Here is a 110,414-nt window from a genome sequence, read left to right as displayed (position 1 = left end):
CTTGCCGTAATAATTGTTATTAAATTTTCTTAATGAACTATCATTAAGAAGACTGATAATATTATTACGAGTAGTAATCGTCATATTTATAATAAACTAGCAAACCAGGCGAACTTCGTTTCGCCACCAGAGATACCTTTTCTTTGCTATAAACCTCACGGAGCCTGAGACCTCTCCAACGAATGCAAAATCGTGGAAATCGGTTGGTGCGTTCTGGAGTTATAGCGTCAGGAAGGAAAATCCGACTTATTTTTATACAGTAGATGATAGGTTAACATGTAAATGTTTGACTTCATTCAAATTTCAATTTTAATTTTACACGAGGCTGTTGACTGTGTAACTGAAAAAATAAAATTACTTGTAGCGTTGACCAAAAAAACATATTGCAAATTACAATACCTTTTTATTCACTGGCGCGAAAAGATGGATTAATTAGATACTATACTAGTCATTATCTAGTCTATAAGATAAAAGGATGAGTGCATCTAGTCATTTGTAAATAGTACTGACTACGGTCATATAAAATATATAGATTTTAAGTAATATAGTTTTAAATAATTTATATTGTCTGCAAAGATACCAAGAAAAGTAAGAAAATACTGCCATAATTTATTATTTTTACAAAAACAATTCATTTTATGTATTGTACATAGTGTTTTATCGAATTATTTATTTATTACCTTTATTTTACTGGATTCAGGAATCAGGTTTAAATGTTCTCTTTTTTTGTTTAAATATAAATCCAGTTTAAATTAGTCATATGATGACGAAATATTTTAATGTTTGGTAGATAGGAACTTAATGCACATCTGTAGTCGATTTTCTTTAATTAACAAGAGGCATAGTACAATAATTACATAATACCTACGTACATAATTGTACATAAAATTTAACGGGATTGCTAGATATAAATTTATAAATAGTAGAAAACAATCGATCACGAGGCGGGACTCGGGATTGCTATCTAGCAATCCCGAATACATCTTTATATATATAACATAGTAATAATAATAAACACAGTAAAGTTCTCGAAAGGGCCTGCGTGTTGGATCCGTGTCCCCACGTAAGCCTTCCAAAGGACCGGGTACCTTCCTTATGATGGTACCCGTGTATTATGGAATTGAGATACATAATAATAATAACTAAGCAACATACGCCGCCCAAATAAGATCAATTAGAAATACCTAGGGGAAAATTATAATTTTATTGTGTAAATTTTTCACTTTTCAATAAAAAGCCGTGAAGCTAATATTTATCTTGTCTCACCAAGTATCAAACAACATAATAGCACAGTTAATACGATTATTTTTATTAAATTTTATTGTATTGTTTGTCTTATAGCATATCAAATAATCGCTAAGTACTGCCGTTAGTAACTGCCTAGGAATTTTAGCAATTACAAAATAATGTATCAATTTAAAAATGGGTTAATACTTTAATAAATTGAGCATAAATTTTAACAAATACAAGCATTAAAATGTAATAATGACATTATTTGAATTCATACAGTAGAAAACCAAATGCTTGTACATATTATTTTTTAACTACATTTATTGTAATTGCATAACATAATCCGAGGAAAGGATAAGTATTATTTAGACAAATATCCGTCCTTTATTGCAGACATTTACCATCATTAAATTACTAAATATTTCGATACAACGAAATAGAATAAGTTTTCTAACATTCAAAGTTTGCGTACCTAAGTTTTATCGGTGTACTATGCCTCTATGTTTGAATAATAAATTAAAAAGTTTTATGGTTGGCACCTACCGTAGTCGAAAATCTATTCGGATTGGTAAATGGTAGTATAATGGTTTGTCGAGTGATAGAGAACTACTTCAATATGTTAATCTTTTCCGTAATAATTTAACGTCAAGCGAAATAATCGAGATAAAAATCAAATCAATCGATCGACACAAATACACATAGATTTCAACCGGATAAACCTATGCAAAGAGATTTTGTATTCATAATTATTATCAACAATAAATAATTACATATTTTCTGTAAAATATCGACACTTAATTAATTCTATTCATAAAACGTCCTTCAATGTATCCCCAATGTTTTTTAAGGTAAGCGGTATTATTATCATAGTACTACACTAAACCTACTACAATTATTATAGTATCATCATCGTTATATTTTTACTACCAACGAAATGATAAGAATTTTTGATCGCATTATGTACTATACATAATAAATTTCGATGATATCACCGTATAGTACAAATGTAATTTGCCTATCATCATGTCAACCGCTCTACATTTAATTCCACTAGTCTTCCTTTGCTTATAAATTAAACGTCTCATTGTTGATGTCATATGTCTATTATAATTAATTACCCTACAGTGCATATAAATTAATTATTCACATAATTTTAATTTCTTATCTAAATTATTCATTTTTGTAACCCTTTAAGAAACACGTTTAACTGGTTACAAACGTCGCCGTTAAGTATTGCAATTGATTGAAATAGTTATCAAGTAATTCAGCTTAAAAGAATACAATTTTAAAATCGTTCTAACATATATAAAAATGCTAATACTGATATCTCATCAGATTTGTGGTATTCACTTATCTACACATTAAATTAAACAAAATTTATCTGTATCTAATAAAAAAATAAACTTTAATGACATGCAAAACATAATTGATGAACATATTGAAGTAGTAATCTTATATTAGTTGTTAGGTTGTTTAAGTGTAATTCATGTTCGCTGACAACAATACAGCATATAATATTTTTATTTGTTGGTTTTCCTAGGGCATTATATTCACCTTCCGACAAGTCTTGATACTTACATTATTAATTTTTTTATCTTTTTATACAATTCAAATTTTGAGATTAGTTTCACAATGTATTATTGTATTGTAAGTGAATTTGAATTACATTGAAATATAGGTTGTATCGTATGAACAGAGCACGATGGAAGTTACAAATTTGAGTAGGAATAGGATATGTCAAGTTGCATAGCACTAGGTGGGACACGTATGCAATATAAGTAGTGTAGTTGGTACTTACATTTAGTTTTTCAGTTTAATATATAGTAATAATACAGTCATGTTACATGTACTATCTGCCATAGGAGGTACCTACGTATATAGCCAGAAGATTAAGGATAGATATATTAAATATACAAGTATCGAACATGATGTATTTAAAAAAATACAAATAGAGGTCATCTGTTAAATTAAATATCTACCTATTTATTAAGTTTATATAAACGGTTCATATTCTTCATTTATAATAAATAATTTATTTTGCTTTGTACTTTCTTCTGAACGTTTATAATTATTATCGTCAATAATAATCTAATGTAAGCAGCTATGTTACTTACCATACTATTTTTTTATATAAAAAAAATGTTTATTTACATTCACATTTTTCATTTCATTTAAATAATAAGATAAGGTAAGTTATAAAATATGGATGTAAATTTAAAAGGTTTTTCAAAGGATGTAAATAAATTTCTAAGTTAATATACAATTTAAGCACGTAAGTATAAGGCTATAATTATTGTAAACTTAGATATTGTAACTTAAATTAAGAAAACAATTGGCTTTCGAATTGATCTCAAATGTCTAGTCTGTAAAATATAAAAATTGAATATTTATTACGTAATGTGTAAGATAGTTTTGTGGAAGACGAATGTAATATAAAAATCGTAAATTAGAAAAGTTAATCGAAAATTTATCCAAATTACGTAAGTATTTATCTTTTCAAATGTGATTTATACGTCTTTGTGAATATTTTTCCAATACTTGAAAAATTATGTCAATTAAAGGCATAAATGATTTCTGCAACTACTTACTACAACACAACTGACAACTACTGTAAAAAAATAAGGAAAAGAGCAATATCCTTAATTTCCACCACGAACCTACTGTTTCTCTATAATTGACTCTATAATTGACAACTACTGTAAAAAATAAGGAAAAGAACAATATCCTTAATTTCCACCACGAACCTACTGTTTCTCTATAATTGACTCTATAATTGACAACTACTGTAAAAAATAAGGAAAAGAACAATATCCTTAATTTCCACCACAAACCTACTGTTTCTCTATAATTGACTCTATAATTGACAACTACTGTAAAAAATAAGGAAAAGAGCAATATCCTTAATTTCCACCACAAACCTACTGTTTCTCTATAATTGACTCTATAATTGACAACTACTGTAAAAAATAAGGAAAAGAGCAATATCCTTAATTTCCACCACGAACCTACTGTTTCTCTATAATTAAAATTGAAAGTATAATTCTATGTATACTTTTTGTTTAGAAATAAAAATATATTAATAATTCGCTCAAAAACATCAAATCTACAGTCACCCTACGTAACCATAAGTAATAAAGCTTATTTATTAGGTTATTATTAGGTTTAAGATAATAATCTACAGCTGCATACCAAAGAATAAAAAGTAGAATTGTATTATATGTCTCAGTTTAAGTTTAATAATTAATGTTGATAATATGTAATACCTGTATATATTAAGTGACTATATACATTTATATCGTCTTGTACATTGCACTAAGAAACTTTTTCATGAGGCCCTGATATTTTTAATGGTATACTTGCATCGTAGGAAGGAATTTGGAAATTGTGTTTCCGAAAAGAGCAATAAAAGTGCGGCGCATATCGTTTATTGTGTAAAAACAAGAAATCGTGATCATGGTTAAAAGTAGTGAGACATGTGGAATAAAAGATTTAATGTACTTATACGTCGTTTTTATTTACCTTCTTTTTAATTTTATTATTCTATATCTCATAATCTAATCACAAAGTACCTAGTCAGGTACCATCTCTAATTGTTTATGAGTGTTTTATCGTTATCTTTTTATTATTGTATTATAAAGACGCATAATATTTTATCTTTGTTACTTTTTGAAAAACATTAGGTATAGGTTCTTACCTACCATTTTTACGGTTGTGCCAAAAATATCGTCGAATTTTGGATCCTTTGGCATGCCTTACCATGTTTTTTTCACTGCTTCGTGAAGCGGTGATCTGAATAATGTGCAGAAGTGGAAAAATCTGTCTATTTTTGAACGCTCATCCGGATAATATTTCGCTTTAACTCCAAGATTCTGACCACTCAACCACCAACCAAATTTTTACAATGACTAGATATTCAAATAGATGAGTCTGGAGTCACAAGGGTCACAAGTGTCCGATCTCGTGTTTGATATTATATTTATCCAATTCATAATATTAATCTTGTCCAATCCAAATTAATACTTAATTTGATCAAGTGGGTTCTTATGTGGAAGATGCGATAAGAAAGGCTTTTCAATTTCTAACATTGAGTTTCATAAGAATCAGGTTCTGTACAAAATAAACGTTGTTAAAAAATAAGGTTATTTGCTCGTAATATCATATGAACCCACAAAAATAACAAAAAGCAATCATAGTTTGGCTTCGTTTGTCGGCACTTCCGTTTCATGACGAACCGAACCTTTTTACTTAATAAATAGGAAAATTATTTGAACCTTAAATATTTATTTACATAAACTGTGCCCTTTTATACCTATAAGTATATTATAGAGTAGGTAATCAATAAAATGGTATCAATTTCATCAGTAGGCTGCGGCCTGCAACATGGCGGCGACCAACGCAACGCTACGACATCTACCTACATCTATTCCAACTTTAATTCATAGGTTACACGCTCAGTCTGGCGTCAGTTTGATCCGGCTTAGACTAATGCCAGAATGATGGATGAAAAACACGGTATATTCTGAACCATCAGTCCGTTAGTCAACCGGTTAGACGATAATTCTCCCGTTTCTGAGCAGACTGATGGACTGAGCTGAAGCCAGACTGAGCGTGTAACCTATGTCATAGGCTGAACGCTGTTTACGACTTTACGACATATTATATGTATTATATTAACCTCCTTGTAATTGGTTAAAAATTAAATTACGAGCTTGTGACATTGACACACGTTGTATTACTTTAGATTTTTTTCGTTCATATCTTTTTATAAATTATTAAAAAATTTCAAGTGAAATGGATTCTTAATTAACCCACCTAAATAGGATACTAATTTGTTCTGGTATGTACTTATACCATATTATTAAATTCATTTAACTTTTAATGAAGTAAAAAACATAATTTCATTGTATGCTAGCTATTTGTTGTCATTTTTTTTACTTTTTTTCAGTGAATAATCTTTATTTTCTTTTTACAATCGATAAATTAATGGCTACTACAACAATTCGTCTGAAATTTACATCTTTAGTTAAAAACAGATCAAAATGTTGTCTCGAAATAGTTCCCGAAATATCCAGTATTCAAAATATTGATAAAATAAAATGGACGAAGGATGCTGAATCAATAGAATACTCCGTTCCTATCACATATAAAATTAAACTAAAAAAAATGAATATTCTAAGAGAACATCATATCCTGATTCAAAATTATTACTCTTGTGTTGATTTGGTGCGCTCAACTTCTTTCGCTTATTTAAATAAAGCTGCCGGCGATGTCTTCAAAAGCATACTGAGTGACCATCAAATATATTCAAAATCACACTTTGATAGCATTATTACAAATGCAAAAATATCAAGACCTTCAAATTGTGCAAATAAAGATGATAGTTCGAAGGAGAAAAAACATGAAAATCTAAATACATCTCTTAAATCTCCAAGTGAAACATTTAAAATAAAACGAGGTTAAGAGATAGAACAACAATTTATTAATTTTTCTTTTAATTGCTTTATTTATTTATTTTTATTTATGTTTTTTTTTCAGACCTGCAAAATAAAAGTACGTGCGTCAATGAAGATTTTCAAATAAAGGAAAATACTAATAGAAAAAATAATTATGATCACAGTAGCTATAAAATAAACAAAACTGTTTCCACTACTACCAATCCAAACTTACCTTTGCTAGAAAACATCTCCAATGAAATAAAGAGTTTAAGCATAACGCCTATTTGTAAAATAAATACACATGAAGAATCCACTACCTTAGAATCATATAAAAACTTAAACAAATCTGTAGCTTGTTATAAACCTAACATTCAAAACAAATACAAAAACCATTTAAACGAAATTGGAGTAGTCGTAAATCCACCAGACTGGAATATTTCTTTCAGTCCTCATTTTGTCAGATTACCTGAAAGAACCTGTAACATACCTTTTATTAACTCATATAAAACAAATGTTAAATCTAGTCCTAAAGTAAGAGTAGCTCATTTTAAAAGTGCCATGGAAAGAGAAATATTACCGCTTAAGATTATTTTACACGATTTACTCACAAAATGTGCTGCGTTAGGGTTTTTAAAAAATAAGACTAATATTCAAGCCATTGACTATTCGAAAACCAATACATATTTAGATGTACCTGTAATACGAAATGAGGGAAGAAAGCGATGTAATCGTGTTGTGTACTCTATTGTTTTTGAAGAATAAATTGTAGATCTTACTTAGTTCAAGGATTTTGTTTTATTTTTTTTTTTTTTTCAATATATATATGTATTTACTAGTTTAGGTAACTTACTAATTATACTAAGATTTTAACTCAATAAGACAAGAAACTCAATATGTAACGTTTTTTACTCAATCGTACTAATTCATTTTCTTTAATTTAAATTTATTTAATTTTGCTTGTTATTATAAAAACGTTAATGAGGTGTGTACTTTGCATTTTTAATTCATTTTGGCATGAATAAAATTCTGTTTTATCTATAATGTGTAGATATTTATTTTAGATCATGGACGCTCAAACTGCTATCAATAAACTGGTGGAGAATTTATCGTTTCAAGTTCTCACAGGACCCTGTAAAGTGCATATTGCAAACAATGTATCAAAAAATGCAACAGGAACTCCTGTAAATGTTAAGATAAAGCTACGACATAAAGATGATAAAAATAATAGAGACATATTTTCTATGTCTAAGATAGAAAATTCAAACAATGCGAATAAACTTCGTCTCGTTAGTAGTGATCAAACGATAACGTCATTCAATTTACTTATGGATTCTGATGTTAATAAAAAGTCCTCAAAGAAATCACAAAACAAAATTCTACATCTATTCAAGCCAGGTAAATGTAATATTCTAGTATCTTATTCATTATAAAATAATTATTTACTGAAAAATATACCAGTTATTCTATTTAACTTCTACAGGTGCTTGCTTAAGAAATCAAAATAAGGATGATGATTACACCTACATGCCTGAATCAAATAAAAATAAGGAATATAATGCAAGTAAAACAGAAGAAAAAGATGAAAAAGAAAAATTTGGCCTCATGAAAAACTACATCATTGAAGATGAACCTTTTGATGATCCCGTCAGACGTCCAAAAATGTTTTTAGGAAAATGTAAACCAGGTATATTATTTTTTGAGTTCCACAGATCATTTTTTTGAATCCTTATCAACGTATTTTTATATCACATAATATAATTTCGGAAAAATCTTGAATAAAATATAAATATCAATAGGTACTTTAATTCTTCTTAACAAATCTTTAATCACCTCTTGTTTAAGGTGGATGTTTAGATCCTCCGTTTGATGAAGATAAGTATTCATATGAGCCTGTAAAAATGAATCAACCTGTGAAAGAGGAAAAATATTCCACCCAAAAACCAAGTGACGTAGTTCAAAATCGAATTCTTAAAAATGCCGAATCTGAAAAAAAATATTTACGATCAGCTAGCAAACAACAAGATTCTTTTGTGGAAAAAGATATAACAACAGGCTCTTTGATAACTTATCCACCAAATGTATGCAATCAACCTGGTTCACAAAAAGAGAGTGCGGAAATAAAATTTAAAACCAAGAAACAAGCTTTACCCCCAAACACAAATGAATATTTACAAGCGTTCTATATACCTCCTAAAAGCAAAGAAACAAGTATATCGAGTAAGACTATAGACATAGTAGAAAACGAAAATGTTGTAGTTCAAAATCAAAATCAATCACTAAAATCTTTGTCTAAAGATAGCATTATGCCAACTGTAGGAGGCCCTGTGGCTCCCGTACTTCCAGACACAATAACTTTGTCTACTATCGAAAGTAATCTTAAAAACTCGCAAAATAATATGGCAGAGCAAAAAATAAACAATAATGAGGATAAAATTTCTTGCAATGAAATAATTGAAGCACCCGACATATTTGCCTCCCCTCTCATAGAGGAAAAAAGATTTGACAATATGGTAAAATGCGATAATGATAACTTGAGTTATTTACAAATTGTAAGTTTGCCACCTGAGGAAAATTTTGAAGAATTTCCCACTTCGATGGCCCCCTCCATAAAGAAAAGTCAAGACAAAAAAATAAAACAAGGTGACGAAATATTTTGGAAGGAAACTAATAAGGATTTAGTTGAAAACAAAGATATTATTGTTATAGCACCTATTAAGGTAATGAAATATATTTTTTATAATTTTTAATCATTTTTTTTGTAATTATATTGAGCATATTGCACCAAATTATTGTAAAATAAAAAAAAAGTGGTAAAATAATAAATAAGTAATAAGTAACTTTTCCAGAAGTCTACAGACACAAATAATAGTATTGAAAGCAAAAGCGAAATTAATAGTACTATAAGTAAAAACAAGAATTCGGAATCATTAATTATTGATGATAAAAATATGGAAATTCTAAAATTAAATCCATTAAAGCAAGAACCCGAAGAAAGAATGGAAATCACTAAGAATAACAGCCAAATCGACTATTTTATTCCACCAGACGATTTAAAATTGAAAAGAACTTCTTCGATAAAACCAAATAAACCACCTGAGACACTTGATCAAGAATCATTTAAAATTGAAAAACTAAACGCACACGATGATTTATCGTTCACATTAAATACTGAGGATGTTTCTGATACAAAAACTGCAAATGACTCGCATGCAACAATTGACACTAACGCTGAACAACATTTAGACAAGGAAAATTCTACAATTTTGCGTACAAATCAAAGCCCCCAAGTTTTATTTGATTCTCAGCAAGAATTCATTAAAAAAGTATCATCACATATTATTGAAAATAAAGAATTTACTAACGATGAAATTGACTCCATACAGAAAATGCCAAGTCAAAATAACATTCACAATGAAAGTAAATTGGACGTATTTGGTAGGTTATCAGGTAAGATGTCCATAGCATCTAGTACCAAACAGTTACAGGAAGTGGTGCAACATAAAATATCCTCGAGCTCAAACGTTGAATTGTCACAGACCTTAAAGCCAAATACTGATAAAGGATCAATCTATAAGCAAGATTCAAAACCTATATTTGCTAAAACATCCGCATACAATATCCACAATTTTCGGGATGATATAAGCACAATTTCAAAAGTTGATGAGAGCGTGGAAAATACTGATTTCTATGAGAAAAAAATGTTCAACGATGATACAAAAGTAAGAAATGAATATATTGACAATAATTATAAAGAAATAGGTGATAACAATCTCTCTAACGATCCAAAAGATATTCTTAACATTACAACAGTATCAACAATCGATGATATAGATCGGCAAAATATCCCATCAAGTTTAAATAACGATAGTTATAAAGAATATCCTGAAACAGTTAAAATGTATTCAGAAACTGACCAAACTCTTAAAGCAGCAGAATCTATTCAGATCAATGCGTCTAATTTAACCACAAATTCTATTCAAAAGCCAAACAAAGATACAGTATACCAAGGAGATGATGAAAAGTATACCGCAACGAATGAAATTTCTCATAGTACTAACAAAGATATAATTAACCAAAAAAGATTATCCAAAGAAAACGAACCTGACATTAAAAAAAGAGAAGGGAAAAAGGAACAATTGCCTTACCATCAAGCTCAACGCAAATCTTCAAGCAAGCACGCCGATACAAAAACGATGCCCACAAAATTACCAAATAATCATAAATTTGAAAATAATTTAATTCATTTAGATTTTGCATTACATCTATCAGAAGATGGCAATGAGACAGTACTAAAGACTTTCGACTCTGAATGTTTGCCTGAAAGTTCGAGTAAGACTCCAATACTCTTTAAATATACAATAAAAGCAAACGAGGATAAAATAAAAATCCCAGTGAATGCAAATATATATATAAATACAAATATAGTCTTGGAAATAAATAATAGCCTTAAAACCAAAAAATATACTAAGGGCATTTCCGATGGTAAGTTAAGAAATAATATTATATAAACAAATGTATAACATACCTTAATAATAGAAATCGTTATCATTTCAGGTTTATCTCCAAATGAAAATAAAGAAACAAATGCCCACACACTGTCAAAGATGAATATCATGCTACAAGAAACTATTACAACGATTTACGAACAAAATCTCGTGCCAGTAGAGACAATGATACGAGAATTAAAAGAAGACGTCGAAGCTTTAGTACAAAATCAAAAAAATATTAAACAAATGCTTAAAGCAAGCAAAAATAAACCAAAACATGTAACATCACATAGAAGATGTGGATGCTATCGTAAATAACGATTAGGAACGACGAGGGACAAAGAAGTGAATTGGGATAAATCCCCAATTCACTTCTTTGAGTTCTTTCTTTATAAAACTATTAAAAAATACTGGTAATTTTTATAACTTTCCCAAAGAGTAACCTAAAAAATAAACTTCTTATTCAAATTATCAAAAATAATGTATTCCACTAATTGCCCTTGAAAAATACACTTCACGGTTTTGTTTTACAGTGCTTTATAGTATTTATTACAGACTAATATTTACAAAACATGCTATAACTATATAGAGTCAAACTTCTAGGGTGCAAGTAGCTCAAACTGAATCCTTCGACGCTCTAATAAACCCACATTTCATCAAAATTAGAAAAAAGTACATCGATGAAGTTGTATCATTAATCTTTGTTTACTTTTAGATCTATGCGCTGTTGGTTATAAAATGGATTTTGCACCATATAGTGTATGACTGCGGATATGTCATCTAAATCTCTGTACAAATATCTTATCTCTTGTTAATTACTTTGTGCCAAGTTGTGTAATTCAATAATAAAAAGTACATGTAATTAGTATGATCTAAACCGAACGTAATAATCAAAGTTAAAAAAAACACTAAATTACTTGGCAATAAATAAAATAAGCATGCATTATGAAGGGTTTGTAACAGCTATGATACCTCATTTTTAAAGGAGAGATTATAGTAGCTCCAAGCCCACAAGCCCCTCAGAAAAAAGACTCCGGATTGTTTCAGACTCCCGCTGAAACAGTGGCCCGCTAAACTCCACTGTTTTCTGTCGAGCCGTTTTCAGGGACCGGGTCGTATTGTTTTGGTTTTATGTAATTACAGGTAAGATGTAAAAGAGCAATATGTTTGCAAAAAACTAAGTTGCAGCTGTGAGCCCTAATTGCCTGCAGATGCAGGTTGATGAAACTTATATTAAATAATATTTTTTTATAATAATGTTATTAAAACTCTTAAGTTAGGATTGCTTTATCATCATTACAGTAACAGACACTACAATCAGCAATCTGCTTACACATTAAATGTGTGATTACCGAAATAGGGCACTCTTTAACCCGCAACATAATGATTTGATTGATAAATAAACTGCAAAAACAAAATTTTACTCTACGTTTCTACAACGGTCCACATTATTTCGGTTCTAACGTATTTTGTAAAATGGTCTTTAGGTGGATATTATAAGTTTCAATACCTATCAATAATTTGTTATTGAATCAGATACAAAATGTTGATAGTTTATTTTTAATTAATCTCAATGAACTTATGAACCAAAACAAAGATACTATTGACTTGAATGAATTCTCATTTGAATCTCCCACATTTAATATTAATAATCTCGATAGGTATGTTAAAGAACCATCAGAACTGCATTGATTTTTTGCTGAAAAAGTTTTATCGATAAACTTACCGATGCCTGAGATATCGCCGTTCACTCTACCGTAAACAACTTCGGCAATGAAAATTTGTCCGCAAACATTTTATTATGTGCTTGTCTTTTAAGATAACACAGATAATCTATAGCCTCATAAATGATAAGAGAACAAAATAAATAAATGGAACCATAATCCTAATTATTAATACCTAAAGTAAGTAAGAAACCGTGCGAATTGTAACATTTAATTTTATTATCATCTGTCTATAGGATGTGACGGTCGCGAATGTTGTTGTAAAATTCCGTAACGCTAAAATGATATTATTTTAATTATAATGTGTTTGGTATAATACGAGTGCGCAAAACATACAAAATGGTGAAAGACAAATTGACTATATCTAGTGAAGTTAGTAGTAAAGAAATTAAAAATGCAGTTGACATCGATTTTGCTCTGAATGTAGCAGGTAATGGTATTTATCCAGTGATTTTTTTTTTTCTTAAAATCGGTAGAAACTAGTCTAGTGAATTAGAGGAAACCATAAGCTCAGATTTATATGAGACATAATGAGTTTCTAATATTGTAATTTTCAATATAACTGAAGCGTTAATTTAACATTCAGTTAATATAATAATGTTCATTACTGTAAATTTTAGTTTTCTTTTGAATTTACACATTTTGAGTTTGATAACAACTAATTAAAATGTAAATAATTACTATCGATAGTAACCTACGCATATCGTTTTATAAATTGTATTAAATAATTAAAATTATTAACTAGTTCTTTGGAATACATCAAAGTGCAATGAATTATTTATTAATTCTTATGTAAAAGTCATTAGGTATGAACCTACTCCGTCTGAGTAGCTAAAGTTTCAAAGAGTTTGCTATCCTAGCTCTTAAATCTAGCCTCGTGTATCCCGGCCATAAGGAATGTGTCGGTCGCGAATATTGTTGTAAAATTATTCTGAACCTCTTACAACGCTGTGAATAAATTATTTTAATTATCATGTGTTTTAGATAATAGCGAAAGTAGAAGTGTTTCATTGGCATGCAAAAATTGATATTTTGTCTGGGTTTGCATTGATTATTTTGGCATACCTAACTATAATAGGTAGGTAATACTGAGTATAATCAGACGCACTATTAAGTGCTACCACATACCACAGCTATTACTCATTTTAAATGTGGTTTTACTGGGTGTATCTCTGTGTAAAAATTAAGATAGGTACCTATATCGTAAATCCAAAAAACAACTTTCACATTATTTCCTCAGGTCCAAAAAGCTTCTTTTTATTTATTTTTTGTAATAACTAAATAAAATAAAATAAAATAAATCTTAATTTCACCTTTAAAATATACAATATTGATTATGAGGCTCTGGCTCTCTTGCTAGGCATAGCCTGTGTTAAGAAAGCCAGTCCCTTCCCTTAATACATTGTGGTCTAGATAAAGGTAAACTGTCTGAGTATTAAATAAGTAGGTGATAATAAATTTTCACCAGCTGTGACCCGCGGTTTTAATCGCATTGTTTCGCTCCTTTTGGTCTTAGCGTGATGATAATAATTATATTATACTAGCTGTTCCCCGCAGTTTCACCCGCATTGCTCCGTTCCTGTTGGTCTTAACATCTATAATATAAAAATGAATCCCAAAATGTGTTGGTAAAAGCGCATAACTTTAGAACAGCTGAACCGATTTCTTTAATTCTTTTTTTATTAATATTCCTTGAAGTACGAGGATGGTTCTTATGTAGAGAAAACGTGAATATATACCACGGGCGAAGCCGGGGCGGACCGCTAGTAGTCTATAATCTTCCTCGATAAATGGGCTATCTAACACAGAAAGGACCAGTAGGTAGTTCCTGAGATTAGCGCGTTCAAACAAACTCTTCAGCTTTATAATATTAGTATTTTGTAACAATTTATATGGTTTGCGTGTCAAAGTTTGCGTGTTAAGAGTTTTATTAAAGGATCTTACATTATAACCAATATACTCCTCACAAATTAAAGGCGAAAGTTTGCAAGTATGTATGGATGGTATGGATGTAGTTCGCAAAATTAGCTGATCGTAAAGCTGAATGAAATTTGGTACAGAGATATATTGTATATGACAATAGATCAGTCGCCTTACTCCATGACGTGACTATATTACCATGACGCGTCCTTGAAATTTTACTCTCAACACGCCTAAAGAAGTTTCACCTCAAAACATATAGATGTAACATATCTATATGTTACTTTTGTATACCTTTACAATTGTTAACATGTAACTTGTAATTACCTAATATTATGCGTTTTCAGGAAATAACATAAAAACTCACGTTCAAGTAGGTAACGGTTATAACTTATAAGTTTTGCCTAATTCAAATGTAAGCAATGGGACTAATAGATATACTTAGTTAAAATTTAAAACAAGTTTCTAACTTTCTTGAATGTAAACTCACATTTTCTCATACTATGTAGGTATGTACTTACTACTATTTTTTGAGTATCACGGCACAGATCACGGTACATATATTGTTTTCACCTAATTTAATAATCAAAATAGATTATACAACTCAAAACACGCTTTATTTCATTGATAATTAATGTATTAAGATAGAATTAAGTAGGTAGGTATGTCCGTTAAAAGTAGGTCAAAATTGAGTTTAAAGTAGTATTTTACATAAAAACATAGAGGTGAAATTAATGAAAGCCTGCTAAAAAGAGATTTTTCTAAAATTTTTTTTTTCTAACTTTCCCAAACTGTCTATTTCTTACATGTTAAACTGAGCCAAAGGGATCCAATTTGGTAATCTCTAAATGTTGGGAGTGCAATGTAATACTTTATTTTTTAAGCAAGTTATTCATTATACATATAAGTTACTTACCTAGAAAATGATTCAATGAAAAAATATTTTCGATCGATAAAATAAAACACATAATAAATCACAGTATATATTTAATAATATTTTGCATGTACACAAAAACGCCGACTTACACACAAGAGTAGGAGATAGACACTGTTATGGCACAAGGAACAGAAATAGAATTGAAATGCCATTTTTCCGATTAGCTAAAGTTAAAAATTCATTTATGGGTCAAGGTATACGCTTTTACAATAGAATTCCTCATAATATTAGAGAGTTTAGTAGTTCTAAATTCAAAACTTATATAAAAAATGTACTAGTTCAGAGAGCGTACTACAGTATTCAGGAATATATGGACGATAAAAACCCATGGAGGGTTGTCGCGTAAAAACCACAGGACAGTTCTTTGTATATTATGATATATTATGTATTTAGATATAAGTTACATATTATGTAATATCGACATGATTTTAAAAGAGCAACTATGGAGTTTCTTGCCGATTCTTCTCCATAGATCACTGCTTTCCGAATCGGTGGTAAATGTTAAAATAATTATGTAATGACGATTCGAAAGTGCTACTAAATAGTAGTCTAATTGAATAAATGAATGTTTGAGTTTGAGTTTGAGTTTGAAAAAAAAAATCGCTGATTGTTTTAGGCGCTAATTGTTTTTAAGGCCAGCTTATAAATATGATTCAGTTGTACTTCTTTTTATTATCACAAATCTTAGATAACTTTATCTATTATCACAACTACTACATAATGAATTATTGAGACCGTAACAAAATAAACGAGTAAATTCGTTCTTATTTCTGAATCGTTACGGATTACCTCTGAATGTCGAAATATTAATTCGAAACTAATTCTTATTCTCATAGTAATAAGGATCATGGTCAAGCAATGTATGAGACTTGTGACCGTCACACCTGTCTAACAAGTTATTGATGGCACTATTAAGAATTTTCGATCAGTCAAATCATAATAGTGTATAGAGTTGTATGTACGTTTGTAAATTTATACAAAAAAATATAATGAATCGTGTTGATTATGCCTTGGATGTTGCAGGTACTGTGATTTGTACTCAGTCTGTTGTAATACTGTTTATTTACCTTATTGTTTAATTTAGTGAGGAAATTGTAAGAGATAGTAGAGTCATTTCTAGTACCATGTAACTTCATAGATATAATTATAATACTGTGTATGAAATATATAATTACAATGATATGTTTATTTATGTGTGTATTAGCCATGGTTTAATCATCAACAGTGGGATAATTAAAATTCCATTCCTATTCCTTATTCAAGGCTGCGAATTAATAACAATAAAATTGAATCACATTTTATATTTAAACTACCTACCTATAACGTGCAATTAATGAATAACTAATTTATGTAATCAAATTTGGCAAATAAACTAAACTAAAAGCTAAAGCCAGATAGGTAATTGCTGTTTAGTCTATAACTTAAAAATGTTGAGAAAGGAGAGATCAAGATAAGTTTCAAATAACTGTGTCCCAAGGCCCTTCAAGACTTAAAGTATTAGTTCTGTTTGTATACGAGTTGAAGGCGAAAATTTGTGTGGTAATGAGAAAACTGTTTATCAAGACCTTCATAATAAATGCCGTAAAAAATCATCGTGAATGTTATCAAATACCTATAAGTACGAATTACAAACTCGTAACACAATCTCATAATAACATATTTGTGAGATATCGCTTTGATTACATTGACCTTGCTGTGATTTCGGTGCAGTGTGTAAAACACAGCATGCTTGCAGTATGCTTCAACTTATTATTCTGGAGTCTGGGAAAAGAGCCAATAGCCAATTTATGTTTAGTTAAAGTATGTACTGAAAAATAGTAAAACCTTAGCTATTGACGTAATGAAAAAATGTTATTTATAAAAGTTGTTCCTCGAAAAACAATCTACAAAAATGGTCTGATATCATTTCTTCGTAAAATGATGAAAAAAAGTTTTATTGAAAAATATAAATATCTAATTTCTGAACATTTTCGCTTATAATTTTTTTAAGTTACTGAACTAAAGTTGTAGAGAATTTAATTTGCAACAAATAATGCTCACAATGTTTCTTTATCAGATAAATAGTTTAAGAGATATATCGTAAAAACCATATCAACCGCTCTTTTCAAGATGGCGGCCGTGGGACAAGGGTGGCGACCCCACAAACTTGGTGATAGCTTCACACTGACCCCTACACATCAAAAAAATAAAATTGCGTCCTCTAAAAAACGCGACCCCAAATGTAACTTTTCAATGGACTAAGTACGTACTTCCGAATTTCGAAATCTGTCATCATCGTTTCTATATTCTAAACTTTTTGGTGTTCTCTATTTTAAGGCGTTCCGAACCTCGAAAGGAAAAAACGGAACCTTTATTAAAAGAATCACTTTTTTAGCGCTTGTCTGTCTGTCTGTCTGTCAAGACCCTTTTTCTCAGGAACGCGTGGAGATATCAAGCTCAAGCTGTGAAAAAATCAAATCTATACATATAATAAATCTGTAGAAGGGTCAATTCTGTACATTGAAAATATTGAAAAAATAACTAGCAGGGGGTGTTACTGGATCGATACCAAACCCAAAAATGTGATTAAAAAATTTTTTGTCTGTCTGTCTGTCTGTCTGTCTGTCTGTCTGTCTGTCTGTCTGTCTGTATGTGAAGACATCACGTGAAAACTAACGGTTCGATTTCGATGAAACTTGGTATAATTATACCTTATTATCCTGAGCGTAAAATAGGATACTTTTTATCCTGGAAAAATACGTAGAAAAAAAATAATCTTAATTTTTCAGTTTTATCCATAGACGTTGTTCTGTAGAACCGCGAACACACGTTGCGTATTATTATAGGCCTAGCCGTATTTGGGTACAATAGACATTTTATAAGATGTCATTGTCAGAGTTACTCAAAATGGAAAAATAAACCATCCACGCGAAGACCGATATCCGCGCGGACGGAGTCGCGGGCGGAAGCTAGTTTATAATATAAGCCAACGCAATCAAAAGATTACGCCGTTAATGCTGCAAATTTTGACATTCGCAAAGGAATCAAAACCTACACGGTACTTCCCGTGTACAACAGAATCTTGAATTTTGGTAAAAAGCTATGATAAACAGCACTAGGAATATAATTGCGAAAATCGATTATTTTTTAATTACATCATATGAATATCTGGCAGACAGTACGTAATTCAAATTAATTAATATTCGTGTTAAAACCCTTTATTCAATGAAGTCTATTATAATATGTAAGTATTTAAAACTTTACGCGGTTCTACAGAACAACGTCTATGGATAAAACTGAAAAAATTAAGATTATTTTTTTTCTACGTATTTTTCCAGGATAAAAAGTATCCTATTTTACGCCCAGGATAATAAGGTATAATTATACCAAGTTTCATCGAAATCGAACCGTTAGTTTTCACGTGATGTCTTCACATAATTTTACTTTTATATGGGAACCCAACATTTCCTGAAATAAAATAATTTTATTTTTATTTTATTTATTTATTTAAAAATAGTACACAAGTAAATATCCATGAAATTATTGATGCAGAGATCGTTAAAAAGTAAAATTAAAATTCATTGATACAAAATGTGCTGTCAGTGGCTCCGCAGCTCGTAGCGCAACGCAAAGTTGATAAATATTACGGTTAAAAATGTAGGTACATATATTATATACAAATTTTAAATAGCGCATACAAATTAAATTATATAATAGTACCTATTTATTACAATTCTACAAATGATCGGATTCAACTTTCAATTAATTTATTATCAAGTATCATTTAGTGTAAAAAAGTAGTGAAAATAGATTAAATTGACGTATTCTGGTGGTATTATGTCGTGTTTTAATTGATGAAAAATATAAAACTCCTTAAAGAATTAAAAAGGATGTGATAACGTATTTTTTATGTATCATTTTTTTATAATAAACGAGCTACACTCGAGTATGCACCCGAATAAAATTTTAACTTATTATCCTAATAATTTTAAACTTATCAATTCAAAGTGAAGTCCCATGTCCCCTAGTGGGGTAAGGGGCAGATGCATTGTACATCTGTTTCACTGATCGATTTTCTTTAGGGACAAGTAGGTGATCAGCCTTCTGTGTCCTTTCTGAGACATTTTTATTTTCTTCGTCTCCACCGGGAATCAAACCCAGGACCCCTCGGTGCTACGCTCACGCGTCAACCACTGTACCAAGGAGGCAGTCAATTATTATATTATTATATATTAATTCAAGGGGAACAATAATTCCACAGGGGATAAGCCAAATATCATTAAAATCCATTATGTCATTCTTGAAAAAAAGTAGGTACATAATACAACTCTATTTTATATTATTCTATATTATCTTGATGATATACCTACCTACCGTTTTTTTGTCCATTATAGTGATCACCTACTACTTTTATTAGTAAAAGCAGTTTCACCACTTTAATTATATGTATGACGTTGAGTTTTAAATTTTAATGGCACCTTATGTTCTTTTGGTGTAAGTTGCTCTACATCATATTGTAAATCTTTTGGCAGATAATATAATTTTACTACATTCCTATTATTTACATCTTTTATATCGTATTCGACATCTTTTCAGATTAACGTATTTAGTTTTAATTTTTATGTTACAGGAATGGGATGGTACAACATACGCTACGCTCTCAACCTGGCGTTGTTCCTCATAGCGGCTATAATAGAGCCAGTGGGATACTCGTATGTTTTGCCAGCTGCGAAATGCGACTTGCAAATGACTGATACACAACGAGGTGTTATTGGATCTGTGCCGTATATAGGTAAACTAGCTGTGCCCCGCGGTTTTACCCGCATTGCTTCTTGAGGAACATTTTTTCGGGATAAAAACTATCGTTATCCTCTATGTGTGTGCAACATTTCATGAAAATCGGTTCAGCAGTCTGTTTTTGTGTGCAAGAGTCTGTAGTTTAACAAAAAAAATCGCATTTATAATATTATAATTAGTAGGACTGGCTGACCTTTGAAACATTGTTCTGCATTGCTCTACATAATATCCGATATGCACACAAAGTTTCATTCAAATCGGTTAAGCCGGAAGAGTTTTGTACTAAACACCGCGACACAACAATCTTAAAATAAGCACACAAATATATAACATATTATATTAAAACCTTTAAAATTATATTATCCTCCTTGTAAAGTAATATAATCTGTGATAACAATAATCGAGGACAAAATAATATAATGAAATGAAAGAAAAACTATACTTAATTAAACAAGTTCTAATATAATTGCATGACGTTATAAAAATGATAATAAAGTAATTAGTAATTACCGTTTAAATTCATTCAAACACTGTTATGTGAGAGTACCAAACGTATTGTCGCGGAAGTTCTATTCCACTATAATATAGGAATAACTACATACAAAAAACATACAATCAAAGAATCAAATGAATATTAGTTTTCACACACAATCACTTAGTTATTATAATATTATAGCATCTGAATTATGTTTACCTATTCAATAAAATCGCATCTTTCTTTTAAGCACAATTCACATTAATAATAATTAACAATACAGATTAGTACTACATATTTTAGACTACTAGGAGGACTATGAATTTTAGTTCCTAGGTTTCTTTAATAATAATTAACGTATTTTCTGATTCTTGCTTCAGAATTATTCTGACCTTAGACCTCTTTTGTAAATAAGACAAAACAATTTATGAATATCGCCCGAATATGGCCCGCATATACCAGAAAAAGGTTAAAGCTTAAAGGTCTTGACCACTCTGACTTGCTTGACTTGACTGCGTTATCAACTTTCTTTCTTTGATAGATTTGAGCGAGGAAGTCTAATTTATTTCTATTCTTAATAATAAAAACATATTATTTTACAGGTATAGTTTTAACTTCATTTCCATGGGGATATTTGGTTGATACGAAAGGAAGGAAGAAGATGATAATTATAAGCTCTCTCATGGCTGGAGCGCTAGGCGTTCTTTCGGCATTTATGCCTGATCTAATATCATTCGTAGTTCTTAAAAGTCTCATGTCTCTTTGGTAGGTTTACAGTCAAATTATCAATTCCGTAGGAGTTTTTTTATAGAATGATTAATTAATGTTTGTTGAATTTTTCAGCATCGCATGTCCTGCCGCTGTACCATATTCATACATCGGTGAAATTATTCCAGGCAGATACAGAGATATAACACTCTCTGTTACAAATGCTATGCAAATTTGTGGATCTGCCTTAGTGCCCTGTAAGATGTATTTTACAATCCTCTACAAGCAAATAGATAATTACACTATGTACCTAGTTATATAGTAATTTAAAGTTTATTTTCAGTATTTGCATGGGCAATTCTACCATTAGAGTTCAGAATCGACTTTGGATCGTACTACTTTAGACCTTGGCGACTTCTCACAATAATATATGCTCTACCATTTATAATCAGTGCTTGTTTACTGGCCTTCGGTCCAGAGAGCCCAAAATACCTCATGTCCCAAGGAAAACACGACGAATCACTTCAGGTGTTGAGAACAATATACTCTTCAAATAAGAGAAAACCGCCAGACGATTATCCCGTAAGTATTTAATCCATATTCATGTACAATACAACGCAATTAAACCTGGCGGAAGACATGTGACATAGGTACTTATATCTGTTTGTGTTTTATTATATCTATTTGTTTTAGCTTGTAATTCTTGGTAATTATATTGTATAACTGTTATAAAGATTTATGCTTTATTTATATCTAAAGTAGTGAATGACTAGGTATATAAGTTTATCAGTTTCACGTAAATTGATGGTAATAAAGGTGTTTACTAGAGCCAGGGTGAAAGTCATTGTTATTCAGGTTAATTCCTTACATTGAACACTTATTTTTATTGCAGTTTATCTTTTTTAGGTAAAACGTTTATTGATGCCGGAAAGCGAAGAAACAAAAAAACCGTCGTTCTTTAAATCTCTCGTTAATCAAAGCGTACCACTCCTAAAACCACCATATTTGAAATGGATGGCATTAAATGGAATATTACTTTTCGGTATTTTCTCTACGTAAGTAACCCTATCAAAAAATGTATACGATAGCCCAAATACTAAATAACTTTGATGATAACTATAAAATTATACATTATACTAGCGGTCCGCCCCGGCTTCGCCCGTGGTACATGTTTACGTTTTCTCTACATAAGAACCATCCTCGTACTTCAAGGAATATAATAAAAAAAGAATTATCGAAATCGGTTCAGACGTTCTCGAGTTATGCGCTTACCAACACATTTTGCGATTCATTTTTATATATAAAGAAGATAGGCTATAGAATATTGCTTGACCATACACAAAATAATTCCAATAAAGATAACTAATATTATTATCTAATTATTATTATGTACTTTCTAAACTAATAACAATTTGATATTTTTAGCTTAAACGGGCTCTATATGTGGCTACCAGATGTGCTGAATAGAGTGTTAACAGGAGGAGGCCATGAGCAAACTGCCTGTCAAGTTATTGCACAAAGATTAAATGAGGTAGGTTAAACTCGGTTATGATAAATCAATACAAATTTTATTTTATTACAATTGTAGGTATGCGCCTGGACAAAATGTTAGCAACTATTTTGTTATATTTGCTAATACATTGTATATTCTTTTTCAGACGCAATCAAATGCAGAATGTGACGATCAAATAGATAAAATGACATTTATGATCAACGCAATTGCAAATTTATCCTGTGCTATTATTGCAGTAGGAGTTAGCAGTTTAGTCAAAATTATAGGCAAGAAAGTGCTGCTAATTGCGGTATATCTTGTTATAGGTGTATGCTGTATAATGATCAATTTTGTCACACAGCAAGCTTTATTCGCAATTTTGTTATCTTCCTTGCCTATAACGGGTCTGGCAATTGGTCCCGTAAATGCATATGCTGTTGAAATTTTCCCAACTCAATTAAGGTACGTAGAAAACGCTTTGTAATTTATCTTTTTCTTGCGATTTTCCGTTAGCGTGTGTTTTATTAATTTTCGTCACCACCATTTCGTTTTATTTCTATAACTCTATATATAGTATTAAGACACACTGTAGGTACTAAACCTACATAATTTTTTATTGAAACAATCAGGAATTTTCACTCTGAAATATTATTAGTTAGTAAAATAGTTTTTTATGAGTTTCATTTATTTGTCAACAGGGGTATGGCAGTCAGTTTAAGTATGATGCTGGGTCGGACGGGATCCATCATCGGTACCAATGTAGCTGGTATTCTAATCAATGCCGCTTGTGAGATTACGTTCTATGGTTTTGGAGGATTATTAATACGTAAGTTTTTATTAGCATACAAATTGTATTGATTGTCAGCAATGAGGTACTTAGGTATTCGTTATATAAGAGATCTTAAAAAAGAGCACGAGAGGAGCTATAAAAGCAGAAACAATGACACTTTTCACCTTTGCGGATATATTGGTACACAAAAACGTAACAAAAGTAATTCACAATTTTTTTTTTTATGTGAAGAGCAGGCAAACGAGCATACGTGTCATCTGATGGTAAATGATCATCGTCGCCCACTTGCACCCACAATACCAGGGGTATGGCGAGTGTGTTGCCGGCCTTTAAGGCCATTTTTACAAATAATTATAGTACCTGAGGCACAGAATACATAATAGTAGCTAAACGCTCCTGAGGGGCGAGATAAACGTCAAAACGCAAAAGAATATGTTTTGCTAAGGATTTGGTCACCCTACCAACGACAACGACGACCACGAACAAAATTTTCATCCAGTCGCAATTTAACAAAATTGTGCAAAACACAATTAAAAATAAAATATTAAAATTTCCTGTCGTTCTGGTGATTGGATTTTTTTTTTTTGATATCAATGAATGAAAAAATAGATTTTTCGTAGAAACGGTAGCTCCTAGAAATGTAGGAAGATAATTTTATGATCTATTATTTTGGTCCCAGGTAATTAAATGATTAACTTACCGTATCGGCAAAAACCGCAAAAAAACCTATTTTTTTATTAATTGACCTCAAAATTTTTTTTCTTTCCGAGTACCAGTATGACGGGAAATTTTAATATTTTATTTTGAACAAATTTTGTCTGGATGGGAATTTTGAACGTGGTCGTCGTCGTCGTGGTAGTGTATCCGAACCATTGCTCAAATGTCATGAGCATAAGTCAATAATTAGCAATAGCAGTTTCCATTCCTTAGCATTATTCTATTCTCTGATATTCTTCTCGGCCTGCTGTAGTACAATAATAATACTAATTACTTTCAGCAAAAAAAAAAACAAAATGGTCTATGTATTAATAATTCAATTTTTTTTATTTCAGTTTGTGCAGCCCTCTCTTTACTGCTACCTAGAGCCAAAAGACCTGCAGAACCCATAAGGAGTACATTGTAAACTTTATCTAAAACAGGATAATATTGTATTCACCACTCAATGTCTGAAGAAAAAAAAACCAGTAAAGAAGCCCAGAAAGCAGTGGACTACGGACAAAACACCATCGTGTTCCGTCGAGCTGCTTTTATTGGTAGTTAGAATTTATTTGCGACCCCGCCGGCGAAGAAAGACTCGTACCTACCAGCAGGCTGTAAAGCAATTTTTTTCTAGCTTTAAGCCTAGTTAGTTTGTTGTAATTTATTAAACATCACTGATTTTTAGGTGTCTTTCATTTATACAAAAACACAGAGCAAGTAATCTTTCTTAATATATATAAATCTCGTGTCACAATGTTTGTCCTCAATGGACTCCTAAACCACTAAACCGATTATAATAAAATTCGCACACCATGTGCAGTTCGATCCAACTTGAGAGATAGGATAGGTTTTATCCCGGAAATCCCACGGGAAAGGGAACTATGCGGGGTTTTCTCTGAAAACGCGGGCGAAGCCGCGGGCGGAAAACTAGTCTTAATATATATAAATCTCGTGTCACAATGTTTGTCCTCAATGGACTCCTAAACCGATTATAATAAAATTCGCACACCATGTGCAGTTCGATCCAACTTGAGTGATAGGATAGGTTTTATCCCGGAAATCCCACGGGAAAGGGAACTATGTGTGGGGTTTTCTCTGAAAACGCGGGCGAAGCCGCGGGCGGAAAACTAGTAATATATATAATTTAACCGTACTTTAACACAATATCAGGAAACAGCAGCTATTTACCTAACGAAACAAAGGACATGCATATCTTTTTTATATATTATCATAGATGCATATAAAATAAACTTATTGCAATTATTAATAATCATTTTTTAATTTATATTCTACCTATATAGGTAAGTAAATCTCGCATTTGAATGCTATAAAACTACCTAAATAGACCGTATCAAATCGAAGTACTTAGTAATTTCCTGGTGTAAATTAAATTCTGAATTCTCCACAAAACCACCTGATAAATTTACTGATTTACTTTGATGTGCCTCATAGTCATCTCATCCTCACCCTTTGGCTGTGCCTGTTTCCCCATTGAAGAAAGTGTTTTTTTAATAACAGTGGCATCATAATTTAATTTATATTTTTCACAACCATTTTCAATGCATGCTTTTGAATAATTCATTGAAACAATTTTCCCAGTTTTACAATTTCAATCAAAAGTGCGGGTAGATTAAAGATTTTGTTGCCAGTGGTTACGTTCTCCTCTATTCCCTCATTTGCTTCCAAGTTTGCTTCAATAGGTTCTGTGTTCTGTGATAGACAATAATTATGTCAAGTGTCAACAGTCGCAAGAACGTTGCAAGAACGTCACTCATTTGTCATTGTCAAATTTCATCTTATTAGCTGTTGTCTGTTCTGTTGTTCAAATTGTCAAATGTCAATAAACATTAAACACAAATTGCAAATAAAAAGTTTTATTGAAAAACTTGATATAAACATAATTTTTTATATTTTTATCAAAACACAATATTGATAGATTTACACATTTCTTGATTTCTTCACATTCAAACGATTCAACGATTTGTAAGTTGCTCACAGCTAGACGTCTGTTGTAATTTTATACTTACAAATCGTATGAGAATAAAGACTTGACTTATCTCGAGTATTATAAGAAACGACTTCCAAACTGCGTCAGCGTATTCAGTAACAGTAAACAGGAAGCTACAGCTTGTACATTATGCATCATGTTATGGATTCAGACAGTGAAGACGAATTGCCGCCAGGATGGGAAGAGAAGTCGACCGACGATGGAAATGTTTATTTTGTAAAGTAAGATCTAAATTACTAAAATATTTTTATTTAATATTGTACATAATTTATTAACTTTTGTAGACATTAAAATACAAAATTGTTTTAGTACATGTACAACCAAAATACAATGGACACATCCTCGAACTGGAAGAAAAAAAGTGATATCTAAAGATTTACCTTTTGGTTGGTCCAAAACAATTGATGAAAATGGAAAAACATTGTATGTTCAAGTTGAAACAGGAAATAAAACCTACGTAGATCCAAGATTAGCTTTTGCTAAAGAAGAAAAGAAATATACAAATGACTTTCGGCAAAGATTTGATGGTTCTTCAACAGCTTTTCAGGTCAGATTATTTTTATTGTTTTATAATAGCTTTCCCTGCCTGTATTGAAATGACCTTCATATATAAATATGAAGAAAATATTATTTGGTAAAAAGAAGACAAGACAATTAGATTTAAGAATTATTTTTATTGTTGTTTTTTTTTTTGCAGGTGTTACATGGGGTAGACTTGTCAGGCAAATATGCCTTAATAACCGGATGTAACAGTGGTATTGGTTATGAAACAGCAAAATCACTAGCTAGGCATGGCTGTAATATATTATTTGCCAATAGAAACATGGATGCAACACAAAAAGCAATCAAGCAGATTGTTGAAGAAACTAACGCCTCTGAGGATAATTTGAAAGCAATAGAGTTAGATCTAGCTTCATTGCATAGTGTTAAGAAGTGTGCCTCTTCCGTGAAAGCTGTATTTTCAGAGTATGTATCAGTTGAGAGCAAATTTCAAGGCTCAGGTTTAATGCTCAACTATAATATGTTAGCTTGATAGTCATTGCGTGCAACACAACAGTGTTTAATTCAAAGCTCCTATGAAATATTTCTTCTATATTCTATAAAATTCTTAACTTATCTCATCCATATCTTCTATTACATAACTCTTTGTGTGAGTGTATATGTAATAAAAATAAACAAAAACAAATTGAAACAATTATAAACACTTTGTTACTAAAGATTATACACAAATAAGATGGCAGAAAGTAGATTATCATTCATTACTAACATCATGCCATAAAAACATTTAAAATACTTATAGTTAAGCGAAAATAATTGTACTGTTCAAGATGGTTTTGTGCTGACATAACCTGTATCTGTCAAGGTAAACTGCAATTTTTTTTTTGTATGAATATTTACTGTGCACTGTGCATACAATAGACAATGTGTACAAAGTACACCATGAAAATAAATGTAATGTTGTCTTTATGTTCATGAACAGCTTATTCATAACTTATAAGTTGAAATTCAATATTTTACACACATTTTTAATTTTGAAAAATTCTAAATCTGTTAAAATATTTGAAAAATTTTTCACAAAGATCTGACACAAAACTTGGGCACTTGGCTCTGGGCACATAAATGTAACTTGTGGAAATTTTCAAATAATAAATTTGAATTGGAATTTTTATAACAAATGGAATACATATTTTCTTACAGTCATTTGGATATGTTGATATTAAATGCTGGTATATTTGGTGATGCTTATGAAGAAACTGTTGATAAAATAGACAAAACTCTACAAGTGAACCATTTGAGTCATCTATATTTAGCTTTATTACTTGAGCCCTTACTGAAGCGCGGATCAAGAGTCGTTTTTGTATCATCAGAATCGCACAGGTAATTTTTTTTTATTGATTAGGAGTAAGTTAGTCCCACTAATCTTATATATTATACAATATGTGTAGAAAATAAAAAAAAATAATATTTTTTTGTTGCTTTTTTCAGGTTGGCGAGTTTAAAAAATGTATTTGTAAACCAGGATCTCTCCTGCCCAAAGGATTGGTTTAGTTCAATGTTGGCATACAATAATTCCAAATTGTATAATGTTATTACTGCTAAAGTAAGGGCCTTAGGATTATTTTTAATATTAGAGCATACATAACTATTGATTTTCTTTACTTTTGTTATCTATTAAAACCACTTTGAAAATGAAGTATCAATTATTTGTTTCAGGTTTTAAGTGAAGAATGGACAAATAAAGGAATATGTGTGAACTCCCTCCACCCCGGGAACATGGTGTACACTAATCTTTCAAAAAGCTGGTGGTTGTATGGTGTCTTATTTTATATAGTTCGTCCATTCACTAAATCTTTAGTAAGTTTTTGTTTAATTTTTTTTTTTTATATTAATCTTTTTGAATCTATGATTGCACCAGCTACAAACAAGTATTTATTTAAATCATTTGCCCATTTGCAATTTGCACTATATGTATAGTAACATAATTAATCAAAAACAGTTCAGAATGGTTGCTTAGTAGTTACTGGTAGATAATTTTTTTTATATCTTAATAAAATATAATTCTTTTTTGCATACATCAGTTGTTTTTGAATTTGCAGTAAATACATTTATAACCTAAGGGTAATAAAAATATTGATATTTTCCAGCAACAAGCAGCAGCCACCACAGTATATGTAGCTACTGCGTCTGAATTAATCGGCGTTACAGGACTCTACTTCAACAACTGCTTTTACTGCGAAGAGTCCGCTTTAGCCCGTGATAAAGAAATTTCAAATGAAGTATTCTCCTTATCCCTAAAATTGATAAAGGATAGAATGGGATTGGATGATATTAAAAAATATTTTGATAACTATTGCACTAAATCATAGAATATAATATATAAAAATGGAATCAATCCCTATTTCCCTTGGTCAAAAAGGGGTTAACCGATTTCGATAATATTTTTTTTATACCTACTATTCCTTGAAGTACGAGGATGGTACTTATGGAGAGAAAAACGTAAATATGTACCACGGGCGAAGCCGGGGCGGACCGCTAAGTGTTTCCGCGCATTAGGCGGCCAGGTCGCTGCGACCAACTAATCTTGAAATAAAAGTAAGGGGGGGGGGGGGGTTATATTTAAAATAAGTCTTATTTTATTCTTCAACGACAACTAACTACTCTATATTATATTTTTATTATTTTATGGAATTAAATATAATTAATGTATCATCACTCGAAACGATGTCACTGTGGTAAAAAGGAATAAAAATCTTGGTTTTATATATAAAATATTTGTTTTATTTTTATTTACTTATTTAATAATTTTTTAACGAAATATTATATCTGAATAGGTACTAACAACTAACAAGGTAGGTATGTGTTGTGGTTATCAATATCAAGAAAAAAAATCACATTTGTTGTGTATTGGTTATAGGTATAATATGAACCATGTTATATAATAAAAACGAATCGCCGAATGTGTTGGTAAGTGCAAAACTCGGGAACGGCTGAACAGTTTTCGTTGATTATTTTTTTATAATACTCCTGTAAGTACGAGGATTGTTCCTGGACAATGTTTCTTGGTTTCTGGAGAGAAAACCTCGTAAAACTACATGTACACGTCCTACAGATAAAATGTTTTTATTTTGTGACATGGCATCCTTGTTTTTAAAATCATTTATTTTGAAAGGACAATTTATTGATTTATTTTAGGAAGATTTTAGGTATTATAATTATTAATATTTTGATGTTAATTATTAGAATAGAAATTTAAGTTATTTTTAAATGTTATTATCTATAATATTATCATGTTTGAAAAATTATTTACAGATTCACCGTTCGCGTTTAGAATGAAATAATATGAAAGTCCGTATGTTTACTTTACTCAAAGTAAAATTCTAAAATAGATATTGTCGTCACATATAAAGCCTTAGATCATATAAAGTTAATTAATTAATACTTAGTCACGTAATAAATTATTTCCTGAAAACTAGAACTTTTTCTTTACTTGTCTTGTAAAAGGGAAAATATTAAACGAAAACGCCGAAACAATTGTTTACTGAATATCTGTTTAATTTATCTTCAATTTACGCACTGAATTTACATTATTAATTTATCGATTATAGTTGTTTATTTTGTATCTGTCGCTTAAATTCAATCTTTACAACCTTACTTTTTTAATCAACGTATGGCAACTCGTAAAATCTGTGTCAAGGTAAAATGTCAAATGTGATTTGTGAATTGTACATCTCTTTGACAGATCGACTATAAATTGAAAAAAATAACTGTTTGATAAAAAAGTACATGAAAGCAATCGTTAATAATTGCTTGTTACTTTTATAACGTTATTCCAATTCAAATTAATGTCGAAAATAAAATATTAGCGATCTGCTTAAAAGATAATCTAGTAAACAAAATAATATGATGTTACTTCGGACGCTCCTTGGGGGTCTAGTGTCAACTGTGTAAAAATTTTATTCTGTTGTGTGGATTTCCTAAAATGTATACAATAATAAAATCAAGTGATTTTAACCGATCGTGGTTATAATATTAATATAATGAGTGACAAGATCAACAGAGAATACTTCGCCCCAGGCGCCGCAGCCTTCAATTATAATGTGGTAAGTGATTCTGAATACATTAATACATGGCCAGACTAAGGTTTATCAGAGTCGGATGCATTATATTTAACCTTGTTTCAAAAGTCTTTAAATGTCCAATTAACATTGCTCATTCCTTTTTAAATATAGGTACTTAAAATATGAATATACATAGGTACATAAGACATACAGCACTCATTATATACACTCATCATATTACTAAATTAATATTAAATGCAATAAAGGAAACTGTTTTCACACAGTACAATTTTTTTCCATCCAGAATCTTTTTGATGTAGGTACTTACTACATAGTTAATATTTAATTTCATGTTATATATATTTTTGAATCATAATAAATTCATACTTCTAAAACAGTTTTACTTAAATATATCAAAGAGAACAAAGCATGAACTAAGTTGTTATACAACTTGTTGACACTAAGAAGACAACAACCTTAATTGTTTTTTTTAACATAGGTACCTCATTGTTAAATTAATAACTACAGGGAGAGTAATTGATTTACAATATCTTGAAATAGCCACATTTCCTGATGTGGACAATACAATTTCACCAGATCATGAAATTGAATGTTTCAATGATTTGCCGATCCACATTTGGCTGAATCATATAAATATGGTGTACAAAATGTTCGCTTTTAGTTGCGAACATCAAGTGATAATTTTTGATACCAATGATATTTTTTCTTATCATTTATCTAGCTAATCCATATCATGATGTGGCCACTAGACGGTCAAACAATACATGTGGTTCATGAAGTTTCCAAATCTATAATATCCCCTGTAATCTGACTTTTCTATAAAACTTGATTACCTGTTTTTTTACAATATTTACATTGAACATGCATGATTGAATTAATTTTACGGAGTAGTAAAAACTCAAAACTGTAAAGGGCTATGCAGCACTCTATAATCTGACAAATTCAATACTCTGCCGACAGTACCCTAAAAAATGTGTGTTGAAATAGTATGGATATACAGTATACAAACATTGATGAAAAATGACAGTAAAAAAAGCATTCTATAAACTTATTTCAACTAAGCTATTGGTACTGTCCATTATTGCTGAATGTCTTAAATAAAATGGTTAAAAATGTAAAGGTCCATAGTCCATACAATTGAAGATGCCACTTGTCAGTATTAAACATTAAGAGTCAGTATAACAAAAGATTGACATAGTACAAATACTAAAGTATAATAATATAACCCTTGATAGCGCAGTATCTCAAATAAGTTAGACCTTCATTGGTTTATCAGGATAGTATAAGAAAAATAATTTAAAAAAATTGGAATTTTCCATATAGCTCAATATTGTAGACATTGATGGAAAGTGGTCCTTGTTGAGTTGTAATTTTTGGTTTTTATAGAATTATAAATAAAATACTTTAACCCAAAGGTACATAACACTGAAATGTTTACAGCAGCACAATAAACTGTTTAAAATAAAATAAACAAAACACTGAAATAGTTAGTAGAAGAAATTCAATTTCTGGGGTGGTATTATGGTCTGGTCAAGTATTGAAGCGTCCTTACGGTATGGTGAAAGACAAATGTTCGAATCCCGTCTTATGATTATGCACTTTCAATGTGAATTCAAATATATAGGAATTCATTACTGTGGATTAAAGAGCAAGAGAGCATCAAATCTATAATATTAAAAATGGGCCTGCGATTTCTACATTACAAAGAAAAACCTATTTTGCCTAATCCACGTAATTAAATTTTGCGCTTAGAGTGCAAAATCGACAACGATTCCGTATTCGAACGCGGGAAGTTAAAAAAACATCCATTGTTCCCCATTTTCTATTTTATCAACAGTTCACTCCAATGAACAATAAGTGTCTCGGTCTCACGTAAACAATGCGATGTGGGGCAGCCAGGCATCTGACACAATTTAATTTGTGCGAAATAATCATTCTATCAATTATCATGTATTAACTAATTGTTTTTTTTTTACTCTCACGTTTCTACAAAGCGCCAAATAAGAAACTTATGTATAGCTCTAAATACAAATTTGTTCATTGTTGTCGGCCTAAACTTGCCTGTTACGTAAATACAACAAATTAGCTGTAAGACAATAATGCTAGTGCCCACTCGGATTTGGGAATCGAGAGTGTATTTTATCCACGACTTCATTTGCATTGATTGTTGTTTGAAACTGGTTGTGTTATGCATACTGCAGAGGTTGCAAGGTACAAAATATATTATTTAATCGAAACCGAAATCGAATTCCAAATTCTAATTAATATTACGTGGGTATCGGTTTTGTATTATTAATTAATATTATATCTACCTCCTTACAACCTTGACATTTTTGTGGTACCTACGCTATGAAAAAAAAATTGCTAGGTAACTCATATTTCAGGGTTATTGAATTGGAATGCGTTACAATGTTTTAGTTCGCATTAAACGCGAATGAAAAAAAAATAACATTTGGGGTGATGCTTTGCAACATATTATAACAGCTATCCATATATTTTAGGCGCATTTTCTTACGAGTTTCGAAGGTTGCATGTTCCAAGGCAAAATTATTGGTTTTATAGGGTACCAGGAGCGGGGTGGCACTTGCGTGAGATCGCTTATTTCTATAACCGTATAACGTGATGTTTCGTAACTACAGAATCAGTCTTTGATGCGATGCCTGCCTACTGTTTGAATTAATCATGCTACATTTAATTTTACATGGTTGAAGCGAGCTGAGAAGGTCGTATTTATCAAGCGTCATAGAATTAACTCAAAATAACTTTGTTATAGGTCTCTGATCTTTTTATAATTAATTAATTAATTAAATACTTCCTATATTTTATTAAAATAAATCGATACAATCGTACACAAAATTGTGATAATGATTGGAGAATTTAACGGCTTTTCACTGCAATGGAATAAAATTATTTGGTTACAAATAACCATTGTATGAAAATCGAAATTGATAATTTTATAGACTTCATAATATTGTATGTAAAGTAAGCTATTAAAAATGTCTCACTAACAGAAAATGAAAGTATTAAGTAACTAATGAAAACCGTGCGTGCACACGATATTTGTTATTAGGCACTGTTTTATGTGAGCTTTGTAGCTTTAGACGCAATTCAAAGACTTGACTTGACTCTATCATCTGGAATTATATCTGTCTCTGTAATTCTATAACTAAAGATTGTTACTTCAGCATGAAATGTAGATGAGGATAAAACATATTTGCTGGTGTTTATTGACCATTATAAATAAATTTCAGTATCTTCAGTATGAATAACTGCCTAATGCCCATGTATTGCCTGCTATGCCTCACAAAAAAATATAGAATTTCAATTCTTGAAATGATTTGACTATAATTGAAAACTTTTTAAATGTTTGGCATTCAATCAGTATTTAATTAATAATAATATTTCTTTGTCTGCTAGCTTCTATTTGAAATACTAGTCCTGCAGGCTACAACCCATTGCGTCGTATTGTACGGTTGTACCGAGTCGCTTTGCCTCACTAGTGTAGGGACAACGGCTTAGCAGTTAGCTATTATTATCAAAGATAACGTATTCGAAAGTAGTATGATGTATACATAAAGTAATCGATTTTATTATCGAACCAATTCGTCACGTACGTTTATACAAATCGATTCGTTTAAAAAATTTCGTAAGAAATTACTCTAATGTGAGTTAGTGTCGAATGCTATTATGTTACGTTATCAATCCGATACTTGAGCATGACTAGCTAAATTAGGTTTTATTGTGTTCCTATATTGGGTAGGCACTAGGCAATTTAAGTTTAATAGATCTTTTTTAGGGTTCCGTAGCCAAAATGGCAAAAACGGAACCCTTATAGTTTCGTCATGTCCGTCTGTCCGTCTGTCCGTCTGTCCGTCTGTCACAGCCGATTTACTCGGAAACTATAAGTACTACAGTGATGAAATTTGATGGGAATATGTGTTGTATGAACCGCTACAAAAATATGACACTAAATAGTAAAAAAAAGAATTGGGGGTGGGGCCCCCCATACATGTAACTGAGGGATGAAATTTTTTTTTTCGATGTACATACCCGTGTGGGGTATCAATGGAAAGGTCTTTTAAAATGATATAAAGTTTTCTAAAAAACATTTTTCTTAAAGTGAACGGTTTTTGAGATATCAGCTCTCAAAGTCGTAAAAAGTATGTCCCCCCCCCTCTATTTTTATAACTACGGGGTATAAAATTCTAAAAAAAATAGAGGTGATGCATGCTAATTAACTCTTTCAACGATTTTTGGTTTGATCAAAGTATCTCTTATAGTTTTTGAGATAGGTTGATTTAACTGTAATTTATTATATTTGCTGCTACGGAACCCTTTGTGCGCGAGCCCGACTCGCACTTGGCCGGTTTTTTTTCAATTACATTTCAAATATCTGCCTAGATCAAGCAATACAATTATAAACGTTTTAAAATTGTATGGACCATCTTTTGCTAAATTTATGTATAATTCACATAGCTTTCTCTTTTATGTCATTAATTTGTATGCTTCATAATTTTAATGATTAAAGCTCATACGTTTAGGTAATACTATAACGTATTATGTAAATTATCTTCGTCTCGGAAAGTGAAGAAAGACAACAATGAATGTGATAATAGTGGTAAAAAAAAATAATATTTCTCTTTATTTCTTATACAAAGGATCTCCCTCCCGCGTTAAAATAAGCCATGCTCTCCAGTCAATTTTAGCACATATAGCCAAAGTTGGGATCGTTTATCAATAGTTACATGTTTTGTGTACACACGTTTAAATAATGACGAAACATGCAATGCTAAGAAAATATGTTGGTATACTTATAACTCATTTCTCACAATTATTACAATTGTAACAAGTTATTGATATACAAATTGACGATATTCCAAACATTAACAAATTACACAAATTATTTGTGTGAGAATTCATGTAACCATTCGATTTATAGTGTCGCTTTTGCAACGTACTTACCTATGTATGTGATTGTTAAATTTGACCCGGTATAGACTATAGACTCGTGTCGTAAGATTACAGATAATATGGCATAAATATAGTTGTTCCACAATCTTTTTATCAGCTTTCAAGATATAGGTGGATGGAGTGTAGGTATAACTACCTACTATATGTGGGCATGGTGAAAATAGTATGCTAACTTATTCACTGATTTTAATTTATGTATTATACATTTGTTATTGATTTAAGCAAAATAGCACCGTACTTGTTGCAACCTTAAATCTGTCAATCTCAAAAACAAACTTGATACAGAAAAAGAGTGTAAGCTAGGAAATTTTTAGCAGACATTCAATTAACGTCAATGAAAAAATACAGACTATAAAAACAATTCTAAACCTATGTGGTAATATTATAACAAATTAACCTACTCCTATTTCCTTGTAGCGTAATGTAGGAATAACTTATTGCTTATGACCTTGAGGTGACATTACATGTCAAAGGTATATACAGCCTGAAGGGTAGGACACGAAATAGATTGTCAAATAGATAGTGTAGTTATTGAAATTATTTGTACATGAATTAGTTAAAATTGTGGAATTTTTATTTTTATATTTTTTCGTGATACCTATCGATGACGAATATCTTTTTAAATCCGTTACATTTATCTGACCCGACCTGATCGCTATCAACTAGATCTGTCTAACTAGGTCATCCATTGGCAAAAAAATATTTAATTCTTTATAGTTTTGTTATTTCAACAAATCTAAATATGTATTATATACAATATGCGAAGCTCTAAATTATATCTTTATAATATAAGAAGCTGTTGATGCGGTTATAGACTTCCCATTATTCAAAGAACCACTTAAAATTGTATGGTTTTACCACAAACGATTTTCAGTACATTGACGTACCTATGTTTGAGGCAACACTAACTACATCCTCATTAGGTTTTCAATAGGCATTTTTAAGTGTCATTAAATCTAGTGGCCTAGTTTCTAGTGGTGGGCCTGGAAACGGGCATCTGCTGGGCGGGACACGCGGTAGAGTCGTAACCGTTCCCGCAGTTCCGTCCAAAGCAGCGCGATGGAACAGAGTGGGGTTTTAGTCGGTAAAAATCCGACATAACCACGGCTCCATCCCCGGGAGCCGGGGGTATCTAAGAAGATTTCCCCACTTTAAAAAAATAAAGTGTCATTAAATTAATAATTTACCATAATAATAACCTATGTAGATACATTTATGATTAGTCTCAGACTTGGTTATAATAATTTTCATAAATTGATAGTATTTAAAATAACAGGTGGCCTGTTAGGTAAGCAGAGAAAGTTACTAATAACTAGCTGCCTCTGGTAGAGGCAGCGTATTAGGAACTTTTGTAATTTCATACAAATTATAAGCACGCAGTATGAATAACTGAATGGCCTGCTCTGGGCATTTTATATGTAATTTCTTTGTTATAAGAGTAGGAATATAGATACTAAGTAACGACCAGACAAATAACTGACTGCGATTCTCTAATGGCTCGTTTGTTGCTTTTGGATTATAAGGTTTTGTTATATTTATGGCTACTTTGTTTAACGACATTGTATAATGTCGGTTATATAACTTCACTGTTTTATTTCCTGCTTACACGTTTTCAAAGTATGATTATGTTTACAAAAAAGTAGCTGGGTTAAGAATATATAAAAGCGAAATGTGCATAAATCATAAACTATTTTGTCAGCTTTCCAATCAATACGTTTCCGTCAGATATCCGGATGAACATGTTCTATGCATTTATCAGAATGAGCGAAATTGGATTTCTAAACGGTAACCCGCATTTCCTCGTCACGCCAGTTGCGTCGCCTCTGCGACCTGACGAGCGACATCGCGACTTTTGCCATCATATTATACCGACTAGTTATTCGTTATTTCAATTATCCAATATGCCTTTATTATAAGTAAGCTGGCAACTAGCAAATGGAAATGGAACTACCAAATGTAACTTCTTATTTCTTACCACATGTCCGTCAACACAAATTCTAGCTATATTTTCGTAAAATATATTATGAATATAAATTTATAAAGAATAGAAAAAATTCGATCACGAGGCGGGACTCGAACCCGCATCCTTTCGCGCCATTCCGGGGCGGATGCCTGACCAACTCAGCTACTAAGGGACACACCGCGCGCCATCTATTGTGCGCGGTGTGTCCCTTAGACACATAAAACTGAAAGAATAGAATAAATTAGATCGCTCTGGCAGGTCACGAGTAGCTGAGTTGGTCAGGCATCCGCCCCATGAATGGCGCGAAAGGATGCGGGTTCGAGTCCCGCCTCGTGATCGAATTTTTTCTATTCTTTATAAATTTATATCTATATATAGCATTTGAATGCCATAAAACCTAAAATATCAATTTCAACATATATTATGAATTTTTAATACTACATTACAAATTTCAAAAAAAAATGAATTAGTTAAGTATTTTGTATTTTTTTTTTCATAATTCTAAACCATAATAACATCTGATAAAGTCTCAAAAGCATATAATGATAGTTTATTTTGACGATTTTGTTGACGAGTCGTAAATAAATTAATGCTAGTAGGTCATTTGAGAAGTCACATACGTCTATCATCTTTACTGATCTTTTAAGTCTGTGGACAAGTAGGTAACCAGCCTACCTCGGTCTCGCCTTTTAGATTAAAAGATTCAACAAAGTTTCCCTTGGAGACTAACTCACAACATGTATTTCCGAACTTATACATTGAAGTTTAAAAACCTTAAAGTCTTTCGAACAATTTTATTGGAAAATCTATTTGCGTTATTGTACTTGCATAACTATTTTATACAGTACTATCTATAAGAAGTGTCCTAGGATCAGTACTTACTTAAAAGTACCTAAGTAATATTTATTGAAAGTTCCATACCTTGTTACGACATTTGCACTTAGTTTGTAATTATTAGCTAATTTTCATCTATAATTTAGAAAAATTGCACCTTGCGTAAAGTCTGTACTTATCGCTGTATGTTCGAAAATAATTTTAGCATCGATATGGAATGTAATTATTATCTAAAAGGCCATCGCGCAGAAACAAGTTCTGTACCGTGACATCACATTTTGGTCCCGTTAGTTTGGCCAGGTGGGAATTCCTCTGACGTCAGCATTATTTTTATTAATTACTTTTGAGTTGTCTATTAAATGATCAAGGTATATATTATATTTATTTAAAATGATGTAGGTAAGTAACATTGTTTTTGCTTGTGCTGTTTAGCTCAATGTGTACAGTTCAAATATTTATACTTGCGTTAAAAAAATCAAAGCCTTCATATTTTCGCGTGGCCGACCTCGGAATTAATACGCTCGTAGATTTGTGCCTATTCCACCCACAGATTGCATCAACTTGAAAACATTTGTGAAGGCGGTGCAGGTTTCAAAAAACTTGTCCGCAATTATAAATGTATTTAAAGACCTAAGTCAGTTGTAATGACTTAATAATATAACTCGGCATTGGATGGACAATAGACACGCAAGTCTTACCAAATAACTGCTGCCTACTTCCTCCTTATTTTATACAACTATAAAAATGAAATATCTAGAAAGTTAGATTTTACATAAATACGTGAAGTAATTTGCATTAGTTGATTAATCAATTAATTTATGACATTAAATTGAAATAACAATAAGAGAAGAAATAACAATATGTTATTCCTAAACACAAAGAATAAACATTTATGTCGTCCGGTTGTAAATTTTAATCTTTTTAACGTTCTCAAGTTGGTGCACTGTGAGACGAAACCTATTCTTACTCCATTAGATCTTTTGGACTTAACTTGTTTAATACTCGAATGAAGAGGTTCTTGAACCACACTAACTATAAGCACTCCTCATTGTCTGGTTATCGGTCGCGTGGCTGCTATATTATATTGAGTTAGCGACCCGACCTCCTCGTTTCGTGACACAACGTGATACTAGGTGCGGAGTGTGGGCGTGTCGGTTTGCATGGCAAAAGCTGCACATGCTTTCAGTTAGACATAATGGGAATGTTTAGTTAGGACATAGTGTCTTGGACAGTATCAATATTAATTGCAGCCATTAGCGTTATAAACGCGAAAGTTAGTAAGAATAGAGTTATGTTTGTTACTTTTTCACGAAAAACAGCTGATCAGATCTGTATGGAATTTGGCACAGAAATAAATGTTTGTCTGCATTGGCTTCAGATCACACTTCTGGCTTTATAATGTTGACTAAACTGCTATCCTATACTGCGTTTATTGTTAGGATTGTGGAGTAGGTACGTGTCTCCACTCTCCAGTTAATCTGGGAACGAACTGCGACAATGAGGAGGAAGCAACCTTACAAATGACGCCCTTTGTAGCAACGTTTTTGAGACCTCTCACACTCCTGTCTTTCCTGCTTTCCGGTCGTCTAGTCAGTAATAATACCTTCTTCTGAAGGTATTAAACTACTAGCATATGTCCAATATTTTTTGTTTTCCTTTGTACATTATGTGTCTAACAGAAGTCAGTCAATCCACTTTTATTAGATGAGTTAAAAATCTAAATTATGTTAAACTAGGTTTCAGCCCGCGGCTTCGCCCGCGCAGTCAAGAAAAACCCGCATAGTTCCCGTTCCCGTGGGATTTCAGGGATTGCGTCATTTTCCCGGGATAAAAAGTACACTGAGAAAAATTTTCTTTAGCAAAGTACCAATTTAGCTCGGTTAAAAATTATTCTGCTGCATTCAATTAAGACATATTTAAAATATGCATTAAAGCTTTGCTAGTATTATACAAGCAAGTATTGCTAAATATTCTTGGCTATTATTAACAAAGTACTTATTTATTTCAAAATTACCGACTCGGTCAATATTACCTTTACCGAATTAGGTTCAAAATAGACAAGCTTACGTTATTATTTAATGATAAGCAAGTTATTTAATTTTAGACTTAACCATAGTTGGCTACTATTTACACAGAGTTCGGTTAAAAATAAACAAGCTTACATAATGATTGAATGACAAGTAAATCATTTAAATTTAGACATAATATTATTTGGCTAAAATTAAATAACTTTCTATGATGCATATAACCGTGTTTCTTACTTAAAAACAAACAAGTAACTTATCTATTGGGAGATAAGCACAGCTCGGCAATTAACAATGGAGCGAATACTATTTTTGACCGAGTAACTTGATAAAAATGAAACAAGGAATTGGCTGCGTAGCCCGCAAAGTCAGCCATTTCTATCAAATCATAGTCGAGTGACAAACGTGTCTGTTGAAGCGCCGCCTCAGCACCTACAAGGCAGATTCAAATTTACATTAAAAACTTTTCATCATCATTTTGAATTTTAATCAAACTATTATAGAAGAGCAAGATGCAGAAGACAAACTATTAGGGCTCAAAAACAGCCATGGACAACCGTAGAACTAAAGTGGCAAGACTCTACAGAGACGAAGCTAATTGCTGCAAAATAGTTAACTAAAGCTCCAATACCTCAATACAATGAATATGCGGCTCTTAAAAAACCCAAAGGATATCTTCTGGTGAGTTCAATTTTTTTGAATTTTTTGTCTGCTTTAGTTTAATTACTTTTGTATAATATTTACTTAGGTTTTTTTTATTTTTTACAGCTAGAAATAGATTGTGAAAACCACAGAACAGTGAAAACCAAAGGACAATACATATATCACTGAAAGCTTCCCCACAATCAAGCCAAAAATATTTGAATTAGTAAGTTACTTCTGATCAAGCAAGATATTGTCATATACTTATTACTTTATTAAATACCTATTACTTTAGTAAATTACATTAGGTAGGATATAGTTCCCATATAATATGTAAAGAGCTTATTGTACTTTAATTTTTTTTTGGTGCAAAAAATGTTTAAGTTTTAGCATTTATGATCATTTTCCCGACGACGAATGTGAATTATGTTTCAATGAGAATAAATTCAAATGTTTAATATAACGGTTTTACTTGTTGGGTTGTAATAAAATTATTAGATCAAAAAGATTACTTATTCTCCTAACTTATTCTATAGTTTTTGCCTAAACTTTTGACTTATCAAATACATATAAGTACAATATTTAGATGTAGTAACTTGCTTACATTACCATAATGGTTGTTTGTTTTTATGTAAACAAACCTAAACCACTTTCATTATAGAACAAACTCCAACATCGCGAAATAAAATCAGCTGTTCCGTAGATTTTGGCAGAGTAGATAATTCCACTTTTGTATATGAAACAGCTGATATTTCTTTTACGATGTTGGATTTGGCTTTGGATTAGGTATAGACCTAATTAAAGTTGTTCAGGTTCGTAGTGTGAGTCATTCCTTAAAAGTTTACTCATGATTTATATTTAACCCTGTTATTGTGAAAATTAAAACACAAAATAGTTATTGTTTCTTGACATTGTGAATTGTGTACTATTTTTAAAAGTAGTAGTATCTAAGTGTAAGTAGTATGTTACTTGAAATGATTGTATCGTGTACTGAATAAAGCTAATTTCATTAATGTGCATAATTTTCTTTCAGTTTCTTATAAGTTTTTGGTGTGTCGGTAAAATGAGTGTTATTTTCCTACATGAACGTTTCATTTGCTTTTTTTCCGACATGCCAAAATTTTGCCCCCTGCAAGGATAATGGTACAAATGACAACATATCGAACTAGGTAAATATTTTCAGTATGAGCTGACTTCACATTGCATACAGGGTGTAACAGAAAGGGGTTACACATCTAAGCAGGGCGTGATGTACCTACTGATGAAACTGAACAATTTTCCCAAAGAACATAAGGTCAAAAGATGAAAATAATGGAGAGGTTTAATTTTTTTTTCATCTTTCGACCCATTTTCCTTGGAAAACGTTGTTCAGTTTCATCAGTGCATCACGCCCTGTTCGGATGTGTATATCCCCTTTCTGTTACACCTTGTATAGGTTTTACAAACATTCACAGGTCAGCTTATACTGAAAATATATAGCTTAATATGTGTCGTTTGAATTAGTACTTGCAACAAAGTATTTTAGCTATGGTTACCTAATAAACCCGCCTAAGAATACAAAGTAACTTTGCTAAATATACCAATCTTAATTGACTAGAAAGAACAGAGTATATTTAGTTATAGTTAACCAATGAACACGATTGACAGTACCCAGTAACTTGGCTACGTATACAAATTTTCAATTGAGTAGAAGTAACAAAGTAGATTGGCTGTCCCTACCCAATAAATATGATTAACATTATCGTGTTACTTAGCTAGTTTTACGCAACAACTTTGCTAAAAACAACAGAGCACGTTGGGTATTGTTAACAGAGTAACGCGATTCACTATAGTAAGTAGGTAAGTTATATTTACTGAGTGAATAGGTTAAAAGCAACAAACCTTTAATACGTATTTTTTGACCAGCTTAGTGGGTTTATATTACCAACATACGTTAACAAAGTTGACTTGTATAATTTTAGCCACAAACTTTGCAGGCTCCCTCCGAAGCAAGTTACTCGGTTGTAAATAGCAGCAACTTGTTTATTTATAGCCGTCACGTTTTTTCAGTGTAGCCTATGTCCTTTCTCGGGTATCAAAATATCTCTATACCAAATTTGCATAAAGCAAATTGGTGCAGTAGTTAAGGCGTGATTGAGTAACAGACAGACAGACAGAGTTACTTTCGCATTTATAATATTAGTATGGATTATAGTTACCTATAATAGCCACTAGAATCAATAACATTAATTAATCTGTGCAATTTCACTGAAGAGTCATGTGAACATACACAAACGATTCTATTTCTACATTTTGCTCATAAATCGTTTCCTTTTCTACCGAATTTCATGATGCATTTTTTATATTACCTACTCTACAACCAAGAATATTAACAATAGTTAACTGCGAGTAAGATATACTAGGTACGAAATGGATCAATTAATGAAAGACGTTCGAACGTTCAACCGTCCAGTAGTAACAGTAATTGCATAATCTCTTAACGTATCTCGATCTATCGATGTTATCACGCGCTCGCGTAGATGCTCTCGATGAAGTCGAAACGATTTTATCACATGGCTCACGAATACTTGTTATAGCACTGACAAGATTGCTACGGTTTCGTCACAGAGGGCCAATATGAAAAGTGAAAACGGTGTAAAAATCTGTCAATGAAATAAAAAATCCTAAAAGCCTAATACAGAGTGAAGGAAAATTTTGGAAAAGGGAAATTGAAATTGAATGAAAATGTTTAAGAATCTCGTTGACAATATATTAAACAAGAAATAACTAAATATAGGTACAGATTGTGTGAATAACATTTTCATAAGTTTTTCATACGCGGCGTCTTGGTTTGTCATTAAATATCGTACTATGTATATTTATCTTAAATTATCTTAATATTAATTCCGTATTTAGTACGTAACCAAGATGCAAGTGGTAAACATCACCGATTGCTAACAGATCAAACGCCTAGATCTAGAACGTTCCATTTTTCTTATCTAGATTATCTGTAGCTCGTAACTTGAACTTGAGTGGCGTAACCAATATGCATCGAGGTGTATTTTATGTAGCGGTTTTTAATATGATATCCGATGTAATTCGATTCATTGTTTCATTATTGCGTTGTTACCTCGGTATTATTTGTTTTGCGGTAGCAGATGAATACTTCCTTCATCTTATTGTTTTAATACCTACGCTTATTTAATCCGCTTTGCGAAACTGAATTACAGCAGCCGTTCATTTGGATTTCACAGCATTTATCAATAATCATATTCTCTACACATGCAATGCAACGTAAGCTATATTTCTTGTATAACAAAGGTTTGCTTAAGAGTCTTTTGAATAAATTACATTCGTCTAAACGACTGAGGAAAAGTTATTGCAAATCACGCCTGCATAACCATTGTTTCCTGTACGCCTCGAACGATGCATTTACGATATTGCGAATAAATTCATTCAAAGATAAATAAATGCCTTGTTTTCTATACATATACAGCAATTAAATGGAAAATCCTATCACACTTGTGGTTCTTGTATTGCGGGATTAGTTGGCGTTATCGATATTAATGATGCCATAAGTTGTTTTACATCCTGTCGAAGCTCAGCTTATTACTCGGAAGAACAAACAGCTATACAGACCGGTAACTATAAACACTTAATTGAAATCTTTAATGGTGTACGGTGTACTTTCGACAGAGAATAAATCAGAAATAAATATGGTATAGATTGAAAGAAAACAGGATCAAATGTTGTTTGAAAGTTCAGTAATTGTATAAATATACCTCTATATACAACGATAGGTAGGTACGGCAGCTGTCAAATATTCAGTAACCTATATATTCGCTGGAAGGTTGTCTGCTTGTACACACCCAGCAAACGACAAACCCTCGTTGAACACGCAAAACAAACCACTCTAATAGGTACAAATGTAGGTCAAACTGCGAGACTTGGTGTTTGTTACAATATCATATAAACTTAGTTTAGAATTCGTCGAAGTAACTAGCGAATTAGCGATTCAATTATAATTCCAACTTATGATGATATGATCGCTTCACGCTTGATTACCAAGACTTAAATATGTATAAGATTTAAATTTTGAATTCTTTATTCATTTTATAAAAAAAAAAACTTTTCTAGAACTTGAGGAACTGAAGATTTTTTAAATGGTAACAAAACACGAACGACGTCGGCGACGGCTAATTTATTTAAAGTAATATTTCCTTATTTTTCATCTTCCTTGAGGCCGTTAAAATGTGTTCTATAATCTATAGTAATATAATGTTATTCATGCTCCGATTAATTTTTGAACGTTCGTCAATAGAAAATCAAATAATTTAATTTAATTTTCAAATCCACCAAATGCACTATCATTTTAATTTTTAATAATAAGCAATGCAAGCAAAATCTTAGTCATATACTACATAATTACATATTACAAATTTAACAATGACATGCAGAAATTATAGAAATTAATAAAGGAAGAGAAATTGTCTGACTGCACATCTTAACGTATCAAAACTTGAAATTGGTTATAGTTCAAAATAATTTCGTTCTGGTCTAATACTAAACGGATCGGTTGAAACTTGAAAGTCTGCACTACGTTTTGCGGTTCTAGACATTGCAGTGTTACGTTTGAACTTGTGAAATATTATGTATTTGGAGCGAAGATGAAAATAATACGTTTTGAAATTGGTAATCAATCGAAATATCGTATTTTGAATTGGTACTTCTCATAAATTGCGCTGTCATTTGCATAGATTTATATAAGTCAAGAGAATTACTTAAGTTATACCTAAGTGTACTTAGGTATAGATGCGAATAGTGATTTTGTTTCACTGTCTTCTGCAATATTTTTCAATTTTACTTTAACTAGGTTTAACTATAATAATTTTGAAAGAAAAATGATTCCCATTGAAAATAGACAGTAACTAATCAGGGACCGTATTTATTATCAAAATCATGAGAACTTTCATTATTCATTATCGTTCTACAGCCGAATGTAATTCAATTTAACGACGTGCACACGAGTGAACACAATTCTTCACGAGGCTCCGCTAACTCAGAGAGATAAATCTGATGTTATCGCTGGTGACATTATATCAGAATTCATTGGCCAACTCATTGTCTTTGAATCGGCTTAATCAATTTGTATGCATTTATCACTTTCTGATCTCACTTTCTATAATTTTATTAACAGCTTGTTATGAAATATTGTTTCTCATTTCGTGGCATTGATTTTTGAAGTTTTTTTTAATACTCTTTAAGGTAGATATTAAGCGTAGGAATTTCTAACGCCTACGAATTTTTACTCTCAAGAAAACGAGTCATTGTTTGGTGTGCAATTTGCATAACACACGCCCACATAAACACTTATTAACCATGTACGGCGTTTAAGTCCGCCTTTCGAATTAACTAAATCACTGTCGTTTTCTTGCCAATCTTCCGGTACAATTTCACTTCGGAGTTTATTATATGTAATCATCCGATCGGCGATTTATCGTGATTAAGTTATAAGTAAAATTGTATGTGAAATCTTTTCCACGATGACGTAATGAGTCGTCCTTATCCGGAACGGTGGATTTATCGGTCAAGTCTCTGAGCATTCTACCACTATTATCCAGAAAAGGCCAATTGATCGTAACAAGATCCTGCTGCTACCTGTTATTCGTTTAATGGTTGGTTGCGACCACACCACTAAAATGTTTCTAGCACTTATCGAAGACGTCGGACGATCGTACTCAGTGGAAGATAAAATCATCAGTGTTAATGGCTAGTTACCCATATATCTTGTTTATCAAAACTAATTCAGTAAATTGCGTTATGAGCACAGCGAAAAAACGTAGTCTTTAATTTTCTAAATATATAACAATAGTTAGATACACTTGCATGATATTCAGTTTAATTAAAAATAATTGACGTGGAATTGTTGGGCATCGCGTAAACTGCTGTAGGTAGTAAAAATATTAATTGAAATTAATACAAGTTTATACAATTAAAAGTCAATGAATACAGTTGTAAGAGTAGGCCACTCCGTTATCCTAAGACTATATAATATTGTAATACTGTGACTATATTGTTAACCTTCTACAAACGGATGTTAGAAACTTAAAAAGATCAATGTAGGCATTTTTAATGTACATATCACCGTGTTTTTTTTATATTTATTATGTGATCAATATGTAATTTTTTCACCTTCGACATATCGGAGAAAGCGTTATCAGAGCGATCGTATTTATGGTCTACGAGAGCGTCATCGATCTGAGTGCGGCGACCTATCGAAATCGCGTTGTGGTTATGGGGCGTTACATGATAATGGCTTTCCGCTACTTTCTGTTTGAAAGCGGTTCTTTTGTTTAAAGGGCCAACTTATGGGCAGGCAAATGTCTTAAATTGATTTACCGCAAAGTTTTTACATAATCTTCTCTTTAGAGCTTTACGAATTTCTCGAATCGACTTTTCACTGGCCCTATTTAGGGCAACATGGACGTGACATCAACAGAATCTAAGCATTCTTCGTGCCAGTGCAGAGGTCTACTGTAAAATCTCTAAACACAACGTTGAAACAAAAATTATCGTCACGGCTACAATCACTATTACGGTACACAATATTTTTTGCTTACGTTTCAAGTTTCAACATAATCCATGGTTGAAACTCTTGAAATGTTTCGGCTACCAGGCAAAGAAAAAAATACGAAGACCGCTGACTAGCTTATTACAAAGATAAAGTACTGAGTATACTGTCTTAGCAATGTTCTGATATGTATCTTAGAATGTCTGCCCGATACGCGGAACAATTAACGTCCGTTGGAAACTTAAGTTATAAATGTTTTCTTTTTAAGAAATAATATAAATGTTTAAAGATTTTATTCATATTTTTAAAATTTACAAAATGTGTAGTTACATATATTTATATTATTTTTACCTCTGTTATTTCCCTATACTATTTTAGGTTATCTCGAAAATCAAAATCGCAAACGTATCCCGCGTGTTTATTGTATCAAGATGTAACTAAAATTGGCGACGTTATAAAGTGCAACGTTTCCGCGTTTAAATCGTAATGTCTATTGATGAAAGATCAATTGCATAGGAGTCAACGACCGTGTCGTGCACAGCAAGTAACATTACTTGCATATTTATACGTGGCAAGTATGGTCTGGAATGCTAAGATTTTCTTTTTATACCTTATCTTACCTTAATAAATAAAGTAAAGTCATATGCTCATTGCCATAGGAGAGAAGAAAATCAGTTAATTCTTCCGTGGAAAATAAAAATATGATAACAGTGTATTATCGTAAAATAAATGCTACACTTTGAGTTTTAAATAAAATGTACCTATCATTTAATCATACATAAATATAAGTATCGTATAGACGTTACAATAATTACCAAATTTAAAATAACATTTTATACACTGTAATTTCTGTTCAACTTGTTTTCTACACGCTTGCCTTTTACGGGAATCTTTTACCAACGCAAACAAATGACAACCCTATCACGCTCTGATATTATAATTTCAAAGAGCCGAATAACATTGTTTCTTCACTGATTTGAAGTAGAGCCATTTGTTACCATCAAATCGCTATAGCTGAAATCTACGTTTGTGGATTCAGAAACATTGTGAAATATTCTGTAGGTATAAGTTAGATATAAGTTACATATTATGTAATATTGACATGATTTTAAAAGAGCAACTATGGAGTTTCTTGCCGATTCTTCTCCATAGATACTGCTTTCCGAATCGGTGGTAAATGTTAAAAATATTAAGTAATGACGATTCGAAAGTGCTACTAAATAGTAGTCTAATTGAATAAATGAATGTTTGAGTTTGAGATTGAGTTTTATTTAGCAAAATTGTTGAACAAATTAAATAAATGCCGATGTCCTCCAATCATACGATGTTAGATTGTCTTTACAATTCCCATATGGGATTTAAAAAACCTCTAAGTGCTTTAAATTAGCAGAGCACATAACACGACATGAGATACGCATTTGTCATAGACAAACTTGAGACAGTGTCAGCTCTTATCGGCGAAAGCAGTCGCGTGTAATGCGCGTGAGCATCTCGGATCGCAAGCGCTCTGCATTCCTATTACAATTCGCACATGTACATGCATTATTCGTTTTCCAAATTTCAACATTCCTTTTTATCTTTTTGCTGCTGTATTGTTGTTCTTATGCCGCGTAATTATTAACATTAATGAGCGTGGTGTCTACACTCAACACCGCGGTTCGTTGTTAACAAATTGTCTTCCACGTTCACCGATTATTCGCTTATCGCACCTAAGAACAACGTTATTGTGATATAAATTGTTCTCGTGGTGTCATTACGGCCTTTTACACAATCGAATTGTCAGACAATTGCGACAAAGACGATAAATAAAATTGCTTTTCGTCATATACCCAGTGCGCCAAATAGGCGTTAGAACGGCGAGGTCGTAATTAATTTTTCAACTGCTAATAAGTTCAAAATGTTTCTTCAATAAAAATCATTTTTTTTGCTGTAATCTTTTTAGAGAGGAATGTTTACATCATATTTCATCCGTCATTTGATAAAATTAACTCTGTGAAATATTAACGAGCACTTTGAAATAATTTCGTAAAAGTCGACACTTTTACAGTGTACATGACCTAATTAAGCTCGGAGGTGTAGCTTCATAATTAATTGCGTGACCTGAAATTTGGTGCAGAGGCTTTTACTTGATCCGGGAATAAAAATGTAAGCGGGCTTCTCTTGTCAGTAAGTTCTTTTAAAGTTTCAAACTCAAACATTTATTTATTCCACTTGACTTCGTTTTGTAGCGCTTTTTAACCGTCATAATACAGAAAAATAATATATTTATTTCAACCTATTCTATATGTTTAGTAGAATTAGTGCCGAATTTTATTCAAATTTGATTATAATGTAATTTATTTCGTTGTAAAATCGTTAAACTTCAGTTCCTTGCCGCTCCCTGAAGACTTAAAACTCACTACTGAAAGACGTTACGTGACTAAAGTCATTAATTTACATTGATGAAATGGTATTTTCAACATCAATGCCACTTAATTTAATCATTTAATTAACTACGCTTGTTGCCGTATATACTTTTTAATAATAACTACTACTGCTATTATTAAAAAGTATATACTACTACTGCCCATGCTGGATATTTTAATTTGAGTGCTTTTGGTACCAGTAATAAAATAATGTCATGTTATAATTTATAATATAAGACAATTACCAATACTTTTATTCATAAAGTGTTAATTATGTATTCATGTAATTGTGAATATACATATTTACAATTTTACATTTATTGTAGGTAGTAAATAGGTATGCAGTATTATTAAATGTTAGGTATTATCATTCATAATTCTGAATAGATAAAACTTATTAAAAATTGTTGTAACATTAATATTTTATCGATATTTATAAATTTTAAAATCAAAACCGATAATTTCTCAAGAAGCACTTTGTTTGACATCAACACATCAATCCATGAACTCAAACATCGAAGCAATAAGGTTTTCGTGTCACTTTCTTCGCTGCGGCGTCAGTATAAATGACACTACACGATTTAGTACATATGTCAAGTCCTTCCGAACACTTTCGATGGCACCGGAGCGAGCGTAATTGACTATCACTTTAATTCCGGTTCGTGGTTATTATTCAGATGCATCGGCTCCTCTATCTTCACACGGGCAAAAACTTGTTTGTTAATCACGTCACGTACACTGTCCAAACTGAACTTTCTATAAGTGCATTGTCAAATTTCTCTCGCATTGAGAAATGCGCCTCTACAATAGGCGAATTAATGCCTCCGTCAGCCATTGTTGAATCGTTGTTTGTGTTTTACATTTTTTGTTTATAAAAGACGCTCGAGTTTGTTTACTGATTGTGAAATAAGCACCAAAAACAGTGCGCCTTTTACATTGAGAAATTTTTCAACGTGTGAGTCACTAGCTTTGCGGCTTACCTACCGCGAAATAATGCAAATTAATCTTGCGAAACTGAATGTATTAATGTGAGCTTGTAAAATCGTACGAGTATTTATGATCTTCCTTCTTGTTAATTATTTTAAGATTTTTAACGCGATACTTGGATGCCTTTATTAACGATTTTAAAGTACATATTGAACATTTAGCATAAACCTCAACCTCAACAATTTATACATTGAATACTATTATATTATAGCATCATTTTTAATTTTTTATATCCCATAACATACCTACCGGGTAAAAATCAAGTCACGCTGTTGTAATATAACTCTGACATCTCATGAATTACATTGACATTATGAAGTGCATGCTTCAAACATAGGTAACATTTGCAAAGAGAACGTACGATTTAAAACCATTTGCATCAGAAATGAGATCACTTTCGGAAATACTCAGAGTATTTTTTCAACCACGTTGCATCAAAAAGCACTCGCTTTTCCTTTAAATATTCACAAAGCAAAAAATAAACTACGGTTTCGATTATCTACATCTACTATTTATCTTCCTCTCATTTTAAATAATTTTTAAGCGTGTCAATGTCAAAACTGACAAACACCCACTATAGTGTAAGAAAGGTCAAAGAATGGGTGTAATGATCATAGGTACCTAATGTTATTAATTTTGTTGCATTTGCTCATTGAAAGCTTAGATTCAATGAGGTATCGTCCATGTAAACTTGAAGTTTATTAAATGTTAATATTAAAATATGCTTGATGGCTATACAAAATATTCATAAACATTTAGAGATTGCTCATTCGTCATCGTCTTCATAAAACAAAACGGTATTAGATTGTATTGTCTGCATATTTTTGTTCTGCATTCATTCGCAAGAATGCACTTCAATTGTTTCTATATCATAGCTATTACTTGTATGTGAAAAATGTATTTAAATGCTTGATAAAGATCAAGAAATAATTGGCTATGTTCAGACGTTAAAAAATGTAATTTAAATGTTAAAACCTACATAAGGAGGTGTCAATGTAAGTGTCGGTCTTGTCTGTCGTAATTGGTCTTAATCTTAAGATTATATTAACACTTGAATATTATATATACAAACAAGTAATTGTATTTAAAATTGCTGGGTCGTATATCGATGTACTTATATCAAAAGAATCGTATCGAAATCGGAAAAGCGTGACGCGTGACAGACATTGAAAATTCTATATCAGTTAGGCACTCAATAAAAAAGGGACCACAAAATATAATAAAGAAATTGTTCCACTTTCACTATATTGTCGTATACCCCATGGGATTCCCATGAAAACAGGGAAAGTATGTAATCGACGGACGGCAAGGCCGCCTCGAGTCTTGTCACGCCCATCCTGCAATAACCGATGGAGAGAAAAGTGAAACCGGCGGATTGCTTTGATGTATGTTATATGGATGTGTGGAATGGCATGGCGCCATGTGATTTGGTCATATTCCGCGGCGACTTTAACATATAAAAGTGGATATAGCTAAAATGATTTGTATCTTGGTAGCAGAATGCTATGTTCAATCTTGTATGGTATCCAAGCCAGTCGGGCATATTTTTCAAAACTCATATTACGCGACCAAATTTTATTGCTTCATCTGTACACCAGTTAACATCCCAATGCATGTAAATAAAACTTATAAAGCAATTATGTTGAGAGATAAGTACCCCAATAAATAAAATTACTTAAATACAGCGCACGTGATTATATTACGGTACAAAACCAGGGGTTGCTTTAAATATCGACATGACACCGCAAATTAGACATCAAGTTAAGAGATGACGTGTGGCGTACAGAGGGTGAGGGGTTTTTTGAAATTGATGTACCAAAATGTTTCAATAAAAAAAATAGTTATTTTGATAAAAAGGAAAAGACGACAGAGAGCTTAGAAGGTAGTACAGTTTTGGAACATTTTCTAACACAAAATACGGAGAGATATACGTTTTGTTGCATTAGGTATAAAATTCAATTTTCTTATAGCAACGAACCCTGTTTGTGGGTAGCTAAAATAATTATCACAATTTGTATTAATGGTTTACTTCAGTTTGCACTTACAACTAACAAGAAGGGCACGTTTTAACATAATGCTATTTATTCGTTGCCTTATTAGTCCTTCACGGTCGGCAGATTTTCACCCTTGACGGTTAAACTGGTAGGAAAAGTACCTACTAACTGGTTTGCTTAATTTATAGAGAGAATGGAAAGATTACAGGATAGAACATCAATTTTGTTGTACATTCATTTCGTTAAATAAGCGCACCTTGGATGATGGTAACTGTTAAAAACTAATAACGTTCACAATTAAATTAATAAATATATCCAAAATGTTCTGTAGAGTTTGAAATGTAACTACAGTAGTTAGTAATAAAGAATAATTAGTTTTTAGTACTTTTACTTATCGAGTTGTTGTTTACGGTGCGGTCTGAAAATTCATTACAGTTTGATTGGCTTGTATATCATTATTAACATTTACAACTGTCATAAAACGCCTTTCATGTAATTTGTGACTTTCTCCTTTATCGCTTTTATCACTGTGTTTGTTATCTTACGCGACTTGGTATATTTCGCTATAATTCACAAAATAACATCGGTGGCTTGCGAGTTGCGACGCCGGAGACAGGCACCGTTCCAGATATAATGTTTAGAGTTTGTTGCTGATAGCACCGAATATTGATTCTCCTGCGGAATAACTATTCAGTGGTAGAGATAATTTGATGTCGAATTTGGCGCTAAGTTTGTCAGATTTGTAAATTAGTAACTCGCAGAAATTGTCCTGGGATTCAATGGCGTTTATTAGCAAAATGATATTGAGTTTCGTGGTTTGCATAATTTTTAATCATATTGATTACATCATCAAACGAAGTATAATAAGAAGTCCTACAGTCGAGATCTAACTTCATTATTATTATTTATATGCCACATTTGAATAGTCAATTGTGCAAATGAACAACCCAATAGTTTTGTGAGTTATGAACTAGAAGATTACGCGTTTGTTGCGATGCTATCTGTCGACAATATTGAGCAAATGCAATGTAAAACAACTATACAATTTGCGTTGGAATTTCACGCATTATTTGAAGTGCACGTTGGCTAACTTAGTGCAACTTAATCGATGATGGCTTTTGCTTGACGCGTAACAAGTGCGAGCTCGAAACTGGGTTGATGTTTTTGTCGTAATATCTGCTGTTCTAGGTAAATATAATGGCTTGTTACGTGAGTGAATACATACGAGATTTCCGCTGTTAAAGGTTAGATGTTATCTCTTACGATCAACTTTAGTATCAGGTTAACTCATATCTCGAGAATCTTGGTCGGATTGACGTTTGTTTGCCGTGATTTATTTACAGAATCGTAGAAAAATTGTTCGAAAAAATGGAGTCAAAATACCTCTCTAAATAATAGTCTGTAGAAATACCCTCATTAACCCATTGAGCCCCAAGCGGCCCGATCGGTCCAAGACACAATAGATTTGACACAATAATATATATTATGACGAACGTGACAGTAAAATATTTCACTCAAAAATTAGCCTACCAAATGCGGCTGTCCGCTGTCCAGCATAAAGCAATTTGCTCATAGCAAGGCAATTAGCAAGTATCCATTAAAATCGTATAAAATCTAATATAAACATCCTGTGGTGAATTCCTAGATAACTATGTTACTCCTTTTTTATGGAGATATGTAATTGCTACTCATTATATAACATTACGGCCTTTTATAAAGTCTTGTGATTATGGTTTAAATTTATCAGTCTCTCCCTTCCCTCCTTAAGATAAAATAATGACTACGAGATAAAACATGGCTAAAATTAGTCAATGTCAAATTGTTTTTATAGGTAGGAGAAGAAAAATAATGTTTTTATTTAATAAAACATTGACCTTGCACTTTTTCACTACTTTAGTAAAGAAACAATATTTTTATATATCTTCAAAAAAATGTTTTCGTGTTCATAATATTTATCGTGTTTTTGTTACCATGTACAGAAGTAGGTATCTATTTAAATTCCGCGTGGCGCTAATTTCTGCATATATTTAGTCCGTAAAAATAAGTAACAAGCCGTAGGCCGTTTTGTATCTAATATATCGCCGCGTACACACTTGGTATGCAAAATGAGTGCGCCCGATTTTTTCGCGCCGCAGCGAAATGAGTTATTGTCAGTGAAAATGAAATACGATTCTCATAGTTACGCAAACAAGAAGTGTAACATAACAAGGTGTTCTAACAAAAGGTGCGCTACTTCCATTCGGCGGCTGCACTCGTAATTTCATTACTTCCCTTACGAATTATGTAATCTGAAATTACCTCGCATTACATGTATAATGGGATATCGCGGAGTGGCGACTGGTGACCCACTGCTAATTGCTGTCCATCATCTCGATACGTCTTGCACATGGATGGTCTGTGTAATGGCATTTCAACATGAAGCCACTATTGATTAGCTCTTTGTTAGCTGGTAATTACGTTCCAGTTACGATGCTACCGAATGAGATAGGCGATCACAGTTTGTTAAAAATATTGACATGTTAATTGGAATCATAACCAGTTTATAAGAATGCATAATTAACTTGAAGAGGATGAAGAACTTTGAAATTGCTTAAAGTAGATGTATAAAAACAAGATGATAAAGATTTATCGTTACGACGTTTATAGTGGATGGACATAAAGGCTCGGTGTAATTGTTAAATAATAAAATTTATCTCATAGATAATTGGCCAAGAGAAGCTCAATGTATGAAAATAAAGTTTTGTTTTCATATAAAGAAAATTATAATTTTGTGTAAACATTGGAGAGGAAATAACATTTATACTTACAATATTATAGACTCGTAAGCATGTTGAGTTCATATAATTTATAACATTAAGTCCTGTGTCTCCCTGTTGGACAGATACATTTCACATCTGTTTCATCGATCGATTTAATTTACGGACAAGGTGATCAGCCTTGGGCGCTGACAGACCGAGACTTGTTCCTTTTTAAATATTATTATTAGTATCAATACCACCTATCCCTCCAATATTATTTACCTTAGAATCTAGCACGACTTAAGCATTCAAATCAATGTAACAACTAACAATAAAACCGACGCCTCGTTAGTACTTGATACCTTAAAAATATTCGCCACTGCCCGAAGAAATTGCTACCGAGTTGTAACAATATCCTTTACAATTCTGGTCCGTTCTAATTTTAGACTAGAGCTTTGAGTCGTTAGTCAAAAGCTATGCCGGTTTTATTGACTAGTATCCGGTGCCTGTAAAGGCATGACCAGTCACTTTTCAAAAGGGTGCGGTTCTGTTAACCATTAATAAAACAGAAGAGCAGATCAAAGTACGACTTTCTAGGAATATTTTATGTTTGAGGTGGAATTGTCCACGAAAGTTATTAAATCAATAGAGTATCTAAGTAGAATCTAGACACGCGGCAGCGTGTCAAGCCGAGTTCAAGCGAAGAGAACTGGCGAGCAGCAGCCGTGTGTATATTTACACGAACCATTTCGAGCCACTTTTCACCCCCTTATAACTCGAAAACTATTTAAGTTATATAAACCAAATTTGGTACATATCAAAAGGACCTCAAGATAAACAAGAACCTTAAATTTCATAAATACAGATTAAACAGTTGCGTAGATATTAATATCCAAAAATCGCAATTTTTAAGACTGACTGACTTATAGACATATACAAAACCTAACCCACTTCCAGATGACCTAGAAAGTTCAAATTTTGTAATCAACTAGGTAATAGTGAGTGTACAAAGGAAAAAATCTGAAAATACTGAATTTATTTGTATTTAATTTTTTTTTCAATGACATAAATTTTGTTTGTATGGAAAAATGGAAAAGTTTAAAAAAAAAGAAAATAGTATATTCACCTTACTAGTCTTAAAAAATAGATCAAAACTAATCAGTGGCCGAAAAAAATTTTGAAATCCATCAATAAATGACTGAGATATAGATTATTGAAGTTTACATATTTTAGGACGAAATATCTGTAGATTCGAAGCGCCTCTGACATCACACTCACTCGCGCTGGTATCGCTAGGGCGGATTACTTCGATTGCATGATTTCTTTATTCAAAACTGTTATTAAACGTAAAATAAAAGAAAATTGTAATAAAAATATTGCCTTTATTGCTCATACAGTTAAAAATAATATATAATTTTACATATTCACATTTATTTATTCTTTATTTATGAGTGTTTCTAGTTTAGTTTTAATTTCAGTGTAAATAAATAAATAAATAAATAAAATCTTTATTTTGCTTTAAACATGGTATTCAATGGTGATACAATTATATTAATAAAGCACAAACATGTTTAGCCAATACAAGCATGCAAAAATAATTACCATAAATGGTGTAATGGAAGAAGGCTTCGTCGAAGGTCGAAATGATTTAATTTGCGTAATATTAATATGAGTGAAACATCTTTAGGCGCGTTTAGAGTAAAATTTCAAGATCGCGTCATGGCAATACCGTAACGTCATGGAGTAAGGCGACGATTCTTCTACAACGATCTTTGCATCTTGGTAATAGTGTGTGTACAAATTCACGCTGGATGTTTAGAAAATCATGTAATCTTTTAAACAGAAAACGAGTTTAAAAAATTGCAGATAATGACGGGGCAATGTGCGCTGACATTCATAACATACAAGAAAATATAGAAAATAATACTAAACAAACCATACAGAGAAACCGCAATAAAAAAAAATCGTATATAAATATTTATAAAGTAAATCAAATTTGCAGAGTAATTTTCTGTACAAAAAGTAATGATATCCCACCAAAAACATAAATGTAAAAATTGGAGCCGAGTTCAATCGTTGACTTAATTTGCCAAAAAAAGAAATGAGATCTAAATGTGTGCCAAGTTCTGCAGACAGTCCAGAAATTTATTTACAAAGATGTATTAAGTTCTTAGGTTGACTGAAAACTCAATTGTTTTATTTTCTCTTAGAGAACAATGTTTATTCCAAAATATAACTTTTTTAATTTGAATAATATAATTATTTTCACAAAGCAAACAACTAATGACCTATTGAACCCCATAATTTGATGAGGCTAGTTTTACATACTGTTTATATTTTGTGAGGTTCTAAAAACTAGCTTCATCAAATTATGGGGTTCAATAGGTCATTAGTTATTTGCTTTGTGAAAATAATTATATTATTCAAATTAAAATAGTTATATTTTGGAATAAACATTGTTCTCTAAGGGAAAATAAAACAATTGAGTTTTCAGTCAACCTAAGAACTTAATACATCTTTGTAAATAAATTTCTGGACTGTCTGCAGAACTTGGCACACATTTAGATCTCATTTCTTTTTTTGGCAAATTAAGTCAACGATTGAACTCGGCTCCAATTTTTACATTTATGTTTTTGGTGGGATAGAATATTCAACCTCTACAGAACAAAATACTAAATTTACCGTTTAGTTATTATGACGTCCAATTCCTGCAAAATCTTTTATCATTCACAGTCTTCGATTGATACGATTGGTTATCAAACATTTTGTATCATCGTGTTCTATCACTTTATTCTATTATATTATTATAACTTTAAATATTACGTAACTCTTCTATGCACCAATGCAAAGCGCTAGAGAGGATGTTCGTGTTTTTGCATAACAAATAAAGTCGTATATGTCACGTGTTCTATCTAGTAGTGAGTAAGTAGGGGAAAGGTAAAATAATCGTTATTACTTAGATTGGAAGGTTCAGTGTAGAAGTACATTGCTTTAAAGCCAGGTCAGTACTCGTCAATTGTTTCGCCCATATTCATAGTTCGTAGCTAGGCAGCTGGCTTATAATGGTGTTTGCAAATTCTATAGCTGTAGGACTTCTCGTGTCAAATGAATATGCATTGTGTGAAGGTTGTTCAATCTTATTGGTGGCAATTGACAATTGCACGCTATACCTATAATTCTTACATCGTTCCTTTCTAAGCGCCGGACACGATTCTGTGCTAAGTGCTAGTGGCTACCGTGTCTTAATCATTAATACATTAGCAGATTTTGTAACATTTGTAACAATTAGATAACTGCTACAAAACAGACATTGCAAGAGCTATGATATGCATTGCTAAGTCCTTATGAGTATAGGATATATGTATTCAAAATTCATAAAGAACTAATATGACGAAATTTCACTTTATACCATATATAGAATTAAAGTCATCAACATACCTAACTTCCTAAATGAATATGAAGAATTTGGGTAGGTACGCTTAGAAGTATTCGCAGCTTTCAATTTCGGAATAACATTACCGGAGGCGATATCGATGATTAAAATTGCTTTTCATAGTAACCGGTCTTGCGGCATTTGATGACATTTGCGTTATGTTAACAAAGTGGAGAGTTCAACTGTGAAGAAGAAAGTTTAATTTATTAATTGAGATAACCTTGTGTGTGCGTCTATTGATATGTAAATAATAATGGACGACAAATAATACGATAACTATTTTATTTATGGCTGTGTGTTTTCCAATAGTTGCAGTAAAACATAACACGATTCAAGTGTAGTTCGAAATGGCAAGGATTAGCATGTGTAGAGCATGCCCACCCACGTTATCGATTCTAGTCTGGTTGGAAGACCTTAACTTGTATATTTTTATGGTTTCTTGCGTCATTTAGTGTCTTCGAATACGGTATAATTTTCACGATTGCCTCATAAATGCAATTACCTCTTGCTATTTATTTACATATATTTTTAACTCTGGACTTAGAATTGAAGGAATCAATTTCAACGTTTAGGTAGGTTTTCAATAAATACGATCTAATTACTGAATAGAATTTGAATTATTGCATTTAGTAACCTTCCTAACAAAACTAACATTTACCGTTGACTACTTGACGCTGATCCTAATATGCTTCGTAATTCAGATAAAAAGCAAAAACAGATAAAATTTAGATATGAAACGAGTCAAACCAGTACTCGTTAAAAATAAATGCGGAAAGCCAAGGTTGTCAAGAATATGCTTTCGCTTGCAAATTATGAGTTGCTTACATGCAGATCAGGTCATCTAAATCGTCTTTCCTATCTAGACTGTCATCAAATAAACATTAAACACTGGCTTAACTCTCATCATTTTACAAAAGTCATAAAGTGGTTTCGTGTAGATCAAAATAAGAGTTATGTATCAAAGTAGGTACATTTAATTTAGCTGTATGGGGAGAACATTGTGTAAAATACATTAATGTTATATCACAAGGAACTAATTTCTTGCCTATCCGCTTATACAATCTCTATAAATGATAGCAAGTAATCAATTGATAGCTAAAACATGTATTAACATCGTAATGATCAAGAAATTTTGCTTTGTACATGTTGTGATATAATAATTTAGAAAGTATGCACTAGATGAATTTTGCTCAATAATCAGTGGATATCGCAACGAGAGCATATTAGTTGCGCAAAGTAAAATTAGATTTATAAGGTAATTCTATGAATGTATTGCACATTATTCGTACCGTCACGCTTCATTCGCGGATGCCAGTAGAGAAATCACACGAGATAAGTCTTATATGTGCGTAGTATATACCTTAGTATATATCCAGGGGACAGAATGCTGACGACGAAATTATGATAATCATCTCTAACCTCTATGTGTTACGAATTACGATCCTTGGCGCTGCCAATTTTTTAATGTCACGGTGAAACTCTCTAAATGTTGGAATTTATACTTCGATAAATCTCATGGTTTTTTTAACGAGGTTAATAATAATCAATAGAAGATAAGGATCTTATCTCAGATGCTTATTTAAATCTGATATCACTAATCTGAACTTTATGGCAAAATTAATTGGAAAAATCTTTTGCAAACCTCTGTTCCTAAAAATTGGATGAATTTCAATTTGGGAACCTATTATATACACCTAGGTAACAGAAATAATAAATTCTTAACCTATGGTGATGTAATGTTCATTAATTTAACGGAGTTTCAAAACAGAAAAAATGTTAATTCGCAATGTGACTAATACTTTAATTTTTAGATACTCCTCTTCGTTTACTTAAAGTGGAATAATGTGTGGGTGAACATTTTTAATTGTCCTGCTTTCTATTTTAGGATATGATCAATAAATTTATGTAAACGTTTTATAATTTTAATGTAGGATAAATATTTTTTTTTTTACCTTTTATTAATTACGCGGGTATTACCTAAATGTAATACTGTCTTGTGTAAATATAATGATTGTAAACTCAGATAATTAATTAATTACTTGTTTAATGCTTACCGACTACTATCAGGATGTCATTAATTAATTGAGAACGCTTAATCATATTGAGGAAGATTAATATTTAAGTTAAGTTAGAGAATTTGTTTTCGAGGCTTACTTAGACTTAACTTTTGGTATATCCTTTGAATATAATATAAGGATATTATGTCTAGTCTTCGCGAAACGTGACAGCCAGCCTTGTCTATCGGAACAACTTCGGTGCGTTTCGGAACGAAATCTTTCGATCAGATCGTTGTCTCTTTCATACTCAATGAGTATTCAGTCGAACTCTAATTTCCACACGCAACGTTCGAGGAAACTGACTCAGCTGAGTACAAGTTCGATATCCTCAAACTAAAATCACCTTTGCTGAGTACGCTCGAAAGCATACATTTACGCGACACAGAACTGGGGAGTTATGTTTTATAGTACTCTGCACGTCATAGTATACATAGTTCTTTCTTTCTCTTTTTGTCAGTCTCGCACAGCTGCCTCCGTTCAGTACTCACAATTCAGTACGTTAAAGGCATTAACGAGATACAGACCGCGTCTACGTTATTTCTATTATCGGCGTCGTACCCGCTATCAATATTCGAATTGTTTACGATATGATTATACCTTCAGTGAGTAGCATATCTGTTAACAGTGCTTGTGTTTATTAAATACGTGTTATTTGTCGACGTTGCAGTTTGTGACTATTCAAATAAGTTTCGTTTGTTTATGCGAAATCATTTTCAATAACATTCTGTCGTGTCACACGAGGATATAGGTAGTTAACTGCAACGGCATGTAAAATAGGGAGCGGTAACAATTACCGAGTGCAGTGCGTGTTTTACGGCCGAGTGGTTTCCAGGTCTCAGTGTCTCCTGTGTTGAATCGGAAACGGTACAATCGGGCTCTCGATCAGAGTGACTGATGGAAAATTGTGCGGTTGGGGTGTGTCAAAGGGTACGACATGCGGGCCCGCGTGAATGCGACTAACGTACTAGGACACCGGCAAAACGGCGGCAACAGAGGTTCCAGCGGTCCTTGCACCACAGGTGGGCGCTCTAAATTGACCTGTCTGCTCATAATATGACAATATTATACGTGTAAATCATGTGTATTTGGCTGAGAACTTTATGTCCATACTGCGGCAACCTTACCAGTCCTATGGTTGTATCTGAAAAGTTTATCTCGTATCAAACGTTTATCATTAATCTTCTATAAATCCATTAAGCTGGAATCCTACGTTTTACTTATAAGAAGGAGGGCAGAAGCCGGTTTAATTTTTTTCGCAATAAAAAGTAGGTAGGCTATGCTCTTTCTCAGGGTCTAAAGATTGTCTGTGCCAAATTTCATCAAAATCGGTTGAGAGGTTCATGCGTGAAAACCTTACATGCAAACATACATAGAGGTAATTACAAACTTTTCCTCTTTATAGGTAATATTAGTATAGATAGATAGTAATGCTACAGTGACTAATGAAGCATTTCATTATATTCGTTACCTTCGTGTATTGCTCGAAGGTGTATAAATAATTACAAAACGTAACCTTCGTAATAAAGTGCTGTGCGTGTTGGTTTGTAAGAAGAAATTACCCATAGAATTTATTGTTGCTGCTGCATTAGAAACGTTTTTCAACTTAATACCTACTTGCAGAAAATATGACAGTGAATTATATATATCAGGTTCTTAAAACAAGTCTTTATTTTAAATTGATTCAGAAAATAATATGTTATGCTTTTGTTGTGTCGATTCAGAAAAAATCTAGAATAATTATTCTTTGGATTTTAAATAATTCATATCGCACGCGAATCGTCAATAGTTATTTTGGCTAATTATTGTTCATTATAAAATTACCTCTGAAACTTGTTGGACAAGGCCATAATATCTAGCATTAAAATTATATTATAACTTCATTCCATTCAACTTTACCGTCAAAATAACTTATAACTTGAATATTTTTTTATTGAAATGATATGTAACTATTTGAGGAATTTTTTTGAAGTAAGCATTCTTCATTTATCATAATATGTCGCGAGTACTTCATTCTATTAAGGAGATATGCTCCGTACCTATTAATTTAGAATATTCAAGGCAGATGGAATATTTCAAATGTATTTTATGTCTTTCGAAGTTGGAAAGAATAAAGTCGAGCGTAGGTTTAAAATATAACGTTTATACCTAAGCAAAAATATCTAACACGACATATTTAAATTCGTTATATTTATTTTATTATAAATAAGTTATAACATTGCAGATTGTTTTTTTCTTAGTAATATACCTACCTAAGTAATTCTTCTACTTAACATCATCACCAACAACAGCCTATATAGCTACTGAATGGACAAAGGTCACCACGCTGGCCACAATAATCAATATCCAATTAAAACTTTTACAAATAGGTATTTTAATTCCACGAAGGTTCTATGCTCAACATTAACAAGCGAAAATTGTAAACATATCTTCTATTTCATTGAAGAAAATTAGGTCATTCATAATAGATAATAACATAAAACAGTACACATGAATCTCTATACATAAAGTACACACATTCAAAGAACTACCTTTATCTAATTAAATTGCTGGCGCAGAAATGCTTACGAGGATTACGAATGTTAAATAATTTCTTCTCGGAAACGTGACCGCAACAGCATGTTCAACAATTTCTTATCATTTGTTAATGAAATCATTGTCGTAGTACTTTCTAAAACATCTTGCAGAATAGGCATAATAACAGCGATATTGTACCTTCTGAATGCGATAACACTTTTAATTTCAATGCAAAATCTCGAAAAACGACCATGTAGTTAATGTTTTATTATATCGTTACTCAATATGAAACAAAAGCAGCTTCATAACTTGCAGGCAATCATTGGCACGTGGAAACAGGGGACCCGTGACTTACAGCGATAACGGAATATAGAAACGTGAAACTCGATTAACATGCGTCGATTTTGCATCGATAAAATCGTTAACTAAATTCTGTGTTTCAACAATAGTTGGTTACCGTTGGTTCTGTATGATTCGTTCTCTTTGCAAGATATTGTTACGATAATTGTATAGGTGCAATGGATTCTAAAGTAAGCATTACCTTACGTGGTGTAATGCGTATTTCACATGTCACAAAGCAAAATAAAAAATGTCATTTGATTGTTAGAAAAAAAGTTAATTGAAGAATAGAAATTGTGAATTGATGTGAAGAATATTATAAAATATAGTAGTTAGTATGTTTTTCATTTAAATTACGCAACATGCAAAAACACCTGAAGTAGGTAGATACAAACCTTGCTGGTTTTAAATTCTTGATAACGATTTGAGTCGGCGGATAAGTTTTAATTACATGCACTTAGGAATGCTATTCATATTTAGAAACCCGTTGACCATGATGTTCGGTGATGAACCGTGAAAATTAGAAAAAATATTTATCCAACGAGGTATAATTTGAAGTCTTATAAGAATTATTTTTGTGCTACCTAAAGTAATCTTTTAGTTACGTCACAACTCGCGCGTAATACCGTCAACTTAAATTTCAGTTGTGCAAAGTTGACAAACGATTATCTGGCGTTCAATAGGCGAAGTATCTACCATGTGTACAAAAGAAGCGATTGAGGACAGCTCTGCCCTGATAACAAAGAATGCAGTAATCGACATTTTTGGGATTTTTACTTTTTGCAAGAAATGGGATCCCAAGGGGTTTATTAACATGAAAAAAAAATAATTTCATAAAAAAAGTACCCGGAAGTATGTTTTTTAGCTAACGATTTTTGCAGTACTTACATGAAAACTATATCAATGATAAGAAAAAGCGCCGTATTAAACATGTGCTAAAAAATAATGCAGTTCTTGTTAAGATACCCTAAAACAAAGTGCAGTAATAGCCATTACTGTAGCATTTTATTCTAGTGTCTGTAGACCAATTGCTACGTCAAAACGCAGTTCTCCACATTACTGCATTTGTGTGTAGTAAAAGCACAGGTAAAAGTTCGCGAGATCGTAACCGTACGATACAGTGCTGCGTTTTGTTGAAGCAAATCTCTGCGTCGTCGTCGTTCGGTGAAGTGAGACGTGCGGCACGTGTGCTGCTCCTGCGCGCTGTTTGTTTTTTAAGTCATGTACATGTCAGTTTAACTGATGTTAAAATAAATGTTGTCTTAATAAAACTTAATTTTCTTCTACAAATTGTTTAATTTTAATATCCCCGCAGTAGGTTTCAACCGTAGAGCATGTTTTTTAAATCTGTGTAAAAGTGAGAAGATATTATGTGTACATCTACTTAGCCCCGGACATTAAAAACCTGTATCAAATACTAAAAAATAACGCAGTAATCAACATGCGCTAGAACATAATGCAGTAATGAGCGCAAGTACTGTATTTAGACTTAGTGTCCTGTGATTTTCACATGGCCTGATGCTAAACCTCAACGCAATAATACGCATTATTAATGGATATACTAATTTATGAAATATAAGATAATTATCTTTGTAAAGCTTGTATTTTTTCCAATTTTATTGATAGATTTCAAGGGCTATAAAATATAAACATCTTCCTCAAATATGTAAAAATGTCTTTCCCGCGTTTATCTCAAAACCGCCATTTTGCGATTACTGCATTCTTAGTTATCGCGGCAGAGCTGCCGGTAATGGTTGGTAATACTTAACAATAGCGACGTGAGTGGGATCAATGCAATCTCGCAAATTTAGTTAGGTCCTGTGGTAGCTGTGGAGGCGCGCAGGCGGTACGTGAGCGGCGACCTTGCGCCGTCTGACATTGGGCCGCAGTGATTTCGAATATTGTTACGATCGTACCGAATTGTTTGCGAATTAAAAACTTGATGTGGTTAATATGATTATTATCGTGTCGTATATACAAACGGCTTTTCAAATTGGCCGGGATTTTTTCGAAAAAATAAATAAATCTCTGACATATGTGACCCCAGATTGAAAGTCAACGGTCGTAAATGTATGGCTACCAGTTTAAATTCAAGAGTTTTGAATAAATTTCCGTTTAGAATGTTTAATAGCTAAGCTTTTGAAGACAATGAATAAACAAATGGTTATTTGCATAATATTCTTAAATTATTGTAACCTTTGTTTATGCGAAGGTTTTTTTTGGCAGTATACTTAATATTAAACGCCCATTGTTATAAGAAACTATTTATATGTATATACTCTATCATATATATGATGTTTATTTGCTTAAAATCGATATCTCGTTATCATAGAACTGAAAATCTTGGAAGTGTTCGAAGCTTGATAACTTATTTATCCTACGAGTAATGCTGTAAGGATCTGAAATAACTCCCAAGTCCAAAAACTGTACACCAATAGTTCTAAACACCTGTAGCTTATTTTCTCCTGAGGCTCGATAGGAACAAGAAAAGTATAAATAAAATTGCCTCTTAACGTTTATACATTTGCGTAAGTGGTATCGCCTCGAGCGATCCGGACCCTGCCTTATTTACTCGGGTGCCGTTCGGCGCTTGTTCAGATCGCGTAACGCGGTTGGTGTTGGAACGGCACTTTCTATATGTTATCTTGAAATCGCCACAAGCCAACGTCTATGTCGATGAGGACAATTGGTTATTGATGTGTCAGTGTTAGTTTAAATTTAGAAATGATTAATGATAGGACTTGAAGTTTTGGATGAAAATTAATGTACCCACATAACTAGCAACTATAGAATTTCGAGAAAGAAAAGGCTGTTCGTATTTAATGAAATAAGTTGATGTGGTCTGCGTATTTATTGGCCATAGAATATAATATGTATTAGTATATGTATCCAGAAATGTTGTAAAAGCTTATGAAAACACTCAGATTCAAGACAAGAAATCAAAACATCGAATCAAAAAATAAACAATTCACTTTGCACCATCCTCATATTTTCATTATTTTTTTCAAAAATTCTTGACTTTTTATTGCAAGATGTTGAGAATAAATTATGAACGGTAGGAGAATAGTCGATAAAATCTTGAATTATGTAGTTTTAACTGTGTAATCTTAGCCTTCGAGGTGGATTGCGAAATGTTGCGGTCGTTCGTTATTTGCGGTTCTATCGGTAATGTGCAAAAATGTAGCGTTTCTTCTTTATTTTAACAGAAACAGGTTCTAGTAGAACTGTCTGTGGTATTGATTTAATGTACTGTTACCGTCAACACATTATTTGTTATTGCCATTTTTTAAAGTGATTCAAATACAAATAAACTCTTTTAGTACAGTTTTTGTTTAGTAATCTGAGAACACGATATTTAAGAAATTCTTCGCAGCAATATCGTTCAAATCAGTGATGATACATTGTAAAACGTTTCTTAACTAAGTTGGCTTAGCATCAGAAAATATTTATATATGTATTGTATGGATTTGCGGATAATTACCACATAATAACGAATGATATATCCCCAAAGACAATCAGTGCGAATACAAATTTAATTCGTGCAATGCATTTCCATCACCGCAAACGAACCAACCAGACCGGTTGAATTATGTCACTCAAACTGCGGCAGGCTGGGTGACAGCTAGACAATAATAGAAAGTGTTGAATACTTGGCATTCGCGCACCGTACTCTTGGAGACAATGCGCCTTGATAAATTGTTGACGCGTATGGCGAAGTGGCTCGGATCGCTGCAGAATTGATAACAACGAAACGTTTGTGTGATGCTTTGATGACCGACGCAATGGAGTTTAAGCAAGGTTCAGTTTGTTTCTCGTAATTGTATATGAAATTCTGCCTTAGAAGTTATGAATTAAAATTGTCATTAATTCCAAAAGAATACGTAAAATACACAAGTTTCCTTTACTGCGGATATGTCGAATTTTTTATAAAATTACAATAGGTTGTCTGTGTCCGGTTCCTATTCCATTCTATTTTGCTTCAATCATCTGTTCAATTGCTCACTTCATAATGTAATACGTAGAATCAATCATACATGTTCGGCCTTGTGTTAAACAAAACGCGATCGGTATTGATTGAAGTTAAATGATTTCCGTTGTGAAGGGAGACCAGAGGAACGTTCGCGAAATCGGCCGGTCACGTCTGATTGGGTCGGGCGAGGATGCCGTTCAACCAGAACAGACACCATAGGTTAACCACGCTCCACAGACTATGCCCAAGTATTCGCTCCGTAGATAAATATAAACGCAACAGCAAAAAGAAATCTCGCATTTCCATATGAATTGTAAAAGGCATCTAATGCTTAACAGAGCATGCAAATTGTCGGGCTTATGTGAACTCTCGGCACACGAATGGGCAAACAAGTTATTTTAATTTAAGGACTGCGGTATTGTTCTTTAATTTATAGCATTAATAGCTGTTCGATGAACAGGATTCTGCTAATGTCCAGTTGCAGCCGCTGAAGTTAAATGTCAAATTGGATAAAGGTCGATGATTTTATACGGCGTTGATTCATCCAATTTTTATAGCAGTGTAACGATTGCTTTTTGTTTTATTGATTGTTGTAAGGAATAAGGAATTCTATACATTGTGAGTAATGGAAACTAAACACAATGATAATTTCAATTAACTCTTTAAATGTTTATACTTCACTGAATACAATGTTGTTTGATTAGCTGTTTATACTGTTGTTACAATTGTCACGGCAATACACTTACAAGTTTAGTGACACTGATTGGTATTGATATATAAGTAATATAATAATCTTCGTTATAACTTTTTATTACGGTATCAAGTTAAAAGTACCGCGCCGAGTCGGCAAACTGGTCTACTCACTTTACATATTTTTGTAACGGCCACAAAGCTGAGTTTGTCTTGATGTGGACAATCCCAGTGTTACGATTCAGTGAGTTGGTTGACATTGTGGCTATATCAAGGTTAACATCATGTATTTGATACAATTCTTAATGCCGTAATGGTATCTAGTATAAATACAAATGTTAGTAATGTTATAAGATGAGAAATAAAGGTTAGGGACGATAACAATATAAGTTGCTACAATCGCAATACATATTAGTTAGTAAAAAATGCAGAGATGAAAGACGAAACTCAGGATTCAACAACTCAGTAGGTACCTACCTACTACCTGGATACTTACTAATGTCATTTAAGCCTAATGTGCCAGTCAAAAGAAAACACACTACAAAAGCAAATTCATTGGTTTGCATTAATGTCTTCCATATGTAGGCACACGTAATGCTGCTCTTTCAGTAAAATTTGGTAAACATTTCTCAAGCTAATGTGTGTCTTTAGCGTCATTGCAATATGACAAATAGCTAGCAAAAATGCTACTTTTACTTATGACCACAATTTTTTCTTGAGCGAGTGTGATGCAAATTAGGAGCACTTGACATCTATGTCCCGTTTTGTACAGTTAGTACAATACGCATTGAATGGATTGTTCTCGCATAAGGAAATGTAGCTCGAGTCGCGGTGGAATTTATGAGCACGTTTTCATGTGAATTTTAATTAAAAATGTGTAAAATACTTTTCGTTTTAATAAGAGCGGTGAAAGAAGTTATGGATCGTCTTGTAAACGGTTGTTTCATTTGGTAAATATTGGGAAAGAAATAAATGAATGTTCGAAATCTCAACCATACGAAATTATTGCTTATAGCGCTGAACAGATATACATTTTTTCTATTTTTTATAAATTTATATACCTACCTAGATACCATACATTTCAATCAGTATATAACTATCCCAAAAATTTAAATTTATCCTCGAAAATTTTAATTGAAATACTTTTTTAAATTTGTTTCAGTTTACGGAAGATTGTAAAATAAAAATCTTGATTCATGACGAGGTTTCAATGCGGGTCTTGAATCTGTACATATTACTTTATAGTTTTTAGTACAGACGAATTATTGTAAGAAATAATATAAATAAGTTGTCATAGTTTTATATAGCTCAAGAACAGGGATATAATAGATATAATGTGTCGACGTACAGTAATCTTTCAATATTATTATCATTAGAAGAAATAAAATTGTCGAGACACTTAAATGTACTCTACAGCAATTTTCTGTTATTATTATATAACTAATTCATTCTGATTGTTACAATAATAACAGGAAGTAGTATTGTATTTATTTAGAAATAGGTAAGTATAATGAATACTTGACCAAGTCTATATTTCATATTTATCTACTGAATTTTATAATGGTGAATATTTGAGAGTTTGTACATAGAAAAAAGAGGTTTTTACCTATATTGGAGTTTAGATATTTATGTTTAGTTTTATTATATTTATATATCGTATTGGAAAATTTTGTGTTTATTTCGATTAAAAATATTTAACACAGTTTACAAATTTTTTTTTATAGAATGTCTTAGATTAAATATTTTAATCTTATAGATATGAAAAGATTATTTATCTGTGTTTAAGTGTTTACCTTCCAAAATATTGCCAGTGAGGCCACGCATTGAACATGCATTTGGCAGATTTATCTGTAAAAAAATTCGTTTTCCTCTTATTTTATCTCATAAGTGCGTACCTACCTATATAGATTATATTTTGCATGTTATTTTTTTACTCATAAATGTACTGTTTCCTTTCAGGTAAGCAACGATAACATTACCTTGATCCATCGAATAGATTACAAGTATCCATGAGTAGTAAGTACCTCTATTGTTAAACTAATTAGTGATTACTGCACAGTAAATGCAATAAAATTTCTACCTAACTGATTAACTCGACGATTTATCGCTCTAATATTGTTACGGTGCATACTTACGTATCAGTTAGATCTAATTCTACAAGTTTACTTAATCTATTCTGTGTAATTCTTATGAATATTTATAAGTACATAGATAAGAAGCAACCCGTATTGAAGTGGTTGTATGAAATTAAAATCATGCAAAATAAACACATACAAAAATGCAGTAGGCAGGTTCGTATATCTAATCAGCTTATTAATATTCTGAACGATTTATACTTATATTTTTTTTTAAATAGGTATACTAACCTTTATAATGGAATATTGTTATAAAGCAAAGCATACGTAACAATCATTATTTAACTCTCTTTTAAATGAACTATATAGTTTCTTACTAGAAACTGTCGGGTCGTAACGTAATAATATCCGTGGATGCACTATTCAAATTGAACCCTATTTATATGAACATAAAATTTATTTGAAAACTGATTGTTAGTAAAGAAGCCGGGCCAGTAACCCATTTATGAGTTGTGGGCGGTAATTGAATTATGCTTCTGACGCTGTGTGTGTGTACGTAAAGTGAGTCTTATTGTAAACAGAAAGTGACGCGGAGTCGGTCCTTGGGCTAAACAATTGTAATTGTAATACAGGCTGTAATCCAATTTAGAGTTTTGCTCCTCACGGCTACTCAATGTCAACTTGACGCTTTGTTGTTAATTATGGTGATTATGCTTACAGCCGTGATGCGATTGTTCGACATTATTGTGGGCGACCGTCACTTGGACGGATTGTTTTTAACACTGATAGGATTTTATCACGAAAATATAACAGATTTATTTGTTATTTACCTATTTGGATTGAAGATGCAATTGTATGATCAAACCAAACATAGCCTGTCTTGTGAACGTAGGTACATGATTTAACTACCACGAGGTACTATGTAGTTGCTAAAACAAAATATACATATGTTCTGTACAAAAAATAAATGTGCAGTGACAAATAACAACACAAGCCGGCGTTATTAAATGGTTATTTCAGTGCTGCTGCTATAAATGCGCTTCATAAAACGTAACAACCGCAAAACGTTATCCGGATGTAGAATAGAAGCACGAATGGGTAAAACGTTATGTAATATATAGCTATTAGCTTCACTGATATCAGTGTTACGTGAAATATTGATGTTAATCAAGAAACGTTCTGCGAAACAGATGATTTGGCGTGACGCGAGTCGTATTCGTGGCTGAGTCGATAGAAATTTATTACTTTCTATTGTTGATTGACCCTTCTACGAGCTAATTGGAGCTGTTACGAATACAATAAAGGAAATTTGCAAAAGTGCGGAAGCAAGGTGTGCCATCGAGTATCATACTCGGGAGATGATAGTGTAGAAACAAATGAAATAAAATGTTAAAATATCCTCGAAGGAGACCCGAACAATACGACAAATTAATAGAAATTAAATATCATGTTGAGAATCCGAATACTGGAATAAACAATATTACTATTGGCTTTATAAAATGAATGTATTTATTTGCCTAGGAAAAATTATGTTTCGGAGAAACCCAACGAATACCTTTAATGTTGTTTACTCTGAAAAATCTGTAACAAAGGAGCATTATTTAATCTTATCGCTTATAAAGATTTTTTCTTGAGCAGAAATAGAATAAATATCGAGAACAATAAGTTTCAGCGTGTTGTTTGTAATACTTATCAAGCAAACAAATATTCTTTTGTTTCCTTTAACAAAAAATATTATTTTACAAAAAATTGTTGTTTAAACAGTAACCTCTAAAGTTACAATAATGAGATATTCCTATACATCTTATAAAATGGTGAACAATAAAATTATAACCATTACTTTAACTTAATTTATGGGAGCTAGAGAATACTCACAAATGATTATTATCGATTATAAAGTTCGCTTGAACAATATACATATGACGCACTTAATGAAACATCTAGTAGTAGAAATGTAAATAGTAGCTAAAGTTTGTGTTACATAACATTTCACGAAAAGCATGCAACATACTGGGCATATCTGTAATAATAGAATAGAATACAAACAGCGACACGACACGCTTTAAAGTGACAGAGCAGTAACACAATACTTGAGAAATGTTACTAAATCCTCTTGTGCAAATACAAAAGATACGCGGTTTGGTAATGGACATCCGAACTTTATCATTGTGCTGTCACCGAAATTTGATTGAGCGTTGAGAAATCACTCCACAATAGATATAGCATTATTTTTTATCGGATTCCTATGTTCTACAATGCAGATAAGGGAATTCTTTGAATTAGTTTTACATTGAGGTGTCGAAATCCGTTTTTGCCAAGACACCATTTGATTTTGCACTGAGGAGACAATTAATCGATGCAGTATATTCACTTAATAGTGTACCAGGTACTATTAACACTAATGGCAATGTTGTGGGACTATAAAGAGATATTGTGTTGCAGTTGTATTTGCTCTAGAACAATCGAGCGAGTTTATCGTTCACTCATATGGTTTATATTAGTTTGTTCTATACCTAGAACGAGATAATATTCTTTATTTGCTCTTTAAATATAAGAAGATATAACCCGAGTCAAACTATCATTGGGACAAAGTGTATGCACGAATAAGAAAAGGTTTATTAATGTTTAGTTTTCAAAATTAAAAAATTCTGACCATCCACCTTTTAGATAAACTTTTCTAATGACAGATAGGTAGGTACGTCATACCCGCATATCTAACTGACAAGAGAATTGTCAATCAAACTTACCAATATCGCACTCTGGATCTCAATCAACAGCAAAAGACTTGTCATTCAATTATACAACAGCTATAGGAACCCGTTTCGTAACACGGGCCCAGTCGTGCGCCATGGTGCTCGCGCGGCGAGGCGTGACGCCGCTTCCGTCGCCACTTCCGTCCCCCACTGCGTAACATCTCGTCTGCTAAATCGATGTTCGGACGTGATCTGGTAGCCTTGTGCGGTGTTAAGTGCATCTACGTGACGCCATAGGATCATTCTATGGTTACGTGACTGTGATGTCATGGGATCCTCCTGTAAAGTCTTGGTAACATCTCGACTGCTAAATCGATGTTTGGACGTGAATTGGCAGCCTTGTGCGGTGTTAAGTGCATCTATGTGACGTCATAGGATCCTTCTATGATTGTGTGACTGTGACGTCATGGGATCCTGGTTGCCTTGGTTTCCTTCGTTAGATCTTTCAAGCGTGTAAAGTAAATTATTAAGACTCTTTGTGTTGGAACTGTTGTCTAAACATTAGGTAAAGATTTGTGGTTAGGTGCGAGATTGCGCGAAATGTATTGAAGAATCATGTTTTATTATTTAGTATTACATTTTCTCACTTTCAATATGCTTATTGCTTAGTCATGATGATTATCCTAATATTGGTTGATTATATTTACAGTGGTGGTCACATAATTAAAGACACTAAGAACATTTTATACTTCCCAAGACACTTCTCTCAACATTTTTTTTTACACTACCATTGGAACTTGTTAAATAATTTTAAAATATTCAGGTATGTGTTGTCTAATGCTAAACTAAATTTTATCTACAAAACTTGTCGGTTTGTTAGATTTTATTCGGTTCATCCTTACTACTAGCAGTTTAAACCTAGCAAAGGTCTGGCCATATAATTAAAGACATTAGACTCGCTTATAAGAAATATAAAAAAAATATTATTTTAATGAGATTATTTTTACAACACAAATACCTGACGTATTTACAAAACATTTGTACACTTTTCAATATTTGGTTGCATGTCCTTTGGCACTAATGACGGTTTACATCTCTTGGGCATGGAAACAACTAGTTTTGTTCAAGTTGCATCACTAAATTGGTTCCATTCTTCGAAAATGTTTTGCAAAGTTAATCGACGTTTGATGATCGCTTTGCCGCGACTTCTTTCTTTCTTGATTTCATAAGTTTTCGATCGGATTTGAATCTGGACTGTGAGGGGGCCAATCCAAAACAGTTACAGATTGGTTCCTTAACAAGCACTTCACTACTTTTGCTGTGTGCTTAGGATCATTATCGTGTTGAAAAGTCCAAACAACAGGTAAATTTTCCTCTGCATACACAGCATGGATTGCTCTAAAATACACTTGTACTGGAATTTGTCCATATTGCCTTCTGTCTTTTTGACAGGTCCAACACCAAGTCCAGAAAAACAGCGCCACACTTTGATATTTCCACCCCCATGTATGACTACTTTTTAGAGTATCTTGGATCCATTTCCTTATTGAGATGGCGTCTTACATATTGTTTTCTGACAGAATTAATCATATTAATCTTAGTTTCATGCAGAAACAGCACATGTTTCCATTCTCGTTCAGTCCAGTGTTCGTATTTTGTAGCAAAGTGAAATCTTGCCTTCACATTTTGTTTTTTCAAAAGTGGTACTTTCCGAGATACTCTTCAGTGCAAGTTTTCCTCACACAGTCTCCGTCTAATTGTGCTTGCAGACCCCCCTTCAAGCCTGCTGCACCATACAACTCTGAACTGTATCAGTTCCGACCCTTTACATGGATCTTTTTAGCCAACAACACCATTTTTTAATCTTTCGGCCGAGTAGTTTCACTTGGTTTTGCTTTTCTGAGTACGTTTTCGGTCGTGTGGAACATCTTGACATATTTAATAGCATTCATAACTATATCCTTGAAACAGTTTAATTATCATGAAAGTTAGAAATATTTTTTCTTGCGGAGGAGTCGCAACTCTTGTTTTTAACCATAGTAATTGATATTAAAACTATTAAACGTATGAATTTTAATTTTAAAAGTTAAAAATAACCAAGAAAATTATAGTGTCAACGATTTATGAAATTACGCGACAAAAGGAAGTAAAGCACAATGCTGTTTCTTTTTATTTAAAAAAAATTTAAACTCATTTCTTGTTGTCTTTAATTAAGTGGCCAGCTATACGTACGTTAACAAAGTTTGTGTTACATTCCCACAGAGAGCAAGTGTCGAAACTAACAAGGAATATAACTATTTTTTGTCCCTCATTTTAAAGAATATATTGTCTTGTATGGTTTAATAAAAATAATACTAGATTAAATACCTTTTTCAGATAATTGTACTTCCTAATGTAAATATTTTATGGTCAATTAGAGGGTGTCTTTAATTATGTGACCACCACTGTATGTGATAATGTCGTATTCAATCTGCTAGTGAACTTGCAATAATCGTGCCCAGTATTATAATATTATTTTATATTCTTTATTGAATAAGGAAGGAAGAATTTCAAACATCTTCAAGGATAAGACATAGGCATGCTTTAAAAATTGCGTTAAGGAAATAATTGTCTATCGATGTTTTCGAATATTTTGCATTCGTGATTATTATGAAGGTTTCCGCAATATGCTTCTCAGAATATTCTGACTAGTCTCGACTTTTATTTTATAAACGAGACCAGTATTTGCAGCATCGCCTTCTATATCATCTAACATCAAGTAATAAATATTTACCAACAATACATTCAATACTTTGCAAAATAAAACACAAACAGGAAAACTTGTTGATCGTTCGATGCTTCACTATTGAAAATTACTAGAAGAATTGTGAAAGTGTTAATTGTTTTCTCACACATGGCTGATGACACACGCAAACTTACGTCGCGCTAACTAAAACAATGTGTTTAAAATTCAACTTTAAAGAAATTAAATGCAAACCAGTTACAGGACCTCATTTTATTACTTTTATAGGTCAGTAAAAGCGACCACGAATTGCAAATTTTGATACTAGTTCATGAGACATTAACATAAATATGTAAAGGCGAAATGATTGCGAATTAATGCAATCAAATTAGGTATTCGGTTTGATTGACTCATTTGGGTCTATTGACTGGTTTCTAATGTGTGCTAAAGATCGTCTCGTCCGTCACGTAATTGTAACAGTGTTATTTACACGACCACCGTAATGTGATGTGATTGCGAGCGCTCGTGAAATATGCGCGGCTCATGTTAATGAGAACCAACTGTACGGAATAGAAAGTGTTGCCTAACAATGTGGTGTGTGCAACCTTTATTAGATACGACGCGAATGCGCTTTAATATATCGCTCATGTCGATAATAATCCGTGCCCGATAGAAATTCAGTTCAGAGCGTTTAGAACTAAATAGTGAAAGTGCCCTGAACAATTGATTGTGCGCGGGGGTGTGACAGATATTTAACGACAATAAATCCGTTTCAGACGTGATCTATTGAATTTTTAATGCGGTCAGTTTATACGAACTTGCATGGTATGTATGCTGTATCTTTAAACGCTTCTAAATATAGATTATTTCTGTAAACGGTCGTATTTTCGTTCGAGGAAGCGATACCGTACTAAAGCGGTCCGTTGGAGGTGAAAGAGTTACATTAAAAATTTTAAAGTCGACCCAGATTTGTATGGCGCCGGACTGTTCCTTGTTTACGCGATCTTTATGAATAATAATCACGTTAAGAATTTCGTTGTAGTCGAAATGAAAGTTAATTTCAAATATAATAGCAGATTTGTCTCGCGCTGCTACTTCTATATAAGTCACTGAGTCGTAATAAATCGTTAGACAGATATTTCTTTCAATCTTTTAATTAGATTTATAAGCGATGCAATAATGAGTGTCCTACTAAACTCTACAAGACCTAATTTATTATACAACCTTCGCTAGCTCAAGGTGTAATACTTAGGTACGTTACTGATTAAGTAGACTGCGTAATGACATCTCGATTTAGAAATCTAGTTTTTTTTTTCTTCATTATTTATACATGCAACATAACGTAGTAACGGTACAACGGATTGAAATGAATATAACATTAAGCGTATATAACAATTATAAGCCGACATAATCAATTAAATATGAAATATCAATTAGGAAAATCTATTTTCATTCAACTAAGTTGTGTTTATTCTAAGTAAAGATACGTAAACTATGTAACAGCTCGTCTATATTTACGTGAGTATGTTACGCGTTGGGATAACTCAACGGCCAGCGTCAACACCGAATCTATTTTTATCACGAGATCATCGTACTAGGGCCTTATACGTAAACCGTACATAGACATGATTCATCTTATTGTTCGCCCACGTATCATCTGCACCATGTGTTGGTGACGTTTTTAATTCTCACTAATGGAGCTCGTCAAATGATTAACGCCAGTCGTTGGCCTACATTTGCATAATTCATTTTGAGACGCTCATGACTTATGTTCGATAGACCTACACTTTTCGTTGACTTTTGTTTTGTTGACATTGAAAGTATTTGATTAACTTTAGTATGGGATTATCAAATACTTACATTACTAATCAATTAATATTAATTACTAGTAAAGATATCAAATTTAACTTTCATTTAACGGTTAGCTACACGACACACTTACTAAAAATGTTTAACAGGATTATCGAATATCGACGCTTTATTTAATTGTAACAATCTTAGTTAGCGGTAAATTCTCGTTCTGGGGAACCTACTACTGATCCTGCGTGACATGAATTCTTGACACAAAGGTCACTCCGCTTTACCCAGAATCAGTCATTTGCTATACAGTTGTTGTGTGCCTTTTGATAAATAACTACAGTCTACAGATATGTTTGTCACAAAGTTGGCAGCAAGTCAGTTATCGGTAGTGCAGAAATCTAGATTGTGCAAGTTCTTTGAACAAATAACGCTTGACCTCTTGGAAAGTAGTTTTATGTTTCTCTTCCATTTCATTTTTATTGACCAGTTGTTTATTTGATTGGAGAATAAGTAGTTAATATTTGACCCAAAAGGCACGCTCTACGTTTAATCATGCATAACAAAAATATAATATTATGTTGGCTCTCATTCTGATATTTTTTAGTGCTAGAATTTAAAATTTAGAGATAAATTAATATTCCTGACGGTTTTGATGGTCGTGTAACTATTTATTACTATAACATAAAATGAAATAAAGTTGCCTAAAAATAATGTTTGCTAGATGAATGCTCTAATATCTAGTATATTATTATATAATCTGTGTTTATACTATAGATAGCTGATTCGCTATTCCATGAAACGTAGGTGTGTTTCACAGAAAGATTAAGCGATTTGAATCTGTTGCATATTCCATCTCAACAATCGCATAATAATCTATCAAAATGTCACGTCACCGTGATCCAGATCAGTGAGATAGATTCAACAAATTTCCCTTCAATACCGGTTGTAATCAACAATGAAAGTGCAATGGACTTAATTTGAATAAGTCGAGAGTCGAGACCTCCGGTTCAAATCCAGACGCCTTCGTTATTATAGCATACTTAAGTAGGCAACGAATGATTCACACTCGAGTGACGGCTTGTTGATGGGAGATGTAAAGCTTCTCAGTTCTGGTATTGTGTCTATCTTGATACTTCAGTTAAGTGCGGACGGATAGCGGATTAGCACAAACTATTCGCAAATGGACCAAATGCTAACGATGAAAGATGATCGAGTTAAGTCAGCTTAGAGTTGTTTTCATCTAAACATCGTTGATATTGTTGACAATTTCAAGCATTTGATAAATCGCTTACACAAAGAATTAGAAAAGAAACAATTCTGTCTAAACTTTGCCAAAAGTTAGAACATCTGCGCAAACCAGCACCGGCCAGACGATCGATAAAGAGAGTAGCTACAACAAACATTCGAATAAAAACGATAGACCGCAGACCATTTTATGTTTATGTTCTTCATAAAGTTGTATATCACGTCGTGTTATCTTCCACTTAACAAAGTGATCTTTTGAAGGCTCAAAAACCATTGGAACTGCCGCGATATAATTTGTGTTCACACGTCGGAGTACGAGACCGGCATAATGGTTATGATTCATTCGTGTAGCATCAATTACTTGGATTGGCCTTATCTGTGCGCAGAACAGCTGGCGACTCCTTTTGAATATGTTCAAGATAGTGCGAGCGAACATTCCAAGAAGAATTCTAAATTTAGAAGTCTATTTTTATGTTTAAGTTAGTATAGTTATATGTTAGCGACTTGTCCTAACTCCTAAACTATTCAATTGACATCGTTGGAATGAGCTTTGGTAGTTAAATATTATTTACGTATGTAAATTTGAACCTTATCATAAAAGACAGTGATACCTCGTTTCTAAATATACAGAACGAGACGTAGAAGTGTAATGTGTTTTACTTTTTTAAATGTTTTCATTGTTATCAAACAATGTCGCCTTTAAATATCTTACTTTTTGCCCCACATAGAATGTACGGCCTGCAACAATTGAAATTTCTATTTCGTATTTAGACCACCTTATAACAAGAATTTGATTGCGTTTTTAGTTGTGGTGTTATGAAAGTATTTGCAAATATATTATATCACACATTATACATAATATCTTAGATCATTATGTAACAAATGATGAAAATAAATTACTATAGCATATCTAAATGTGCTAATTAGGTACTAATGTATTTTATAATGTGTAAAACGAACGAGTTTACAGTGTGTTCATTATAAGAAATCAAAGATCGTGTCAGGTATATTATCTACCTATATTTTTCAGAACATCAAGTTTGGTACACTCAACAATAATATTCAACAATTATTTACACAATGGAACTGGCAAGCGCGAAGATTATTTTTCATAACATTTTAGGGATATTAATAGATAGATAATCATCAATTGTTTACCTAAAGCATGATAGTTTAATTGGTAGCTTATCTGTTCAAGAGGTGTAATAAATTAGACTTTATACTTATCCAATTTAAATTTCGTTTTAATCAACTTTTTGTAGTTCTAATGAAAAAACTGGAATTAGTTCATAAATCTATATATATAAAACTCAAAGGTGACTGATATAGTGATCTATCAACGCACAGCCCAAACCACTTGACGTATCGGGCTGAAATTTGGCATGCAGGTAGATGTTAGGACGTAGGCATTCGCTAAGAAAGGATTTCCCGAAATTCTTGCGGGAACGGGGAAACACGGGGATGCACGTACAAAGTCATGGGCGGAAGCTAGTTCGAAATAAATTTATGGCCTAACCGTTAACGTTTTGATTCTTTGATTATAAAGGCACTCTTTTTAAATTTATGACCGATTTTATTCTTATCTATATCTGGAACACAGCCTGGATACATTTACAAGAACTATTATAAATCATATTGTATAGATTAAATTATGTATAAAAGCAACGGTCGGATTGGCTGATTTAATTGATTTGAACTGACCCAAATACCTATTAAATATATTTCAATTACTGTCCGAAAGTTTAAAAAATGCGAATATTTTTCAGATTGCGTTTTTCATTCATATAAAGTTCTACGTTATTCGAAGTGATATTAAATCAATGTGAATTATTGACGTAGTAGGTCAGCTCTGATTACCTTCTTTCATAACTTCAATAGTTCATTGAAATGTTACATTTTTTTGGCTTAACCTTGCATTTTTAGAGGACGCAATTTTATTTTTTTGATGTGTAGAGGGGGTTAGTGTGAAGCTATCACCAAGTTTGTGGGGTGGCCACCCTTGTCCCACGGCCGCCATCTTGAAAATAGCAGAAGATATGGTTTATACGATATATCTCTTAAACTGTTTATCTGATAAAAAAAATTTGATAACATTATTTGTTGCAAATTAAATTCTCTACAATTTTGGTGCAGTAACTTTTTGTCGTAGAACTATAAATAAAAAAGTTATCAGCGAAAATGTTCAGATAATAGAGATATTTATATTTTTCAATAAAACTTTTTTTTATCATTTTACGAAGAAATGATATCAGACCATTTTTGTAGATTTTTTTTCGAGGAACAACTTTTACATACAACATTTTTTCATTACGTCAATAGCTAAGGTTTTACAGCGCTCTGAAGTGAGTACTATTTTTCAGTACTCTTAACCATACATATATTGGCTATTGGCTCTTTTCCCATGCAGCACTGCAAGAACAGAACATTTCAGCCCTGCTTTTCAACGGAAAAAACACGTGCTTCCAGACTCTACCTCCTGGATGGTGGGGAAAAGAGTCAATAATTAATTATTAATAATATTGCAAAATTAAGTATTAAAAATATTATAATAACAAAAAAAACAATTACTGATGACAAATAATTAAATTCAAATAATGTCAACAAATTTTTTTTATCAGATAAACAGTTTAAGAGATATATCGTATAAACCATATCTTCCGCTATTTTCAAGATGGCGGCCGCGGGACAAGGGTGGCGACCCCACAAACTTGGTGATAGCTTCACACTAACCCCCTCTACACATCAAAAAAATAAAATTGCGTCCTCTAAGAAATGCAACCCCAAATGTAACTTTTCAATGGACTACAACTGTTATTAAAACAACACCTGTATACTTTGTAAAATTTTGTATTTTATTAGTATGTGTATAAATTATAGTTAATTTTAATGTTGGATTAATATTACATTACTTTATAGTTTATATTAATTTTGGATGTGCTTAACGATTTTGCGGAGAAAGTCACAGTTTTATTTTGTCTAATTTTTTTGGGATTTTTATTTAATTTAAACGTTTGATATCCCCAGAATTTGTATCATTTATTCTTTGCATGCAAGTCCATTGCATTTTCAAATTTTTAAAGGTTTCCGTTTTGTGTTCAGTCCGTTTTGGCAGCATTCGGGATTGTTTATGTCTTCCTTCCTTATGCTTACTGGTTTGAAATATAACATCAAAAAGTTCGTTCGCATATTTCCTTGATATCTTGTTGTTGTTTGTATTTTGTGAGTATGTATATATTATACGTTTTTAATTTTAAAAAATTCTCTTAATGACAATTTTGATACTGCCATTACTGCATATTGCACTGCCCTTTTCACCAAACTTTGAATACTGCATTAAAAATTTCGAGTACATACAAGTAACGTTTCACATTTTACAATATGCAATAGATAGGTACAGATTAATAAATATGTAGTTATTTCGTATTGACTATGTGCGAAGTGGGTGGTGGGGAACGGCAAATCGATCGCAACGCACGACGTGGCAGAAATGTGAATTAATTCTGGGCTGTCATGTGTCAAATTGCTTTATTTTCATAACTTCCTTTATAATTTTAAGTAAAAACGTAAAAATTTGCGATATGGGTCATAGGTAGTACATGCTGTGTCGTAAATTGTAAAAACAATGGGAAAAACAGTTCATGCAAGTTTTATTCGTTTCCAACATCAAAGTGGACATTACAGCAAAGACAAAAATGTTGTGCGGTTTTATGAAACCACGGTAAAAGTGAAACTGTTCGAACGGTTCCGAACACTGCTTTGTGTAGCGCATGTCGCGTGCCGAGTAGGTATACCTACTCGGCAGCCGCGATACACGCGATATGCGCTACACAGACCAAAAAGTTTGAGACGATGTAATAAAAGTTTCACTTTAAAAATGGATAGCTGCTGTGAAGAGAAAAAAGTAAGAAATTTAACCTAGTACACTATAATAATAATAATAAGCGTTACAAAATTACAGTCCTATTTTATTTGTTTTACACTATTTTTTTCAAATTCGTTGAAAAACTAGTCGAAAATTAATATCACAAAAATATCTTATCATCTAGTTGACATGATTTGACAGATGACAAGTCCTGAATAGTTGCGGCCACTAGGGGCGCTGTCATCGCGCACACAACGAATAGGTTGTGACTTGTGAGTTACGTAAATTCACAATGCGTATTGACGCGGGGACACTGACGTTGATTAACCTTTACCAAGAAACAATTCGTTATCTGTTTGCGCTTAATTGTGACTAATTCGCCCGGTTAGCTGCTATTCGTCAGATTGCTTGTGGGTGCAACAACAATTGCACCCACGGCTCTGGTTAGAACAATGGTTAAATAATTGAATCTAAAGATTTGTAATCATTGGCCCTTGTAGATGCAAAATTAAGTAAAACATGTTAAATTACCACATCCAATTTCTGAATTTTTAGATTACGGTTGGATTGTATTACCTTTTGGCTTTTATATTATAAGTATATTATTGGCAATGTAATTTCTAGTTACCACACCCACACTTGCTATTCTTTGTAAAAAGCTCTTAAAAATGAGTAATTTTATAAAATTGTAGGGAAAATATTATTTTTAGAATGTTTTTATATTAAAGATTCTTATCTTTGACCTTACCTGATAGCGTTGTTTTCTATTTTGCTGTTATCTTATAAATACGTAGATAATTTAAATTTTATTATTTTGTTTTGAACGACATGCTGTGATTACACTAAATGGAAACAATGGTGATTCTTGAATATTTATAACGTTGTCATTGCGATTAATAAACTTATTGTTTTATAAGTTTTAAGCGTGACCTCAATATTTTCATTCATTCTGAATAAGCTGTAGATGTTTGCTGATTAATTCACATCTGAATAACATTATAATCATACTATTACTACCTATATTATGCTATTTTATGTCATAATTCCCCGTTATTACTTATTTAGGGTATGGGAACGTAAAGAAATAAGGAGGTACTTTCATCTTTAAACGATCCATCAGCTGTTTTGGTTCTCTGGGCCATAGACCTCGTGATAAAAAAGCTCACACTATATTTTATATTGTACGGATAAACAATCGGATAGGATAATATGGGTAGGTAGATTTGGACCGGATATTAGCCACGTCCTCTCCTGTCAGCTGGCAGGCGTACATCGCTCCGAGACGAAAATTTGACCCGTGAGAAAAGTTTGTACCTTGTATTGTGTAATTTTGTATACACATAGGAGATACATAAATGATTGATTTTACGAAATTATATCAAACCAACAAAAAACATGTATGAAAACGTTCTTTCGACGTGACAGTTAGCACGTCCAAAATATGTAGTACAAGAATATTAACATACTTTAGAGTCACATGTGTACGTAAGATGTTTAACGATTTTTTAAATACATACCTATCTTGTCATGCAATCTACGAGTTTTTACTTAAAATGCAAGCTATTTTAAGGCAATAGGTACATTCCGTTTGCCAGTTTTGCAACGTAAAACGGAGATTGCAAAATGTTATTTGCCGATGAACTAAGATTGATCATCATTTTTATATCTTGAATTGTGTAATATTTCAGCACAGACTTTTTGCTGATTTAGTCATGAGGTCCATTACCTCCTCTTTGTTATGTAAGGTTTAGAGATAACGTTTTTGTACTTTAACAGACCAAAGAATGTAATAATTTTGCACTAGGAACTGTCAACATTGACAGCATCGCTTTGCAATTATTCCTTATCGTCTTTATCAATGCGTTTTATTGCTGTACTTATTACCGCTAATTGATCAAAGATTAGACACAATCTTGATACATAGTGATAAGACACTATCTCGAGGAAGATGTAACACCAAATATTATAAATAAGATAATAAAAGTACTTACTAAAATATTCAAACAGTTTTCACTTTATCCGAAGAAACTACTTATGTACTAATAGTAAATCAATCGCAAGTTGACAGGTACAGATACATTGAATTTAAGGTCGGACAAAAACCTCGTTTTTATTAGACACGGCAATACAGGAAGGATGTGTTTTTTATAAGCGAGTAAGTACTAAGTACCAACCTTTAGAAATGTCAGGCAAAGGACACAGGTTGTGAGTTGTGACATGTCGATTAGTGAGTGCTTTACGAGTATATAATATTATAGTAAAAGGCTTTTTAATATTTCAATATGTTGGGCTTCAAACGGCTCTATTTTATACAGCCTTATTTCATAGTCAAACAAACAAAATCGTTTGTAGATCTTCAATTTGTTCGGAGGTACAAACATTTGTTACGCATTTACAAATTTTCTGGATAAAAATTAGGTTGGTAAGGAAAAGTTTGACTCCAATATTGTTACTTTTGCTTTTTAAAAGCCGGTGCGCAACAGGCGCTATTTACGTAGTTAGTCGCAATTTTATTTCACGTCCGAACAATATTCGATAACTTTTTGTTCGCCACCAGTTGCTAGCACCATTTAATAACATCGATGGATACCGTTATCGCGTTTTGTTTTTATTTCGAGAGAGGCAGGTGTGTCGGGGCTATAATGCATCGGGCATTGGTGCAGCTGCATTGAAAGGGCGCTTTTATATACACAATAATGTGCGAAGTGTAGCCACACAAACGTTTTCGTTGTACAAAAACTCGTAAATTATTTGATGTTGTTGTTAGTTAGCTCTATTGCCTTTTTTGTAGACGACAAAACACGTCACGCTCTACGTTTTCTTTTTTGTTTACTTTCCTTGCCAGTGATGTTAATTAAATGCTTAATTAAATTTTTATTCATGTCGATATTGTACTTATAAACAATCATTAGTTTATTTATATGATTAATATTTTAAATGAACTGTTGGAAACGTCGTGCCTGTTGTTACTTTGTTTCTACTTTTTTTCAAAATGTAAGTAAATACGTAAACTTTAACATGTTCCATGTGAAAGATTGCAGTGACCGATGCGCCTGTTTGCACTCCACTCCATGCACTGTATAAATGTCATGTCTGGCAAAAGTTTGTATAATACATACATGAAAATGTAAAACATTACAATTCCAAGTACACTTGATGCACTGCATGTTCTCTCTTAGATCCAATTATAATACACCTACATACAATCTAATCCCTACAATTATATTAACGTACATTAACTCCTTCATACACCCAGTTTAACTAGTCAGCGACATAATTATTTTTATATTTCTTTTGTTCTATTTTCATCCGTAACTGGTCTAGCTTTTTCCATTCAGTTATAGAATACATATTACGCAACCCACCCTGGGTAATGAAAAAATATATTATATTTATTCATAGTAGGTAAAAAATAATAGTTTTAATAATATTTAGACTGGGAATTAATCACATGGAAATGTAAGCAAATCGTGTATATTGATTTTACGCTCAATTTAATGCTACTCCTAAAGCAGATATTATTATTCAATCTGCCCTAACAAAGTCTTTACATTTCATAAAGTATATCATATGTCAGATTAACTAAGCAAATCGATCCAAAAATCAATTCTACGTCAAAGGAATAGAGTTTGTATTCAATCAATCTAGCGCTAATGGTTTGGACGTCCGCGCGTGCCCTATCAGGCCACGACGTGACCGATTGCACGTTTTCAGCTTACGTGCATAAAGTTTGTTCCACTACCAAAATACAGCCTCCCGATTCGATTGTCATGCTGTTTTGTATCACAGTTGTTTGTGGGTACTTCGGTGGAATATGATTTTCTAACAGGCTCTAACAGGGTCCTTTATTTGACTGAGATGTTAATTTAATATACTGGCTGAAACCGACGCAGAAATTCAAACAAATATTGTATTTGTGACCGTATAAATTGTACAATTGTAGTATGGGAGTACATAGGTGAAATGTGTTAGTTTTTATACGGGTATTACGTGATAAATCGTGAGCCGAGGTATTTAATTCGTTAATTTTAGTTTCGAATACATATACCTACGCATATTATTATGTGCTGCAGGGATCACGGAAAAGCACGAACAAACCTTGAATTTACATCGAGAAATATTTAATTGTTTAATATACATGTTCTTCCGATTGATAAGTGAATAAATACCACTTAGAGGAAGTTGTTACACGGTTAATTGTACATAATAAATATGTAGTTGCGTTGTTAAAGCATATAGGTTAAAACATAACGCTATAGGTATAGTGATTAAGTGATTGTTGTAAGTCTGCTAGACTTTTTAGTTCAAGGACTTTTAAATCAAGCCTTATGAAACTTGAGTTCGATTTTCATACAGGTAAAATAAATACTTGGTTAATTTATTTTATAAAATTATTGACGGATTTTAAAAAGTATTTTAGCACGATCCTCGGAAGAATGAATTGTATGATTATATATCCTATTTTGGAGTATTTCTAATATGATTTATCTCATGTTAATGAAATCATAAATATAGGACAATTCACGATATCTGAAAGCCATTCCCAATACTTACTAAAAACAGGTACGCAGGCTCATCGTTTTATAGTGGCGCGGCGGTGCAGGTATCAAAATATAAACTCCTTTTCAGGTGAAAAAAGAGAGAAAATTGTCGAATAAACCTATCTTAATTCTTAATATAGACTGCATAGCAGGCAGTATTAACCAGCCGCGAACAATAAGTTTAAAAAACCATTTAATATAGAGCAATTTTGAGATAAATTATACCATTGGGTCGGCCAGCAGATGGGTATATCACGGGGCAAAAATAACCTCGCATGGTTGCTCGTTTCTGTATAATTAGTGTATGTGTAGTTTTTTTTTCAAACGAACATGCAATTAGGTATAAATGTTTGTTCGTTTGGTTTCACGGATGGCGATTCAGGCGGACACGCAGTACAATGTTTTCCGTATGGGTATGATTCTCTTTGTATGGCCTACTGCGCTAATCACATAGTCGGGTTTCATTCCATATGTGATCAAGTCAGGTTTTGTTTTAGTATTATTTTCACTGGTACTAATTAAATATGCGATGAATCAATACTCGAAACCATCCGAAACGAATTTTCTTAATAGCGATTCGTGTCAGGGCCGCCATTTAATATAGGTAATGTAATTGATCCTTAATGTTGGAGTAAAGGGTTATTCAGATTGTAAATGATACATGTAATAATTCAAAGTCTTCCGTGTTGTATTGCTCAACTATAAACAATATAGTATCAAGCAGACACAATCGTATCAAAGTAAACTTTCATTTGATAAAATTTAGAGTATTCTGGTGAAATAAACGTTGAAAATATGAAATTTTTTAAAAGATTTCATGTCCGTCACTCAAATGACACAATATAATTGGACGCAAAATAAATAAACGTCGAGTTGACACTATTTCTGTAAGAGGTCTACAACTAGCTCATCAGAGAGTGAAAGCATGAAACGGTTGATCGATTCACTTTGCGTCTTTTTATTATTTTTTAATTGCACACCGGTGGCAGCAGTTTGACCGCTATTCCACAAAGCTAAATGCTCGTGATATATATAAAAAATAAAAATACCTTGGGAAATACGAGAACTTGAGCAATTCGATGGAGTACCAACGTTTTTTTTACGCTCGATATAGCAAAAAGTTTAATAACACAGACTGATTTAGTTACGTTTCAAATTTGTCTTATAATTAGCCGTATAAGTTATGTATAGCGTGTGTAATATTACGATATGCAAATGATATATTATGTTATTTCATATCAAAAAGTACTTAATCATTTAATTTAGCAAGCCTAACTTGAAATAACAATATACCAATTTGAGCAGTTTTTGCGTGAAGTAAAACCTAACGTAAACACGCAGAATACAAATGCTTTCACTAATTTACTTGTAATACTTGTCAAACAAGATTTCTAAATGATGTTTTCTCTGAATCTTACTATTCTATTTTTATATCTAGACGGCTCCCGAGAACCTCTCGGTTAACACTATATTAATAAACTTATAAAAAAACTCGGAGTGCACTCGTAACGTTTTCTACCCCATATAAGTTTCTAAGTGAGCGACGTATATTTTAAGTCAAGGAGAATGTATTTAAAGTACCTTATAATGATCAGTATAGAATCGCGTAAATAATCACTAATTATATACTATGTGTTACTTTAAATTAATACTTGAACTTAATTCATCGTTATTTAACACGAATATTTAAACACTTGAAACTAAATGTGCCTTCTCAAATAAAAATATGCATAATGGGAAAACGTGAGAGGAAATTACCTTACCCTTTCACGCGCTAAGCATTAGTGTCTAATAAATACATTGTAATTATAGATTAAAATTCTATATAGTATCTATTGGGCAACAGCATAATGTAATGCAACCTTATAGGAATCGCTAGGCGTATCATCCATACCAAGTGAATAGTGTGCATGGAAAAATGCACATTTTAAACATTTTAACTCCTATTTGCACAAAGGTAGGGTGTTTTAATCACGCTGCGTGTTCCAGATCCTTAATTAAAATACATACAAGTGAGATGCAGTCCCATTCTGTGTGTTCTGACATGCTCATTGTTTGAAATGTTTTCATGGTTTACATCTGCCTTAGAGTTATCATAATATCCTTTACAAGCATGTTCCCATGTAGACCTTTTACCTTTAGCAAGGAATTTTAGGGTTCAAATGTAGATATTTCGCTGTTTGTTGGTAGGTATTATGATATATCGTAATATTTCGGCATATTTCGTAATTCGAAAAACGTTAGTTCTAAATAGGTTTCTATAAAAATGATTTTGGTTTTTCCCTTTTTTTTACAACGGAAGAGGTTGAATTTGCAGATGGCTTATAGTTGGGAAATGGGAAACTTTTTAAACTTTTTATCCGGCTATCATATTCATTCCAGTCGCTATTTGAAAGCTAGTGATATACTGATATACAGACTACATACATAAAATCGTCCATTAGGATGAGGCACATTCATGTCGTAACACTGAGGTCGTAAAAAGCAAGCTTTATACGACATTTAAAACTTTAAATTTTATCGAAATAAATTACGATGGCGTTTGCCGTTGAATCAAAAAAATTATGAACGAGTACATACTATATTTTATAATACAGCAGAAGAAGTTACGATTTTAAATATATCACTTAATAATCACGTTTACATTGACCCTTACAAACATCATTTGCATCTTATATTATGAGTGCATTTATAATGCTATTTTTCCCGTAGAAACTGTACTTATAATTGCTGCAACCTTTAAAGTTAAGTATCACGTCATCGAATATTAATGTAATATGCTTCCTTTACAGTATCCATCGTATCCATCCAGGTGGTAAGCGGTACTTGGGTATTGTAATGAATTATTATAATAACGGTAATGCCATCTTGAGGTGGTGTAATCGAATCTGCCTGTGTGCATATAAATAATTTAAGATTATAGTCATGTGATGGATGTTATTGCGTTTAGTAAATTGATTCGGCGTTTTGTATCGAGTTAAAATTGAATCAGTAATAAAATTAATGTTCATTATTTGGTAAACTGTAGGTTGGTAAGGGAAGACGTTTTTGTATGTAAATTCATCTTAATATATATAAATCTCGTGTCACAATGTTTGTCCTCAATGGACTCCTAAACCACTTAACCGATTATAATAAAATTCGCACACCATGTGCAGTTCGACCCGACTTGAGAGATAGGATAGTTTAAATCTCAAATCGTTTTAGAGAAAGCGGGCGAAGCTGCGGGCGGTAAGCTAGTAAGATTTATATTTAGGTATGTAGATAAAACAAAACATTGGTAGATGTAATTTCATTACTATATATACTTACATAGTTTCATTTTTTGCAGTCTAACTTGTGTTTTTTGCCACTACACGGTCGAATATAATAGCTCCACTTCCTAATTTTTTTGTACTGGAAATTTGATGACGATATATTATTAATTTATTATGAATCACCTCTACTTTTTGTTTTTATAAGAATAGGTACGTTTCGCAATCAAGGGTTTCGGAGTAATAGCCGATTTTTTATTGTTTTTTATTGCGCATACAAACTTACATTTACATATATTATATTCTACGTCGTTCTTTGAAGCACTATTTCCTTCAAAGATAATTTATTTTTTAGAAAGGAAAAATAAGTAAAATAAATATTATAAATAACAAAAAATAAAAATAAGCATGAAGGCAAGTTAAAAAAAGTCTTAAGGCGATTAAATATATACCTACTATTTATATTCTTTGACTGACGTCGGTATTATAAATAGCTATAAAGTATTCTACTGATATACGTAATAAATATAAAGTTATTTTTTAACATTTACGTAACTTTAACGTAGCTCTAGGTATCGATCTTTAATTAAATCGAATAAAATTCACTTTTCTTATTTCACCTTTAGACTACGTAATAACCCTTTTGTTTTGTTACTTATACAAATATGAAAGAATTAACCTTAATTTTCAATACGGAATCTTAAACTTTAAGAAAAGGTCCGTTTGGTTGTATTCTGTATAGTCAAGAAAGCGTAACAAAAATATAGAGTAACTTTCGCATTACTAATTAAAATATACATTTTATGATTACTTTAACAAAATGATATTATTTAATATATAGAATAATGGAACTCGTATATAGAAGGGCGTAATAAAGCTAGAAGGGTAAGATCAAATTCTCATGAATGATAATCTAGGAGAAGTAATTTTGAATATCTATTAATACTAATAAATATATTGATCTATATCACAGGTGTATCATAATCAAGCTTAAGTACTCACTGAACTTATATCCAAAAACTTTTACAATATTAAATCTCGAAATCAATGACATAAATTGAGCGGATTCGCATAATTTTAATGCAAGTTGGCTCAGACTTGGCGCACAGGAAATCCCCTGATGAAATGTAGAATGAGTCATTTTCATTTCGCCATCACATTCTAATGAAGGTATAAAATTAACAAAAGTATTCTCCTTGCAATTTATATAGTTTTGAAGATAATGATAATGGGAATTGGGATATTATATTCAATTTGTGAATGCCTTGAGTATACATAATATGGTACCTACCAAAAGTTTGAAGATTGTAAGGGGATTTAAAATGCAAATTTATGGATGAAATTCAATTAAATGCATATTTTACTTTAGTTATGTAATTATGTAATATATTTAAATATATAAACTAACATAATTAAGTCAACGTGTGTTGACAAAACTTGCCCGTATATCAATGCATGTATATTAAAATGTAACGCAACCAACACTATGCACATGTTGTAGATGTTGTAACATGGTGTGATTACTAAAGTTTTTTTGTTGGAAACAATTTGGTGGCCAGCAAATGGGCTAACGGTGATGTTTGATTGGCGCGTGTGAGCGATTAGCGGCGACTAGCGTGACCGTAAGTGTTGTACTCGTGTAAATTAGGTGTTGTAGCCGCGGTCTATAGGAATTGGAGCTTTAAAATGATTGCTTTTATGTGAATTGTTGACATGATGTATGCAGTATGTGGATTGTGCACATGTTGCAAGTACATGACGTAGTAACTTTACTTGGGTCTTGGATTTGGATAGGATAAATACCTACTTGGTTTTTGTATATTTTTACTTTGATGCCAACTGTTCGTTTTTTAGTCTTTGTGAGTGACTACGCTGACTTTAAAATTCTACCAAAAGAAATTGATTCTTGTGCACATACATTATTTTCTCTCATAAATAATATGTTTAGCGTTTGCATTACAAATTGTAATATTGATTTATTGACTATTCCAAGTTAATTAACTGATAATGCTAATGTCGGTATTAAGTATTTAGTGTCTAATAGTTTAAATTGGATTCGCTTGATCGGTATGCATGCAGGGATGCTAATTACCAAGTAATCAAATCAATGCTTCGTCTATTTATAACGCAACAATGAGAGAATAATTATATTTTAAATGTATATAAAATGTTGCACGAGCAATAGCTGTAATTCCCCCTGACCGACTTTCAGAATTGGCCGCAAATCCTCCTACTCCAGTCAGCGTTGATAAGAGAATATGACAATATAATATGCAGAGGTCTAAAGAATGAAAATGCTCCTGAGTAATAGAAGACACTCTATCTAATTCTTAACTCACAAAGGACTGCATTTGGATTGATTCTATAGTTTGATCGTTTGAGAGAATACGACAGGAATGAGGACCACACAACAAAAAGATGTGCAATAAATGAGTTACTATTAAAAAGTTGAAAAAGGAAGCTGCTCACTAGTCAAGTCTAGTCGTAGACACACTACAAAACAATATTTTCACCGCTATATGTATACTACCTACATCATCCGCCTCATTAGCTTGACAAATATTTTATAACCATCCATTATTTATGTTCCGCCATACGTTATTCCGTAGTGTTTATGAACTGGCGAAAGTTTCAGGGTTACGCGAGTTCAAGGACCAGTTTATTGAGCAAACAATCGAATGACTTGTTTCGCAACTAAGAGAGTTGTGTCTGACCATTAACGCCTATCGCGTCTAATTGGCGGTTCCCAACATCGACGGAATAGTGAAATCAACGCGCTATGAATAATGTCTCATTCATAAGGAATTATTTGGTCTGTTTTCGCAGCACTTTCTTTGCTTGTTTGAGCTTGATTGTGATGCAAATGTCTCGGATGCTCTCGGAGACGCTATGAAACTTTTATTCATAAGGTGTTCCAATTTTTACATTTTTCCGCTGCGAAATTTGTGCATTCTAAGAATTAGGTCAAACTGGCGCTGTATTCATAGTTCGGACTACAACCTTCAAGAAAATACATGTATTGCCATCAAAGCACTTTAATTTTTAGATATTATGTCAGAGGGGATGTTGGGGATGTTAAGGGAGTTAATGTCAGAGGAAAGTCCTTCAAGTAGGTTCTTGTAGAATTCTTTAAGATTTGCTGCATTCCTCTTCTAAGTCACTAATTTTTAAATAAAACCACTGTGCTGAATAATTAAATTTAATCGATTCAGTGATGACATAATGATAAAAATGTCGATTATCCACCGGGGCTTCGCTTCCAAGATTCGTTTTATTATAGAATTAAAATAAATAGTTTGAGTATTTAGCAGCTTATGTATTCAATATAAATGCATAAATAAAATAAAAATTGATTCTGAGCAAACCTGCAAATAATCGTATCGAATTAAATCTGAGTTGGTTCTTAATATTATAATAGTGTAATTAATTGTATGTATTGCGAAAACAATGAATGAAGCACATATTCGGTAGCTACTTTAGACTAATTAGCAGCAGATCCATTTTAATTTAACGTGCACGTAGGAACTAGGAAATACCATTATAATGAATTAGTCACAAACGGTTAAGTCGGCGGATGTTTTGTAATAATGTAGCATATTGTCTGCTAATAATTATTTTATCCTTGTGCCTATTCGTTAATATCAGTCGTTTATACTCGTTTAATAATATGGTCATTTGGCCCGCGTAGACATTAAACCGTGGGTTGCGCATTGATCGTGCTTTCTGCTATATGATTAGATAGTGCATATAGCTATTGGTACATAATATAAGTACATATAGCTCGGTTATATTGTCATGTATACCCGGCGCGGCCTAAGATGATCCCTATGACACTGACAGTTATTCTCAAGAGACAAACTTGTAATGGCGTCACCATTAAATTAGAAACGTATTGGAGGCGTCTAAAAATGGCATTTATTAATTTTTAAGTAGCTTTATGCCATTACAGTGATATTCCGTTGGAATTATAACAATTCTTAACATTTACGAGAAATTATATCAATCTGACTTTACGTTTACGTCCTTCAAAACTTACATTGTTGGCATTTATCGACTAGTGCGGAAGTATCGATAAACAAATTTCGATAATTGAAACGAGTTCACATTTTTTCCATGCTTAAGCTATAATTCATTCACTATTGAATGGAACAGAAGATCGCAGCATAATTAATTAATTAATTACCGTTCGCGTTAATTTACTAACCTATGATAATATAAGTTTTTTAGAAAAATTAAATGGGGGATTCCATTTTCATGATAAAATAATATACACTGTGTTAAACGGGTTAAAAATTACGAGAAAATGATATCATTTTTATGTTTTGGAAAACTTTCGTTTTACTTACCGTTTCGTTTAGATACTTAATAGACGTTAAAAATTCATTTTATAATATTTGTAAAAACATGTTTACCGACGTGGCTGAATGCAAACCACGCCTTTGCCTATAAAATAGTAAAGTATCGACACGATCCATCATACGAGCAATCACTAAAACGAACTGTCATAGGGATCATCTTAGGCCGCGCCGGGTATAATAACCTATTTTGTAAGCGGAAACCGCTCACAGTGAAACCTTTCACGTGGTTTTCTTTTAATGCACTTTATATTGGATGTATTTTAATATTCATTAACTTTGCTTCGGATTAGCATAGACTCCATTCAATACTGTTTTTTTAAAAATCTATGAATAATACGGTATTGAATTTTAATACCTATTGTTTCGTAATTTTACGCTGTTTAATTATTTGTATTAAGTAAACATAATTTATTTACTCATCACACAACTGAAACTGGTAATACGTCATTAGCCATATGTAAGTTTATTATGCTCGAATATATTTTTACCTTTTCTTTTTATTGCTTCGTGTGAAATATGAAAGTCAACAAAAAATATTATAAGCAATTTCAAATATGAATGCACACTACATGTATTTGACGTCAAATAGATTCAAGTTAAAAATTGTCTGCAATAAAATCGATAGTAGGTAATGCATATAAAGTGCTACAGTACAGATTATGTCGGCCCTTCGATACACAACACCGCCGAGTGCGTATCGCCTTACCAATGTCATTCAATACTGCCTAGCTCTTGAATGGAACCTCGGTCTCGATAACCGATACCTAAAGCCGGGATTTCATCTAAGCCTTCGCTGGCCAGTCGCCACTGCATCGAATACCTAGTATTGGTCATATGGGTTGCAAAATCAATGCAAAAATGCCATAATATAGAAAATAAGTAATACGATAATAGCGTTAATGGATGGATGGTTTGTCATTATTATTTGGAAAATCATTTTCAGAAATTGTTTTTCCAATACACTTAGGTAGATACTTTTTTACTTAGACCTACCTGCATAAGTGCATAGGTTGCTATTTAGATCCCTGTTAGTACAGGTTTATTTAATAAAAATACGGGTTGGTGAACATTGAAAATGAAAATAGCTGGAAACATAAATGTTAACAAGGCTCAATGTTTTTATTATTCTCTTTGGAAATTTTAAGTCGAATTTCATATCAATTTGTTATCATGTAAATTGACGAGATTACAAATATCCTTGATGTGATAATATTTTTGAGATGTGTGCATTTACATAAATAAGACAGATGAATCATGAATTTGTTATTTTGCTGAAAGTAACAATTATCTAAAGAGCTATAAATTGTAGTAAAATATAATTGTAATTAGAAACTACTGTCAATAATAATTAATGAATACTAGAATTTCTGCACCAAAAGAAGCTGTGTCATTTTTCATACGTACCTACAGAGAAATTTGGCAACGGTTACGTAATATTAGCGATACAAAATAAATACATGATTTATAAGTCCCATTATCTCGATGCTCTTTTAATGAATTCCTCTTACGGTATACATTCTAGTAAGGCGTTGCAAATACGCAATGTAACGCTCGCCAAATGAATACGAAAGTGCCATAAAATCTCTACGTGCGTTCATTTAACATGTTACGTCTCATCCAGTGAAAATAAACAATCGGCGGTAGTTCCGTTTGGTTATGTGAATGCTGTGCTCGCCTTAATTTCGGATCGCATTAGAAAAATATGATAATAATATGGAAACAAAGAGCATGGCCTTGTGACGTAACGGAATAGTGAAATTGACCAACAAAACTTGTCGACCGCGTAGAGAGTTGACGGAGAGCCGCATTTTCTTAGAACTTGAATAACCAACCTTTTCGTAAATCCAAGAATAACGTTATTTTATGTTTTAAGTAATTTCAACATCACGCCCTCGAATATTGCTGCCTATTAACCTGTTAATTTTCATTGACAATAATTATTATATCTGTATTTCGTCACACCATTTTCTCACTGCTTACGATAACATCCAATTTAATCGAATAATATCTACCTAAACGCTATGTAACGTTATTATAAGCAATCAATGTAACGATCATAGGTTGCAAATTGTTAATTATGTTTTATCTGCAATCGATAACTGAGAAAATATTTAAACACTACTTATCTCCGCAATAGGCATTGCTAAATATCTTAGATAAAACGGCCTACGACTCAAGTACCACGTCGCTGCGCATTTCACAATGTTCGAAACACATCAAAAACAAAAGATTATCGTGTTACCGTGACAAGTTCGTTATCGGCACTTCATAACATCGACATTTGGTTTATCGTTATCGACATATCGATAAAATCTACATTTTTAGCAATGTAACCTTTACGTACATATGAGAAATGTATGATTCATTGGTGTTAGAAATACGTTACCTTTTTCCCTGTAATATTACTTTACCTGATTATCGTATAAAATGATTAATATGATGTGTAAAATCTATTTATTGACAAACGTTTATATAACGATAAATTAAAGAAATGGTCCTTCGAGCTGGCCCGCAGGCCGCAATGTACATACCAGTATTTAAACTTTAAAATTTAAGTACCTAGTCTACCTGTTTTTAACATTCAGATATACCAACTAGAATCTGGAATTCTTCAAACAAATTACTTTAAATAGTTGCCTTAACTGAAACCCATTTGTGCTCCAAAATTCGTTTCCACTAATAAGTTGGCTCTTAAACAACCCCACGATTCTTCGCAAATCGTCCATTCAATTATCCTTTTCTACCGCAAAAGCGTATAATTATTGTCTCATTCCACTGAGTTTGGGTATTGAAAGCACAACAACCGGTAGTTTGTCCTGATTTACATAATCATTATGGCTTTATCATTGCGATGTTTTTGAAACAATTGGCGGCAATTAGAAGTACTTATCATTGCTGACGGTATTTCTTTTTGTTTATTGTATTCGCTTACAGGCGGATTATCCAAAATAAAATCGGGATAATATAAAGCCAGTCAATTGGATAATTACTATGAGAGTATAATAAATCAATTAGCCTTTAAAGTTTAAATAAAAGCATGCTACGAGTCTAATGATTTCCTATTCACTGAAACGATCGTTAATTGGCACGCCGCCCCCGTGTTCGTTTAACTCGTCAAATAAAACATTACACGTTTTCAATTAGAATTGGAAACTGCTCTAATGCAACCGTCGATCGGCAATCACGATTTTGTTCATTCGTCAATCGTGAGACGATTGTTTAAACGGACCGATTGAATAATGAGAGGCAATTCCTCAATGCATTACGGTATTCTGGGACTATACGTTTTGCTTTGTGTTTTACCCTATTGTACGTAGGTTAATGAATGGATTTACAGTTCCTCTAATAAGTAGATAATATAACAATATATTTTTTATTCTTATTGCCTTAGCTAGCCAAATTATAATCATATATAGAGAATCATAGATAGATTTATAAAACATTAGCATAATTAACTACAGCATTCCCATTATTTTTATAAATATTTATCATATTAACCGTAAACATTAGTTCAAATTAAATAAACGAAAAATAAAATGTAAATGTGAGGTCATTTTTCACTGACAATAAGGGGCCATTCATAAAATACGTCACACTAAAATTAACGTTTTTTGACCCCCTCCCCCGCGGTTGTCACGCTGTGTCACACTTTCTGTGACCCCCCTGGAAATATTTCGTCACAAAAACTAAGACCCACCCCCTAAACATGATACATTTTGATTGATAATACACAAATTTTGATATTAGAAAATAATTTTTTTTTATTTTTGTAATAAAATTTAAATATTAGCGCTCATGTTGAAAAAAATAAATATATCAAGTTTCAATTTATTGTAATAAATATATATACATTTAAATATCTGTATATTTACTAATACGAAATAAATGACTTCTATCATTACAAAATTGAAAAAAAAGTCGAGAGAACGAATACTCAGTAATTTTAATGAACGGCGAACGTCACGCTGCCGTAGACCCCCTGTACCCCCTTGTCACATCTTATCACTCTCACGAAAACCCCTCCCCCCCCTTGTATGCGAACGTATTTTATGAACGGCCCCTAATTTGAATACTATTTAAATTAGTGCTCTTATTAATGCGCCCCTAAAGGCTAAAGCATGCTAATTAATTAAGGATCATGCAAGTTGAGTCACTATCATGTCTAGAACTCAGTGGTTAGTATTTAAAAGGATATATATTTTAATGTGGCTGTCTGTCACACGATCTGTTTGTTTATTGATCGCAATATGACGCATACAGTTAACTTGATACGAAGACACTGTATGATATCAAGTTTTGGACTTGTCGATAAAATCCTTTGTTTTGTACTTGGCAGATTGGAAATTCGATAACTTTTAACAATAGTGAGAACTGAGAATTCAAGAATATGAAAATACTTTGAACCGAACGTGTTTATTTTTTATTACTCTCATACAGACCGGAACATGATTAATGGTTAACACTTAACATAATTTTTACAGTTATGAAAATAAACTACTTACATCTTAATCATATTATCTTTTGTGTTAAGGTTCCAAGTTCTAACGAGAGTTTTTAAAATGATTTAGTGCAACAACCCAAAAAAACATGTAATTTATTATACTTATTATAAATATTCAACACGCCCGCGGCCGGCGGCCCGCATAAAACCTTTCTAGAGAACTACAGTATCCAGTGTTGAAAGAGAATGAAAATCGGTGCAATAGACAGACAGATGCGATACATTCTTCGCATGTACAAATGCAGTAAAATAAAGATAATAATTGTTGTAATTGTTGCATTGCAGACGGGCGGTGCAGACAGCGCGAGCGGCGGCTCCGGCGGCTCGGGAATGGAGTGCCTCCAGCTGCGCTCCCCCCCGCACCCCTCCTTCCACTACCTCATCTCGGAGCAGGCTAAGTCCCTCGTCGCGCTACAGGTACGTCGCTACTATATTATTATATGTATAATGTTTCTTTAAAGTTGACATGCTGTTATACAGACTTGTTGTTGAAAAAGCTGCAATTAAGTTGTTGTTCAGTTAGAATTTATCTCGTAAATCTTTGTCGTATAATGTTCTGGTGAATGACTTATCACGTCTGCAACGAACACGTACAGAACCTTCTCAAACAATGAAGTGACGTCACAATGTAAATGCTTAATTGGCAAAACCGAGATTTCATACAAATGATTTCATTTCTGGAAAAATTTAACTGCAATTTCGTGTTCGTTTAACTCGTCAATTTTAAATGTTAAAAGTCTGCTAATTTACCATCGAATGCTTTTAAATTTCGCTATAAACTATAGGAAGTAATAATCGGGGTACACATATAAACGTTTCAGGAACTCCAGAATGAGGTCGGCGCTCTGCTCGAGTTCCGCGACCTCGTCATCGAGACATTCCCGAACTTGCGCTCGAAGATGGCCCCCTCGACGCCGGCGGTGGCCCGGCGCGACTGGGAGCCCGGCGTGCGCGTGCGCCGCAAGCTCGCCGGCGGCGGCGGCGACGCGGCGCGCGCCAAGCCGCAGCCCTCCGTGCAGGACTCCGGCTTCAGCACCGAGACCTCCTGCGGCAAGGACGCGCACTCCTCCGCCTCCGCGTCCGCGCCGGCCCCCCGCCCGCGCCCGCTCGAGGACGAGCTGTGGGCGCTGCTCGACGTCATCCAGCGCAAGGGCGGCCGGCTGCGCGACGAGGCGGAGCTGCTGCGCGGCGAGCTGGACGAGCGGCAGCCCGACACGGCCGAGGAGTCGTTCGTGCGGCAGCTGGCGGGCGGCTGCGCGGGCTGCGGGGCTTGCGCGGACGTGGCGCGGCTGCGCGGCGAGCGCGACGCGCTGCTGGCGCGAGCTGCGCAGCTGGAGGCGCAGGCGGCCAGCCCGCGCGCGCCGCTGGGCCGCCTGGACGCGCCGCTGCGCACGCCGCGCCGCCCGCCCGCCGTCGCGAGCCCCGACAGCGACAAGTTCGCGGCGATTCTCCAAGAGAGCAATCCCGTCGAACTGCAACGGCAGCTCCTCGTCTCCATCGTACAAAATCAGGTGAGAGTTTTTACCTTGTCATCGATTTGTTGTAATGTGATATAGTTTTTTTGAAGTTATACTTCTTTTCGCGCGATGGAGAAAAATGATGAGAGTGAATTTTTACGATGCGATTTTCACCGACACCTAAATTTAACGGCATGAAGTTAGTTCTAGGTGGTATGAAAATTGATAACTATGTTCAAGACTTGTATATTCTAGTATTTTTTCCATACGCCAAAGAAGTATAACTTCTAACGAGTGTACATAAGTACACACACTCTTTTTCAGTTGTATATGTGTATGTTAATTTTACGTTAGAGAATGGATATTAGTCTTTCATTTATGTGTGGAAACTTCAATTTGTAAATTATTTCAATATCTATGCATAATCAGACAAAGACTCGAGTTCTGATAGGCATTAGGCATACGAAAACATAAAATTGATAAATTTAATTTAAATAACAGTCACCATTACAGCTACGCACGTAACTTCAACAATAATTTATTAATCAAGATAAGCAAATTAATTCTTGTTAAACATGTCCAGTGCATTTTAAGCGGTACAAAAATGTAACTGTACCAATTTCGAAACTGTAATTACTCCATATGACACCATACTTTTGATCTTGCCTATAGTTTACGTAATTATAAAATAAATAAAAAATAATTATAGCCATGGTCCGTGGCGACAGTCCTAATTGCATCGCAAGTGATGTAACAGTACGTGCTTATGGTAGGGTTGCTAAATACTTATGTAGGTGTGTTGATTATATTATTATTGTAACAATTTTTTTTGGTCCTTTTTAGAAATTGTTTGGCTGTAAATATTCGTCTACATTAGGAGTGAAAATTATTATAACTACATAGCTTTACTACAATTTCGAACTTTTAGTTTAAAACCTTGTCTATAAACAACAAAAGATATTGGTTATATCATGTAGTACAGTCAAAGAACAAGTTCTTGTTGTAGGAAAATACTTAAATAAATAGACGACGAACATGATATTTCGTTTTATTTTTAGACTAACTTTTTCCAGACTCCACAAAAAGACGTAATTCTCAAGAGTCGACGTCTTTATCCTGTCGAGAAATTATCACAATTAAGTTGGGAAATTCTCTAGAATGTTAAAGAATTCTATAGTATTCCGCAGTGTTTTAAAGGAATATTCTAGTTAATAGGCAACCCTAGTAGACGGTCAGGTTGCTAACGAGGTGCCAATGATGTAATCTGCTTTCGGCAAAATTATGCGGAACGCCGAAATTAATGGACCGGAGTAGAACTTAGTCAAGCATCTCCATTAGCCCAAACGATAATATTGTTTACGTTTCCTTAGTAGGACGCTAGTACTCGATTTTGTTTAATGACTCGTATTTTCCACCCTGAACTCATAAAGAAAATAGGTAGGAAACTACAGTACATTTTTCATTAATCTTAAATTCCGTATAGTGAAGACATTCATTTATAAATTTAAACAACCTTGCTAAAGATACTATCTACATGATTTATTGCAGTCCTTGTTAAAAATCTTCGCATAATGAAACATCATAGTGTAGCAAAAATATTTATTTTGCACATTTATTATTATTTTATATTAATGTATGAATGTGAATATTTTCAGGTGTACAGTGAACAGTTGAAGCAAGCAACGGAACAACGTACTCTACTCTTGGATAAACTTAAACGTGTGAGAGAGGACAACGAAGATTTGAAGTTTAGGGTAAGAAAATCATTTTGTTTTTCTAGCTCGTGCCAATGACTTCACTGTTGTGGTACTTGGGTTTAAACGTTATATTATTACAATATTTTATTTATTTAAAAAAAGTCATTATTATTTGTACAGTAGTATGTCACAGAAACTACAATAAACAGACGCGTCACTTAAAATTAACTGTTTTTAAAAACTCTTTGTTTATTAAGTGAATTTTGAGAGCCTGTTAATCTTTTAAAATAATAATTTTATAGTACGATAATTTCAAAATTATATTATTGTGGGTAAGCATCACAATTTCTATTATTGATGCTGAATTTTGAATATATTTTATAACCACATAAGCTTTATGTGTTGCTATAATCTAGCAATGCTTCCCCCATTAAGCTTCAGATTATATACGAAAATTTGTTAATAAAAAAGGCAGAATATATTCTAAAACATTTATATCTTATAATTGAAGCTTTTTATCGTTAATTTGATAAATTGTTTATTTTCTTAATAACTAGCTGTCTCGTTGCGTTGTCCTGTCCTATTGTTCCTTTAACATTTTTCCTTAAGGGCCCTTAGTAGGTGAACACGGCAAAATGGACTGTTTTCTATGAGCTATAATTGAAAATATTGAAGATTTTTAGCTCTGAAATTTCGAATATGTATTACAGAACGTATGTGTGATGGGATGACTTGTTTCCAAAACACGATTGGAAAAATTTTGCTCGATAAAACAAAATCCTGAAGTTACCTCTAAAATATCATATAAATGCTCATTACAACCGTATTTTACGATAATAATTCGTATAAAATCACAAGTATATAGGCATTTACCTTCTCGATTTCGTGACTGTTTTAGATTTAGAAAATACTAAATATTTTCATTCACTTTTTGATAAAAATGTGAATGGCGCTTACGTTTTTTAGTTTCGAGCACGTTGATTCCATACTAAACGCGGACCCCCTCACCGCTTACCTCAGGCCCGAATAGCTGAATTTTTGCTCACCGCCTAACCCCCCTTAAGAACTTTCTATGTACTTTGCAAAGCTTCGAGTTTTACGCATAGCAACATTTTTTGCGATTATTTTTTCTATATATAGATTTGACGTAAAACGCTATTAGCTATTTCCTGCACTTGGCTAATCAAAGTTTAAAAACAACAACCGCTACATTTCAGCTGGAAGAGAAGACTCAAAATCAAAGTTTAAAAACAACAACCGCTACATTTCAGCTGGAAGAGAAGACGACAGAGCTGGAGACGCAGCGGTCGCGGGGTGCGGGCGGGGCGGGGTCGGGCGGGGGGCGCGCGGGGTCGGGCGGGGGGCGCGCGGGGTCGGGCGGCGGGCGCGCGGGGGGCGGGGCCGGGGACAGCCCCTCGCGGCACAGCATGCGCGACCTGGAGACGCTGCAGCTGCCCAGCGACGAGCCGCGCCGGCGCCCCAGCCGCATCCCGCGCCACACGCCGCACAAGGGCGCGGCGCCCCGGCCGCCGCCCGCCGTGCCCCCGCGCCCGCCGTCGGCCGGCTCCGTGCGCTCCGTGCGCTCGGCGCGGCGCCCCGACAAGCCGCCGGCGCCCCGCCTGGCGCCAGACAAGGTGCGCCCCAAGTCCTTCTGGAACCTCTTCACTTTCGAACGAAACTAACGTGCCACAGACCATAGTGCTAATCCCCCGTGTGACAGTGCACAGTGCCCAGTGTCCCCCCCCCACGCGGTGCGGCGCCGAGCTCACGAACATGCCATTATGTCGATCGTAAGTTGTGTTCATTTTGTTTTCTTTTGCGACGCGTCGATGTGGAAGCTCTTGGTGTTGATGTTTTATGTATCGTAAACGATACCCAAGATACTGTAACATAATGTTGCATCAACATTTTCCACGTCAACGTGTCTAGTAACATTTTACGATAGTTAATGGCTTTGGTTCATTCATACGCATGTTCACTAACACATACTAACTCTCATTATCTCATCCCACTCTACATTAACTCTTACTAACTTTTCAATAACGTAACATAGTTTATATTATGATACAAATGTAAGAAAACAATGGTTAATTTTATTGAATAATTAAGAAAATGTACAAGTGATTTATTTTTTTTTAAAAAAAATATCAATAAAACACACTTAAAGAGTAATTTTATTTCTACATATATGTAATACACCTGATTTTTGTTTAATATTTATGGGAACTTGAAATTACAAAAGGCACAAATCAGCTTTATTAAATTTTTATTCAAACTCTGCGAAAATAAGAGAAACGAATATTATCGTTTCAAAAAGGAAGCTGGGATAGATGAGGGTGCAAATTTTTTGATTTAATGTTTTTTAATTTATTTCATTTGCAGTGTCTGCCCTTGTGCAACAGCTTTAAATGGTATGGGACTTGTAAATATTTGTTTTTAACACGTTTTTATTTAATTCTACCTTGGTTCGAGTGCATTTGGCTTTGCTAGCTTTACACCCTCGCTTTTTATGTTTCTTCGGGGTGATGGATATTTGAAATCTTAATAAAAAGTTTTGTTCTCAAAGAGTTTTTATATGAAGTATAGAGTAATAATTAATAAATAATTAATAAAGCATGCATAAAGATTTATTGAAAGTAGTTAGGTACAGAAAATAGCAGGCATTCTCATATGTTAGTCGTTAATAAACTCCATTTTTATAACTTTTTATTGTAGCTCTCAAAATAGCTTAACACTTACAAATCATTTCACAATAGATGCATTGTAATGTAGATTTTTTTTTCTTTTTATTAATTGACATAGTGGCATATCGGCTACTAACTGAGTGGAACCGACTCCGCCGACACTAGCTATGCACTGTTAGTTTGGAACAAACAATAATAGTTACACGAGATGATTACTAAAACAAAATATATTTCACAGCGTGCACAAAATGATAAAAATAAGGAAAAAAAGAATATGAGTGTGAAGCATGTGTGTTATGAAACTAACCCTAAAATCTTGTGTGATGTTGCCCAGTGTAAAATCTGTTCGAATCCCAACTGTTTCTGGAATGTAAATGTCTATTTTTATTAAAATCGCATACCCGACCCGGGTGGACGCCGTCTTAACCTATTACTTCTACTAATATGTCATACAGCATACTATTTTATGGTACTAAAAGTAATAATAGACTAACCCTGGAAATTTATAAGGTATACTATAACAGTTAAGTTTGTGACGGTACGTTTATACAGGGTGACTGGTAAGACGTCAGACGCATTTTGACAGGAGCTTCTTCTCATGCAACTGTACAACTTTTGTTCTATAACTTTGCTGAATTCATAGAAAAAAATTTGGACTTTGTATGGAAATCGGTAAGCTGATTAGCGAAGTTTCCTTACAAAGTCCAATTTTTTTTCTACGAATTCAGCAAATTTGTAGAACAAAAGTTGTTCAGTTTCATGAGTAGAAGCTCCTGTCTAAATTCGTCTGACGTCTTACGAGTCACCCTGTATAATTGACAATATTGTGGTAATAAATGGGAATATTCGAACAGAACCAAGAGGCTCACGTCGAGGTGAGCTCGGAGGCGGACTCGCTGAACATGGACCCCCGGCAGCTGGAGGCGGGCGCTGCGCTGGTGGCGGAGTACCTGACCCGCGCCGCCCGCCTCGCGCCGCTCTACCCCGCGCTGCGCACAGCCCGCACAGCTCGCACAGCTCGCACCCGCCCGCTGCCCGCCGACCTGCTCGCGTACGAGACGCCGCACAACTTGGCTCTCGAACTCTCCAAATCGATCCTCTACGAGAACTCGGCCTCGATCGACCTGAAGACGCTCAAGTCGCTCGACTCCCACGACGACGCGTCCCTGTGGGAGGGCAAACCGCAGCAGTACTTCGAGAGCATGAACGAGGGCCTCGGCACTGAGGAGTTCGACGACGACTCGCTCGCTTCGTAACTCGGCGTCCCGCTTCGCTCGCGGCTTCTGCTCGATTTTTTAACTTCAAATCGATAGAACGCCGCGGCGCTGACAAGAATGTTAATGGAACTCCGCTTTTGTTATTCACATTTGCATTTGCGGCGCGGTGTGCGCGCTCGTACAAAATTGGGAATGTCTCGTTTCGAATTTCACCAATTTACCCTAGGTTAGGTTATTTAATTATGTAATGTGCTCCGGTGTAATGTCGATGCGTTAGTGAAATGTGTTCTCTGTATAATATAATAATATCTGTGATAATTTCACATTTATATTGTTTCCTTATGAATTATGTGTGAGGAATTGTAATAAATTTGTAAATCTTAATTTTAAATTATATATTATGCTAAAATAATGAAATTAATTAATCATTATAATGTTTCGAGTCCCTACTGCAGAGTCCTGTTTCGTAAGCGTTAAAAATGTTTAATATATGTTTTCAAGTTATATGCTCATAATGTAAAATTTACTGTTTATAATATTATAATAAAATGTATCGGCGGCGAGTTTGTAGAAAATGGTAGCTATTACAAAGCGGTCATTCCTAAGCCTTCGGCTCGACTGTACTATAGGTAAAATATATTGAGTGAATGTTAAACGACTTCAGTAAGGCTGTGAAATAGTGTGGATGCGATTATCGCTGAAAAGATCGAATAAATAATGTATGTAATGTAATTAATAGGAATAAAATTTGAATTCGTCGAAGCTGTGACATAAAGCGATTCCTAGTTATTTTAAAATATCTTTTAGGCTTTATAGTACTAAACTGAATGTCGCAGTAATACGATGAATTACGGTGTATATTGGGAATCGGTCGTAGTTTATTTACATAGCGGCTATAGTTGTTACTGTCAAACGTCCAGTGTCCAACGTCCTATGCGATTCGCACGACTGCCCGGTAGGTTATGTGCTCTAGTTGCCTATATACATTATCTATATACGCTCGGTTACAAATAGTAGGAGACTGATTTTGATAAAGGCATAGTGATATATGTTTATCAATTTATTCTTATTATTTAGATTTACCTTATTATTTTCTTATTATAATTATTTCCTATTGTATAAATTTATTGCCTGTTCGGGTTTAGTAAGATTAACTCCTAGTTGTTATTGATAATATTCCAATTTCTATCTGCGACTGTATTTTATGTAAAATAAGATTTAAATGTAGCGAATTAAACTATTAAGTTAGCATATTGTACAGCCTCATTCATGCTATGGTAATTCTGTAAATTATTTAGCACTATCTAATGTTAAGATAGTCATTAAATGTCTAGTTGACTTGAATCTAGTTGGACTTGTGTAAAGTTGTACAGAAATCATATCATTACCTATATACAAATTACTTAAATAAATTGTTCATATCAAACAGTTTTTTTATTTATGTATTCCCAACACATAATAAGTACCTAATACCACGTTCAAATATTCTAATTTTGCATCCTAAATGTATGTATCTATTTTAATAAATTTATATTCAAAAGGCTACCTGCAGTAGCGTTCCCTGATATTAAGATAAAATGAACACGCTTTAGCTTTCACGCGTAGGTCGCTTGTCCATAATGTACTTGCTAACAGACTGAAAAGATTTTAATAAAATTTTGCTGAAGGGATAGTTTCCATCTAAATTACAATCAAAATACTAGCTGAGCAGAGTTGAAACAATCAGCTATGATAGTTTTTAGATAATATTATCTCGATATACCTAATAGCTAAATAAAACCGGAATATTAGATCCATATTCGATTACTTACAGACAAAATGAAGTTAAATACTAAATTGTCAAAGTATTCCGATCAAAATATTCATGCAATAAGTGTATGGCTGTGGTAATAATGTAATAGAGAAAGCCTCGAGAGAAAGTTTATATTTCAAAACATATCATACATAACTACATCTTGTATAATATACTTCGGCAAAACTCTTTATTCCATTTTGATGGGTGAACAGGCTTCTTCTAGGCAGATGTGCATCCAAGTAGACCACATCGCCGCTTCCCATCAGGTGGGATCGTGGTCAAACGTCTGTATATTCATTATAAAAAAAAAAGTATCAAGTATCAATCTTAGCGCTAAAACGCCTTGGCTCTAGGTTAACGACGCTGCGACTCTCACGGGTCTGCTATTATTTTAGCTTTATCAATAAATAGATAGTTAATATGAAAGTACAAAGGAATTAATAACGACTAATAATTATTTCGAGCGACTGCGATGCGAAACCCTGAACGCATTAGTACACGGCGTGTGCAAGTTCTACCCCAGCGCGCAGTGCGCGGTCCCCGCGACCACAGATACAGTATCCTTCCGAAACTAATAAGAGATTTGCCAATGATATTGTATGTTAGTGGCTTCTGCACGTGTTGTGTATTTATAATAGAGAATGCACACTTGAGTAGCCCATAAACGTTCGTACAAATAAAAAAAATGATATCATTGCATTTAGAATGGTTTTTAGAAATAATTCATAAAAGGAGGAAGATTTCAATTCAACTATTTTTTGGTTTTGTTTCCCTAGAACGTTTCACTGATTTTTATGATTTTTACCAATTGAAAGCTGCTATTTAAACTACTGGTATTTAAATTTTGTTAAATTCTGACAATTTAAAGCATAATTAAAGTGTGAAAATTAGAAGTAACTTCGTGATTTTTTTAATCGAGTCAATTTTAATATTTTATGTTTCTGATCAAATAGGATCCTCGGAAATAACATCTAGTTTGATATATATTTTATTTTTTAGATATTTTGGTCTCGAATATTGCACGTATCATCTATAGTCCTTTTCAGCTATGATGATTCCTGTGACACTTCATCGTGTTCCGAATTACGTATTTTATGTTTAAAACGCCAAAATAATTTTAGTGCATAATATTTTTCTTTTA

At 32.9% G+C, this 110,414-nt stretch overlaps 4 protein-coding genes and 1 long non-coding RNA gene across 5 annotated transcripts; all 5 read left to right on the top strand.

Annotated features, from left to right (window-relative positions):
* Positions 1-6,180: 6,180 nt before the first annotated feature.
* Positions 6,181-7,450, top strand: LOC123693732. The gene is made up of 2 exons (XM_045638932.1): positions 6,181-6,685; positions 6,766-7,450. The coding sequence occupies exons 1-2, from the start codon at positions 6,214-6,216 to the stop codon at positions 7,425-7,427; spliced, it is 1,134 nt and encodes a 377-aa protein (XP_045494888.1). The 5' UTR covers positions 6,181-6,213; the 3' UTR covers positions 7,428-7,450.
* A 5,642-nt stretch (positions 7,451-13,092) lies between these two features.
* Positions 13,093-25,357, top strand: LOC123693729 (synaptic vesicle glycoprotein 2C-like). The gene is made up of 10 exons (XM_045638928.1): positions 13,093-13,306; positions 20,343-20,504; positions 21,587-21,749; positions 21,828-21,949; positions 22,036-22,274; positions 22,599-22,747; positions 23,118-23,223; positions 23,351-23,646; positions 23,883-24,010; positions 25,027-25,357. Exons 1-10 carry the CDS (start codon positions 13,216-13,218, stop codon positions 25,095-25,097), a joined length of 1,527 nt encoding a protein of 508 aa, XP_045494884.1. The 5' UTR covers positions 13,093-13,215; the 3' UTR covers positions 25,098-25,357.
* A 1,135-nt stretch (positions 25,358-26,492) lies between these two features.
* On the top strand, positions 26,493-29,951 carry LOC123693976 (WW domain-containing oxidoreductase-like). The gene is made up of 7 exons (XM_045639251.1): positions 26,493-26,902; positions 26,991-27,228; positions 27,379-27,647; positions 28,380-28,559; positions 28,668-28,782; positions 28,896-29,036; positions 29,327-29,951. Exons 1-7 carry the CDS (start codon positions 26,811-26,813, stop codon positions 29,546-29,548), a joined length of 1,257 nt encoding a protein of 418 aa, XP_045495207.1. The 5' UTR covers positions 26,493-26,810; the 3' UTR covers positions 29,549-29,951.
* A 925-nt stretch (positions 29,952-30,876) lies between these two features.
* Positions 30,877-108,904, top strand: LOC123693654. Its single transcript, XM_045638840.1, has 6 exons — positions 30,877-31,282; positions 100,709-100,840; positions 101,245-101,934; positions 103,536-103,634; positions 104,795-105,211; positions 107,116-108,904. The coding sequence occupies exons 1-6, from the start codon at positions 31,220-31,222 to the stop codon at positions 107,515-107,517; spliced, it is 1,803 nt and encodes a 600-aa protein (XP_045494796.1). The 5' UTR covers positions 30,877-31,219; the 3' UTR covers positions 107,518-108,904.
* Positions 40,874-42,708, top strand: LOC123693498. The gene is made up of 2 exons (XR_006751693.1): positions 40,874-41,734; positions 41,822-42,708. It is a non-coding gene; the product is annotated as an uncharacterized LOC123693498 (long non-coding RNA).
* Positions 108,905-110,414: the final 1,510 nt, after the last annotated feature.

The sequence above is a fragment of the Colias croceus genome, chromosome 8, assembly GCF_905220415.1.
Source record: "Colias croceus chromosome 8, ilColCroc2.1".
In the NCBI taxonomy this organism is placed as follows: domain Eukaryota; kingdom Metazoa; phylum Arthropoda; class Insecta; order Lepidoptera; family Pieridae; genus Colias; species Colias croceus.
The sequence above is the reverse complement of the archived record's forward strand: the minus strand, read 5'-3'. Positions and strand labels throughout refer to the sequence as shown.

Excerpts from the sequence above, each read along its gene's own strand:
- LOC123693732 (XM_045638932.1), top strand. The coding sequence starts at position 6,214 with ATGGCTACTACAACAATTCGTCTGAAATTTACATCTTTAGTTAAAAAC. Across the intron at positions 6,686-6,765 it reads AACATTTAAAATAAAACGAG|ACCTGCAAAATAAAAGTACG; the intron begins GTTAAGAGATAG and ends TTTTTTTTTCAG.
- LOC123693729 (XM_045638928.1), top strand. The coding sequence starts at position 13,216 with ATGGTGAAAGACAAATTGACTATATCTAGTGAAGTTAGTAGTAAAGAA. Across the intron at positions 22,748-23,117 it reads CTTTTCGGTATTTTCTCTAC|CTTAAACGGGCTCTATATGT; the intron begins GTAAGTAACCCT and ends TGATATTTTTAG. Across the intron at positions 23,647-23,882 it reads ATTTTCCCAACTCAATTAAG|GGGTATGGCAGTCAGTTTAA; the intron begins GTACGTAGAAAA and ends ATTTGTCAACAG.
- LOC123693976 (XM_045639251.1), top strand. The coding sequence starts at position 26,811 with ATGCATCATGTTATGGATTCAGACAGTGAAGACGAATTGCCGCCAGGA. Across the intron at positions 26,903-26,990 it reads GGAAATGTTTATTTTGTAAA|TACATGTACAACCAAAATAC; the intron begins GTAAGATCTAAA and ends AAATTGTTTTAG. Across the intron at positions 27,229-27,378 it reads GTTCTTCAACAGCTTTTCAG|GTGTTACATGGGGTAGACTT; the intron begins GTCAGATTATTT and ends TTTTTTTTGCAG.
- LOC123693654 (XM_045638840.1), top strand. The coding sequence starts at position 31,220 with ATGAGTGACAAGATCAACAGAGAATACTTCGCCCCAGGCGCCGCAGCC. Across the intron at positions 31,283-100,708 it reads CAGCCTTCAATTATAATGTG|ACGGGCGGTGCAGACAGCGC; the intron begins GTAAGTGATTCT and ends GTTGCATTGCAG. Across the intron at positions 105,212-107,115 it reads CCCGCCTGGCGCCAGACAAG|AACCAAGAGGCTCACGTCGA; the intron begins GTGCGCCCCAAG and ends ATATTCGAACAG.